This window comes from Marmota flaviventris, chromosome 12 (genome assembly GCF_047511675.1).
Source record: "Marmota flaviventris isolate mMarFla1 chromosome 12, mMarFla1.hap1, whole genome shotgun sequence".
NCBI classification, from domain to species: Eukaryota; Metazoa; Chordata; class Mammalia; order Rodentia; family Sciuridae; genus Marmota; species Marmota flaviventris.
The window spans coordinates 10,913,591-11,034,483 of NC_092509.1; the positions used below are offsets into that span (position 1 = coordinate 10,913,591).

Here is a 120,893-nt window from a genome sequence, read left to right on the forward strand (position 1 = left end):
GAAATGACCAGGGCCTCAAGTCCTATGAGGGGAGCAGAGGACCCCTCCACAGGCACTTCCTCTCCACACTCACTTTTCACCTGTCACTGAACACTAGCATCACAGTCTTGAAGAAAGCAATGGGGTCCCAATACTGTGAGCCAGAGTGCTCCCGACGAGGTGGGCCTGCATGGTCCATGAGCTGCAGTCCTCTTCCTCTGACCAGGCCTGAGGCTTGTTGCTCTGGCCCACCCACATAGTCCCAAAGAGTCCTGGATGTCAAGTACCTCCTTCACCCTTTCCTCAGAGCAACAGGTGCCTGTTACGTCCCTAGTGTTAGTGAATGAGGGTCTCAAGTTCCAAGGTTATCCCTTTGCACAAAGCATGCTGATGAATGCTAGGTGTATCTCCATACCTTGCTAAGAGTGAAAGTCTAGGTGCACTTAGGAAATGCCAAGAACAAACCACTCCAGATTATAAGCATACCGTGCACACTAACTACATAAAAAATCTGTACTTACAATCAAGCGTGGTTTTTTAGATTCCATTCCAGATAGATTTCCTTTATGTGTATACCTTTAAAACAAGAAATATAAATTTGTGTGCACACATGTACATACATACAAACATAGATAAGTGATTTCATTTATAAAGTAAGATGGCCTTGTGCTGACTTGAGTTGCAGTTTTTACTCCCAGTATTTACACAGACCCCCTGGTATCAGCCCTGCGGATGGCATCCAGCCTTGCCTTGACGGAACCTGCCAGGCTGCCCTGTGCATAGGTCATCCAAGTTTCATGAGTGCAATGCTGCCCCAGGGAGGAGGCTCAGCGCATGACGTGTGTCATTCTATTTTCCAATCCTTCCAATCTATCGTTGGCTGCTTGCTTTTCAGTGTCATTCATTACATTTTCAGTTGGATCTATTCCTCTGGCATCTTGTAGCTTCCTCTTACTTGAGATAATTCTGTCTTCAATTTTTTTGCTGACTTAAATCAACTCTTTGTTTCCTGGCTTCCCAAGAGTTTCTTTTTCTTCTTTTGGTCTTTTTTTTTTTTTTTTTTTTTTTTGAGAGAGAGATTTTTGAACTTATAATTTCCTATTTTTTTTTTTTTTTTTTTTTTTTTGAGATGGGGTCTGGCCATGTTGACCAGGCTGGTCTCAAATGATCCTCCTGCCTCAGCCTCCTGAGGTGCTGGGAGTGCAGGCATGAACCACTGCTAGGCTTGAATTTCTCCCTTCAAGAGTTAACTTGAGTTTATCTCAGTGTTCACCAGCCATGAACATCATCTTCTTTTCTTGTTAGTCCTCCTCCTGCTCATTTTGGAAGCCCACTCTTCCTCCACTTGCAGCAATAGCTGCAGTTCTCCACAGGGCTTGGGGTGAGGTCCCCCTCATGGCAGGGCCAGGTGCAGTGCCCAGAGATGGTGCTTTTTGGGTGAGGGAAGAGCTGGAGGTGGAGACTCTCAGACTATCCCCCTCCCATATGCCATCTTCTGCACAATCTTCTCCAACCTGTGAACTCCAAACCCCTACCTCTCAAGCCCAAGGGGCCAGTACACTCACTTTGGGATCTGACTTACCAGGACTTCTGTCACCTGCAGGGTGTGCCTGACCTGGTGTGTCCCAGATACGGCCACAGCCACTGAGCGGCCCTCCTTGACTATTTCTGCTGGTGTTTTCCTCTGCCTTACAGGTGTTGTGTAGTGCTGGCCTTGTGCATGACAGGAGGCGCTGACATGGAGCCAACTGGGCTGACAGAGGTGGGACATGTGACAACTGGACTGCAGAGGTGGGACAAGACACACTGGGCTGAGAGAACAAGGGAGCTCTTGACAATCAAAACCTATCAACAGGCATGAAACAGCCACTGAAGAACTGGAAAACAGACACCCCCCAGAGAAGATGAGGACAGTGACCAGGGCAGGAACAGCAGGTTTAAACCGGCCAGCTTGTGACCCTACTCTGGAAAGCACGGGAGCAGAGGGGGACAATAATGAAAGACGTCAGGAAACACCCAGCTCGCAGTGCCATGGCTGAGGCGTCCCGTTCCACTAACTGGCTCACAGAAGTAGCAGGTCACACTAGGAACTGGGCTGCTTCAGATCTCAATCCACACAGAGACCACGGCTGCCGCAGTGCCACAGACTTCCAAACGACAGTGACTTCCAAACGAGAATTCTGTCCTGGGCCAAGCTCCAGTTGGGTGTTGTGGCTGACAATGCCCATACCCACGTGTGCTTGCCAGAACCCAGAGACCAGGGCCACTGCAGAGAGAAAGGACACAGAGAGGAGGGGTCAGGGTCCTCACATGGAGTGGAGACAGGGCGCCAGAGGCCAGCTGTGCACCAGGAGGAAGGGCGGCCTCCCAGAGGCACAGGCTGGGAGCCACAGGCACAAGTGAGAGACGTGAGGAAAAAACGTAAGTCGCAGAAGAAAATAGAACCACACGGTACACTGTCCTTCTGAGCTCCGAGCAGCACACCACCACGGGAACACCAGGAGCTTGACCCCGGGCACAACACTACCAGGTGGGGAGGCTGGGTGGCGGAGGCCACCTGTGTCTGCGGTGCGTCTGGATGGGGCGGGAGTGCTGGCAGGAGGCCTGTGTTCTCTTGGTCCTAGTGGCACCTCAGCAAGCAATGCCTGGTCTTGAGATGCCAGGACAGAGCGAGGATCTCATCCCTTAGCTCCCGAAGGACCACTCAAGAGCTGAAACTTGTTTTCCTCCAAATGTGAGGGTCACTGTTGCTCCTGACCCTTAGAGAACACACAGTCTAGCTACTGAAGCAAACTTACACAAGAGCCCAGCTTCCAGTCCCCATTGTCCATCTCTTACCAGCTGCAATGAGCCAGCATTTCTAGGTCCTGTGCCTACTTTGTTAAGGACATAGGGCGCAGGTATTCTATAGACCAAGGAGGAGCAGAACAGCTCTGGAAGCCACCACCGATCTCTGTGAAGGGAAGACCTCGTACAGTGACTAACACTCGCATCAACCAGTCACGATGACCCATCCACAGCCACCTGGGCTCTCCCGCCCATGGTATCACACCTGTGGGTTCTGCTCATGAAACCAGCTCACACGCACCTTCTGCACCTGTTGCCAGCCAGCAGGTACAGTGAGCAGCACGGTGTGCAGGTGAAACACCTGGTGTCCCGGGCAGAAGCTGCGCCGACCACCGCAGTCTGGGCCTGTGTTTATGATGTGAGGCCTGCAGATGGAGACAGAGAGCCAGCGTGGCCTTCTGTCAGAGGCGCAGTGAGAACACAGATGTTACAGGCGTTTCCAGACCGCAGCCCTCGGAAAGTAGAGTGTGTGCGCAGCCCTCGGAAAGTAGAGTGTGTGCGTGCTCCAGTGATCCAGCTGAAAGCCCACCTGCAGAGACCTGTCCTGGATAAGGAGGCACCTGAGACTGACAGCTGTTCAAAGCCCTCTGACTCTGCATTCTCCCTCTGCAGCTCTGCTGCCATGATGTTGGAGGAGGGGCACAGCATCTGTTGGAAGCCAAGCCGCGCCAGGCACAAAGGTGCTTTGCACACTGTATCATTCAGCTCTCACAAACCTCTGTAAGTCTGCTTGTTTTCAGATTATAAAAGGATCAGAAGGTCACACGATTAAATGGCTGAACCAGAACTAAATAGATCCATTGATCACACCACCTAATTCAATCAGTCTTCACCTCTAACTCATGTGCCCTCTCCACCAATCCACCCAGCTATGCATCCTGGTACAGTTCTCCAAATGCCGTCAGCTAGGCCAAAACATGAAAAAGCACCACACTAAGAACACCACGTGAGAGATACATGGCAGGTGTGTTGGCTCACTGCAGCAGGTGGTCACACAGCTACACTCTGCTACACACTCAGAAGCACACCTGAGATGGCCGGGGGGTGCCTGACACCCATTCCTTTTGCAGCAAAGTATGACACAGACTCTCAGCAGTGCTGAGCACACTCGAAGCCTGAGACTCCAGACAGAATTGGACGAAGCAGAGCAGGGACATTCCTGAGGCTGCTGGACTTGGTGTCCGCTGCTGTCTCCTCTTCCCTGTAGTCACCTACAAGAGGTGTCCTGGACTAAGCTGGAGAGGTGTGAAGCACACAGCCGGCCCAGCCGAGGGCCCTCGCGAGAGCAATGCGTGGTAGTGGATTCAGAAACAAAGAGCTGCAGTGACAACCAAAATCTTTTTCAAGAACATTTATACATCTTTTTAATTAGATTAGCTTTACAAGCAACTCCAGCGTTCTTTCATAATGAAACACTGCTTTTCAAATTACATGACTTTGTAGTCTATCCTGAAATTCTTTGCCTGCTATTGCTAAAGGTCTGTGTTTTACAGCTGGTTAATGTGTTGAAAAAACAGCATTATGAAGCTTTATCTTTAACCAGAATTAACACATATAGGCCACAAAGAGTTTTAAATAGAGTCCTACTTGGTGACAAGTTAACAGTCCCACTAACATGAAATGAATAGATTTTAAATGGATATTAAAGAAATGGCTATGCTGATTTCTTGATCTTTTCACAATGTATCACCAAGAAAGTATATAAACCTCTCCAAAAAATATACAATTTAAGACCTGTCTGGCAAGCACAACCCATAGACAGTAGAATCTGATACTTTGTACATCTGCAGAGGTATCCATCTGAAGGACAACAGCGCTCCCAAATTAAAAGGCTATTGCTGTACGTCTTGAGGATCCAACAAGCCTTCCACCAACACAGAGCAGTTCCTGCCAACGCTGCATAACAGTGCTTGTGAGCCGGGCCGGAGGTGGAGCAGGGCGCTGCAGGCTGGATGCCAAGTCTCGAACACCCAGGCCGGCATGGGCACTTGCTGGAGAGGCGCCGTTGATCATCTGGAGTAGAGGAGAGGGCGGGAAAGGACTGAGCCTGGGAGAGGAAAGCACCACCCTTTCTCCTGCGAGTCCTGCTGCGTGAGGTCACAGCTCTGAGCATCTGGTCCCCCAAGTTTACACTGTCAGTTTCTCTCAACTTTTTTCATGTTTTACATGAACAATAGCAATCTTTTAATAAAAATTACTGAGCTTTCCATAGAAAAGGTCTCTAATTGAATACAAACTATACAGATGCTGAAATTGTCATAGGTTGAAATATACAGAAATATTTCTGTATACTTGTATTTTGGCAAAGAAGATCAAGGACAGAGATAGAAAACCCAAGGGTGCAAGGTCTTAACACCTAATTCATGCAAAATAGGGATACCATCCTTTGGGCTTTGCTCAAGACCAGGGAAATGACGCCTATGACACCCATCCCAACTCAGTCTTTAATAGGTTCGGGAAGCCTGTGTGATCTTGTAATAGTCCCTCTTTTCTAAAAAGTAAAAAAAGAAAATCCATGAAACGTAAAAATATCTGATTTTGTGTTCTCTGCTTTTCTAAGCTAAGCCTACATCTTTCAGGGCTGGTAAGGAGGCAGAGACATTTGGGGAATGTGGATGGAGTCTGCAGCCACACCTGTCCACCTGGATGCATCCTTATCCCCCCTGGTGCTCTTCAGTAGAACCAGGTTCTCATCTGCAGGTCAGATGAGCCCTAGTGCCAGGGAGAGATGCAACAGTAAATTTAGAAGGACAGTCAATTTGAGGAGAGCCCAGGAAGAAATGGGATTACGTCACCTAGGATTACAGGACACGCCTGAGAGCAGAAGAGAGCCCTTTATTTTGGGAACCTGAAGCTCGGGACACCCTCACGTCCTTTAGTGCTAGTCACTTTTGTTTCTGAAAAAAAAAATAAGTGAAAAGATAAACCCTTCCTATTGTGCACTTTTTCTGGTAAGACAGGGACTCAAGGTTACTTGGTAGTCACTGGCAACCGCTTCACGGTCAGGTTTCACATGGACAGAGACGACGGACGCGCCACAGCAGGGTCTCAGAGTTCAGATCAGTGTACGGCGGGACAAGAAGGCAGTCTGGGCTTCCGGCTGCAACTACAGTGCTCCTTCCCTTGTTTCCAGCCCAAAGAAACCGACTCTCAGTCACTGGACAATTATCGTGAGAGGCCTTTTAGGGCAAAATTTAATAGTACGAAGAGGTTTACAAAAATAGATTGATGTTATTTTGAGGAATAATACTGTAATTTTTTTCTCATTTCAGTTTTGATAAATTGTACCTAATCATACAAAAATTACCCCAAAATCAAACTTGATATAAAAAAGAGAAAGATGAAATGAACTCAGCTAGATGATAGATCTGGCAAAATATAAGAATGAAAATTCCACGTAGGGCACTTGTTCACGTCAGGTGGGGAAGCGACAGTCCTGGAGTGCTCCCTATGGCGGCAGCCGCAGGCGTGAGTTCAGATCAGCAAAGGCTCCTGCCCCACGAAGCTCAGGGGAGCTGCTTGTCCTCAGGCGGTCCGCTGCCTGTCTGCGGTCCTCCCCTTCCACTCGTCCAAAGCCGCGTGGTGACGAGGGTGCTGCTGGTCAAGGGCGGCCTAGACATCCTTGCCGACGGGGTCGGAGGGCTTGTTGAGCTCAACCCGCACGCCCTTTTCACCTGCCAAGGAGAGGAGACATGCTCAGTATGCGGCGTGCCTGGCACTGGGACAGCACCTTAGCTGCCCTCACTATGCCCAGTGGGCTCTGCAGGGACAAGTGCTCACTTGGCAGCAGACCTCTGAGAGCGGAAGCATCCTCTACACAGAGGTGGTGACTGTCTCCTTGTGTTCAAAAAGCCACTGGACTACCTTAAAACAGGAAGTGCCGAGTGCCACTGGAAGCAAATAATGGCTTTAAAAATATACAGAAAATGTGTGAATGTTGGGTTTTTATGTTTTAATAAAAGGCTGAAGTTGGATTACCAATTGCCCATGGAAATACCGTGATCAGGATGCCAACACGGAGCCCACTAGTGGAGAGGTCAAAAGGAAGACACCACCTGGAACCAGGACGCGCTGCTCAGGAGAGGGGCCCATGGGGGCAGCTGCGCCAGGAGGGACGCGCAGCTAGAGCCAGGGTGCCTGTCTGCCGAGCGGACTTGGTTGGACCTCTCACTTCACCTCCCTGTGCTGGCTGACTTCGTGTTCTTTAGAGCATGTGCCTTGAGAAAGGGCATGAGAGGAAGCCGGAAACCTGGCACTAAGAGGTCAGCAGCCGGTGACTGAAAAGGACAGTCACAGAGACTCAGCTTAGTTTGAATGACTTCCTTGGAACTTGTTGTCCCACACTTGCCTCATCCTCGGAGGGCTCTGCTGGCTAAAGATAACAGCACTCTGGCACAGCCCAGAATCTCTGAGCTTGAGAGGCTGACACAGGAGGATTGCAAGTCTGAGGCCAGCCTGGACAACGGAGACCTTGATTCAAAAATAATAAAATATAAAAAAGGCACGGGGGTGTGGGGGGATGTGGCTCAGTGACACAGCCCTCCTGGCTTCCATCCCCAGTACCACAAAAAAGATGACAGCAAGGATGACTTCAATCCTTTTTAGGCCTGGGGTGTAGCTCAGTAGCAGAGCGTTCCCCTAGCACATGCAGGGCCTGGGTTGGATCCCTAGCACCACACACAGGCATGCGCACACACACTCACACGCTGCAGGCACTCATATACACAGGCGTGCGAGCACACACACACACACACACCCTCTTGAGCGCACATACATGCTGCACGCACTCATACACACGCATGCTCTCTCTCTCATACACACACACACACACATACACACACACACATACACACACAGAGTCCTGCTTTCACTGAGGGCATGAAGGACCGGCAACAGAGGGGGTGCTCCCAAGTGAGCAAAGTTCCTGGGCTTTCTGCACATGCCCCCTGGTCCCAGGCATCTCTGCACCAGAGCTCCCTGGCCCCAAATGACGTTACCTGTTAGATATTTTACTTTAGCTCGAGCTCGCTCATCTGCATCAAAATACCAAACAGTTATTGCGTACCTAAAAGAAAATTCAGAATAGGATAAGAATGGTCACAATGGGGGACAGTGGTATGTGCCTGATGGCAGGTCAGCAACTCGCCACGCCACTGCTGTGCCTGGCCTGGAAGACATGAGGCACACTGGGTGACGTGCCATCTCACTCACCAACTGCCCAAGAGAGACTTCCTGCCTCTCCTAGCACCCCTTAGCCAGGCAGGTGGAAAGAGGGCCACCTAGGTGCCACGAGAGGAGAGGGATGACGTGGCACCCCCTGCACAGCCATTCTAACAGGGACAACCCAGAGGCCACAGCTGGGATTCACAAGGCACTGACAAGCTTCTGGGGTTTTTACCAAAACCATCACACCGTGTTTGACGCCTGCAGTTTGGCTGAACTTCATTTTCATGAAAGACTTCTCAGGACTTATTCCACAAACGATGGCACACTCCTGGTTTACTGACCACCCAGTACACACAGTTCCACCCGCTAGGAACACATAGGGACATATACAGGAGTGAACACATGCTCCAGTCCCCTTCCCCAGGAGGATGCTGCCATCGGCCAAACGTCTTGTGGACCCTGGCCAGTGTTCACGGGGGAGCAACATAGGCCAGAGACAGCCAGCAAATTATCTGAGGAGTGGCGCACCACAGAGCCACCAGCAGCTCTGGGGACACTGTGGTGCACAGGTCTGTCTGTGGCCAAGGTCCCAGGTGAGACCCAGGCTCCCAGACCCCACCCTCCCTTGTAAGGTACCATACCCTTCTTACCACCAACAGCTTCTACTCTCTTGGGCAGCCCTGGTACCCAGCAAGGGGTTCAGATGTTCGATCTTGCCTTCTGCTCATGCCCTAATCTACAGCTGCGTCATAACTGGAGTTCTGATGTCTGCACCCACTCCCTGAGAGCCCCAGTGCTTACAGAAATGCTGCAAGCTACCACCTGTCATTGTCTTTCCCTAGAGTGCCTTTGAGAGTCCTGTGTTCTCCTGGGCTGCTCGACATGCCCAGGTCGCAGCAGACTGCCTGCCGCCTCTGCCTGGCTCACTATGGCCCTCTCCTCCTTGCCACTCCTAGGCACTCGTCCTCCACACCACCTGGCATTTTTCACTACCCAAAATGTCTGTCATTTCTTCATCTAGGTGGGACATGATCCAGCCAAACTCAGACTCCATAGAAAGGAAGGCCTGTGAAGCAGGTTCTGGGTCAGGACCAGTGAGAGAGCAGTGGGCGTGGAGGCGGGGCTCAGCAAGGCCACCATTGCAACCCCACCACTCTCACTGGGGTCCAGGTATGACGCCACATGCCACCCAGCTTGCTACCCAGTTTGTGAAAACCTGTGAATGTTGAATTTTTATGTTTTAATAAGGATGAAGCTGGATTACCAGTGGCCCATGGAAATACAGAGGCGGCATGGTCAGGAAGGAAGGGGAGTGCTGGAGCACAGAGGGGTTGAGCATCAGCAAAGCCAGCGCCCCACACAGCGAGGGACAGCCCTGCTAGGGAGAGCACACCTCGCCCAGCCCCCACAAGGGGCTGCAGTTTCACCAGAGCATGCAGAGCCCCTTCCCTAGCAGGGAGGAAGGGTCCAGGAAACAGGACTGTCTTCTACCAATGCAGACTTTCATAAGAACGTCTGCAGAATCTTCTAGTCAAACAAGCTACACATCTTAACTGAATCACACATGGTAAAAACTGACCACGTTTAAAGAATGCTTTAAATGTAACCAGTTCAAATGCTCCACTCTGTAGAGAAGCACAGGGAGCAATGCTGCTTACTGGGACAGCCACGCGAGTGCCCGCCACCCACGCCCTCCTCCTGCATCCCCTTTCCTCCTCACTTCCGCACTGGTCACCTCTGATTTTTCTACTCTTGTCCATTTTCCCACACTATCCCTCTTTTTGGTCTCTTTACTACCCTTAAAAACCTGCCTTTTGCTTCCCTATCTTTGTATGCCCAAGTGAAATGTTCTCACCAAGGGACGGACAGTTAGCAGGCACACAGAGCAGCCAGTGCTGGGGACCAGGAGGCCTGTGCTTCCCATCCTACCCACCGAAAGACACTGCCATAGACTAAACTCTGTGTCTGGGCACAGCGTTCAATACTAACTGGAGATAACCATGCACAAGGTGACAATGGTGTGACAGAGGCCTGGCAAGTCAGAGGGACCCGAGGGAAGCTCCCTGTTCACCTTGGCATCCCCCTCCTGCCCCACCACACCTGGGTGCCGTTCACCTGCCGTCCCCCTCCTGCCCCACCACCCTGACCACACTTTCGGAAGGGATACTACCTTGTAGCATATGCTGGTTGTACTTCATGAGGGTTACGACGGTCAGACCAGAAAAACAGCAGTCTATCAAATTTGGGTTCAATGTCAGCAAACTGGGCTTTGCCTTCTGGGAAAATTCGAAGTATCCCTCCACTTACCTAGGAAGAGAGCCAAATGTGTGAGTACAAACAGCAAAGGTGCTACAGACTGAACCCAGAGGGAAAAGGCCACCTCCCATGTCAAACTCAGGGGTTATCTCTGTCAACAAGGTGCAAAGGTATGTCAATAAGGTGCAAAGGTGTGTTGGATTCTAAGGGCCCTCACTGAGGCAGTGACAACCCACCCTGGCCTTGGGCGTTTTAAAGACCTGATGAAGCTGACAAATAGTATCTGACTTCAAAAGCCCTCAGATGATTCTTGAGAGTATGAAAAGCAGTCAATCTGTCTTACTTATATGCTAATGGCTGCTCAAGACATCCTGATGGCTGGTCAGCAGTGACCCAAGGGCTCCCTCTCTCACATTGGGTTCCACAGTTCAAGGACACTTGCTGGGACAGTCACACACCTAGTGCCTCCTAAGAAGCGGCACACAGGGCAGAGGTGGCTCTGTTCACTGTCACCATCAGCCCATGGGCTCCCTGTCCAAGCCAGATGACAGGTGACGAGTGCCCTCAAGGCCACCCCCAAGGCTGTTCTTATTTTCCTGAACACACCACTCTCTGTCTGGGGTCATCCCAGTGTTGACTGAGCGTCAGCTGCTCTGGGAGCCATGTGGCCCCGGGTGGAGAGCAGGGGACAAGGCAGAGAGCCCAGGCCACCTGCCAGGGAGCAAACCCGAGGACCTGTGCTCATAAGCTGGGGGACCTCCACAGTGGGACGGAGCTCTAACGCCTAGCACAGACCATGGCATGGCTGAGCACAGCAAGAACTCCCTGGGAGAACCTGCTATGCTCCCATGAGGATGCGCCCAGGAGGCTCATCCCCAGTGACAAGGTGGCAGCTATTGGGACCCTGGCCTGCCTCCCTCAAGTCCTGTTGTCCCTGAGTCCCTAGGCATCAGACTGGGGCTGAGAACCGTCCCTCTTTCCTGGCCCTCCCCTCTGAAGACAGCTGCTGGACCGGAGCAGTTGCCCACCAAGACCCTGTAGGAGCAATGTTGGCCAACATTTCCGCTCCTCCTTGGGAACCTCCCAACAGCCCTTCCTGGTCCTCTGCTGAACTGTGTGCCCTCCGAGGTCTGTGCCCTCTCTGCTCTGACCCGGCTCCCAGGACAGCAGCTGCACATTGTCCACCCTCAAGGCTCATTCGCAAGGCGTGGACTGCTCTACTCACAAAAACTCCACAGATGGCTTTCTGCCTGTGCACGAGTCAGAAGCATCACGGCATGACTAGGTCACAAGAGACAGAGCCCCTAACAAGATCCAGAAGCTAGGTGTTGGGTGAACCTGTCTCTGGCTTCCCTTTATCCTCAAAATCTGACCAGAAAGTCAATCTTCAGATTCTGCCTGAGGCCACCTGCTCTGTGCCCTGGGCGTGAAGTAAGCCACCACATGAACTTCTCCATTTCAAACTGTGAACACCGGGCAGTGGGACCAGGCTTGTGACATATGCTACAGAATCTGCTTAGCAGTGGACTTCCCTCCACCTTGAACTTGGACCAGGGCAAGGGAGCTCTGAATCAGAATATCCCGGGGGCAGCTGCAGCCCCGAGAGCACCTTCCACTTGGACCTGCTTCTCGGGGCAGGCACGGGTTCCACACACCCAGCACTGGGTCACCTCACCTCACTGTGTGCACTGGGCAGGGACCTGGGCTCTAAAGGCTATTTGGTTTTTAAAATCGCCCTGGCTACAGAAGCACGTTCACTCTATGAAACTCTATGATCTACACGCATTCACTTTTCTGTTAAATGTTGTTCTTTAGAGTTTAAAAAATCACCCAGCATAGTCAGTTGAAGCAGCCTGCAATGCAGGAACATGTGGCATGTCTGAAAATCACCTAAGGTTAACAACATGAAAGGAACACACATTTAAAACAAGAGCTCACTCGCACCACCATTCTACCGGGCCTCCCAGGGTCGTCAGCCTGGGACGAGGGAGGGATACAACACTGCCTTGGCCTGCAAGGGCAGCGCCACATGCCTTGGCCGACTCAGAGCTTCCTAACGACTGCTGGTGATCGCCACCAAAACCCTGACAAACAATTGTTCCCAGAAGTGTTCTTGTAAAAACTATTTAAAGGAAGTTATTTTAATAAGGTCACTTTTGTAAAAGTTAAATTCCAGATAGAGCCTTCACTATCTGGAGTAACAATTCGTTTTTAAAGATATAACAGTACCTTTTCATGCAGCCTTATTGAGGAATAATCAATACACCAAAAGGTGCCCATATTTAATGTATTCCACTGGATGGGTCAGGACATAACATGCAGGGACCCAAGGTCCACCCAGGGCGATAAAATCCTTCCCTCCCAAAGGATAAAATCCTTCCAGTGTCCACGGCGCCCCCTTTCTTTTCCCATGGTGAGAACCCTGAATACGAGATCTACTCTCTTCAAGTTCTCGCCCACAGCACAGGAGGTCAGCCCCGGCCCTCATGCACCAGCCCCTGCCCTTGGGAGGCTCAAGTGCACAACACCACACTGTCACCTACAGGCCCTCAGTGTCTGAGACACATCAGTATCCAGTTCCAAATACATTCACACTTGTTTCAATTTACAAAAATCCATTCCTAATACTGGGACTGAAGCAAATTTAAGGGAGAATCTAATTGTCCTACGTGTTAGACATTGTGGCCCAGGGGAAGCATGAACATTAATTCGTGTGAGAAGACAGATGCTCGATGAGGCGGCATACCTTGGCGTCCCAGTCTTTATTCAGATAGTATATGCACGTCACACATCTTCCATCTCCGTTTGGGTTATCAACGTGCCGCACGTAACCTGTCCCGTTGCCGGGGTAACAAGCAACCATGGCCTGCAATAACGAAATGATTTAAAGTCCATGATGAACAGAAGGGATATGAAACCCCTCCTCAGAAACAGCGGTTTCTGCCCAAGTCACACTCTCAACAGACAGAAGGAAAGCCTGTCTACCACTGGCCTTCGTCAAGAACGCAGGACAGCTGCACCATTGTGGACAGCACCCTTGTCCCACCATGGAGGTCACAAGCCAGCACCCTGCTCAGAACAGCACAGGGCAGAGGGTTTTAGGGCCCCAAGTCCTGACCTTCCCACGTACTGAGGATCAAGGCCAGGCGAGTGTCCTGGGGGTCCTCTCTGAGCTGCCCCAGGACACCGGTTCATCTAACAGATGGACCCTCCCAGAAACCCCGATGTTCTGGAGGGCACCAGTTGGGTGGGCACAATCCAGACTGTCAATTCCAAGTATCAGTCCACATAATGTCAGTGATTAAAAAAAGAATCCACTAATTCACCCGTGACTAACCCTCTTCAGATCATTAGACCATTTTTGGCTCCGTTTATAATACTACATATTGCAGAACCCAGGGGGGAGTTACGCAGGACGAGGGAGAGACCCCAAACAGCACCCTCCAGGTGTGTGCATGAAAGTCGGTCGAAATTGATAGAAGTCATCTGAGAACAATTCCCAGGAATTATCAGGAAAACAGAAAGATACTCGAGGTGCCGGTTGCTCTTGAAAGCCCTTCTTCAGGTATTGGAGCAGACAGACCAGTGCGGAGCTTTCGAACCTTAAATTACTACCAGGACATTTAAGGCAAAGGACGCTGATTTTTAAAATTCACGCTCCGCTGCCCAGCTATAGCACCTTGGTGGCTACATCTCCGAGAATCCTTTGAAACCCCACTTCCTGGACCCCTGACCTACTGCTCTTCATTGACACCTGCTGACCACCCTACATCACACCTCTGCTCCTCCTGACTCAGCTGGCAGCGCTGGGGAATGGCGGGGAACCGCGTGAGGATGGCGGGCTCAGGAGCACTGGAAAGCAGGAGCCTGTGCCATTCTGCATCACCGGCTGCCAGAGCCAGGCTCCCAGAGCAGACCAAAGACAAGGGCCAGAGGGCGCCAGAGGGACAGTGTGGCCAGCCTGGGCACCCTTGGCTGCCAAGACTAGGAGCCCAGACAGGAGGCCAAGACCTCTGTACGGCAATCTCCTCTGGGACCGTCGAATCAGGCCTCTGCCCGCCCCTCTTGCGGAGGAGGAAAGGAAAGTCCTCCCTCCACTCGGCACCTGTGTGCACGATGCACACCGGGCACATGTGGAGAATGGAACAAAGTCCTGCACTCAACCCAACCCTGGACTCTGCCTCTGGGTGGGCCCCTGAACACGTGAGGAAGCCAGACAGTGGGAAGCGTCTCTCTGTAAAATGACAGGAGCCCAGCCTGGGCAGGGCAGCCGCAGGAGGTTAGAGAGGGCACCAGCCCAGGGGCTAGAGGCCTAGGGCAAGCCAAGGTGAGCACCGTGGACAGTGCTCTGAAGCGTCCAGAGTCGGGGAGGAGCCGCCCACCTGACGTGACCAGGAGGACCATGGCAAACCCAGCATAACCCGCACGGTGCCAGCTGGGGCCCGCCGCTCGTCAAGCGCCCTGTGTGGTTTACATGCAACAACTGAGGTGACACAGACGAGGCCGATGCTACACCACCATCGAGAACTCGAGGGCAGCCGAGGGGGAGGGCGTGAGCCAGCAGACACGTGGGTGCGGGAGGCTGGCGCTGAAGCCACGTGCCCAAACACCACGACTGCAGGCCAGCCAGCGCCAAGACCACGCGGGCCGCAGGCTCCACGAGAGGATGAAGGAGGCTCAGCCCAAGAGAGTGGCCAAGAGGGTCTTCTGAGGGCAGAGACTGCAGGACTGCAAGGGATCCAGGTGGAGGGGTCAGGGGGACGCCAGGCAGCTGTGAGTGGGCGGCACCCAAGGTGAGCACGTCCAACAAGGCACCAGGACCTGGGAGCCAGGAGCTTCTCAGCAGTGATCAGGAGGAGCCCAGCACCCCAGAACACGTGTGCCAAGTGGAGACTGGGGCCACCCCGGGAAACGAGAGGCCAGGTGAGGTCCTGTCTGACCGTCCACCAGAGCAGGGTATAGCTGTTTCTTACACCTAAACTCCAGGTGAGACTTTAAAAAGAAAAGACGCACGTATCAGACTCATAAAGTACGTCAAGTTCCCCAGTCCTTAAAGTACCTGGTACCTGTCTCTACACGTGCTTCTCAGAGTGGCCACCACCACCATGTGTCCTTTACTCTGGAGTCACTGAAAACACGTCAGCAGAGGGGATGGGGTACCACCAGACTGCATTTAACCTGCCAATTCCACCGACTTCCAATACCAGCCTAGGAAAGGCCATGCGGTGGTGGCTTTGTCAAAGGACAGAGCAAGCACAGCGCAGCTTGGTGTCAGAAGAGAAGCAGCACGGTTAATTCCCCGTGAGGTGCTGACGCCACAACCCTCAGCTGCCACCTGGCAGGGACACAGCCTTGCCTGCCTCAGCCTCCCATGGGGAAAACCTGTTCCAACCTGCAAGGCACACATGACGGGTCGTCCCCGTGTGTAAGAACACGCAGGACGACGGCGTGTCCTCAAGACCAGAAACACCGCAGCTCTGCTCTGCACTCCAGGACGGAGGGAAGGAAGAGCCGCCGGGCCATCCCTCTGGGGTCGCAGGCGTTACTGCCCGCACCAAGGCGTCCACGGAAGGCTCAGCGGGGAGACAGGCCTGGAAGGGCTGCTGCTCCAGCCCTGGCTGGGGCTCTCCCCCTTTCTCAAGAGAATTATTTAAAAATAGAAACTGACAGCTAAGAGGACTACACTGTGGTCACCAAGCCACGCCCACCCTGAATGAGGGGAAAGGGTCAGATGATCCTGCTCATACAGGCCGCCTAGGCACCAGTGCAGGGACCCTCCTCTCATGTCCTCACGGCTACCTTCGGGGGCAGGCACCAGGAATTTCCCCCATTCACAGATACCCAGAAGGACCTCTGCCAGGTTGAAGGGGCGGAGGTGGGACAGGGACACGAGCAGGAGTCCTCCCCAGCTCCTCAGAGGCCTGCATGGCTGGGTGGATTTCACAGCTGGGGTGGACCTCACAGCTGGGATGGACCTCCCAGGTGGGGTGGACCTCGCGGCTGGGGTGGACTTCACAGCTGGGGATGACCTCATGGTTGGAGTGGACCTCACGGCTGGGGAGAATGGCAGCACAGCCAGCCTGGAAACAGGCAGGCCCAGGAAGTCTCCACACCCACCCGCCACCAGCCAGAGGCCTACAGAAGTGGCTCCGTGGGAAGAAGGTTCTCAGGAGAGCAGGACTGAGGCAAGTGGAGTTTTCTGTAAGAATCCTCCCACTTTAAAAGTGAGGCTCTTTACTTGCTGGGTTTAAAGCTCAATCTCGTTCAGTAAAATATACAATCAAAAGTATCACTGAAGTCACGTACTTGCTCCTGACTTTGGTTAGCAGTGACTCCCTGTTTGCTAAGGAGCTACAACGCTATGAGCAGGAGGAACACCACGACCACCGGACTCCTGAGCCCAGGTCATAGAGGGAGGGAGGAGGGCGGGGGGAGCAGGCGTGGCTCTGGACCAGCCCCATCACAGGAGAAAGGCACAAGCAGGTCCCAGCTGGGATAGACCCACTGCAGGCTTCACAGCAGAAGCAGAGGCAACTGCCAAGAGCGGGCCCGTAAGTGAAGGCTTAGAGGCCGGGAAACACGGAAGGTGTGGTGCCTGCTGACTGCTGCACAGTCCTAGGGATGACGATGGAGTGTAGGTGGACTGCAGACAAGCCTCAAAGTGCCTTCACTTCATTTTTGATGGATTGAATCAGGGACTCTACCACTGGGATACACGCCCAGCCCTTTTTACTTGTTAGACAGGGTCTCACTAGGTGGCTGAGGCTGGCCTCAAACTTGCCATCCTCCTGCCTCAGCCTCCTGAGTTGCTAGGATGACAGGTCTAGCCCTAAATGCCCCGTTAAAGAGTATGTCATGTGTTCAATATAAACAAGGAATCCCTCATTTTTAGGGTAGGGGCAATATGGTCAGAACTGTGCCTCAGAAACACAGCAGTGGCCCCTGAGATGGACATGGGGAAGAGCAACAGGGAAAGACCAAGCGGAACAGAGCCTGGGAAAAAGACAGCCCTGGGAGGGTGGGGGGCCAGAGTGGAGCATGAGAAGAGCCTCAGCAGGTGGACAGGGGCAGCGGGTGTGCCTGGGTCCAGGCTGCAGGGGACACAGGTCTGGGTGGAAGGGCTCATCTGGGGACGCGGTTCCTCCGAAGGCAGCTGGGGATGCAAGTCTACAGCTCTGGGACCCTGGCTGCAGATGTGGACTTGGGGGCCGTCTTCTGTGGCTGCCAGCGGTGGGGGAGGGGGAGGGCGAGGGCACAGGCCCGATTCTGAGGTGCTCCCTGAGGCCAAGAGCCCCCATCACAGCAATGTGGTGACCAAGTGGCCACGGCCAGCGTACCGTCACCAACTCCCACTGATGTTTGGCTGAGTCTTTGTCCGCTGTGAATGAAGGACACAGAGGAGGTTTCCTCAGCCTTGCGACTGACGGTGGTTAGGGGTCTACCCTCTGGAACACCCCGATGCCTCCCGACCACTGAACGACGGGTGGGGAGTCAAAACACTCACCCATGTTCCTGGGGGCCACTCCTGCCCACTGGCTCTCAGCCAGGGCCACCGCTGCCTGCTGTTGTCAGCCCCAGACATTAAACTTGATTCTTTAAGCTCGATTTGGTAAGTAAAAATCTGTCTTTTTAATGTTTTCAATACATCTTACATTTGCAAACAAAGAAAACCTTCTCACGCTTCTCGGCCACGTAACTCTGGACTGCCCCGCTCCTGCCCATACCCACTTCCTGTCAGCTGCTCATCCTTTCTCTACTCATGTCTGAGAGCTCTTCTGTTCCCGGCCGCCACCAGATGACACAGTGACAGCATCTGCATCCTTCCTGTGCTCCTGTGGCGTATTTTATTTTATTTTTTTTTAAAGAGAGAGAGAGAGAGAGAATTTTAATATTTATTTTTTAGTTATCGGCAGACACAACATCTTTGTATGTGGTGCTGAGGATCGAACCTGGGCCGCATGCATGCCATGCGAGCATGCTACCGCTTGAGCCATATCCCCAGCCCCTGTGGCGTATTTTAATATGAGGTACTTACTTAAGCAGGAAGGCATACGGCAACCCCCCACTTTGGTTCATACAGTCAGTCAACACGCAAACACATGGCAGTCCCAGAGAGCTTCCAACCCACCTCACTGAGGTGAGGCCAGTGTCCTGCTGTCCCCAAGCCAGGGGTCTATGATGGGCAGGTGGAGGTTAGAAGTCCCTGCAGCTTCAGAAAGAGTGGTTTGCCCCGATGTCATCCCTGGCCCGGCTCCTACCAGAGCCCTGGTGGGCCACTCTTGAGTCTGCACCCAGACCCTGGGGTCCCTGATGGTTCTGTGGTTCATCCCTCACCAGGGAATTCTGCTGCCGGATCCCACTTGGAGTAAGCTGAATCCAAAGCCAGAGGGGCACCTCTGTCTTGAATAAACCTCCCAGAGAAGATGCACATCGAGGTCACACAAGACGCAGAGTAGGGACCTCATCCAGCTGGAGAGCGCTGAGCAAGGCTGTTAGAGTCTACTTGCTAACACAGGTCTGCACATGCGCCAGGCTTGGCGGGTTTGGCTCTCACGGTAACACACTGAGAAGCTGGGCTGGGGAGATCAGGGCATGCATTTAGTGGGAGACCCTGGGCATCAGCAGCAGCTCTGGAAAAGACCCAGAGGACAAGTGTCACTGAGGCCAGTCACACGGGGAGACCAGGTGCAGACATCACAGTAGCTCCCTCCAAGACGCCCAAGAGCAAAGGCATGGTCACCTGTCACAGGAATGGTACCAGGAAAGACATTATAGAGAAAGTGACCAGCAAGCAGATCCGGAAATAAGTCTGCCAGAGCAGATTAGACTCCAAGCAGAGGGAACAGGGTTTACACTGGGGGGTGGGTGCAGGGAATGGGGTGGGGGGCGGTGACCCTGTATCCTGAGAGAAGTCCCAAATGAACATGGATGGCAGGAGAAGAGGGGAGGCAGCACTGGCTGAGGAGTCCACCTCCTGGGCAGAGCAGGAATCTCTAACCTGCCAGAGGTTACCTGGGCTGCAGCTTGCAGCACAGAGACCCCCAGACTCTCCACCTGGCTGCAGCCTGCAGCACAGAGACCCCCAGACACTCCACCTGGGCAGCACAAAGACCTCCAAACTCTCCACCTGGGCTGCAGCTGCAGCACAGAGACCCCCAGACTCTCCACCTGGGCTGCAGCTGCAGCACAGAGACCCCCAGACTCTCCACCTGCACTGCAGCTGCAGCACAGAGACTCCCAGACTCTCCACCTGGGCAGCACAGAGACGCCCAGACTCTCCACCTGCACTGCAGCTGCAGCACAGAGACTCCCAGACTCTCCACCTGCACTGCAGCTGCAGCACAGAGACCCCCAGACTCTCCACCTGGGCTGCAGCTGCAGCACAGAGACTCCCAGACTCTCCACCTGCACTGCAGCTGCAGCACAGAGACTCCCAGACTCTCCACCTGCACTGCAGCTGCAGCACAGAGACGCCCAGACGCTCCACCTTGAATCACAGGCCCCAAGTACAGGGTGAGGCCTGAAGCCTCTCCTTTTTACTCTCCACCCTGGTTGGCAAAGGGTTTGGGATTGTAATAAAAAAAAAAAATCATATCTCAGTTTCACAAATGTAACTCAGGCTACCTGTCAAGATGACATGGAACAAGAGGTCACTGATGGGTGAACGACGAGGCTGGCGTGCACGGTGGGAATGGAGAGGGAGGATGGACTACAGCACAGGAAGATCGCAAGACCAGCCAGGCGTGGTGGCTCCCGAGGATGAAGCCAGCCTGGAGGACTCAGCGAGACCCTGTCTCAAAATAAAAAGTGAAAAGGGTGGTGGTGGGGGGTGCGGCTCAGTGATAGGGCACAGCCTGGGCAGCTTAGCAAGACTCTAACTCAGAATAATGAATTAAAGGGGCTGGGGTCAGCTCAGTGGTAGAGCTTCCCTGGGTTCACTCCCCAGCGGGGCAAATCATCTGTCTCCCTCCCCCGTCCCTCCCTCCCTCCCTCCATGAGGCATGAGGCATCTGGGATGCGCTCATTCCTACAGCAGGCACCGACTGAACACCTGCCACATGGGCAGCCCCATTCTGGATGTTGGGATATAATAATGACAGAAAAACAAAAAGGACCTGCCTCCAAGGAGCCCGCTCCAGCAGGAGAAGGGACACAAAGACAGTAGGTATATAGTACAAGACGTCGTTAGAAGACAGTGTCATGAAGAGGTGGAGGGGACGAGATGCCGAGGGGCGGTGTGTTCCCAGGGCCAGGTGACTTGACCCGTGAGCAAGCCTGAAAGGGACAGAGGAGGAGTGTGCAGGGCGCAGGCTGGCTAGTGCAAGGGCCTGGGGGCACGGCACCTGGTGCTGTGAGGACAGGAGCTAGAGAGGAGGGGACAGAAGGAGACTTGGATAAGATGAGGAAGGGCCGGAGCGGAGATGGTAAGGGGGCAGTCACACCAGGATTGAGCAGCTCACCGTCCCCTGGGAGCTACCCAGGGATATGGGCACTCACTCGGTCACCAGCTGAGTTGCCAGAGAGCCCAGCTCCAAGCCCAGTCATTTGAGACGTTGGATGACCGACTGCTCAGACCAGAGGTGCCAAGTGGCCGGACACTTATTCCCTTTTGAAGGCAGGATGAGCAGTATTTCCAGAAAGATTGGCATGGGCATGACACACAGGGTGGCCCCAAGCTTTTGGCCAATGAAGAGAAGAGAGGGGGCGGCTGCATGGGGGCTGGAGCTTAGCATGAACTGTCAGCAAGGCCACTGTGACTCCAGCACTCGGGAGCCAGCAGGGCAGATGCCAGCCTCAGCAAAAGCTAGACGCTAAACAACGCAGTGAGGTCCCATCTCTAAATAAAACACAGAATAGGGCTGGGGCTGGGGCTGAGTGCAGAGTGCTCGCCTAGCACGTGTGAGGTGCTGGGCTGGATCCTCAGCATCACGTAAAAATAAATAAATAAAAATACAGGTGTGTCCAGCTACAAGTACAAGAAAAACTTAAAAAAAAAAATAGGGCTGGGGATATGGCTCAGTGGCTGAGTGCTCCTGAGTTCAATCCCTGGTACTCCCCCAAAATAAAAAACAAAATGAGGGACCAAAGGTGCATGCCAGGCACAGCAGGAATTGCGCAAGGGGTGGGTGGCCCAGAGAACACGCATCATGGCAGGCTGTGGTCTCAGGCACACAGGGCCGAGTCAACAGGACACAATTCAGGTGTGTGTCCTGGCTGGCAAAACTGCTCCCCACTCCATGGAAGGCAGTGTGGAGTAGCAGGAGGAAGAGAGACCGAGGACACGGCGGCCATCCTCAGCGCATCACCCTGACTGAGTCACTCGGCCAGTTTCCCACCTCTCTTTGCTCCACTTCCCTTGCCTGGGAAGGGAAGACCACAGCAGGATGCCACTGGCAAAGCTAACATAGGGCTGGGGATATGGCTCAGTGGCTGAGTGCTCCTGAGTTCAATCCCTGGTACACCTGCTGACCTCCATCACTCCAACAGACTAGCACACAGGAAGTGCCGGTCATGGAGGCTGGTGCGTGGACACTGCTGGTGCCAGCTGTGCCCGACAGCCAGAGACCCGGAGGAGCCATGTGCCTGGGGCACCTGTCCCTTGAAGGGTTAGCACGGGGGCACAGCCAGGTGCTCTGTGATCTTCATTCCTTTCTTCTTCCACAAACACCTGCGCCATCACGACTAGGAGCATCCACTATGTGCCAGGCACTGTGGCCAGTTTGGTCTTTTTTTTTAGTTGTAGGACACAACACCTTTATTTATTTCCTTTTTTATGTGGCCTTGAGCATGCTATGTAAGTGCTCTACCACTGAGCCCCAGCCCCAGCCCACAGTTTGGTCGTTATTATCCCATTCTGTGCCCACACTAGCTGCTGAGAGGTCTACTCTGTCCCTCCTTCCAGAAAGAAGGGTGAGGGCCTTGGCGCACTGAACAGCGGCCACATGGCTGGCAGATGGCGAGGCGTGAGCAGGCCTGAGGGCTCCCCGCCCGGCTGTGGCCCCCGTTCTAAATGGTGCTTCCTGTCTCTGTTTCTTTGTGGCTAGGCATGTGCCCAGTGAAATGCGTCCCAGTTGACGCCACTCATCAAGCGCTGCTGGGATCGCATGAAAGAACTGCCTGCCCTCAGCCCTACACAAGCCCCTTGAAGAAGGGGCGACCATCGCAGAGACAGGAAGTTCATCCTGCTCTGCCCGAACTCCATGTGACCAGGACTCAGACCAAATCCCAGGCTCGGTCCTCATCCCTGAAGCCAGGGACTTGACCCACGACCTTCCTGCCCAGCCCAGGACCGCTTTCCACCAGGCAGGGGGAGCATATTGGGAGCCTGGCAGCTTTCACACTGGGAGGCCCGGAAGGTCCCACCCAACCAAGAGACGGGAACTTGCAGACCAAACCCCAGGACGCCTGACTCCAGTCCTACATTGCTTCCTGCAAATAACAAATCAGGGGCTTCACAGAGGAGGACAAGAAATGTAAGTGGCACCGCAGAGTGAGAAAGTGTGGAGCCCAAAGTGCGCAGCACCTGCTGACCTCCATCACTCAAACAACACGTGGAAAAACCTGCTGACTTCCATCACTCACACACCCACGTGTAAGGACCTGCTGACTTCCATCACTCCCACACCCACGTGGAAGGACCTGCTGATCTCCATCACTCCCACACCCACATGGAAGGACCTGCTCACCTCCATCACTCCCACATCCACATGGAAGGACCTGCTGACCTCCATCACTCCCACCACCCATGTGGAAGGACCTGCTGACCTCCATCACTCACACACACACATGTAAGGACCTGCTGACCTACATCACTCACACACCACGTGGAAGGACCTGCTGACCTCCATCACTCCCACCACCCATGTGGAAGGACCTGCTGACCTCCATCACTCACACACACACATGTAAGGACCTGCTGACCTACATCACTCACACACCACGTGTAAAGACCTGCTCACCTCCATCACTCCAACACCCACGTGGAAGGACCTGCTCACCTCCATCACACACACACATTAAGGACCTGCTGACTTCCATCACTTCCACACCCATGTGGAAGGACCTGCTGATTTCCATCAGTCCAACACCCACGTGTAAAGACCTGCTGACTTCCATCACTCCCACACCCATGTAAAAGGATCTGCTGACCTCCATCACTCACAAACCCATGTAGAAGGACCTGCTGACCTCCATCACTCCCACACCCACATGGAAGGACCTGTTGACCTCCATCACTCACACACCATGTGTAAGGACCTACTGACCTCCATCACTCCCACACCCACGTGTAAGCACCTGCTGACCTCCATCACTCACACACCACGTGGAAGGACCTGCTGACCTCCATCACTCACATACCACGTGGAAGGACCTGCTGACCTCCATCACTCACACACCCACGTTTAGTCCCCAGAACATGGTGTCACTATTAGATAGAAAAGGACACAATAGGACATTATCTTTTCTGTGACTACTCAATTCTAATAAATAGGATAATCTTAGAATACAGTATTCTGATAATAAAATTCTTGAAAATCAGCTTTTTCAAAAAAGACAATATAGAAATATTGGATAAGATTTTGAAACAATTGCTACAAAGGTTAACGATCAACACAAAGGTTTTCATACTCTCTGGAGATACACTAAAAATGAACTTCCGAGGGCTGGTAGCTCAGTGATACAGCATTGGCCTGGCCCCAAGCACCACAAAAAAGAAGCAAGCCCAATAAAGTTTACCCTTCAAGGATGGCATAAGAAGCTTCTAGGGCTGGGCTGGGCTCCGTGCAGAGCGCTTGCCTGGCATGTGTGAGACCCTGTGTTCGATCCTCAGCACCACACAAAAATAAATAAATAAAATAAAGGTATTGTGTCCAACTACAATTAAAAAAAAAAAATTCTTTAAAATTTTAGGGGGGCTGGGTTGTGGCTTAGTGGTAGAGTGCTCACCTAGCACGTGTGAGGCCCTGGGTTCGATCCTCAGCACCACATAAAATAAAATAAAGATATTGTGTCCATCTACAACTTAAAAAAAATAAAAAATTATTTTTTAAAAAATTTAGAGCTATGTATTTTTTTAAAAGCCACTTATGAGGTTAAAATATAAAGCAGAAAATTTTTGAAAAGAGAAAAAACAATTTAATTTTAAAAATAAGTAATTTCCACTATAAGATAACACTTAATGCATGTGTCTTTCAACAATACTAACACTCACTCACTGAGATGCCACATGAAAATAACAGTGGCCCAGTGACTGGCTGCCTCCACTGAGTCGCTATCCTCCCCAGTGGCACAGCTAAGGTGGGCACAACAGTGAGAACAGGGTAGCCAGAGCAGCGGCAGAGCAGAGCTCAGAGTGACACCACTGTCACCTGTACTGGGGCAGGACCATCCAGGAGCACGCGTGGACACAATTCCAGCTCAGCCTGTCATCCCAGCGGCTCAGGAGGCTGAGGAAGCAGGATCCTGAGTTTCAAAGCCAGCCTGGGCAACTTAGCGAGGGCCTAAGAAACTCAGTGAGACCCTGTCTCTAAATAAAGTATCTTTTAAAAGGGCTGGGAGTATGGCTCAGTGGTTAAGCTCCCCTGGTTAAGCACCCCAGAACCAAAAAAAAAAAAACAACAACAACAAAAAAAAAACCCACACTTCTTTAAGTGTCTATGCTGACCTGTGGCGTACCTACGGTCTATGCTCACCCAACAGTACCCTTACTGAAGAGCATGTGCTCAAAGTCTGCACTTACCTGTAATCTACACTTAACCTGCAGTCTGCGCTTACCCACAGCCCATGTGTACCGAGCACTGTCCTCTCACCCAGCAGCATATGCTTCAAGGGCTGTGTGAAGACACAGCAGAAGACATGTACTATCTCTCCCAGTCAGCCCTGGACTCTCTGCTGACGGCCACCCCACCCAGGGGTGGTCAGCAGTTTTTGTCTCCCCAGGATCCACTGCCTCCAGTCTCCCTCCATGAGCTTTGTTTCCTTGGGGATCCCTGGCCATGGTCCTCAGCCCCCATACCAGTGAGGCCTACTCTCTACCCTCCAGGGGGCATGTGGCCCAAGCCTGCTCAGGGCCGCTCAGCACTGGCTGCAGCCAGTCAGCACAATGGGCTGGTGCAGGACTTCTGCAGAACCCCCTGCAGAGGGGCTCCCTTTCTTGGTGCACGTCCAGGAGGTGACAGCAAAACCAGGAGGTGTCCTGCTGTCCCTTAAATAAAACTTGCAAGACACAGCTCATTAGAAAAGTGGAGCGCCCCAGTTGATGCTGTCGGAGCCCCTGGTTGATCAAACCTTCTGACAGCTGGAACCCAGGGCTGCAGTTATGGACACATTTCCTTCCTGGTTTGCACAGGCCGGGGCTCTGGGTTTTGTTTTGGCCATTCCCATCTGAGAAAATCGAGCACCTCTGGTATCAGTTGGCACCCAGAAGCTGGTGGTTCAGGATACGGCAGAGCTCAAGATGAGGGCGTGCACCTGAGTCAGAGAGATCTAGTTCCTAATCCTGGTTCTAGCAACAACTGGCTACGTGACTGGGCATCTGCCCAAACCTACTTCCTCCTCTGTGGCCTGGTTTGATGCCCACCTCAAAGAGCTGATGAGTGGATGGGACAATGTGTCCACACAGCCCGCTCTTCTGCCTGCCAACAAAAGGACATTTGGCCAGCTACACTGTGACCACAACACTGATTCCCAAACCAGCCTTCACGCCTAGCCTCCGGGATCCACACCTGTATTTTCACCCACTGTCCCCTACCCGGAATCGGGTACTCAGCGTCCTGTCTTACCTGGCCTCCACATCACCCTCGCTGGAAGTGGTTCCCAGCTGACTAACACCATTCCCTGAAGTCTGAATCCAGAATCCTAGCAGTCATGTCTGGGTGAAACTGTCCATTATCTAAGCAATCACACAGTCCTGCTGGATATCTGCAGCCTGACAGGAAAGAACTGTCCTCCCTCTGGTGATACAGCAAGGGCCAGCCTGCTTCAGGGTGGAGACCTCTTGTGGGCTTCTGGGAGACCTGGCCCTCCCTGTCACCCTCCTTGTCACGGCCTCCCTGCTCCAGCCCCTCTGCGTCCAGCACAGATTACTGCTAGCTAGTTTTTTCCTTAACCTCAGTCTGCAAACCAATGTTTACATGAGTCCGATCTTTGTGGCCCCGGCTACTTTGCACCACTGGAAAAAGTTACAACCACATAGTCTGAGCTCACGGGGACCCACAGGGTTTCTTGGCATTCCTCAAGGCCGTCATTTCATTGAGACTTCCTAACTCACCAGGTGATGCTTCTTATTTACTTGAGGCAACCAGAAGGAAAAGTCCTTAACTTCTCACCCCAGCCTGTTTCTAAATGTGCCTAAACCTATCATCCTCCTCACCCCGCGTGCTGAGCAGGAATGGCTGCCACAGAAGTGCTCAAACAGCGCTGCTGTCCCCACCTGAGACAATCCGGCCTCACGTGCTGCCGTGAGCACATGTCACGGGACCTCATCCAAAGTGCCCATACGGGTTCAGTCCACAGTGGGCAGGGGTCTGCATTTCTTGCAACAAACCAATGCTGCTGGCCTGAGGGCAACATCAGAGGCAGGGTCTCATGTCCGCCCTTCTCGCCTCCTCCAAGCCCACCCATGGCGCTCTTGGGCCTGCTTCTCTAACAACCCGAGGCTTTTCTAGCAAACATGAACTGTCTCTGTGCAGAACCAAGTCCTCTTTGCTCGCGCCCACTGCTGCCCAACCTTCTGGGCTCCACTCTGCTCTGCTCCTGGCAGCTTCTGGGAAGGACAGTCTCTCCCTGGTTCCTAAACTTTCTTAGTGTCTCGGTGATTTTTTCATGCCCCCCTAGGCCAAAAGAAATCCCTAATACTCACCTTTACTAAGGCGTAAGGGCCAAAGCCCTTGGTCCATGTTTAAGACTAAGCGACCTGGGGCCCACAGAGACAGCACAAGGTTCCCAGCCCTGGCTGGCCACCTGCTCCCATCCACAGCAGGCCTTGCCCTCCCTCAAAGCAAGTGCTGAAGACCCAGCCTCACCAAGAGGGGTACAGTGACCTAGTGCTGGTGTGCCTCCTCTGAACCCTGAGGACTCTCCCGGGCACCTGCAGGGGTGGGCTGCAGTGTCTGGGGCGCCTGGATGCATAACTCAGAAATAGGGCTGGGGGCTATCCTCAGAGTCACAGCAGCGTCCTGCTTGGGAGCCTGCTGGACATGTAGCCTTGGGATCTAGCCGTACCCAGGCTCAGAGCCTCCCTAGACCTCCAAGTGGCCCTCAGGCACAGGAACGCAGATCGCAGACAGACTCCCTGCCACGGGCCTCACCTCCAGTCCCACTAGCTCACTGCCTCCAGACTCATGCTCCTGCAGCTCCAGGGGGTTATCCTGGCAAAGTCCCAACCCACCCCAGCACCTTCTCTAGCAAAAGCATGAATGTCTTCCAGATACCTCCCCAGGAAGGCCCTCTGCAGCACGGAGACCCTCCTGAAGGAGCTCCATCTTCCTGCCCCTCCAGCCCTCTGGCTCTTCTCCTCCTCTGGCCTCCCCACCGGCTTCTGCTGGGACATGGCATGTGCTCCTACGCCGACCTCCATGGCTGGGCGATCCTCCAGAGCCTCAGCCAACAATCCAGCATCTGCCTAGAAGGGCACAGGCAGAGCGCACTGGAGGCCCAAACCATGTCTCTGCTCTCCTCGTATACCGCCTTTGGCGGAAGGGCACCCTTGCTCTGCCAGGTTCCCTGACAGCTGCCCACTCTCCTCGGCTCAAGGTCCTTGCCAGGCCTCCCACGGACCCCTCCAGCCACCTCCTCCACCTCAACAGAGGTCCTGGCCCAGGTGTGGGCTCCTGTGACCGTCCCCTCATGCACCCCTTCCTTCTGTCCTCTCATGCACCCCTTCCTCCAGGGCTGCCTGCAAACCATCCCTCACACTCCACTCAAGCCAACTTCCCGAAACTACGATCTGATGCCAGCCGCCCTCTAAATCCTCCCACTCCACGGCCTAGCTGGATCAGACTGTCCAAGAAGCTGTGGAAGAGGCAGCTTCGGATGGGGGTGATTGTGAGGATACTGCCGTGAGGCCAATCCCTCTTCAACAGCCATTTTGCTCTGCCCTTTGCCTTGGACAGCCACTCGTGCCACTGAGAGGACTGGGGGGTGCTGTGGCCGAGTCCAGGGCCTCCTACCACTGAGCTCTACCCACGGCACTTCAAACTCCTTTTAAACCAAGTAAAATTCAAACTGAGCAAAACTCACCCAAGGAAGACACACCACTTACCTGGGGACTGCACACTACTCTGGACACAGTGCCACCCACCAGGGAACAGGGGAGGGAGGGCCTCGGCCTCCAGTAGGCCTGGCTGCCCCATTCTGTACTGAAGTCCCCCTGGGACAGCCCTACGCACGCGGATTGTGTTTCTCTGGCTGCCTACCTGTTACTACAGCAAAAAGAGTGCAGAGCCCACAGATACCCCTCCTCACGCCCACCACACGCCAGACACCACCACCCCGGTGTTCCCAACAACGCTGCTGGAAAGGACCTACTCCTGTCACAGATGGGAAACTGGGTCTGGAGAGGATTGGGAAATTTTAAACTCCAAGGTCACATAGCTAACATGTGGCAAGGGGCAAAACTGAAAGCCATGTCTCCTCGACGCCAAAGCCAGGTTCCACAAAGAGATGCAAGGAACCAGAGGGAGGTGCCGGGAGGGAGAGGTACCAGGGGAGGGCAGCGGTAACAGGGGAGCGGGATGCTTTAGCAAGCAGGCACTGGGCTCCACCAACCTCAGTCCAGTCTCTCAGCAGCCAGGACATGGCACTGATGCTGCCCATCAAACAAACCAGAAGAAAGGACGATGACTGTTGGGAACTGCAAGCTGCCAAATGTGGGCTGGACTTTGCTCCCAGCTATCCAGGACCCACACACTCCTGGTCGAGGGCTGAAGGGCAGACAGAGCGAACAGGATGGGCGAGGGGAGGCAGACCCTTCTGTCGGCACAAGGACTCCAGAAGCTCTCCATGGGGTTCTGAGTGGCAGCTGCTGGACAGTCTCGGGAGGCTAGCAACCAAGGCATGAAGGCAGAGGGCGCTAGCGACTTCATGCCTCCAGACAGGGTGTCAATCAGGAACTCAGCAGAGCTGAGTGTGAAAGGGCCTACCCTTCACCACTCACTGGCAGTGGGCTTAGGGAACACAAGACCCGGCTTTCACGTCCCTTATCTATCCTATAAGAGCCACCTGTGAACTGGGCCCCTCAACCTGGACTAGACTCTGGCTGGCAGAGCTGAGGTGGGCCTTGCTGCCAACGTGAATGGCGCAATGTGTGGGCAGTTGCTGCAGCGCCCAAGCGACGGAAGACCCACGGAGCCAAGAGGAGCCTTACCAAGGGACCAGCACCCGCCACTACCTGAAAAACCACCTGTCCCACCCTTGTGTCTACACGCTGTCAAAACGATGTCCCTGGGAACGAATGGCCGTTGCACTTTCCAGTGGAGGCTGTGGAAGCGAACAGCACTCCATGTACTCCCATCAGGATTCCAGTAAAAAGTGGGGACCATCTGACACACAGTCGGCTCACCTCGACTTTTTAAAATTAAGAAGCTCCTGCAATGCGAAGAGCACGAGCCAGCAGGCGATCTGAACGCAGCAGGACACCTCTGAACACACATAGACCCCCCCTGGCATGAACCGGCAGGTCATGCTCACGCCAGCCGCCCCCTGGCTTGCAAGACTTCCAGGCTAGACCCGGAGCAGGCTCTTCAATCTCTGGGGCCTCATCTTCCTTGACTGTGCAATGAGGGAAAAGACGGTGGCCACACCTCAGACGCCCACTGTGAGGATGGAATGCAATAGATAAGCTGGGTGGCATAGTGCCTGGGACCCAGTGAGCACCCCATCAACGTGGGCACCAACAAGGGCACGTTAAGCATGGAAAACGCCAGAACATAGCAGTTCTAGAGACGTCCCTTCCAAGCCCTACCCACATGCTCTAGGGCTACCTCACGATCTGATGCACAGTTCCACATTATAGCATAACCTACAACTGACACCAGGTCCAACCAAGGGCCACGGAAGCAGTCCATCCAGCTGGTGGTCGCCTTATCTGTTTTTGCGGTGCTGGGGACTGAGCCTAGGCCTGTGCCTGAGACCCACGTCCCCTCTCCCCGTCATTTCATTGACTGGCAGTATCCTCCTGCGGAGGCGGGGGGCGCTGTGCCCTGCTGGTCTTCCCACCACACCTTGAGCACGGTTGCTCCCTAAGTTTGGCAATAATGAATAGAATGGCTCGGTCTCTGTGTGGACAAATTTCTGCTTCTCTTAGGAGACGCTGCACAGTGACATCCTGGGTTACACGCTCAGTCTGCATTCACCCTCTGGCTGTGGCCGCCCTGTCTGCCCAGTGGCAGTGCCACTTTGCAGCTCTTCCTGCCACGAATGGGCGGATCAACCAAAGGGTGCCCATGCACCACATCCTCCCTGGAGCATCAGGAGGGGCCCCTTCTGATCTCAGCCTTCCGGTGCTCTCTGGGGTGGCATTTCTTGTGGCCTTAGTCCTACTTCAGTCCAGTGACCAGCAACGCTGAGAATCTGCGAGAATCTGCATGCACTTGGTCTTTTGTGAAACGCTTGTTCCAACCTGCTTTCTACTTTCCCATTGGATCCTTTTATTTATTTACTATTATTTTTTAATATTTATTTTTTAGTTATAGGTGGACACAATATCTTTATTTTATTTGTATGTGGTGCTAGGGATCAAACCCAGTGTCTCACGCATGGTAGGCGAGCGCTCTACCTCTGAGCCACAGCCCCAACCCCCATTGGATCCTTTTATTACTGAGTTATAAGAATTCCTTACACACTCTTGATAGATTAATGTAAACATTTTCTCCAAACATGTTTGTCTTTTCATTTCTAAAATTTTTCATTTTTTAAATTTCACATTTAAATATGGACAAAAAGCCAACTTATCAATTTTCCTCTTTTATGGTTCATCTTGTTTGTGTCCTAGGAAATCTTCATCAATCTTGACGTCATGAGGATTTACTCTTTTCTCTTTTTCTTTTTGTAACTGGGGATTGAACCCAGGGGTGCTTTATCTCTGAGCTACAACCCCAGTCCTTTTTACTTTTTTTCAAACAGGGTCCTCCTCTTCTCTTTTGAAGTTTTTCAGGCTTTATACATTTAGGCCAATGATCCATTCTCAATTAATTTTTTATACAGTGTAATGAAAAGCTTAAGGTTTATATTTTCATAAGATAGCCAAGCCATCCAACACCATTTTTGAAAAAAAACAAAAAACATATCTCACCCTGAATTACCTTGTCATCTTTATTAAAAAAATAAAGTCAAGGCAGGGGTTTGGCTCGGCGGTACAGCACTTGCTGTGAGGCCCTGGGTCTAATGCCCAGCACAGGCGTGGGATTCTGAATCTTGCTCCTGCTCCAGTGAGCTACAGACATTTCTTCTTTGACCCAGAGGTTACTTCCTACACTTATGGATTTCTTTCTTTTCCTTGCCATGCGGGGCAAGTGCTCTGCCTTGGAGGTACCCCAGCCTCCTCCCCAAAACTGCTTTCTGCTTTAGCTCTGCTGAAGAATACCAACACTCCGCATGACTTCAGTCCAGGTTTCTGGAGATATGTTCCATGGTCACACAAGGAACACAGCCTGCCAGGGGCACCTGAGCGCTGTCGTGGCAGGGGCGAGCTACAGATGACCCTGAGTCCGAGCTGTGACAGTACTGGAAGCTTCTCCATCCTCCTTGACCTACCATCTACTTGTTCCAACAATCACTAAGAAAGTCGAAATCTCCAGTTGCTACACTTGTTAACTGTTAATTTGTCAACTGCTTCTTCCCAATCTGTCAGTTTGGCATTTTGGAGCATTCTAGTATTTTTATAATCAGAAAACATATAAAGTCACAATCAAAGCAGCAACCTTCTTCCCATGACATACAAGATTTCCACAGTCAAATAAATATGCAGTTCCCAAACTCGAGAGCAAATGCCTCAATTACAAAATATTTAAGCTCAATTACATTATTCAAAGTTTTGTGTAATTCAATTCAATTACTCTTCTATGTAGAGACCTACATAACACATATTTCTTTAAGAAAAATACATATATGAACACATGTAGTTTAACTTCACTTGCCATTAACTCCTTATTTTTCAAATAATAAGCTTTACTTTTGTTATAAATGAATAAAACCATTTTATCCATTGTAAAGTTAAAAAACACACAGCCCCTAATACATAGAGTAGTTCATATCTTAAGGGTTCATGTCTCCACTATTAAAAATGCTAAGGGGGGGGGGGCGCCCTGGGGCTGTGGCTCAGCGGTAGAGTGCTTGCCTGGCACATGTGAGGCATTGGGTTCGATCCTCAGCACCACATAAAAATAAGTAAACAAAATAAAGGTATTAGGCCCATCTACAACTAAAATCATATATATATATATATATATATATATATATATATATATATATATATATATATATATATAAAATCAATTTTAGAACCTATGAGCGGAACCTATGAGCAATTTCTTGAAAGGCATTTGCTGCTATTACACAAGTCCCGCAGGTCAAATCCAGCCACACAGATGCTGAGATTCTCAGACCTGGCCACAGCCATGAGAAGTAACGGCTGAGGGTAAAGAAGCCACAAAGCATGACTGGAAACAGGGAAAGCCCCAAGGACCTGCACTATTTTAGCTTTCATAAAATAGCTTTCATAAAATTATGACCTTTATGATTTTTGTTTTTAAAGTGTCCTATTAAATTATAGATTACCTGGTTAATAAAACAATCCGATGTACGCTTACCTTGGTGAGAAATGTGAAGCAAGACCAAACTCACTGGTGAGATTCGATCTGCTCTTTCCAGCTCATCTGTATGCACAACCAGCTTTTAAAATTAATCAATATCTAAGGGATTCCATTAGCAAATGCAGCTTCAATAATTAAATTCATGAATGTAAATAAAATATTTATTGCCACAGACTCACTCTGCCAAGGGGAGCGCCAAGGGAGTGACTGGGGGGTCAAGTGTCCCTAGGGAGTCCTCTCCATCCCAGCAGGCTGAAGGCACCCTTCACAGGCAGCCAGGGCTCTTTCACACAGTGCCAGGGCTGCCAGCCAGTGGCTGGCACAACAATGGAGAGGTGTCACTTAATAGGAAGGTCTGTTGTCCCAGAAAATGCAAGTCAAGAACTCTGACTGCTGATGGCAACGTCAGCCAACACCAGAAACAGGGACAGCAAAGGGGCATCAGGGCAGAGTCCTAATAACCTGAAGAGCCCCTGCCACAGCTAAGGACATAAGCACCTTCCAGCAAGCTTCTTATGCTTAAGCGTGCATTGGCCAGCTCTTCTATTACCCAGGTCCACGCTGCTCCCCTTATAGATGCAAAGGCGGAGAGCTCCAGAGCTCCAGAGTTCCATGCGGCCAAGCTCCATGTGGCCAAGCTCCATGTGGGGAGAGCCAGAAGACAGGCGTCCAGAGCGGCTCCCTTCCCCGCGGGGCTTCGTCCACACTCCCCTTCCTTGCCTACACAACTGCAGACGCAGGGACAGCTCTGGGCCTCCTAGAGTGGGCGCATGCCAGGGAACAGCCTGAACAGCTGCATGGGCACAGCCCGCTCCTGGAGAGCAGTGTGGGCGAGCCTCTCACATACCCGGGACGCCAGGCTGTGGTCTCCAACCCACAGAGGGACAGCAGGCAGGCAACTCCAGGATCGTGTTCAACAAGGAGGGCAATTCAACACTGCATTCCAGTGTCACCTCTTGGAGAGGGCCCCGCCCCAGCCCTAGGGCACGATTACTACCAGAGCTTTCATAAACAAGCCAAACCCACCTGGGGTGGGCAGACAGGACTGAGCCAAGGGAAGAGCTCGGCCCTGGGTCGACTGCCCTGCAGCAGCACCTGGCAGACCTGGCTTCCTCCGACACACACCAGCCACCTTCGCTTCCTCCCCAACAGGACCACACAGCAGAGAACTTTCAGAAGTGTGAACACGCGTCCCTGGTCCCAAGGTGTACCTGCTGCTCCTTACCCAGGGTCTGTCACTGGGCTGACACTCTGGTAGGGGAAAAGTAACTGCAGGCACAGTTCTAAAGACTCAGCGAGACAGCAGAGAGCTGGCTGCAGATGGCCGTGAAGGATGGGCTCACAAACTCTCTGTCTAGTTTGGGCTTTCTGAACTCCATTGCCTCGGTTTCTAATGCCAGGTCTGACTTCAAACTTTGCATGCATGTTCATCTCGGGGTGAGGAGGTGGCAGCTTCCATTAGATCCCTAAGGGTCCATAAACCAACCCAAGCCATGAAAAGCTAGCTTTAGCTTAACTGCCTTGGAAAGCCCTGCAAACGGCTGGGCTTGGTGTGTGGGGGGGTCATTATCACATGGGATTTCCAGCCAAAAATATCTATTCAAGAAATTGCACTCCAGGATACCCTGGCCTATAACCACCCAAAACAACCATTCCTTATGCATCAATTATCCGTGCTAAAGATGAATCCAAGCTACTGCCTTCACAACTCCACACTGGGAGCATGAACACACATTTCTAAATGTCGACACTAAGCAGAACTGGCAGGCAGAGCTTGTCAAAGGATGAAAACAGGTGAAAGCCGGGCGCAGTGGGGCAGCCTATAATCCCAGCCGCTCGGGAGAATGAGGCAGCAGGATGGCGAGTTCAAAGCCAGCCCTTAGCAACTTAGTGAGGCCCTAAGCAATTCAGTGAGACTGTTTCTAAATAAATTGGAGGGGGGGAATGAGTGGGGGGCTTGGGGATGTGGCTTAGCAGGAAAGCACCCCTGAGTTCACTACCTGGCACCCCTGGTAGAGCCAGGTCCTGTCACTTGCACTCACTCTGCCACTGCCTTCCCCAGGCTGATGACGGGCTTGGATGTTGAACGTGATCAACACATGAAGGTTTTCTGATTATGAAAGAAATATTTCTCATCTTGCATAAGCCAGGCCCTCTTGTTAAATGCAATCCTCAAACCTCCACTAATGTATCTGCAATTCTGACTCTTGACATTTCTAAGGCCCAGTCAAAACCAGGATGATTTTAGAAGTTTAAATCTCTGCTTTTGAAGATTCTAACTTGCCCAATGTCATGTGGGGCAGGTACCATCTGTGCCTGCATGCCAGGCACAGGTCCTCCCCGGGTCACAGAGGAGGGTGGACAGGCAGGACCTTTAGCCTCACGTTCACCCTGCTGCGTGCTGCAGTGATGTGTTTCCTGGGGACTCTCAGGCACTGGGCCAGGCGGTAAGATCCACAGGGCTTGTCCCTGGGGATACAGGGACGCTGTACCGCTCCTTGCTATCATAACTCAACCCTGGTTCTGGCAGAGGACTGGCACAAAACTTCCCTCCATCTTCAGAGGCCTTTCTCCCAGTGTGTGGAGATAAGAATAGTTTAAGGCCTCGCTGCCCCGGCTATTTTTATCTGGAAAGTTAGGGCTGGAAACAGCACGTGAGAGAAACAGGACTTGCCCACAATAGGACAAAACCTCAGCCTCAGGAATGGCTCCTGCACATTTAGAACTGGATGGGGATGGGGGCAGAGGACAGCTGAGGCAGGTCACTACAGGTAATGTGACACAGCAAGCATGCCCGGGGAAGCTGGCCTGAGCATCGTGGCACCGCGGTCCTGCCCCTGAACCTGCGGGGCAAGAAGATTCAGGGGCAGGAAAGGGACAGGTGGAGGTGGGGGAGATGTTCAGGAAGGGGCTGAGTCCAGACCCAGAGGTGTGAGGTCTGAGGCACAGGCAGCCTGGGGTGGGCAGCAGGGAAGGAGCTGGCAGGAGCCACAGGTGTGCGGGGAGGGGGCAGGGAGGTGGCACCCTCCCCTGAACAGCAAATGCACTTCCAGGTGGGGGTGGACATGTGGCGTGATGCAGCCGGCCAGCAGCGGACGCAGAAGGGCCCTATGTGTCCCACACACCCTGAGGTTCCCAGTGACACGGGTACCATGTCGGAAGCTCACATAGGCTGGACATGGAAAGGATGCGCTCAGAGAAGAACCCGTCAAGGGAACGATGGCACCGGCAATGAGACCTACACAAAGTGACTAACCTCCCCCAGGGAGGCACCACTGTAGGCCACTCCTGGGCAGCAAGCCTTGTGACGCTGAGGGCGCAGCCACAGCAGGATAGTGCCCAGTTCTGACGAGAACGCCTGCCCCCTTTCCACACGGACAGGGCTGCGAAGGCTCCGAGGACACGAGGGCAGCCGGGGGACCAGTGCAGGAAAGGGAAGAGACAAAGGGAGGTGAGGCTGCAGTACCCAGGGCAGAGAAGAAGACGGCCTCGGTCGGAAGTGTGATGACCACCCGGAACAAGGGGCAGACAGGGCGTGTGAAGCTGTCCACTGATGGGCGAGGGGTGCCCCAGAACAGCTGGCTCTGCCAGACGCCACAGACCCACCCCATTCAGTGCGGTCTGAATGACCACTTCCTCCAGGAGAGCTCTCCTGGCCTGCGTACATTAGGCTCGTCCAGACTGCTGCCCATCAGACTGATGCTGCCTCGCCCTGTGCATGAGACCCCAGAGGGCAGAGGACCACATGACCTGGGGGCGCAATCTTAGTGCCCAGCACATTGAGCATTCCGTGAACAGTTGCTGAATAAATACATGGTATCCCCAGATGAGATGGATTCAAAACTGTTTCATCCACCTCCCTGTCCCTCCCAACAGGGGATGCCCACCATCTTAATCATGCTGAGTTTGCCAAACTTCAAGAAGAATGCGGGGGTGTTGCCCAACCCCACACAGGGTAAGAAACACAGCAAGAAGACGCTGAGGAACCCTGACAGTCAACCCAGTCATGGCCTGAGTGCTGACCAGGTACCCAGATCCGCCCCAGCGCCTCTCTGCCCTTACTGTGGACAACTCGTCCACGGGGAGTTGCCACTTTATTTCTGGAGAATTTGCCTTGAAACAGGCAACTGACTCAGGAACTTGTGAAGGAGATCACCTGGGAGAAAAAGTGTAGGCTGGAGGAGACAGACCTGGCCACAAAGGACAGTGCCATCTAAGGGCACAGACACCAGGGAGAACCGCACTGACCCGCCAGTCCCTGCCTGAATGAGGAGGAGCCTGGCTTCTAACAAAAAGCCCAGGGACAGGTGATGGATACTTTCACACCGAGGCTACAAGAGGCGGGAGCCTCAGTCTCCCCACTGACCGAGCCTTTTCATACTGGTGGAAGGAAGCTGCCTCCTTAGCGGCCACGTGGCCAGAAAGGGAAGCCTAGGGACCTGAACACTGTAAGGAGCCTGCAAGTGGCCCTGGCCTGGGTGGCCAGGAAGCAGCTCCTCCCACCCGCCTTCTGAGACCTCAGCCCTAGGCCCAAGACCCACCTGCAGCTGAGGGGCTGTGAGCAGAGAGGCACCCGTGCCCAGATGCCACCCAGGACCTGAGACATAAGATGTGGGTGATGTCCTAAGCCACTAAATCTCAGGTGATTCGTCACACAGCAATCGTAGCTAATACAAGCTACCAAGAAGAGTCTGCAAATAGAGGCAGTTTGCCTTCTCCCTCCTCTGGCTTCTGGCTACGTGCAGAGCAAGAATCGAGCCTCGGGAGAACGCCACGGTCAGACACTGTGGGCAGAGTCAACACCCGAAAGCTGCAGGAGGGGAGGGGACCTACAGGTTGGGGCCAGGGCAGGAGAAGAGCCACGACCAGGGCAGGGGTGAACGGGCTCTCAGGCAGCAAGACCTGGCCAAGGGGCAGCTGCTGAAAGTTCTAAGTAAAAAGCAACACAGACCCCTACTACAGAGGAGTTCTGCCAACAGAGCCAGAGGCAGCGTGGGCGAGCGAGAAAACGCTAGAGGACAAGGAGGCTCTGACACACCAGGGAGAGGGCCCCGGGTGCCTGGGGATGAGAGGGGGTGACCTCAAGGGAGAAAGGGCCCACGGCACCAGCCTTCCAACAGGCAGGTTAGATGCTACGCCTCCCCTTCAAGTTTTATAATCCAAAAACTAGTCTGAACCGGAAGCTTCTAGGACTAAAGTAGGACGACAGGTTCTGGGTCCCTGGCTCTGTCGGACCTGCCACGTGTTGATCTTTAAAGGCCATTTCACACACAATAGCCTCATGCTCACTGTGCTTCTGTGACCCAGCACCTCCCCGCCCGCCCCACCCACCCCCACCCCCAGAGTCAAAGCAAGCTCCCGCAGGCTTCACAGACCTGGATTCTGCATTCTTACTTCCTCACATCTGTAGCTGGTGCTCTGTGGCTCTGAATCCATCCAGGGGATCAATGCCCTCACAGTACAGGCCCTAGGCAACCCTCCACTTCAACCACACGGTCACCTGTAGCTAGAATTCACTAAGACTGTTCTTGATATTCTGTGGTCATTCTACTCCTTCTGGATTTTCTGTAGGGGTTTGATTTTTAACAGCACATTTAAATGAAGATATTTTATTTCTGACTTTATTTTGACTCTGAATCTAAATCTATGCTGGCCTCATGCTGAACCAATCTCCTCCAGGGTTTCCACAAATCTCAGAATCTGGGCATTTCTTCTTACATGGATTTCCAAGCCGTCTTGAGCCAGCTATTCACAAGGGTGCACAGATTTGAAGACAGCCAGGGTGGAGCTGGCAAGGGCACATGTGGCCCTGGGGAGCAGAGGGCAGGCCAGGGGGTCAAGAGCAGGGGCCAGCACCGCCACCCAAAGCAATGTGAGCAGAGAGCACAGAACTTTCTTCCTGTGGCTTTGGCTGGAAATTGGTGCTGGCAAACAGCTCAAAGTGGAAAATGAAAAGACGGGGAGAGAGAAGACAGGCGGAAGAGTTAGGGCGAGATAGAAAAGCAGTTACTTCTCTCCAGCACCGAAGTCAATTCCGGGGCCTCGTGGCTGTTCCTTCCCTCTCACCTCTAATCCACCTGCAGGTCTCCTGGGTCACCATGTAGGATGCATTCAGGCCACCCGCAGGCCTGCTCGAAGCCCCTCACCCCAGGTCCAGACCACAGCAGGAGCGTCCAACTCCTGCCCTGCTCCTCCTGCCTGCGGCTGCCCTCAAAATACCACGGAGACCTTTCTTTCTAAGACGACGGGTCTTGTTGTGCTGCCCAGGCTGGCCTGAACTCTGGCCAGAGCCATCCTCCGGCCTCAGCCCCCCAAGTAGTTGGGATTTCAGGCCCATGACACATGCCTCACTCAGACTCCCACGGCCTCTCATGTCACCCATGATAAAACCTGGGTCCCAACCCTACAGCAGCCCGTGCTTCCCATCACAGGGCTCTACTGACTGTGTCCCTCCCCCAGCTGGAACCACTGCAGCTTCCTGGCCATTTCTAACACGCCAGGCACAGTCCATCCGGGGCTCCTGAACTGCTAGTGGTAGCCTTGTTTGCGATGGTTTTCCCCGGACCCACGAGTCAGCCCCTGGATTCACTGAGTTCTGTACTTAGATCATGTCCCCAGCTCTGTTCTCACCTTGCTCATCTCTGAACACGTCCCACCAGCACATCCCATTCCTCACACCTATGCCTACTGACGCCCACTCCGCCCTCCCCAGGGAAGGTCAGCTCTGTGAGAACAGGCACTGTTTAGGCTCTTCAGATACCCCTGGCTGCCCAGACATTGTCTGTACATGGGCAGAACTCACTTAACACTTGTTGAATGAAAAGACTGTCAAAACAGGACTCAGGGAACAGAACAAGGAGCCAAGGAGCACACATATTCTGTGAGGACATGGGATCTGGGATACACGCCCCCTGTGATCCTGGTGACTCGGGAGGCTGAGGCAGGAGGATTGTGAGATTGAGGCCAGCCCTAGCAAGTTAGCAAGGCTATAAAATCAACTTAGTGAGACCCTGTCTCAAAATAAAAAGGGGATCTAAGACATGGAATAAGGAACAAAGAATTCCAAACTCAGGAAAAGCTCACAGTGACTTCAGCAAGCAGGCAGCAGATCTGTCCGAGCCTTCAGGGAGCTGGTTATAGAAAAGTGTCACCATGACATAGGAGGCACTGCAGCAAGGGTGGCAAGGAGCTGAGTGCGTGCTAGGAGGAGTGCTGTGGACCAGCTCCACAGGCAGTGCTGGGTGAGCCTCCACCAGGGCTCTGCTTTGTAGAACAGAAGCGTTCTTGCTGGAACTAGAGTCAAAGGCAACTGTGACAATGGCCCAGTGAGACACAGAAGCCACTGTGCAGCCCAGATGTGCTCCCAGTGTGGACTCAATGCTCCCAGGAAGGATGGTAGGACGCACAGCAGAAAACTTCTACGAGAACTGCCCAGAACTTGTCAGAATGAAAAGGGGACAGAGAGCTGGAGTCGCTTACACAGAAACTAAATAAAGACAAGCAAGCTGCTGACATCCTCCAAAGGCAGAGCAGAGACACCAGGAAACACCAAGGACCAAGACAGACGGCAAGGCTGACGGGATGGGGCAGGGCCGGGCACTGAGAGTGGACGTGCCAATCAGAAATAGCTCGAAGCAGCTCCTCCAAGGATGGAAAGGGGAGGCCGGCACCAGGGAGCACAGCTTCAAACAACGCACAGCAAAGACGCTGCAGGAGAGCCTCCAGGAGCCAGGCAGGGACCATCCACCAGGGAGAGTCACCCTGAAGCACAGAAAAGCCCAACTGCAGGAGCTCCGGAGTGAACCAGGGGAAGGCAGGAAGCCCAGCATCCAGCTCCTCCCAAAGAACAGAGGCCAGCCCCATTGGGCTGCAACACATGGTTCCACAGAGGCACAGAGGGACAGGAGAAGGAGCTGATCCAAGGCCTGCCGGTGTTCCTGACCAGCTCCGCATCCTTGAACAACTCACTTAACTTCTCTGGGCCTGTTTCCTGTTTTAAAAAACAAGTGTGTGTGTGGGGGGGGGGGGGGGAGCAGTTCTGGTCAAAAATGGTTCTGAGCCTTTTTTTCCTCCAGCTCATGAGAGGGGGGAAAGACAGGGAGAGCAGGAACTCTTAAAAGACTGGAGTCGGAAAAAATACTTTAGAATTAAAGGTGCGCATTTACACATAAACCAGCTCATTAGACAAGTGCTTCCTACAAGATGAATCTGCTCCCTTTCCACCTAGCAAGCCTCTAAGCTTCTGAGTCCATCTTCCCAGCAGCTGCACAAAAACTGCACATGCAGGATTTCCCACCTGTCTGCAGCCCGTAGAACTGACTTTGATCCTGAATTCAGATGCAGTTAGTAACCATCAACAATCTGCTTTGATATGTAGGTCCAGGGTTCCATGAGGAAAGAGGAGAGCAGAGGCAGAGAGAGAAGGGAGTCCTGTTGGGCCCAGCCTTACACTGACCTATTCATTCAGGCCCGAGCATCATCAGGTCATGCCCCCAGTCCTGCAGGTGGGATGCAGGCCTGAGCCTAGGTGCCAGCAGCGCAGGATTCTGGGGAGGGCTTTCTCCTCAGCTTGCAAGGCGTCTCCTCCCTGTGTCCTCACAGGACAGGTAAGGTTTTTTAATAGGAGAGGATTGTTACCATATCTCTATTGTAGAGGAAATAAAGCAACAGGACTTCCTTCACCCTATTCTCTGCTCTGAAAGCCATAATCTGCCAGCACTGACCAATTAATTGCAATACCAACAAAAAAATCTTAGTAACCCAACCTGGTACTTCCGTCAGCAGACCTTACTTCTCCCTCTCCTTACTTATGCTTTCCCTGGACATATAAGGTTTGGATGAAACTGCAATTGTTAGGAATACCATCTAGTAATTTTATCTTCATGGGCAAGCCTTTTCCTTTAGGGACGCCACAGGAAGGCTGAGGCTCCTCCAGCCTCACTGCCCTCATTCCTCTTCCTCTACCCTCAAGGCCCCTGTGACTTCTGAGAGTAACACCCTGCAGCAGGCTGAGGGTCCTTCCTGGTGGATGGAAGAATGTCAGAAGGGGAACAGGACCAAAGGGCAGTTTAAGGGGAAGAGGGGAACGCCAAAGACCAAATCAGAGAAAGTGGGAAGCGGCGCTGGGACACCAGTGGCTTCTCTTCTCCCGTGTTACTTCATCCTTCCCTGTGGTCCCTCGGTTGGAGTAGCTGAATAAACAGTGGCCAGATAAGTACTTGGGAGGCCAGAAGCCACCTGATGACCAGGCCCTGCCCCAGGTGTGAGCACGGAGCACAGATGGTGTAAGGAAAACTACCCAAGATGCTCAGCGGGGAGGCCTGAGCACAGGACCTGGACTGCTGCTGGTTTCAAAGCCTCCCCACCTGGAGCAGGGAGAAAGCAGAAGTGGGAGAAGGACCTGCCGAGACCACACACTTGAGAAGGGTATAAAATTCTTTATGGAAGACCCCTCCTCAACCACCCACCATGAGGTGTTCTGGCACCTCGAGAGCGGTGCTTACAAGCACCACTCTGGCAGTCAATACACGCTGGCTTTAAGCCACTGCATCAAAGAAACATTGTCACCTGGTGTAAGTTTACAGAGCCCAACCATAGAATCCGATCATCCACACAAGGCCGGTGCTGCCTGCCCACTGTCAGCTAAAATGTTCATCAAACTCTGCCTCCAGGGAGGTGCCAAGAGATCGACACCTTCACCACCACCCCCATGTCCCACCTGCCTCCAGAGGGGCAGGGAAAGCAGGGCCTTGATGTCCAACTCAACTGAGCTGAACACCAGCCAGCTTTTCCTAAGTGCAAGGCCTTGGCCGCGTCTGAGCTGAAACTTCCTCAAACGTAAATCAGGAATGCCACCCACTTGGCAGGATTAAGACTGCTGTGGCCTGTCTGTGTGGAGCTAATCCGGTGCCCAGCACACTGCGGTCACTCATGGTCTGGTGGTGCTATTTTGACTGCCTTCGCACTCCCCCAAAGCAAGCACCCTCGTGGGGTTTTTTGTTTTGTTGCTGCTGCTGTTGTTTTAGGAATACTCAAATCACATGTTCAAACATGACTACCCAAACTCTTTCAGCCAGGAAGTATAATGAAAGGAATTCCTAAGATCATTCACAGATCCTGAAACTAATGGAAGCATAAAATCAGATGCAGGGACAGCACAATCCCCCTTCCTCCAGCCAGTCCCTCACTGCACATTGCAGGTTCAGTCAAGAGACTTAAATCAGTTTCCCTCAGCCCCCTGGGTCCCTTGGGGAAGGAGATAACTATGTCCTAACAGCTACCCATCAGAAGCAGCTGCTCTAAAGCTAGGCTGTCTGCTGCCCCTTCCCTGAGAAGGACAGGGGAGAAGAGGTCTCAGCTTAGCTGGGAAAGTAGATAACCTTGGAAAGCAGATCAAGGAAGATTTAGGACATCCCCTTCCTCTGACTCAAACATCAGCTCAGCCCCATGGTGGGCCTTGGTCAGCCCTGTCCCACTATAGCACCTCTCCTGCTCCACCTTCAGATTTGACCCCAACAATGTTTTGTTAATATAAATGAAAGTCTTGTGAAAGAGCAAAGCTGAGATTCACCCAGGCCCCTTTCCCTACCAGCTTCATTTTAAGCAACTGCTCTTCTTTCCTGAGTCTAGTAACAGGAGGACACATGCTTTCCCCACCTGAATCCACAGTTGTGAATGAGCATCACACCTGGATTCCCCACAAAGCTCATGTTTGGAACCCTCCCAATGCCTGTGCCCAGCCTTCCGGCAGCCTGAGAGTCACACATGTCAAAATAGACAGTAACACACACACACACAGAAGAGCCATGTGTGTACAAACGCACCTGTGCTGATTTCCCAGCACAGTCCAGAAACAAAATCAGACACCAACTGACAGCGCTTCTGGAGCAGGGTGGCCCAGCAGAGCTGGGCACAAAGAAGATTCAGTGTGGAAGTAAAGTGAAAGGAGATGCAGGGGAGGGGCAGGTCTGCTGCTGACCTCGAGAGGGAAGAGGCCCGACTAAGGTCCTGCTGAGGAGCACTGCACAGCTAAAAGCAAACAAAAGGATCCCAGGAACGGAACCGGACGGCTAAGAGGGGCCTCCTGCTCCAACGCGGTGCTGCCGCTGTTGATGTTCCAGGAAGCTACAAAACTGCTCCTTTTCAACAGAGGGATCATATCAACAAAGCACACAGAGGAAACCTAGCTAAGATGGAACCTGCCTGTACTGAGCGACCCGAAAACGGAAATACCTCTTTCCCCGCTTGCAGTGGGTTTGAAAACAGCAGGGACGGAGCCGGACGGCAGGGGGAGGGCGGCGGCGCAGCTCTTCCTGCACACTAGAGTCCCGCGACCAGAGACCTGCCTCTCTCAGGTCCGCGGCTCGCCTCTCCTAACGCGGTGCGTGGCGAGCCGCGCAAGACCCTGCCTGCGGGAAGGGCTGCGGAGTGACAACCGCGCACCGCGGGGCAGGGGGCCGTGCCCTCTTGGCCTGCGCAGCCCGTGTCCAGGCCCTGCGCCCGCGCCACGGCGCTCGCCGGCAGGACAGGCCGCCCCTCCCCGGCGCCCACCCAGCCACTTACTTTCGTCCGGCCATTGATCTTGTAGTTGCCCAGCTTGCCGTTGCAGTGGCGGATCAGGTCGTCCATGCTGCTCATGAGCAGCCCGATGGTCTCGCAGCCGGGCTCCTTGCCCTCGATCCAGGTGATTTTGTCACCCCGGATGTCCTTGGACGAGTCGCTCTTCTGGCTGACCAGCTGCCCGTCCGTGAACTTGCCGGTGTCGTGCAGTGCGCGCACCTCGTCGCCTATCTGCTGCCCAGTCTCCCTGCCCAGGAAGTCGTCCACCACGCAGATGCCGTGCTTGTTCATGCACGGCACGATGTACTCCAGCGCCAGCTTCAGCGCGGGCAGCGGCTTGGTCTGCCCGTTGGGCCGCAGGCCGCCGCCGGGGCTCAGCGCCTCTCCGGGCGAGCTGCCCGCTGGGCACAGGCTGGCCCGCTCAGGACACGGCGACCGCCGCGCGGGCGGCTCCTCCTGGCCGCGCTCGGCCGCGCCGCGGGGGCCCCGGGCCTGGGCCGCGTCCCCGGGGGCCGGCGCGCGCGCGGCCTCGGCGCTGCCCCGGCGCTGCCCCGCCGCCTTCCCGGCCCGCGCCCCGGCGTTCCCGGCGGCGGCCCCGGCCCGTGTCGGAGGCGCGGCGGCGGGCGGCGCGGGGCCGGGCTGCGCGCGCGGGGCAGCAGCGGGGCCGACGGGGTCGCCGCCCTGGCACACGAGCTTGTGCTTCTTCCAGTCCTGGCGCTGGTGCTCCTTGCAGCAGTAAAAGGAGCTGCGGCAGCGGCCGCAGCGCAGCAGGTTCTCCATCTTCCCGCACAGCTCGCAGTACTGCCGGTCTCGCTCGCTCGCGCTCGGCCCTCCGGGCCCGCCGCTGTCACTGGCCATGGCGGCGGGGCCGGCCCGGGGCCGGGCGCGGGGCGGCGGCGGGGCCGTCAGGGCGCCGAGCACCGCCGCCCGCCGCGGAGCCGCGCGTAGCTGGCCTCAGCGCCGCATGGCGGCCGGGGCGGCGAGCGCGGCCTCGGGGGCGGCCGCGGGGAGCGGGCGGGCAGGGCGCGGGCCGCGGCGCCACTCGCTCCGCGCGCGCTGCACGTACACCACGGCCGGAGGCCCGGCGGGCGGGGCGGGCGCACACGCGGCGCGCTCGGCGGGCGGGCTCGCGCGCCCCCGCCCCGCCCCGCCCGGACGCGCCGGGCCTGCGCGCGGGCGGGCGGCGACACCTGCCCGGCGAGCGCGCGGCTGGCGAGGCCGCGGGGCGCGCTCCGGGCGGGGCCGGGAGGAAGCGGAAGCCCGCGGCGGCGCGGCGCTCGCCGGGTCGCCGCCTCCGGAGCCGGGCCCTCCCGCCCCCTGCACCCGCGGGACCCCGCGCAGCCTCGCCCAGCGCTGCCGGGCGCCGGGAACAAAGAGCAATGCCGGGCCGCGGGGGCCGCACGGCGGTGGAGGCGCGGTGGCTCTTTTCTTGCCTTCGCTAAACCCTGTGAAATCTGCGGGTCAGAGCCCCAGGAAGGCTTGGTGGCAGCAGGTTAAATGAGGTGACCATGCCGGCTTCAGTAACCACGTCGGGCGCTCCAGTTCAAGCGCGGACTCCGGGAAGCGGGCCGGGTGCTGCAGGGCCTGCTGGCATTACCCCTGCTCGCATTTCGTGGAATACAGTTCTTTGTTTTGCACCAAATGGAAACCTTACCAGAAACGAACCAGGGGTGCTGCCTTCCACCTGCCATCTGTCTTAAGAATAAAATGGCCTGCAAGTCGGTTTTCACAGGCTGACAAAGCACCGCCAGTGCGGGAACCCCACGCCAGGCTCCCAGGTGATCTGCATGGGCTGCAAGTCACACCCCAGTCCTTAAAATACAGACTTACAGGAGCTGCAGTGTGTACCCCCAAGGTAGAAGAGTATGAGGAATTGTTATAAACCACATTGCAGAACAAATTTCTAAAAAGGGGAAAAAATCCAGCTTCAGTCCCCAAGTGTAAGATCTCTTTTTCAACTACACATGATATAAGGCTTATTAAATACTGCTATGCACATAAAGGGCATCCTTGGAATCCAGATTGGAGAGAGGAAAATATCTCCAATTTGCTGGTCCTTTGGGAAACTGAGGAAAAAATTAAATTCACAGCTTCAAATTCCAGACCAAACTAAAAATCCTGCCTTCTCAGAACACTCTTGAGACCTGGGTCTACCCCAGATATGCATCCACCTTCCCCAGAGTGTTATGAAATTCAGTAAAATGTCATTTCACACATTACTAATCGGGCTCTTAATAAGTGTATTGAGTGCATACGAGGGGTCACATGTGTGAATCCATCTTGTCACACTTGAGCACATAGTTCAGTGTAGGGGGTGACATTTAAATAATAACACCCCCCCAAAAAAATAAATAAATAATGACATCTCAGAGTTTAAACTGCCCCAGGAGAAGAACCATTACAGTGGTTTAGGGACATGGAAAATTGCTAGATCTGCCCTTTTATTTTAATTTTTTTTTTATAATTTTTTAATATTTATTTTTTAGTTTTCGGCGGACACAACATCTTTGTTTGTATGTGGTGCTGAGGATCGAACCCGGGCCGCACGCACGCCAGGCGAGCGTGCTACCACTTGAGCCACATCCCCAGCCCTAGATCTGCCCTTTGCAGCAGTAAGATTCCATGAAATTAATTTAGAATTTTCTTAAACTGTAAAGGAGTTATTGTAGAGCTTACAAAAACAAACTTTTTAGATATGTACAAATTATGTATTTCATTCAAGGAGAACCTAATTCTTTATAGGCCTCCTTTTACTAGCATAAGTATAAATTGTTCTTGACTATTCCTGAACTGTTCTTACTAGGCATATTCATAGCACAAATACTTGATTCTTCTAAATTTAGTCATTTGTAGGTATTTTAAATAGTCCAAAAAATGTTTTAAAATTATTATTTAGGTCTATGGCATGCAAATTATTTACACATTTAAATGTACTCTTCTATTTTCATTGAAATCTGCTTATAGATGTCCATACCGAGACCATTGTTTGCAGCCTGACACAGTGGCACATTCCTGTAACCCCAGCTATTTGGGAGTCCGGCACGGTAGGATCTACAATCCCAGGCCAGCTTGGGTCACATAGGAAGACCCCATCTCTCTCTCTCTCTCTCTCTCTCTCTCTCTCTCAAAAACAAACAAACAAAAATGTTTGTTAGCTTTTTTGTGGTAAATAAGTATACAAAATTACATGCTGAACATGTATATCTTGGAGGTACTTAATGGGTCAAGTAAGATTCTTGTAAAGTTTTCATGAATAGAGCAGTCAAATATAAAATACTGATTTTAAGTATTTCCAAAGATCTGTGGCTGCAGAATTTCCATTTACTCTGGCTTAATGATTTGTGAACAAGTTCTAGTGCAGCACAGTTCCCCACACCATGTGCTAACAGCTCAGTAGCCATTGGTGAGTTTGCCAAGATTCTGAACCTCCTTCAGCAGCTGAGTGGTTGCCAATGGCCCAGGGGTTATAAAGCAGGCTCACAGTGCTATGCAAGAATTTGTGATCACTTACATGGTGCTTGCTGTTAGGTGCCACATTCTGTTCTAAGCATGCTGCAAATACTAACTTGACCCATCGACAGAACTATGAGGTGGGTACTGACTGGGCCCATTTTACAGAAGGGAAACAAATAGAGTGTGACAGTGAGTGTCCCCCCAGTCCTGAAGAGCATGAGAAATCCCGGGCTTTGAGGGACGCCCCCTGTCCAAGAGGACTGGGAACTGAAGGAGGAGTGAAGCTAAAGGCACTGCCCGAACCCATTGAATCAACTGCCACCAAAGCTAACAGCACCCCTTTTGGCACCCCTGTGCTCTTCCAGGAGTGTTTCCTTAAGCCATAAAGTGGTAGCCCTGAGAACTGACCAGAAATGGATGCAGTGCTGAGAGTAAGTGCAAGAGGTAAGTGAGGAAATGGATGTAGGAGTGACTGTGACCCTTGAGGAAAGCTGTGGACAGAACAGTGCCTTCGAGGAACTAGCCTCGTCTCTGCTCTAACACATTGAAGATTCACATCGACTATCCTCCCCTCGCAGGGAATCAAATACCTGATTGTAACTAATAGTCTCTTGTTTCCCCATCTGTGACAATCTTGTTTTAATGCATTGCAGAGAACAGAAAAATCAGATGTCACAGGCACTCTACCAAGATAAACAGGAAGGCAATCTTTGGGTTCCCGGAAAATCAACGGAGAATTTGAGCCATTTTCTATCTATAGTTTGGGGACACGTACAAGAAGATGTCTCTTCAACTTCGAAGCAGCACCTGCTGTCTGGGCCAGCATTCTCCCAGAGGCACATGTGTTCCCAGGTGCACAAGGCCACCCTGCTCCTAGCGCTTTGGGCAAGGCTGTCCCCACTGGAAAACGAAATCATTAATTAAGAACTTCTCTATGTCCAGGAAAATTGAAATAGCCAAACTGTATCAGTCATGATCTTAAAATGACCCATGATCCAGTTTAGAATTTTATTAAGGTTGTAAAATAAGAAGTATAAAATTTATGGCCATTTCTCATTATGGTGAGTTTTTAAAATGGCTCATAAACTTGGGATTTTATATATTATATATTATATTAATGTTATTTTTTTCCTAGCAAACATTATCTTAACATCAAACCTACTTTTATCATAGTGCCAATTAGTAACTTATACCAACCCAAGTTAGAAACACAGAAATAATTTTTCTGCAGCAAACTGAAAACATAAACAAAGACAGAGAAAATGATGTAGGCAGTTCCATTGTATCAGCTCAAGCAGTGATCAACCTGCGCCCTCTTCTTCTCTAACCCTGTTCTGCCCCTTTTTGTTCTTGGTGGGTGGGTGGGAGGGAATACTAAACATATACGAACTTCAACATGCATGTCTGAGAAGGCTTGTAAGAAAAAGATCAAGTATTAGATTTTTTTCCTGGTTGTCTCAGGATTCTGTTTTTTGTGTTTCTTGAGTGGATTTTGCTTGACCAGTACCTGTCCACCCACCTCCCTTCCCCCACTGATTTGCTGGAGGAACGTGACCACTTATGCTGTAGATGTTCCTTGTTCTGAATTGGCTGGCTTCTTCCTGTGATAACCCCTTTGTTCCTGTAGGTAGTGAGATGGATTTTTATCACCCATGGCCTGAGTGCTGTGCATCTCCTAATAGGCCACATCTGGAGACACAGGCTGGCTGGGAGTTGTTGTTCAAGGTCATGTGACCACAGCCTGTCTCCTCCCTCTGAAGATTACACCACCCTCTACTCAGTTGTTCTAGCTTCAAATCCCATATTTCATTAGAGGTTGTAGAATAAGGAACTTTCTAATTCTATCATTCTTTCTGAATTTATTACCTGAAGAAATTCTACCTTCCTGGAGCCTTTCTCCACCAACTCTTGGTTGCCCTGAAATACCACTTGTATGTGACAGGGAGGGTCAATCCCTGTTTCTTTTTATTTCTCAATTTTCAGAAATATTGAGCTGGTGCCCTAGCGATTTCTAAAGAGGTTTAAAGAAACAGCATGAATTTGTGGATTTTCATGGCTGCAGTGTTTTCATCATTCTCTCTGGTGCTCCAACTGTCCCACGTGTCCTAGACGTGGTCACATTAACCTGTGAGGAGTTCTTGCTTCCTGGCACAAGATGACCCAGACTGACCTTGCACACTCCTTGTCCCTGGCATAGACTGGGCATAACTCCAGAGCCCTGGTTACTTCTAGTGAGAAATGGTGGTTTATACTGCTGTCACAGGAGGACGCATGGCCACTGGGTTGATGTGACTTCTAGTGCCTTCTGATAGAGCCAGGATGGGGGGTTTCATGTGACTGTGCCAGGAGTAGAAGCATTGCTGGGTCTCACTCCTCTGGAGCCTTAATATAATGTCCTCTTTCCCTCTGCTGCAGTGTCTCCGAGGGACACCATGGCCTGGCTGCTCATCTGCTTCTCTCAGAAGAAATGCTCATCCAAGATGCTGCCCCAGGGCTGGCCCCTTCTGGCCTCCTCCCCGAGGACTGCTGGGCCTCCCACGCCAGCGTTTGGTGCCCAGTGCGGACACCCTGCAGGGTGACTCCTCTGTACCTGCCTTTTGCTCTCCTCTTGTTCAAGGGCAGGTGCTCAAGCAACCTTGGCATCACCATCCTGCAGAGGCACACAGGCTAGAGAAATCTGGAGCTCATTTCTCTACTCACAGGTAATCGGGAGTTTGTACTGTTCCGTTTCATGCTAGTGCTGAAGGTGAGCGTTATTTGCACTTCAGATTTTATGGATTTGGGGGAAGCTGTATCGAGAAACAGTGATTTGGCCTCTGACTTTATACTCCAGGCCTGAAAGCCCTGTTAGGGAGCAGCTGTACCATAACCAGAGTGAGATCGTGTGGGAACACGTGAGCCAGAGGTGCTTCAGAGCAGTGATGGATGCTGTAATGTAGACCCAGGGTCAGAGAACTCTTCTGTGCAGACCCAGACGATAAACATCCTGGGCTTTGGGGACAGGCTATCGCTTCTTGTTGGGGGCCAGCAACTCTGCTGCTGAAGCACAAAAACAGGCATCAACAAGAAGTGACCAGAGCAGTGTGGCTGTGCTCCCACCAACTTGACAGCAAAAACAGGCAACAGCCAGAGTTAGCCACAGGCCGTAAGTGCCACCGTGCCACATACCAGCCCCTGGGAATGACCTCAACACAGATCTATCACAAAATGTCATGAGATGGTGGTATGCTTCAGCAGAAAGCTCAGAGAACATCAGTAGAATAATATTTGCCTTTTTAAGAGTTTCTCACTTAATACAGAAATAGCAGCTCACATCTTCCATTAAAGGCAGAAGGATGGAGATTGCTTTAGATCTTTGCCGTGTAGTATCATCATAGGCAATATTTAATGGTGGGAAATGGCTCACAGTACGTTGGGACGTACTAGCACAGTTCAGGCATACAATTAACACTTGTTGGTGAGTAAGCTTTAAAAGCTTACACAAAATACCATCTGTAGTTTGCAGATAGTGTTCAGTGTGCTTAGAAGAGCCTGAAGTGTGGACGGCAGTGTCCACGGTGAGAACTACTGAATGGTCTCGTCATGAACATCTTTGTTTTCTTTAGTTGTTTCTTCCTTTACAATTCCACAATAAATGTGTAGATAGTTTGTTAAATATATTTGTTTTGATCTGAAACAAATAATAATTTAATGGCTTGTTTGTGATATAGTGTAAAAGAATGAATAAACAAAGGACTTAAAAACAAAAGATGCTTTAGTAGATGGGATGCTTTTGTGGTTTGGATCTAATAATGTCCCCCTCAGAACTTGTTTTTTTGTTTGTTTGTTTTGGGGGGTATTGGGGATTGAACTTAGGGGCACTCGACCATGGAGTCACATTTCCAGCCCTATTTTGTCTTTAATTTAGAGACGGTGCCTCACTGAGTTGCTGAGGCTGGCTTTAAACTCATGATCCTCCTGCTTCTGCCTCCCTAGCTGCTAGGATTACAGGCGTGCGCCACTGTGCCTGGCCCTCAGAGCTTGGTGTGAAAGCTGACCCCTGATGAAGCACGGTTCTGGGTGGGGTGTTTAGGCAGTGATGAGAACTGTGACCTTTCCAGCGGATTGATCCATTTGACGGATTCATATTGCAAATGGAGGACTGCGTGCTACTGTACACAGGTGAGGAGAGGCTGGAGGAGGTGGTCACTGGGGGCATGCCCTTGGGTGCTTTATCTTGTCCCCAGTCCTAGGCAGCTCTCTCCTGCTCTTTGCTTTCTGGCTGCTGTGAGCTGTGCCCTCTCCTCGGCTGAGTCCTTCACTGAGATGTCCTGCCTTACCTCAGGCCAGAGCAGTGGAGTTGGCCCACTGTGGACATGACCTCTGAAACTGTAACCCCCCCCCCAAATAGGTTTTCCTCCTCTAAGTGCTTCTTATCAGGTTTTTGGGGAACAGTGAGAAAAAGCTAACTAAAATAGTTACAGAAAAAAATTGACAACATTTCTGAAGGCAATATGTTTCAGTGTAAAAAGCCTGAATTTTAGAAAAATAACTGAGTTCATATTAAAACTCCCTTAATACCTAGTGATCTTTAAAAGTGAGATGCCATCCTGGTCCTCAGTTTACCCACCTTTAAGGTGGGATGATATTATCTACCTCGGTAGTGTGGTAAAAGCTAAAAGAATTTACGTAATGAGGTAAATTCTAGCTTTCCAAACTAACTCCTTAGAACTGTTTTCGAAATTTTGAGTTTCTTAACCTATTTTGCCTTTTCTTTATAACCAAGTACAAAGTCTTTCTCTATATTTTAATTATAAATTCCTGTATCATATTCTCCAGGCCATAGAATCAAAGACCACAGGTAAAGTCAAGTCTGACACCTTTAGACTCTCCTGGGCACCTGCTGCAGTCACTGTGACCACTTGGTCTGAGCACAAGAGAAGGGTGCAGCTCCATGCACGAGGGTGCCAATCTGATCTTGCTTCCTCACGGCACTCTGAGCAGCCCTCCTCTTCTTCTGGCAGGCCCACATGGACCCTTCGGATCTTCAGATTCTTGTGTGGCTTGCACCACAATTTCTTCTCTCCTGGTCAAATTGTTGTAACACATGGTACTAATATTTGGACATTTGTCCCCTGAAAAATCCTTATTGAAGCCTAATTGCCATCCAAGCAGCATGAAGAGCCAACTAAGCCGAGGGCGAGATCTCGTGGTGGATCACAGCCTTACTAAAAGAGCTGAGGCCACAGTGGGAGGTTCTGCCCTTGTCTGCTCTAGCTCTTCTCCTTCAACCATGCGATGCTGCAGCAAGAAGGCCAGCGCCAGATGCCAGCGTCTTGTCCTGGGCCTCCCACACTCCAGAACTGTGAGCCAAACAGAGTTCTGTTCATTATGAATCCGCAGCCTCAGGATTCCATTACAGCAGCAGCAGTGAACGCATGGCATCCCGGCAAGCCGCAGAAGGCACCTTTGTAGATAATGGCCTCCAAAAATATTTCTCAGCTCTTGACTTCTGAATGAGTCAATGATCTCATGTAAAGGGGGTTTGCAAGATAATAATGCCAATATTAGAGTAAATGTCATTAGTACTGTATTCTAAGAAAATCACTCGCTGTGAAGTAGGAAAGACTATGGAAATGGTTAGCAATATGGAACGCGCACTTCCTCAGGCATCCAACAGATTCTCCTTCTGCAGGGGTGGAGCTCTAGATTGTTTATTTTATATCCTTGCATTTGTATTGCAAAGTCCCAATGAAAAGTAAATTGTTTTCTGTGCTGAATGAATTGCAGCCAGAATTCAAAACAGAGCTGCAGAAAGAAGGAAGAGCAAACAAGCACCACAGAGTGCAGTCAGCAGTGAGGGCGGGGGACATGGCTGCCGCAGAGGAGATGCTTCCAGAAGAAGGTATAAAGGGAAATCCTAAAGGAAGTCTCCGTGGCCACTTAGGTTACCTTACGTCTCAGAAAATCAATTTTTAAAAACTTTTAAATTAAAATTAAATCTATTTTAACTGATACATAAAAACATAAAAAGTACATATTTATGGGTTGGGGGTAGAAATGAATAATAGGAGGAACTGTTGAAAATTAACAAATATGTGGAAATTAAACAATATGCTACTGAACAATGATTGGATCAAAGACAAATCTAAAAGGGAAACTAAATAATATGTTCAAGCAAAGAAAAAGTGGAAACCAAAACCTATTCAGCAAAAGCTGATCTAAGAGGAAAGTTCATAGCAATAAGTGCCTGAAAAAGAACAGTTTCAAGTGAAGGACCTAGTGGACACCCCAAGGAAGTAAATTAAGGAATTTTAATTAAGTAATTTAAAAGGACAAAGTAACCCCAAGGTTAGCAGAAGGGAGGGAATAAAGATCATAAACAAGTGAAGTAGAGATTATAAAAATAACAAATGATCAATAAAACTAAGACCTGGTCTTTTAAAAGCTAAACAAAATTGACACACCCTGTACTAAGGGGAAAAAAAGACTCAAATAAATTCAGAAGTGAAAGGAAGACATTAAAACTGATAACAGAAATACAGAGGAGGATGACCAACTCCTGCGAACATCTATACACCAACAAATTAGACAACCTGGAATAATTGGAAGAATTCCTAAAAACACATAACCTACAAAGATCAAATATTGAAGAGATCTGAAGTCTGAACAGCCTAATAAATGACTAAGGAGATTAAGTAAGTAAGTAAAAGTATCCATCAAAGAAAAGCCAAGGAATGCAGGGCATAGTAATACACAACCGTAATCTCGTTGCTCAGGAGGCTGAGGCAGGATGACAGCCAGTTCAAGGTCAGCCTAGGCAATTTAACAAGACTCTGTCTCAAAATAAAAAATAAAAAGTAACAAGGACTGGGGATGTGGCTCAGTGGTAAAGCTCCCCTGAGTTCAATCTCCAGTGCTGCCAAAGGAAAAATTTTAAAAAAGCACAGGACCAGATGGCTTACATTCTAGTAAATATTTAAAGACAAACTGATACCAATTATTCTTAAACTCTTCAAAAAAAATTGAAGCATATGGAATACTTCCAAATTCATTTTACAAGATCAGAATTACCTGGTATCAAAGCCAAAACAAAGGCACTACAAGAAATGTAAAATATAGGCCAATATCACTGATGAATATGGACACAAAAATCCTAAAAAAAAAAAAATAGAAAACCATATTCAACAGTACATTGAACAGTATGTTCACCATCATCAAGTGAAATTTATCCCTGGAGTACATTTGGTTCAACACATACAAACCAATAAATGCAATTCATCCTATTGACAGAATGAAGAACAAAACCTATGTGATCATCTCCATTGATGGCAGAAACAGAACTTGACCAAATTAATTATTCTTTTATGATAAAATTCTTCAACAAATCAGGTAGATAGACTGTTCCTCAGCACAATAGAGGCCACTTGTGATCCGCCCATGGCTCAACAGAGAAAAGTTAGTTTTCCCTCCCAGATCAGGAAAAAGACAAGGGTGCCCACTCTCACTACTTCTGCTAAACATAGTACAGGAAGTCCTAGCTGGAGCAATTGGGAAAGGAAAAGAAATAAGAGGTATCCAAATAGGAAAAGATGAAGCAAAATTGTGTGCTGATATGATCTTACATATAGAACATCCAAAAAGTCTCCCCCAAATACTATTGGAACAAATAAACAAATTCTATAAAATTGCAAGACACAAAATCAGCTCACAAAAATCAGTAGCATTTCAATATGCTAAAAACAAACTATCTGAAAAAGAAATTAAGAAAACAACCCCATTGGCATAGCATAAAAAATAAAATACTCTGGAGTAGATTTAACCAAGGATGTGAAAGATGTGTACACTGAAAACTCTAAAACAATGATGAGGGGAAACTGAAGAGACCCAAGTAAATGGGAAAACACCCCATGTTCATGGATTGGAAGAATTAATATTGTTAAAATGTCTGTGCAATCCAAAGTGACCTACAGATTCAGTGTAATCCCTATCAAAGTCCCAATATCATTCTTCACAAAAATAGAAATAGGAATCTTAAAATTCACATGAAATCTCAATCCTGAGCAAAAAGTACAAAGCCTGCGGTGTCACACCAGCACGTTTTGAAGAAGGTTATGAAGATGTAGAGCTCGAAACAGACACATCAACCAATGAAACAGGAGGGAGGGTTCAGAAATAAACCATATACGTTTGCATCAACTGATTTTTGACAAAGTTGCCAAGAACACAAAACGGGGAAAGAACAGTCTCTTCAGTAAATGGCCTTAGGAAAACTGGATATCCAAATGCAGAAAGACGAAAATTGTCACTTATCTTACCCTTTATTCAAGAATAAACACAGACTGTATTGAACCCTAAGATCTGAAACCATAAAGTGACTGGGAGGAAACGAGAGAGGAGCCCCATGATGTCTGGGCAATGATTTCTTGGACATACCCCAAAGCACAGCAATGAAGCAGAACATTGGGACAGCATCAGGCCAACAGGAGTTTGCTCAGGAAAGGAAACAAGAGACAGCCCGTGGAGTGGACAGAACACCTGCAAGTCACACACAGGACAAGAACTGATACACCAACTACTCAAGAGCAAGGAAAAGAAACCTAGTGAAAATAGGCCTAGGACTCGAAGGGCATCTCTCAAAAGAAGACATACACATGGCCAACAGAGATAGGAAAGTGTAGATATATGGGCTAGTGTACTATTTTGATACATGTACACATTGTGGAGTGATGTGCCATCACTCTCTAATCATCAGAGAATGCAAATCAAATCATGGAATTTACCACCTCACCGTGGTGACTGTTCCCAGAAAGATAAAAGATGGCAGTGTTGGTGAGGGTGTGAAGAGAAGGAGAATTTGCCCTGGGGAATGTTACAAATTAGTGCAGTCCCTGTGGAAGACAATATCACAGTGCCCCCAAAACTGAAGATAGAATGGCCATATGACCCAGTGATCCACACCCAGGGGGAACGAAATCAGCAGGTTGAAGAGACACCCACAGCCAGATTCATTCCAGCACTGGTCACAATAGCCAAGACACGGAACCAGCCCAGGAGTCCGTCCAAGGGGGAGGGGGTTTTAAACGGTAGGGTCTGTACACATGGAACACCAGGGGGGTCTGCCTAACAACAGGATGAACCCAGGTGTTGGGGGTCCCAAGGCTCCAAAGACTAACTTCCCCATCCCCCAAGAAGAGCCGTCCAATGGTGAGCCCTGCTGGCTCACATGATCCTTACCCACCAATCAGAAAGCACCCCAGCCAACTGTCAAACCGTTTAACAATTAAATTGTTATAACTGTCAAACCACCCCTGGCTCTATAAATATGCAGAGCTGTTCCTCAATAAATGGGCATGTTCTCCGATGGCAAGCCTTGATCGTTCTTTCACCAGAACCGCACATCAAGTGAATGAGCCACCATGGGACAGATAGCGTGAGGACTCGAAGAACATCGGACTCCAAAACACAGAGAGTGGAGTGGCCGTTACCAGGGGCTGGAGGGTGGTGATGGGGAGAGGAGGGAGTGGTGGTCAACAGACACAGTTTCAGCCATGCGGGAGGAGTAAGTCTTGGTGAGCTGTCATGCAGCTGGGCAATTAGAGTGAATCATGATGTATCGTCTATTTCAAAACCAAAAAGAGGGTTTTAAATGTTCATACCAAAAGGGCTGATAAACATTTGAGGTGATGAATTACTCTGGTCTGATCATTCCACAATGTATACATGTATCAAAATATTACATCAGCCCATGAATTTACACAATTATTTGCCAATTAAAAATAAAATTTAAGCTGGGTGTGGTGGCCCACACCTGTCCACCCAGCTACTCAGAGGCCGAGACTTGAGGATCAATTGAGCCCAGGAATTCAAGACTAGCCAGAGCATCATAGATCCGTCTGGAAAAAGCAAACTAACTAAAAAAAATAAAAAACTATGGTAAAGGAAGAAATGGATAGGATCTTGCTTTACAGAGGTCAGAACCAGGGCAGTATCGGGAGAGGGCCGCGGAGTCAAGCAAGGGATTTCTTGAAAGGTGGGAGAAAAAGCCACGTCTGTCTGCTGACCATAAGAGATGGTGGCTGTGGCTTTCCCTGAGATGCAGGTGGCAGTACAGAAGGGGAAGGGGGAAGGCTGCTCACCTGCTTAAGGCAGCCCTTGCACACAGAGGAGTGTGGCCCTGTCTCTGTGGGGTGGCCACAGGCCTTTCACCGGGCCTCTCAGCACCCATAATGAGCCAGGTCCAGTTGCTGCTCCTGCAGCAAGACAAATCACAGTGCCGCACTCCATCTGCACGGGCTGTCCCACGTTGTCATCTGGGTGGCGTGTGTGCATGTGTGGACATAAGTACTCTGTGTGCAATGTGCCCATTCCTGTAACAGACGTGGAGTGTGCACGGGTGTCTGGTGCACAAGTGCTCAGTGTGCCATGTTAGCTGTGGTGGGTGATTTCCCAACAAGTGCCGTACATTGTACATGGCTGCACAGGATCAGCCTTGAGCTCATCACACCATGCAACAGGTTCTTGTTAAAGCAGCATTCTGGAAAGTACATCGCACATGGGAAAGGAAGAGAAATGGAGCCACTGAAGTAGGCGAGGACAAAATGGCCTGTGGGTAACAAGTAGTCCCCAGGTAGGAACTGGGCTTCCAAATGCAGTGAGCACTTTGTGGCCTTGGGCTTGCAGAGGAGGCCTACCTGCTGCTCGCCCAGGCGTGGGCAGGGAGGGCGTCTGGAGGAGGGCCTCCAGCAGCCCGCCCAGTCCTCTGCTCTCCCGAATGGCCCTTCCTTGGTGCGTTTAAATTCTCCTTCAGTCTGGAGTAATAAATCCATCTTCTCTACTGTCTTTGTTGGCTTTGAGCATAAACTTTAAAGGATCCAGATTGACCTTGACACAAATCTTCATGTTGTCCCAGAGCCACATGTGAATTAAGTCAGTGCACAAATAAATATAAATAAAACACAGTCACAGCCGCTTCATTTGGGGTACTCTGTACACAAACGTGATTCAGAGCATGCTGACAGCATTCATGACGTAAGACCAACCAGAGGGGCTGCGGGGGAGGCCCCATGGTGAGCGCTTCCCTGGCATGAGCAAGGCCCTGGGTTTCATCTCCAGAGTGGGGGCAGCGGGAGAGGTGTCAAACCAGGATCCTCACCTGCCCTTACAAAAGTTCATGAAGTTATTCACGTGTGAAACACAGTTGAGGCCACGTCCTCACTGAGGTCCGTTCCTTCTCTCAGCTGCCTCTCCAGGTAAGCACAGCAGGTACCATGCAATGGCAATGACCGTGCCGGGCACAGAGAAAGGTAACTCCCAGCCAAGCAGGAGGTCTGGAAATCAGGGGAGCCGGTGTCTCCCACCCGAGAACACCAAGGCACCTGAGTGAGGCCCAGGCTGGCGGAGACCTGTGCCTCTGTGTCTCGCAGGCATTTCCAAACCCCAAGATTCTAAAGAGTCCCCTCCCCAGGCTCTTCTCCAGGCCTCCACTGGCGGAGCCGCTGTCTGAGTTGGTGCCACAGCCATCCCTGGAGGTCCCTGGCTTCCTCCCATCTGCCTCCCCATGGGTAGACCTGCCAGTCCTCGTACTGTTAGGGCTCTCAAGTCAGCTGTGTGTCCCTCAGTCACCCTGTACCTGGTGTTTGCTGTCAGCTCTAGTGACCCACAAGGGACATGTGAATGTCACTATGATCTAAAAAGCCGGTGCAGGTGGCAGCGGAGGCTATGCCCAGATCTCAGAGGGGGTCTGGGTCAGTCAGGAGAATCTCCAAGATCTGACCCGCTCAGAGGAGCACCCCGGAAGGACAGTCAGCACTGGTCAGGCCACCCAGAACCCACTCCCCACCTATTCTTCTGTTCAGTGCCATTGACACTCTTTTTTATTTTTATATTTTAAAGAAAGTACATTTAGAATTAGTCAGCTGCACTCTGTATATAGATGATTCCAGTTTTGTTGGTGACGTCCAAAGTGTCACAGTTAGCAGCCAGTGGAACATGTGCCTTCTTCTGTCCCTATGGCCTGAGAAGGGCCTGTGGCCATGTTACTTCACAGAGCTTCTGTGCAGCCTGTGTGACCTGGTGTTTGGTGGCCTTGATGTCCACAGTGAACACAATGTGGAGTCATCTCCCATCTCAGAACTGGTGACAGTATGATGGTCAAACCGGCCTATCTGGGGTGCTCTTCTGAGGATATCTGGGCTGCCAGAGGGTGGGTGACATTGGATCTTCTTTTGTGTCTGTGAATGCCTTTCTACACTGTCTTCTTGGGCTTCAAAGCTTTGGCTTTGGTTCTGGCTTTGGAGGATCAGGAGCTACCTTCTTAGCTTTTGGTGCCATCTTGGTGAAAAGGTTGGTCATTGACACTCTTAAGTGGGTGCCACTCAGGTGTGGACCCTAGAGGCTGCTTGGTCTGGAACATAACTGACCCTCCCCCTCGGTCCCTAGACTCTGGTCGCTATCTCTGGACCAGTCTCTCTCCCTCAAAAATCTGCTTCCCACTTTCAATACTACTTCTCAGAGTTATCTTTCTCATTACAGAAATCACACACCACTCCTGTGCTTAATAATAAGGAACTTTCGGGCTGCGGGTGTGGCTCAGTAGCAGTGCGCTTGCCCAGCATGCAGGAGACCCTGGGTTCCATCCCCAGCACCACACAAATAATTCATTGATCATGAACTTCATCAGTTCCCTACTCACCATGCAGGAGGAAGCGAGCCCCAGAGCCACTCTGTCCCCCACTCTTCCACCCCACCAGCTGCCACCTCTCCCACCGCATCCAGGTCAGTCCTTCACAGATAACTATGGTTCTCTTGTGCCTGAGTCTGTGGCTACGTTCTTTCTTCTGTCTGGCTCACTCTCCATGTTTTTTTCTGCCTAGGAAATAAAAAGAGAAAGAAGAAAACAGAGAAATCGTTTAAGTAAAAGAGTTTCCAAAGGGTAAAAAGATGAGAACTCCACTGAGAACAAACAGGGCCTCACCTCGTGGAGCAGCAGACCAGGGAGCTCTTCTGAGCCTGCTGTGCCTCTAGGAGAAGTATGTGGAGCGACACTCAGCACCTCCAAGGACTGGGATGTCACTGGCCGTGGCGCCCCAAGTGACCCCATGGAACCACGGCTGGTGATGAAGGGACCTCATTGTATCACAGACTACGGGACATTCAATAAGTGCATTGGGGGCTGGGGTGGCAGCTCCGTGGTGGGGCACTGGCTCACCATGTGTGAGGCATGGGGCTCGACCACACAGCAATAAAAAAATAAAATAAATGTATTAAAAAAAGGGGTGCGTTGGGTCTCCTAATCCTGACTGCAGTCATGCTCCACGCCTGACACCCAAGTTAGCTCTGGCCCAGGAAGTCCAGCCGAGAGCGCCAGCCCTTTAGAGCCATCTGCTCTGGATGTAGTGAGGAAAATCTCCACTCCAGAATATTTAAACATTGAGAGCTGGGGTTTAATTAACATTCTGGATTAGTTAACATTATTTTCAAACAAATATTTTTCTAAAAGGTGGAACAGTAAGAATAAATATTTGAAGAAATCAGCAGATGAAAGCACAGCTATTGGTGATCAAAGGACACGAGTGAAGACCCCACCCAAAAGAAGCCAGCCAAAATGTGGGGCAAGACCTGCTTGTCACACAGAGGCTAAGTGAGAAAGGCAGAACCCTGTACAGGTGTTGGAGGTCGTCATCAGGAATTCCACAGGACCTCCAAAACATGGAAACACCTCTAGTGGAGGCGGAGGCGATGAAGAGAAGAAGAAAAGCCTATACTCCTGCTTCCTATAAAAATAGAGCCATGGGGCTGGGGATGTGGCTCAAGAGGTAGCGCACTAGACTGGCATGTGTATGGCCCGGGTTCGATCCTCAGCACCACATGCAAACAAAGATGTTGTGTCCGCTAAAAAAACTAAAAAATAAATATTAAAATTCTCTCTCTCTCTCTCTAAAAAAAAAATAGAGCCACCTGTGACCCAGCTGTCCCTGCTCTGGGCACAGACCCACAGGAGATACAACCTCCTTGTCATAAAAACTGCTGCAGCTGCGTGGCTCGTGAGAGCTGAGATGCAGAGGCAACCTGTGCTTCGAGGCCTGAATGGAGAGGGTGCAGGGTGTGCACACGAAGAGGGTCTTCTTCAACCTTAACAGAGAATGAGAGGCGGGATGTTGCTCAGTGGTGGGCTGCTTGCCTAGCATGCATGAGGCTGGGTGTGCAAACCTGTAGCCTAGCACTGCAAAAAATAAATTAAATAAATAAAAAGAAAAGGAGAGAGAGAGATCACCTGGCATTTACCCTAACATGGGTGAACCTGGGGACACGGCACAGAGTGATGAGCCAGACACAGAAAGAAAGTTTGTGTCTGACCCCATGTACTTGTGGGGTCTAAAAACAACAAAAAATCTAAAAACAGTCAAACAAAAACAGATAGAGGAAAAAACAGTGATTAGGAGGACTGAGGGATGGGAGAAGTAGAACAAAAGATACAAAGTAGCTATATGTAGGGTGACTGAGTCCAGAGCCTCACCCACAGTGTGAGGACGGCAGCTGAGAAGGTTGGGGTGTGTAAGAGATTTGGTTACATGAGGCAGTTTCAGCTGCTTTTGTCAAGAAAAGGTGCCCAGGTGAGATGACAGACATGTTAACCTGCTTCAACTCATTTACCATGTGCGACTATGTACACCCGGTGTTGTCATGCCGTAAACCTCAAGTACACGCCATACAACTTATCAAAAGGAAGAAGAAGTCAGCATGAAGAGGAGCTGGGAGGAGGAAGCAGCAGCCTGCGGTCAGGAGCTGGCCAGCTGAAGACATGCACCTCCTTAGTTCAACAGCCTCACAAAGACATGGAGCTCTTGGTTACTAGACAGATGAAGCTGAAAATTTTCACCACTGCATTCTGCAACTGAAATAGATCTTCATTCTGAATCCAGCACCAAATAAAAAATAATAAAAGGGAAAAAGAAAGGTGTTGATAGTTCAAGGCCGCCTGGTATGTGCAGAAGCTGCATCACTGGCAGCTGGGAGCGTCAGGAGCATCTCAGGAAGACCAGGGCACGAGCTAGGTGTGAGCAGGAGGAAGCCAAATGCAGGTACTCGACTTGCAGTGACGCGACTGAGCAAAGCTCAATGGGAGAAGAACACGAGGCGCCTGGCTGGGGACAGAGCTCTTGTGCCTGAGCAGGCGCACGGCCCTCAGCAGAGATCCATTCAGGGGGACATGGCCATAACACGTACCAGAGACAACTCAAGAAACAGAGGCTGGATTTCAGAAAACGGACAGCGTCTGAATAATACTGTGGCTATTGAGTGCCCACGGCAGGGGGCTCCGGCTTGTGCTCCTTACTGGAGGAAAGAGAGAAGGGATCAAGGCAAGAAGCTAAAAACAGTTTGGTTTCAAAGTGCAGTGACTGGGAAGGGCCACTCTCTCAACCGTCCTCAGAGGGCCTTCCCAGAATTCCCCACACCTCAGGGACTCTTGAGCTGACTGGCTCCTCGGCTTTGACACAAATGTGTCAGTAACCTAGAGCCTGTGGGTGGGACTCTACCTGAGCCGAGTCCTGGGAAACATCGCTCCATGCCCTGAGCTTGGAGGGCAATATGCCACCAGGAGGGCACTGTGATGCCAGAGGAAGGAGCCCAATCCCAAGGGCACCCTGGTCTCCAAGGCAGCCTTCCCCAGTGGCCACAGGGCCACAGCAAGACACACCTTCCCCTTGGTTGGAAAGAAGCAAGGCAAGGGTAGAGAGGAAACCTGAGGCTATTATTTTTATATAGATGAAGATTTATGAAAAAGCACTCTTTAGATTACTGTGTCCAGCAAAGAGGAGCCTGTTGAGAAAAACGTAGCATTTGTTTCAGACTACCCAGGTGATATGGGCTGGGGAGGATGACCCAGTCAGAGAATAATCAACATTTCTCTTCCCATGTGTGTTGCAGTGTGCTTGAAATTTATACATGTACAGTAATATTTTTCAATTTCATAGTATATTTATCTTCTAAGCAAATAGGTAAACTCTGAAAAACACATCACACTCATTTTGGGCATGACTCACAGAACACAGGGCTCACAAGACACAAGGCAACATGTAATAATTATGTAGATGCTAAAATCGCATGCTTTAAGGACTCCAAGCTGGCTACTGTGGAGAGGCAAACAAATTATTTTACCCTAAAGCAAGTGTGTTCACTTTGGGGGAAAAAAGCAGGTATCAGTACTTTCCACAGACATTACAAATGGTCTTCCTGGAACTGTCAAAATAAGATATGACATTCTTTTATTTGGGAAGCTTCAACTACTTCACTGAGTTCTTAATGGGTTTATAGACATCATGGGTTAGGACGAGATGAAATAGGACCAGAGTTTCTATTTCATATCAAGGTGATGATTATTCCAGAACTTTCTGCATGTGAAGACAGCACTGCCGGATCCAGTAAAACTCATGTTCCATTTTAGAACAGAAGGAAACTGAAAAAAATGAGCATGCTCCTGTAATCCCAGCTCACAGGAGGCTGAGGCAAGAGGATTGTGAGTTTGAGGCTAGACCAAGTAACCCAGAAAGACCCTAAAAAAAATGGTCCCAGGCAGCAATTATTGCTAAGGAAATGTTATGGACTAAAGAGATAATGAGGGCTGGGGCTGGGGCTCAGTGGTGGACGCTTGCCTGGCATGTGTGAGGCACTGGGTTCAATCCCCAGCACCACACATAAAAAATGAATAAAATAAGATAAATCAACAACTAAAAAAAAAAAAAAAGGAGAGAGAAAGAGAGAGGATGAAGGTCCAGGGAAGGGAGTGCCCCTGCACTCAGTGAACAATGACTGGCACTTCTTGCCAGGGTGACTGGCCTCTTCTATGAGGTCCAGCAAGACTATGGATGAGGCCGAATTTGAACAGGATTTGGAAAATGAGCAGGAGGAGCAAAGGGATCCGTTTACTGGGGTAGAAGCACAGGGTGTGTTTAACGAGCAGTAAGACAAGTTTAGATGGAATGGGCCTCACATGCAGGGTGGAGAGCATTGCCAGGAGCTGAGAGTCCAGGACTCTCCTGGCCTGGCCGACCCAAACGCTGGCCTGTGGAACTTGCAGCAAGAGGAGCCTGTCTGTCTCTCCACTCTCCCTGGACATGACAGGGACGGCACGTGCATTCACTTGTTCCTGATCTGGGTTGCTGGTCGTGGGAGCAGAAGAAAGGCAGTCACCTGTTCGTGGACTGAACATTCTATAAGTCGCTCAGCTTTATTCCTAGCTCTATGCTGAAGAGACATTACCAAAGGTGACCCGCAGCACGTAAGGATGTTCAGGAGAGGAGAAAGATCTCTGGTATCCTTGTGCACTGGAAGGCAAATGTGGCACGCTAGTGAGTGGCCCACTTAGAAAACAACCTTCCTGGACATGGGTGATCCTGTTGGGAAGCAGATGGACTGCTTTCCCTCTGCTCTCCCCACCCCATTGGAGATGGCAGCCCTGAGCAAGCAGGAAGCCTGTTCTGCAGCGAACACCGCTGGGTGTCCTCAGATCCAGTTCAGTTCTGACCTCCTCTACCCAGAGATAACATCAGGTTCACGGGTCGAGAGCTGTGTCCCTAAGACAGAGGCAGACCTGGGCCCCAGGTGGCTCCCTGAGCTTCCAACCCACTGGCTATAAATCAGAGTCCCCATAACCGCCCCCTCAGCCTGACTAATTTGTTCAGGTGGTTCAAGGGGCGCAGGGAAACACTTATATTCACCCCTTGTTTTCAGGGGCGTTTTACAGGCTGTGGATGAAGAGATGCACAGGTGAGGTTGTTGGGAAGGGGCCCGGAGTTTCCATACCCCCTCTGGGCACACCCCTCCCCAGGAACCTCCAATGCCCAGCTGTCCAGAAGTTCCCGAGCCTTGCCTTTTGGGTTTCTCTGGACATTTCAAGGCTTCTGCAGTGTTGAGGACCCACGAAGCCTGTCAGTCAGCATTCCTCCCTGCAGGGCTTGCGGCAGGACCCCTCCTGACAGGGACCAAGCAGGTCTGTGCCTTTGCACAGTATCAGAGTCTACTGAAGGACAGTGAATTCACAGGGCACCACCTTCAGCAGCAGCAGATCACCCAGTACCTGTGGGGCCCCTGGTGGTCCTGAGCCTGGCAGTCACGGCTTCTTTTACTCCAATCTTAATTTCTAGTATCTATGACACTCAAGTCACAAATCACTTTACCCAAATATGAATGCATGTTACAGAAAGGCTAGGAAAGGGTTAAAGCAGCCAAGGGTTCAGAAGGCTGCCCTGGGAGGAAAGGCAGATAGGAGGAATGTAGAGTCACTAGGTGGTCAGATAAGATTAGGAACCAGGGAAGAACTTGTTCAGAACATGTTCAGGGCACAGAGCAGCCAAAGCACAGGAACACATTCTAGGCCAAGGTCCAGATGGACGCAGCTCCCCAAGCTGTGTTGGAGTGTCAGCTTGAGATGGCGCTTGGAGTGGGTGGAGCCAAGTCCCAACAGGCAGTAGAAGCTCCCCTCTGCTTAGGCCGGAGGACTGAACTTCAGACGTTCATCAGTGTGACCATTTTCTTGGGCAAGCCTCATGATGAGTGACCAGATAACAGAGTGCTGCTGAGTCCTGTCTCAGGGTGCTCCTACTTCTCTGACCCTCTAGTGAGGAAGTTACTTCCTTTAGTGGTCTAGTATGTCCCATAAGCTCATGGGCTTTTTCAATAAGAATTTGATATGATCCATCCATGTGCTTCTGATTAACTCGGTCAGTTCACGGGTATTCATTTTTTAAAAAAATACTTTTTTAGTTGTCAATGGAAATTTATTTATTTTCATGATATGCTGAGAATCGAACCCAGTGCCTCACACACACAAGGCAAGCCATCTACCACTGAGCCACAACCCCAGCCCACAAGTGGTCATTTTTATTGGCATAACTACTTGGTCAGTTTGTGCTTTATGATAGTGCCAGGCAAATGGTGGTTATTTACTCATACCATCAAAGTGTAAGTCCACCACGGCACTTGAACTCAAAATGGAGTAGCTCATGGAAAGCCAGTGCTTTGCCATATGGAATAACTCAGGTTTAGAAATACTCTGGAACCAATGTTCTTTTACCATGGAGTTCCTCGAAGAAGGCACAGCCTGAGAGCTGCTGTTCTATACACCATGGAGTCACAAGGGCAGGTGCAGTCTGAGGACTGCTGTTGTATACACCATGGAGTCACTCAGAGCAGGTGCAACCTGAGATATGCTGTTCTACACACCATGGAGTCACTCAGGGCAGGCACAGCCTGGGGACTGCTGTTCTACACACCATGGAGTCACTCAGGGAAGGCGCAGCCTGAAAGCTGCTGTTGTGCACACCATGGAGTCACTAGGGCAGGCACAGCCTGAGAGCTGCTGTTCTACATACCATGGAGTCACTAGGGCAGGCACAGCCTGAGAACTGCTGTTCTACACACCATGGAGTCACTCAGAGCAGGCGCAGCCTGAGATCTGCTGTTCTACACACCATGGAGTCACTCAGAGCAGGCGCAGCCTGAGATCTGCTGTTGTGTACACCATAGAGTCATTCAGGGCAGAACAGCCTGGAACCACTGTTCTTATACCATGGAGTCACCGAGGATAGGCACAGCCTGAGAGCTGCTGTTGTGTACACCATGGAGTTACTCAGGGCAGGCACAGTCTGGGGACTGCTGTTCTACACACCAAGGAGTCACCTAGGGCAGGCACAGCCTGAGGACTGCTGTACCACCCACCATGGAGTCACCCAGGGCAGGGACAGCCTGAGGACTGCTGTTCTATACACCATGGAGTCACCCAGGGCAGGGACAGCCTGGGCACTGCTGTTCCACACACCATGGAGTCACCCAGGGCAGGCACAGCCTGAGAGCTGCTGTTCTACACACCATGGAGTCACTCAGGACAGGCACAGTCTGGGGACTGCTGTTCCACACACCATGGAGTCACCCAGGGCAGGCACAGCATGAGGATTGCTGTTCTATACATCATAGAGTCACTGAGAGAAGGGCACATCCTGTTCACAGGCATCTCATGATTTACTATGGGAAAAATGTAAGTCAAAGCCTTTCTTTATGGCCAGGTATCCAGGGACTTGCTTTGAGAGGAATTATGAGCCAAGTACCATGAACAAAAGCCCCCCCCCAAAAAAAATATATATATATATATAATCATATCACAAACTTGTTTTGACCCCGAAGGAAGGACCCTACTGCTCACATGTTCGGCCCCTGGGATGAGGTGTAGAGATCACGTGCACACATTCCCACACCACTTCATTCAGAAGACCTGAGCACGCATGGATCACGGCACCTGCAGGGGTGCTGCACCAGCTCACCTGTGGATGGACGCAGGGAGCCTTCACCTTTTGCCCAACTGAACAAAGCTGCCTCGACCCTGGTGCAGAAATCTGTCCAGGAACCTCCTCTCACTTCCTCTGGGGGTGAACTCAGAGGTGGGATCCAACTTTGACTTTGTGGACGTTGCTCGGCGCGTTCCCTGGCAGCAGCAGCACTGTGCGTGTCCACCAGAAAGCACGTGGTGTCCAGCCCTCCACACCTCATCTGTGCTTGCTCTCCTCTGCTGCCGCCTCCTTTTCTTTTTCTAAATACCTCTATGTTGTTTATTTATTTTGATGTGGTGCTGGGGGTCAGACCCAGTGCCTCACATGTGCGAGGCGAGCGTTCCCCACGGAGACCCAGCCCAGCCTTGCTTCCTTCTTTTGTGATGGCATCTCTGACTGGGTGTGAGGTGGCAGCGCCCTGTGGCTTTGACTGCTGGCAGAGTTGCTTTGCAGCCACAGCAGGCACATCAGCACTGCTTTGGTGAGCATGACCACCCACGACCCCCACCAAACCTGGTGATGTGCTGTTGTCCACAGTGTTGGAGTTCCCATGGGAAGTGGTCCTGCACAGGAGTGAATCCAGGACAAATGTCACTATGCATCACATGTTAACATACCATAGGAAAATAGATATCCCCCTATTTTCTCTGCTTATGAAAGTGGTGAGATTAGTCTAACACCTAAGCTCTCCAAATATGAGCGAGCAATGCATAATTATTTGATGTTTTTGAATCACATTCAAAATGAATATCTAATTTCTGTATCTGATGATTCAGGTGGAGCTAAATGTGGTAAGAGTAGGGAAGAGGAAGGCTAGAAATGGCTTCATCTCTAAGTCCTGAATTATACTTTTGCTGCAGTTCAATAAAAATTCTACTTATCTGTATTAGCTTTCTGTTACTATAACAAAACACCTAAGATAATCAACTTACAAAGAAAAAAAGACCTACTTCAGCTCACAGCTTTGGAAGTTACAGTCCATCATTTATTGGCTCTGTTGTTTGGGGCCTGTAGCAGGGTAGTACATCATAGTGGGAGGGTGTGGCAGAGCAAAACCACTCTGTCATCAACCAGGAAACCAAAAAGGTGGAGGAGGATGCTAGAGTCCTACCTCTCCTCTAAGGGCACAACCCAGGGACCTTAGGACCTTCCACTAGGCCCCCACCTCTCAAAGGTTCCTAGTGTCATCCTGGAGGCCAAACCTTAGACACACGGACCTGTGGGCATTCAGGATGCAGAGTGAAGTGAGAGGTGTGTTCAGAAGGCAGTAGGATAGAAGAAGGTCTCAGGTTCTGAGAGGTCAAACAGGGCATCTTGTCTTGATGCGTGTTAGTTATGTTATTCCACGTGACCTATTGGAGCTTCTAACCCTACATTCCTTGTGAGTAAAGCGAGAATTCATTTATTAGCTGGTATTGGGGTGGCTAACACTGGGGACAACAGGACCTCGGGTGAAGCCCCTTCTTTCTTGGTGTCAAGAGCCCCAGGAGACATAGCATAGCAACATGAATTTCATCGACACTCGTGATTTCCACCTTCCAGGGAGAGCATAGAGAGAACGCAACATGGATGCCATATAGCCTTTTTGCCCAAGTGACTTGGAATATGTTTTCTGTAACTTTTTACTTTTTTAAAAAAATTCTTTAGTGTGGGAAAGAGTATAGCACGTTAGTTTAGAGCCCTCTGGCCCAGTTTCAAGAGCCAGGGTCAGGATGTTAGAGGAGCATGAGCTTCTGGTGCCAACTAGCTTGAGATTTTCTTGGGCTTAGTACTGTAGTTCTTCCCTGTGTGTGGGAGCCCTCTCCCAAACCACAATGTATGTCTGAAATTCAACCCTACGGATTACTATAGTTTTCTCTATACACAGTCACCTATGATAAAGTCTAATTTGTAAATTAGGCACTGAAAGAGATTAACAATAATAATTAAAACAGAATAATCATAACGTACACTATAACAAAAGTTGTTTAAATGTGGTCTGTCTCCCAAAATATTTCATTGTATGTTCACCTTCGATTTAAAGGAAGCACTTTATGACTTCCCTTTGGCGTATCTGGACTGCCAGCATCACTACTCTTTTTCTCTGGGGCTATTTTTAAGTAAAATAATAACACCAGTGCTGTGGTGCTATGACAGTTGACCTGATAACCAAGAGGCTACTAAGTGACTAACAGGTGGGTAGTGTATACAACATGGACTCACTGGACGAGGGCATGAGGTTTCATCAAGCTGCTTGGGAGGCATGCAGCTTAAAATGTATGAATTGTTTATTTCTGGAATTTTCCATTTTTTTATTTCAGACTGTGATTGACCTCAGGAAACTAAAATCTCAGAAGGCAAAACTGTAGCAAGGGAGGCTACTGTGAATCTAAGCACCAGCTCCGGTGTTGGCCTGGGCACAGCAGCCAGCAAGTCACACCTGGTCCCGTCTTCAGTGCAATAGCAACAGCTATCCTTCGGGGCGCCACAAAAAACTGAAAAGAGTGGCAATAACTGCTACTGGTTCTTGAATGTTCTCCATGTGCCAATTGTAAGCATTTTCAGAAAACAGTTCAGAAATTATTTATTTAGTCATATATTTTCTAATCTGTAATGTACCGTGAACAGCAGTGGGCTTGGCAAGGGGAAGATTCTTATCTTCACGACAGCCCCAGGCCAAAACAGAATGCTTTACAACTCACGGAATCTCTGTTTGATCTTGCACAGCCTTCTGTGAAAGGGAGCTTGCTTCCCTACTCTCCTTCCACAGATGAGGCATTTGCCCAAGGCCACACCACGGTTTAAAGCAGAAGCAAGATTAGGTGGCAGCAGGTGTGGCCCCCGCTGAGCCCTTCCCCTGCTCCCCACAACTTCCACTTGAAGGGTTAGAGTTACTGCAACTCCGAACAAAGAAATCGTGGAGAAATTTATTTGCTGGAACTTCATGATCAAGACCTGGGTATTACTTTCCACCTGGCAGCTGGGACAAAGCCCTGGAGGTTGTATAAAAGGAAAACCTCTTAACCATGCTTTACCGAGTCAAATCCATCAAACGGGCTTATTTTTATACTGGCTGGTCCCTGCAATGGCATCGGAAAGGGCAGATTCTGGACTCTGGCTCAAGAAACGTGACTCCACAGGAATTGTCAACCGATTAGTACCCGGGTGGCTGTGGGTAGGGCGCCAGTGACCTGGCAGAGGGGCTGGAGTTTCTCAGAGCATCCTGCCAGGGGGTCCTGCCCAGGATGTCTGGGACAGATGGTGTGAAAATGTTCAGGAGCAAGGCTAGGCCCAGGACTACAGGACCTTGGGAAAGCCCACTGCTTAGGCAGCTGGGGAACCAAAGTTCCGGCTCCTGTAATGTGCAGAAGGGCTGATATGCACCTGGAGGGGATTAAGGTATTTCTCAAGGCCCTGGTTAGTTGGGGCGAGAGGGTCCTGTGGAGTCCTGTCCCTCCGGCTTCCTGCTCTGGGGACAAGATCTCTTTCTCCCGCACTCACTGCCACATGGCAATGCAGCTAAGGGACCCCCCCCAGAACCCACAGCGCACTGCTTGGACTCTCAGGCTCCCCAAGAGGGAGGTGTGTGAACTCCGTAGTTTATGACACCAGCCTGCCTCGGGCATTACGTCATGGTCATGGCGGTGGCTTTCCAGGTCCTTTGGCGTCATAGTCCCATCCTCCTCTGGGTCCTTGGTGTCTTCCCCATTCAGCAGGGCACAAGCAGGGAGGGCGTTCCGTGGGCCAGTTCTGGAGAGGTGGGCCTGCTCCTCACACTCCAGGGTGCAGTCACGGGGTTCCCTGAGGTGCCAAGTAGTGCAGCAGCTGGGGAGGCAGCTGTTCTCAGCCGTCGCTGTGCACGTCTCAGTCCTCTTCCTGCTACTGTGACAGAATGCTATACACCAGATAACTGATAAAACAGATTTATTCTGGCTCAAGTTCCTGGAGCTGGGAAGCCCAAGGTCATGGCCCCGTGTCTGGCAGGGGCCTCGTACTGCCTTGGTCAGGGTGGAAAAGTGGAAGGGCAAGCATGAGCTGGCCACAGAGAGTGAGCGCAAGGGCAGACTGGCCTCCTCACAAGCACTGTCACTATAATCCAGTCCCCTCGGGGACAGCATCTGTCTCTCCCCCTGGGGGAGGGGGAGCCCCAAGACCTGGGCGTCCTGAAGTCCACCCTGGTCCTCCCAAACGAACGGCACCCATGGCAGCCTGGCTCATGTTGGTGACGACCCCACCCCCCCTCACGTCTGTGGGCTCCAGGGCTCATTTCCCGAGTGTCAGTTGTTTTGCTTCCTGTGATCCACACCAGGTCCCCTCTTCTCCTCTGCCTGCCTGACCCTGGCATAGGGGCCAGAAACACGCCAGTGACTTCAGGAAACATCCTGGGCTGCACGTTTTGCTCAAGGGGATGCTCTACATTTACTATAGTATTTCTCTATTTCTAGGAATTGAAGGTATCTTTTACATGGTGACATAGTATATGACAATTATTATTTAAATGCGGGTGTCAGTTCCAATTTATAAAATTGGTTTTAAGTTTCCCATCTCAATTCCATTTTTCCTTTTAGTCTATTATTGTTGTTGTTGTTATTATTATTATTATTATTATCATTATTTGGTATTAGGGATTCAACCCAGGGGTGCTTTACCATTGAGCTACATCTATGGTCCTTTTTATTTTTTATTTTGGGATAGGGTCTCACTAAATTGTCAAGGGTAGCCTCGAACTTCCGTGATCTCCCTGTCCCAGCCTCCCAAGTTGCTCACCTTATAGGCAGTCTATTATTATATGCGACTTTGCAGAAAGTAATTTTTTTTTCTGTAAAAAGGATCAAAAATAAAGTAGGAAGCTCAGACTTCAAGACCGGCAAAAAAGGAATGATGTCTGTATTATCAGAGTCCCCAAAGAAGTAACAAAATTATGGAACACAGCTGGTATTGAAAACGATATTCCAAGAAGACATTCCAGAAATAGAAAAAGAGCTTACACGTCAAAGGTCTCACTAGGTACCTGAGATGATCAGTTCAGAGTGATCAATCCTGAAACAGATCCTATAGTAAAATTATCATTTACAAAGATAAAGATTAAAGTCTCCAGATTTCAAGGTCAAATATATAAAGAGAAAAGAATTAGAACCATCAGACTTCAAGAACAATATTTTTAATAAAACAAGACAACAACTGATAATTTTTTTTTTTAAGACGGAGTCTCACCATGTGCTTCAAGCTGACCCCGAACTCTGGGGCTCCAATAATCCTTCTGCCTCAGCCTCTGGAAGAGGCAGGATGACGGGCACATACCACCATGCCTGGTTTACAGGACATCTTAAGATGATTCACACTCAGAGACAGTGTGAATCGAAAGTTTTATTTCAGCCAAGCTGTTCTTCAAATACCAAATAGAAAAACAGTCTCAACATTTTAAAAAATGTGGGAAATTCTGCCTCAATAAGCCCTTCCTGAGGAATTTACCAGAAAATAAACTCCCTCTAACCAAGTGACTGGGGAAGCTTGGTTGAGGACCCATGGACAACCCTCAACAATCAAAAATGACCAAACAAGAGCAAAGGAAAGGTGGGGCTGGGGGCGCTAACATCCAAGTACTACCACCTTGATATGACATGATTAAAGTCTGGGGAAGGGGACGAGGAAAAAGGCCAAGGGAGAACAGACCAAGCTCACTGGCAGGTTGTCTGTGGGCGTTGACAGATATAAAAACCTCTGACATATCAAACACAAGGTCAACAGAACAGCAGACCAAGGACATTGAAGAGGGTGTTCAGTTCTCAACTTTAAGACCTCTCATAAACTGCCGTGGCCACACCTACAATCCCAGCAGCTCCTAAGGCCAAGGCAAGAGGGTTGCAAGTTCAAGGCCAGCCTAGGCACCTTGAGACCCTGTCTCCAGACAAAGACAAAAAAAGATCTGAGGGTATAGCTCAAGGCAGAGCCCTAGGGTCAATTCACAGTGCCTTTCTCTCTCTCTCTCTCTCTCTCTCTCTCTTACACATACACCCCCTATAAATAGAATAGTACAGATTCATCTTATAAAGAAAGAAACAGGAAATATACTGAAAAACAATGAAGTCTTATAGTAGAATTAGTATCAAACATATCAGTCATAGCAATAAATGAAAAAGGGCAGAATTCACCTGGTAAAAACATATAGATTTTCAATCTGACTCAAAAAACTAAGCCCAGCTACTGCTATGCACAGGAGGCAAGTCTGAAACAAAGTGGTTCAGAAAGGGTGCCCATAGGGCGCTGGCAGTGGGGCAGGAGGGCACCATACAAATGGAAGAGAAACAGCAGGGGTAGCAATTTGACATCAGACAAAGTTGACCTGGAAATGTGAACAAACACACAGCAAACTGACCCAGCATGACATACCCCTGAAACAACTTCTGGTAGAAAGGAGAAATATAAGCTCGAAGTATAGGATTTTAAACACATCATAGACAATGAAAATACTATGAATCAGAGTCTCTGAGATGCATCTGAAACACTGATTAGAGAAAAATTCATTGCACTAAATACATTCTTAGTAAAGTGGAAAAACAAAAATAATGAATTAAATTTGAAGTTCAAATGCTTAGAAAAGAAGAGTTAAAAGAAACAGAAGGAATTAGTAAAGATAAAAGTAGAAATCACTGAAGTGTAATTTGTTTTGTGACTTTGGATTTTTTTTCTCCAAGAGAAATGTTTTAGTAATGTCGAATCTATTAATTATAGTTGATAATCCCATCTTTTCTTGACAATCTAAAATGTGATTATTAGACACACATTTTTAAACCCCTGAAATCAGAACGTGTCTTAAAATTAAGAACATTTTTCTTAAAAGTGGTTGGTCAGGAGAGGTAGTTACCAAGGCTGGTACATGTCCAAACTTGTTCATGGTTATCATTCCCTTCACTTCACCTGGATTATTCTACGATGAAGGGACAGGATCCAGGAGAACTTGGTTCAGTCCAGCCCACTTGGCACATTAAAGCCACCAGGAGAACACAGCATTTGTGCACACCAGTATGGTGGATGACTTTTATAGAGGGTTTTTGTTGTTGCTGTTGTTTTTCTTTTCTTTCTTTTTTTTTTTTTTTTTTTTTTTTTGGTACCAGGAGTGCTCCATTCTTAGACTTCTGTAACAAACTCCATCTGACATTTATGAATTGTTTGATGAGTGTAGTTCTGGGTTTTATTAAGTGTAATTTTATTTACAATTTTTGCAGTGACATTTATTAGTGAGGCTGGGTTGTAAGGCTGAACTTCTTTTTGGAGCTATCTTTATCGAGTTTCATAGGATATAGCAATTCTATCCTGATTATATTAAAACATTGAAAGTGCTCTTTTCATGTAAGCATTTTAAACAAAGGTCTACAATAATCTATTACCCCCATTTCTAAAGCTCTGCATAGGCAGTGCAGAAGCTAAGGGCACTGGTGAGATGGTGGCTCTGGGTGCCACAGACTCTACTGCAGCCCCAAAGGAGCAAGTGTGATAAATGAGGGCCACGTGGCTATATGCTCAGTGCACATCCAATTGACATGATGGCCACTGCAGGGCTCTGCAGTGATTTAGACTCTGGCAAGAGAAAGTGCGACACCCTCCCAGTGGCTCCTGTTCCCAGGGTGGTTTATGTGGATGGCTGATGATATGCTTGTTTACACACATTAATCTTATGCATGTATGTGACTAAATCTTCCATATATTCAGGTCTTAACCGTTCCTAGAATTAACACTCAACACTCATAAATAATAATTCATTTTCAGTGAATGCTGTAACTTTAATGGCTCATCAAAACCATTGCTTAGACATCTTTATTCCACTCCATACAGCATCCCAATTAATGAGGGGAGTGAAGCCTGGGGAGACACGGACACACAGGAGAGCCCAAGCTTTAATCCCGAGGTAGAGCCAGTGCTGAAAACAGGCCATCTTTGGTGTGCGCTTGCCTAGCATGTGCAAGGCCCTGGGTTCCATCCGCAACCCTGCATAACTGCTGCGGGCCATCTAACCCCAGACTACAATTTCATTCCATGGTGGCCTCTGAGTAAAAGCCTTGCTCCAATACGAGGGCAGACGTCCTGCCACAGTCCTTTCAAAGGCCTCTATCTGAGCATAGACTTCCTGAGGCTGTGTGTGAACCACCGAGAGCCGCAGACTTTCTGGTGAGACAGGCACATGTAGGGTCAGAATGAGGTGCCAGGCATCACAGATATGGCCGAAACTCCAGCTTTCACAGGCCTTTCTGGGCACCTTCAAGTCTGCTGCTAAAGGTGTGTGTGTCACTTCTCTCTTACTTGTTCAGGAGAGCGTTTCTGTTTTTCATCTCAGAGCTCTTGACAGTCCCACCAAACCAGAGGCAGGCATGAGATTAAGATCGGAAGTTCTCCAGGTAACTTTATCAGGTCGTTGCTGGGCTTTGAATAGGAGCAACAGTGTGACAGAGACTCCTAGACATGTGTCAGCATCAACGTGCTTGGAGGCAGGTACAACCTCTCTGTTCCCAGCAGGAGTGGGTGGAACCTTTGGACATCCAACATGTCATATTCATAGAAAAGTTGCAGGAGAAGTTTCTGCTTTGCTCATGTGATAATAGAGCCCTCTGTATTGCCCAAACACGTTGATTTATTTAGGGATTTATTGACTTACCCTAGCCAAACATGTGGATCGAACCTGATCCGGGCCCAGCAGAAATGGGCCATGCAGGTTACCAGTAACAGAGACAAAAAATGAAACTTGTGTGCAGTCAGGCAGCTTGACTAATCACAGGAAGAATGTGCCCGCACTCACATATACGTTTATCATGGTTTTCACTTAGCTCTTTCACAATCTCAAACTAAGAAAAGAAGGGCAGATATTTCCATCACAGATGGCTCTATCAGTTCCTTCGAAAATACCTCAGCAGAGTTAAATATAGAGCCGAATCCAGTCAGCCTGTGTTGATCAAGTCTTATTTTGCACAAGACACGGTGCCAAGAATGAGCCAACACAGAAAGGACACAAAGGCCTTCCCAAGTGCGCGGGCCTCTGGCTTGGCCCTGCCATGATGCTCCCAGGGACCCTATGCCTGTGGCCTCTTCTAAGAGAATGGAAAGCCAGACTGGGTTCTGCAGTGCCTGGGTCTTTCAAAGTGCCTTTCATCCCAACCTCATCACTCGACCTGAGTTCATCTTAGAAACTGAAGAGGAAAGGCCTGGAACACACCCGGCAAGAAGGGGGCCAGGTGGGCTGCAGGTACCACCTCCCCAGATCGGGACCCAGCAGACGAGCAGCAAGCAGCTTGGGAAGAAGGAGGGGGTCCAGGCCTGGAGAAGAGGCCCTGGGCCTAGGCCTGGGCCTGGAGCAGTGGCCTGGGCAAGGGGGCAGAGCTATGTGGCCTGCCTCGCAGGGGTTATTCTGGGCACCATGGCCTGCTGTGCCCAGGGTGACCTGAGGCAGCCCCAGCCTGTGGGGTGCAAAGGAGTTTCCTGCAGTGGCAGTAAGCAGGGTGAGGGCCAGTTCCTTGGTCCCCAGCTGTAGGACCTTAGCATCAGCAAGAGGAAGCTGGCCTTTTCGGGTCCCTCCCACAGATGGTGTAGCTAGTTAGGGACAGAAAGCCGAGGACATTGTGGAGACCAGTGCGAAATTAGTTATGAATGTGCACAAGCTATGAAGGCAGGGTGGGGACACCATGCGCGTCACAGCACTGCGGACCCAAGACAGCCAGGAAGCACCTCGCGCCTGGCACTGTATACTTGGCTACTTTGTCCTCTAAATGCCCGTCCTGATGACATTGAAGATACTTTGACACGCAATCTTCTGGCTTTTCACACAGAACTGATTTAAGGAATGTTATTAGAAAAGCATTCAAATCATTCAATTCTACATTTATTGTGTGTGTTATGATAAATGTAGAAAATATGGTAAAAACTTTTAGTAAGAAAGAAAGGGCATTATTTTATTTTTAAATTTTTTTTAATTTATTTTTTTAAAGAGAGAGAGAGAGAGAGATAATTTTTTTATATTTATTTTTTAGTTTTTCGACGGACACAACTTCTTTGTTTGTATGTGGTACTGAGGATCGAACCCAGGCCGCACGCATGCCAGGCGAGCGCGCTACCACTTGAGCCACATCCCCAGCCCCAAAGGGCATTATTTTAAAAGAAAAGAATTTAAAAGCTCGCAGAATGCAACTGTCCGTATGTCAATGTGGGTTGGCAGAGGGGTCACCAAGGAGAGGAGAGGGCGGCTGAAATACTTGCTCAGCTGGGGAGAGATAAATATGGACAAGCCAAACAATTCAGCTTGGTTCTTAAGAGGGCCCCATGATGAATACACAACACAAGAGGACCACAAACCAGAATGAAAAACTTAAAACAACGCAAGAAAATTTGTCCCCATTAAAATAATCTTTCTCCCATTTCAAGATGTTTATCTCAGATGTTTTTCACAGAGACAGAAAGCTGACTAACTCAGGGGCAAATAAGTGAGTACTATTTTCTAGCAGAAGAATAAAGAATAAAGAAGCTTCCAGAAAAGGAAGAAGTAGATTTGAAATGAAGATCCTCAAATAAGATATGGGTATGCTCTAGAGGTTGGCTCTCTGGGCCTATGCCTTGGTCTCAAAAGATGGCCTTCCATCACAGAGGTAGCCGAGGACCTGACAGGAGAGCTTCCCCACAGGGCAGCACCTCTCCTAGAAGACTCCTGTTGATGGGGAAGCCAAATAAAGAAGCTGTGTAGCCTCCCCACCGGCCATGGAGGGAGCTGCTCTTAGAACTGAGGGGTCCAGGGAAGGAGCGCTAGACGCTGCTTTAGGCCTAGAGGACACAGGCTGGGGCTGGTTCTCCAGGAGGCGCTCAGATCCTCAGAGCTTCTTTAGCACTGGTTCCTTTCACATTCCCTTCTGGGAGGAAGTGCCTTCTACAAAGAGTAGAGCCCTCCGGGTGCTAGACAATGGTTTACGGAGTTTAAAAATAGCTTGGAATAAAAAGAAAAACTAGGCAATGTCCGATCACAACTGACTAGATGCACAGTGTGAGACCCGTTGGTTTCTTACAAATTAGTGATATTAAAATCAGTTATTTCCCTTATGCTTATTAGCTGGAATACTGCTCTAAAAATAACTTCCTCTTATCTACTATTTGGTTACTTAGTTGCGGAGTATATATTAGAAAAGAAAAAGCCTGCTTCTTTCCCTCTATTTACTGGTTTTAAATGACGAGCTGGTTTTACTGTCCCCCAACAGTGACTTGTGGAAAGGTTTTTTTTTGTTTGTTTGTTTTTTTGAGAGGGTGTAGTTGTTCTTATCCTCAGGTGGCCGACTTGGTCCTGTTCTCTTTCTCATTGCTGCTCATTCTCAGTTCTCAGTTTTTCACTGGCATTTGGTGAATCTCTTTAAACTTTCTGAATGTGTTTTTAAGCCAAAATTTCTCAGAGAAATTTCATTCTGTATCTTGATTTTGTAAAAGAAAAATTTCCCTGAGGATTTACTTGAGCTCTAAAATAATTCAGAGATCTCAAAGAAAGTAATCAAATGGGACTGAAATCAACAAAATCCAGACACTGGGGACCTTGATAGCATAATTTAGTTCTTTCAAGATATGAACAATCCCACACTGTGTTATGCAGTTAAAAAATAATAATAGAGCTTTATAAATAAAGAAAATCTAATAGCTTTTGAAGATGAAGAGAAATTTCTGCTTGACTATTTATGGTACATAATTTGAAAATGATTTCAAATACTTATGTATAATAATTATGTGATACATCAAAAATAACTCTGAATGTTTAAAAATGTGTTTTCCTTTTCCCCAAAGCCTGTTATTAGTATAGACTTGTGGCTTACAGAAGGACTGGAGATTGAACATTCCACTTTTTTAAATTATCGGCTCCAAAACACCGGAAGCAGAAATATAAATTATGTGTTAATAAAGATAATAAAGAGGGACTGGGGTTGTAGCTCAACAATAGAGCGTTCACCCAGCATTTGCAAGGCACTGGTTCGATCCTCAGCACCACATAAAAATAAATCAATGAAATAAAAAGATATTGTAACCAACTACAACTAAAAAAAAAAAAGGTAATAAAGAGCCACAATTAAATGACAAGCAAACACGAAGACAGCTGAAGCCAGAAACAACAGGGTTTTTGTTTTTTGTTTTGTTTTTAATCAGAAACACATTTATCTATAAACCAAAGGGATAATCCAAATTAAACCAACATTTTGAAATAGTTTTATGGGGGAAAAAATTGACGGAGCTGGGGCCGGGGGTGTAGCTTAGTGGTAGATGGCTTGCCTGGCACGAAGGAGGCCCTGGCTCCATCCCAACACCGAAAAAAAAAAAAGTCAAAATGAATTAAAAGCAACATGGAGATTTGCTTACTGAACTGCACTTGTCCATTCTTGCAGCTAATTCCTGTCCAAAGTGATGATGGAGTTTTCTTGTTTGTTTGTTTTGTTTTTCAACAGGGTCTGGCTAAGTTGCCCAGGCTAGCCTGGAACTTGTGATCCTCCTGCCTCCGGCTCCTGACTAGCGGGGGTGACAGGTGTGGCTGCCGCCTCTGGCTTGATGATGGAGTTTCTATTCTGTTTTTACAAAGACCTGAGTCCAGGGGACCTTGTTCATGAAACTTGTGTCTTCTGGCCTCTCACTGTTCTCTCCTTCCCTTCCTACCACGGAGGCTGGATCAACCTGCTGCCTGTGACCCCTCAGACAGCCTGAGCTTTTCTGCCTTCAGCTGCAAGCAGAGAGAAGTTCCTCCACATTCCCCCAGGCTCAAGAAGACTGTACTCAACTGCCTTACATGTGACGCACAAGCTGCTCTGACCACTGCCCACTCTTTTTGCAGAACCAGTCCACTCCTATGTCCTGCACATGGTTCTCCAAGCCTGTACTGTCCAGCAGGCACCACAGTCCTCCAGCTGCTGGCCACTGGGTGGGGAGCGTTTGCAGGTGGGCACAGGGAAGCCTGCTGTGGAAGTATGTGTTTAACAGAGAAAGAAAGAAAATAACAGTCCTAGGATTCTGCGCCCAGAGAAAATATTCTTCAACAATTGGAAAACAAAACAAAAACAAATAAAATCACACATTTTTTTTCCTAAATAAAAACTAGGGGAATTGGTCATGAACAGTCCTGCACTCCAGGATGTTACTCAAGTAAGAGCAAATAGAATCCCAGAGGGGAGAAAGGGGAATCCTGGAAACAGCAGCCCTGGAGAACATGGAGTGAAGTGAGCCAGGCACAGAGAGAACACTGTGTGATCTCACCTGTGCGTGGAGTCTGGGAACCTTGAACCCAGAGGCAGAGAGCAGAATGCGGTTGCAGGGAATGGGGAAGAGGCTGGGGGCAAGGAAGGCCCTGGGGAGCTGCTGGTCAAAGGTACAAGATCCAGCTAGTTTAAGAGATCTACGCCCGGCCTGGTGACCCTAGTCACCATATCACAATGTATACCTGAAAATGGCCGTGACAGGAGATGTTAAGTCTTCTCACCACAAAAAAATGGATAAATGTGTCAGGTAACAGATGCACTAATCAGCTTAATTTAGCCATTCCACATACTTATATCAAAATGTCACGAATATGAACAATTTTTATTTCTCAATGAACAAATAAAACAAAAGGAACTAAAGATGAAGACGGAAAGTACATGAGGCAGTTCAATCAATCTCAATCACCTGAGCTGATGACTATTCCATATGGACTTTAAAATATGCAGAAAACTTTAAAACATGAAATAACATATAAATCCAAAGAGGGAAAATAGAATTAAAAATGTTTTTGGTTACTTGCAGTTGTTCAGGAAAAAGGTAAAAGTAGCCAAGAACATGAGATCTTGGTGAGTCTAGGAGACACATTGTCATCCACTAACAGTTGGAGGAAGAGGGTGTAACTATAACACTGAGCAATGGAGGAAAAGAATTTCTTAAAGCCTTAGCCCAAAAGAAGTCAAGCAAGAAGAGGAGGTTCACAGAGCAGTTAAAACAAGCAGCAACACTGAGTAGTAGATTTAAGCTGAATCATCAGAAATTATATTAAGTGTAAATGGGCTAATAAGTCCAACTAAAGTACAGGGATTTCCATGCTGAATAAAAGAAGAAAACCCAGGTTTTTAAAAATATATATGTGTGTTTGTTTGTTTAGACAAGAGTCTCACTATGTGGTCCAGGCTGGCCTTGAACTCCTGGGCTCAGGTAATCCTCCTGCCTCAGCTTCTAAGTAGCTGGGACCACAGGTGCACATTATGCGTCTAGCAGGTTATATGCTTTTTATAAGTAATATATCTAAACTATAAGCATGCAGGAAAGTTAAAAGTTATAAAGAATACATGGTGCAATCCCTAACCCAAAGAAAGCTGGCCACTGCTATAACAATACTAGTAGATAGCTTGCATATTACTGTATGGTACGTCTTTAAAATGAACATTTCCATAAAGGTAAAGAAGTTCATGTCTTATTAAAAAGTAGTTGAATTTAACAGTAGCACACATTCAGACACACAGGTGTGTATAATCTGTAATATATATGCTTATTATATTCATTTGTTTGTAACTAGTCTAAATTCATAGTTTCTCTGCTCAGAGTGGTTAGGCTACCCTACAGGATGACAGTAAGATGCTTGGGGCTGAGGTTAAAAGGCAGATGTCACCTGGGAAGAGCAGCACGTGACTTGAGGTTGCTAAGGATAGACAGTATAGAGAAGACCACATAGGAAGAGGGGAGAGAGTACATGATAGATCCAGCCCCTTGCAATGCACTGGCCCCAATGGCCAGTGGGTCTGTTCTGCAGGTGACAGATGACGGTGTTCACTAGCTGCATGCTGCAGTGGAAGGCCTCCCCTCACCCCAGAGAGCTGCCAGAGAGCTGGGGATGTGCCTGAGGGCCTCAATCCAGGTCCTCGAGCAGAACAGAGCATGCACAAGACTGGGCACAAGACTGGACTGGGAAGCATGTTCCCTCACAGGACAAAAAGTCCAGCTTAAGCTGTGTGGGCTCCTTTTTATAAGTAATGTTCTAGGCCCAAGGCCCACCCTTGTATAGCTGAGCAGGAGTGGACAGACTTCAGGACTGCCTTTCTAGACAGACATAGACAAAATCTGATAGAATTACAAGAAGTTTACAAATCTATAATACTGGGTTTTCATACATTTCTTGTAGTAAATGATGAAATAGGTAGACAAAATTAGATATCTTCTATCAGTAAGGACACAGGAGACATGAGGAACACAGTGAGCAGACTAGCCAACAATACTGCACTGAGCCTTGACCTGTCCTGGCATCCTCAGGAGTTGCTGTCCTCCTTCCTTCAGGGGCTCTAGGACCACAGACTTACTCAGGATGGGAGTGGATGAGGGGCTGTGATGTCAAGCCAGGCATTGACTTGCTAGGAAGTTAGTGGGTGGTTTTCTTAGTTCAGTTCCTGGTCGACACCTTCTCCATAAACATGGTCACAGAGAACACGCACGGTCACCATCACACCCCAGATATGACTCCATAGGTAAAGGAAAGGAAAAGCTCTGGAGTAAGAACAGCAGTTGTGCAAGTGGAGGTGGTCCCCCTGTGGCAGGCTGCAAGAGCCTGCTGATTCTTTTGGCCATTGTCTCCTTTTCCCTTTGTAGTCAAGGTCAATTAACTGGTGTCTCCTTGGCCCCCTCCACAGCTTACCCAAACCCCCACACCTGATAATTTAGGGCAGGGTCTCTCAGTTCCTCACCGACCACACTACTAACATTTGGGGTGGAACACTGGTTGGGGTTGTCTTGTGCATTGCAGGATGATCAGCTGTACCCTGGACTCCAGATGCCTGTGTGACCCAGTCCCACTTCCCAACGACCAGAGAGGTCTCTAGATGTTGCCGGATGTCCCAAGAGGAAATGACCTTTTGTTGAGAACCACGGGCTTAGCTGTCTAACCATGAGAAGTAAACATTAAAATATTTGTGTAGAATATGTAAAACCACCTCACCCTTGTGTTTATGGCCCCATAATTATCCTTCACGTGGCTACATCATAACTTATACCTTAATCCTGCTTATTCTAACACATTGTTTCCAATTTGTGCTAGTTTGTTATGTTGAATTTGTACCTAAAAGGGAGGTAATATAGCTGAGTAGTAGAGTAGCACACAATAAGGGAGAAACTTAAACATAATCTCTTGAGGGCCTCATTTATTCTTTCTTGGTTATGATTCCCCCCTGCCCCGCAATATCCAAAGCCAATCCTGACATGTGGTATTTATTCCTCCTACAAAGGCAACTGGAGTGAGGACTTATATAATGGATAACAACAGGTGTGATTACAAGGCTTAGCACTTTATTCAGAATCAAATATGGGAGGTCAGAACGCAACAGAAGGGAGGAGCAGTATTCCAGAGATGAGGTCTTGGGAAACTCCCTAACTTGCTTTCCCTGATGGAAAACAAGCTGGCTAAGTGCCAACTCTGTGTCTGAACCTGAAGCAATGAAACAAGAAAACAGGAGGGATTGGCTTGCAGGTTGCCAGAGGTTGCAAGATGTTTCCTGACAAAAGGTGTAGCTACATTTGGGACACTTGGCAAACCTGCCATATGCAAATAAGTGCTGGGAAAAAGCCCTGGGGATTCACCTCCACCAAGTGCTTTGAGAAGTCCTTATAGGTTATGAAACTAGTGCTCTAATCATGAAATCTATGGGAAGCAGTTCAGGTGACAAAGCTGTGGCAAAACAGCCCAGGGCAGTGGTGACTGCAGAAAGGAAGGAAACAGAAGAGATCTAGGTTTTGCAAAGTTGAGGTCCTGGGAGCTGCTATTAGGAGATAGGAAAAATACCCTTTTCCCATAGAGACCGACATGGGTTCAATTATATTGTTATATCGTGTGCATGTATGAATGTGTAACAAACCCCACCCTTATGTACAACTTTAATGAACCAATAAAAGATATGGAGAAAAATCCTTATCCTAGACTTTTTTTTGTTTTTGTTTTTTTTTAAAGCACTGACTTTATAAATGTTCTAACTACTGGATTCCTTGAGGCTAGAGGAAGTCACATTAAAACTACTACATTTAGGGGATGGGGTTGTGGCACAGTGGTAGACTGCGCTGGGTTCAATCCTTAGCAACACATAAAAATGAAATAAAGATATTGTGCCCACCTACAACTAAAAAAATGTTTAGAAAAACTACTACATTTATATCAGTCTTTTTAAATTTTCCATAGCCTTGTCACCTCTAATCAAAGGGTAGTGGTTGGCTGGGGTTGTGGCTCAGTGGAAGAGAACTTGCCTAGCACATGTGAGGCGCTGGGTTCAATCCTCAGCACCACATAAAAAAATAAATTAATAAAAATAAAAGGTATCGTGTCTGACTACAACCATATATATATATATATATATATATATATATATATATATATATATATATACACACACATACATACACACACACACACATACATATATATAAAAGTAGTGGAATACTGGTGGGTGTCAACCAGGGTCGGAAGTCACACACTCGGGAGAAACATATGCCTAATATCCACATGCAGGGTCCCCAGGGCCTCCTTTATCTGCAAGGAATCTGGCTAGTCAAGCTCGAACTCAGCGCTGCAAAGGTGTGCCGAGCTTCCGTGGGGTTACTCTCCTAAGAAAGGAACACTCCCAGGGCTCTCCTTTTTCGGGGGGGGGGGCGGGGGCGGGAGGGCGTGTACCAGGGATTGAACTCAGGGGCACTGACCACTAGGCCCCATCCCCAGCCCTATTTTGTATTTTATTTAGAGACAGGGTCTCACTGAGTTGCTTAGGGCCTTGCAGTTGCTGAGGCTGGCTTTTAACTCAGCCTCAAGCCTCAGCCTCCTAAGACGCTGGGACCTCAGGCCTGCGCCTCCGCGCCTGGTTTCGGGCACTCCTGATAGGCCTCGTCACTAACACGTGCAGCAAACCCGTCATCTGATGCGCCTTCGCTTCTAGCTCAACAGGAAGGCTGCATGCAGTACGTGCTTGCAAGTGGGCGGCGGGCTGAGCGTGGCTCGGGGGTCGTCGCGATGGTGCAGCCAGCGGGCTGCGGGCCCTTCGCAGGACCCCAGCCGGCGGTGCTGCCGCCAGCCCTCGAGGGGGCGCCGTGCGGAGGTCTGAGGCTCACGCCCGGAGCCGCGACCAGAACGCCCTAGGCCTCAAGTCCTCGCAGAAGCTCGTCTCCCGAGGGCGGCCGAGCGCGGGCCCAGGTACTTTGCCGGCGCCCGTCGGACTTCCAGGCTACAGTTGCGTCCGAGCGCCCAGGTTGCGCGCACTGCGCGGAGGGCAGCAGCTCCGGGAGGTGGAGGTGCTTCGGCAGCGGGGCCGGAAACGTGAGCGGCCGGGAGAGAGCCGGCGAGGACTCGGCACGTGCGCCGGAAGTGTGCTCGGCCCAGGGAGCGCCGGCGACAGAGCCGGAAGTGTGCGCGGCCGGGAAGCGCCGCGAGCGCGCTTCCGGTGTGCGTGGCCATCACGCGTCGCGCGGTTGCCCCGCAGGCCCTTGTCCTGTCTTGTCCACCGCTGCGCCGGCGCTGTGCTGCGTTCCGCGGCCTGCAGTCTCCGCGCGTCCCAGCGAAGGCGGCCCGACATGAGCGGCAAAGAAGGTGGCGTTCGCGGAGGGTTCGGGCGCGGGCGCGGTGACCGTCGGGTCTCGGGCTGCGCCGCCGTCCGATCGCAGCGGCCGCGCCTGCCGCCGGGAGTCCCGGGGAGCCCGGGCGCGGGAGGCCGGGGCGGGAGGGCGCGGCGGCGCGAGTCCACCCAGCGCCCCTCTCTTCCGCACAGGCCCGGGCGGCTTCAGGAAGAGGAAGCACGACAACTTTCCGCACGGCCAACGCAGAGAGGGCAAGGATGTGAGCGCGTCGTCGCCAGTGATGCTGGCCTTCAAGTGTAAGTGCCCCGGGCTGGCGGGCGGGGGCCGGCCGCAGCGCGTCCGTGTGCACCTGCTTTCCCGGGCTGCCGCGGTGGGCACGCGGGTGGCTCTGCCGGGAAAGCCTGAAGTCCATAGGCGTGACTCCAGGGCCCGCTGCCCCACGCTGGCCTGAGGGCACGGGTGAATGGCAGGCAGTGGGTACTGAGCACGGCACGGGCCTGGACGTTGCCCTGGGCCTGGGTCGTGGTGCCTCGGCTGGTTGCCTAGCATGTTCGTGTTCAGTGTGTGTTCGTTTTGTTAACCAGTCTTTTGAAGGCAGACTGATGTGACCTGGCACGGGATGGGAACGTTGTTAGTGAATTACATACGCGTATAGATCCACGGTCGCCTTGTTCTCAGCCTACTAAACTGATCAGGTTTCTCCCCATTTTGAAACCACAAGACAGAATCCTTCCTCTGCCCCCTCTGTCTGCTGACCTGTACTGCATAGTTTCTGTGGTTCAGTAACAAGGAAAGTATTCACCTGGCCGGTTCTGACTGGCAGTCATTGAAAGCTAGATTGGGGCTTGAGGGATTGAGCTGTTCACAGTCTAAGCCTTCTGACTACAAGCAGCTGTCTGTTCCTGGCCATAGAGCTGCGGGAGTGTCCTCATGAATGGCACCTACTTTCCCTAGAGAGAATAAGGAGGAAACCACGGGCCCTTAACCTGCAAACCTCAGACATCACACACTATCACTTTTACCACATTGTATTTGCTAGAAGCAAGGCAATTTTAAAACCACCTCATGTTTAAGGGGAAAGGAATTAGGTTTCATTTTTTTTAAAAGGGGAGAGTCTCAGATAGTTTGAGGCTAGCACAGTACCTACAGTGATCTTCAATGATTCAAGAAAATTAGCTGTAATTGAACAGAGAGCATACTGATACAGCTTCGTACAGCTTGGAGTTGCTCCTAATTCAGTGCCTTCATTGCCTATTTGATGAATCACGATTTTCTCTGAGATCTGGTTCAAGTAGCTTGTTGGTGGTAAACATGTTCATTATCCATCCACTTAGTGAAGAGATGGTTATTGATATCTTTCAGCTAAACCTAATATGTATATTTGCTATAACACAATTACATCTTATTTATTTGTTTTATCTCTGATACTGGCCTGAGTTCCTTGAGGATAACAATTGTATCTTATCTAATTTTATATTAATTTTGTAAAATTAATATATCCAGCTCACAGTGAGCCTTAAAGTATTCATAATACAGTGTATGATTAAATAATAAATGTCTATTACCTTGAAATATTGGATGAAATCTTGGCCTAATTTCATCTTAGTAATAAAAGCTGCTTATAAAAATTATAATTGAGGTCCTGGCCAGCTACTAACTTGGCTAATAGTTTATTTAAGTTCTTGCTTTTTAATTCTTGGCAGAACACATCTGTCGATTCTCTATAAGCCAGGCAACTTCTGGGTCTTTGGAGTGAAAATGCTTCTGAAATAAGGTCATTAATGAGAGAAGTAAGTGGTTTATGGGCATTTCAATGATGATGCTTGAGAATTTGGAAAGTTGATACTTGAAATTTACCGAGTAGCTCTGAAATACTCTCAGCCACATAAAAATAGACCTTTGTGAGGTGATGGTTGTGCTCATCAGCACAAGGATGTCACGATGTTCATGTGTACTAGCATCAGGTTGTATGCTGTATGTATTCATGATCATTTTTTGGTGCTAGGGATTAAACCCAGGGCCTTGTGCATGCTGGAAAAGTGCTCTGCCGCTGAGCTACATCCCCAACCTGTGTGCACAATTTTGATGTGTCAGTTATAGCTTGGTGAAGCCATGAGGACAGGAAGACAAGCAAAGAACAGGAGAAAGTCATCAATGTGAAAAAAGGCATTTCTTTTCTGGAGATATACATATTTTATGTGGAAAGCTAATTTATCTTAATTAAAGGTAATTTTTGTAAGCAGTTAGTGTCATTTTATGATCACATCTCATGTTCACAAAGGTGGGCATGTCTTTACATTTTTCACAAAATGCTCATTGTGAGCCTCCTCTGTGGGAGAACCCAAGTAAGGCATGTCTGCAATTTAAGAATATTTTGGTTTCTAGTAGAACCTTTGATTTCCATGTGCTTTAGAAATAAGGTGATTTTGTCCTTTTCATTTTTATAGAGTAAATAATTGTTTTGTGCATATTAATATTTTTAAGTGCAGTTTTTGCCTTCTAGCCATTTTGTATTCTAAGCAAATTAAAATATTCTCCTCCAAGATTGCCAAGTGTCCTTGTAAAGATTATAGGTCTGTGGAAGGAGGTTTCAGCAGAGGTCTTTCTTTTTCTTTTAAGTTGTAGATGAACACAATAACTTTGTTTTGTTTATATGTGGTGCTGAGGATGGAACCCAGTGCCTCACACATGCCAGACAAGTGCTCTACCACTGAGCCCCAGCCCCAGCCCCAGGAAGGTCTTCAATGAGAACACTATCTTACAGAGAAAATGTGATGAGATGATGTTGTTGGTTAAACTTAAACCCAAGATGCTTCAGGAAATACTCTGCTGTCAAAGGTATACTTACTTCATTAAAAGGAGTCATTAGATGAATATTTTACTACTGTTGACGCATAAGAGTAAAGAAACTTAAAATCTTATTTTATAATATCAGTTTTTTTTAAATCTTGGCAATTCATACATTTGAATCAGTTGGGGTATAATTTCTCATTTTTCTGATTGTACAGATTGCAGAATCACATTACAATATCAATTTTATTTTTAAATATTTTTTAGTTGCCAATGGATTGTTCTGCTTTTCTGCAGATAGCGGGATATGAGGGAAGACTGTGCAGCAGATTGAACAGTGCTTTAGAACTCATTTGTATCAGTAGCTCTAATGAATAGTTATAGTGTGAATTCCAGCAGCATAACATCCATTTAGAAAGGCTGCTGTCCACTAGTTACAGGGTAGGACAGTTCATTGCATACTAGAGGCAGTGCTCAGTGGGCAGGTGGATTTGTAGTATCTTTTCATAAATTTTATTTATGGGACATAGCATGCCACTGGCAGGTGGTGGATTCATTTCAAACTGTAGATGTGCTCTTGTCCAGCATGTTGTACTACGGTGACTTTAGCTAGCAAGTCAAGTGTTTTTCAACATCTATCTCTGGGCCTTCACCGCTATCCTGTGCTCTGAGGATGTGGTGGTGGGGACAGAGCTCTTGCCTTCCTGAATGAACCAGTTAACACACTGTTAAGTAGACAATAGAATGTTAGCTGGTGAAGCATAAATGTTGGGAAATAAGGAACCAGCGAAGCATGGTCAGGGTCTGGAGAGGAAGTGAGAAGGGGCAGCTGCCATTCTGAGTGATGAAGTGTGGACCACGAGGTGGTCGGTGGGAATGGTGTTACAGAGAGGCAGCAGTGTGAATCAGGAGCAGCAGGAAAGCAGGCCAGGGGAGGTGTGATTTCACTATTTGAATATCTTGGATTCTGCGCATTATTTTTCCTGCAGGTGATCTTAATATGTCTACAGACTCCTGGTGTTCGACTGTTTTAGTTAATGTTTTTTTATATATGTGTATGTTTGTGTAGTATAATAAAATGAGCTTTGTATTCTAGAAAAGGTAAAACATTTTCTTTCAATTAAAATTATACCTTTTTCTCCATTATAAGTATACCAATGCCTCAGATGGGGTCTTTTAAAAAGTAATAAAAATAATTTTGTTACTTGCTACAAATTTTAGTAAGGAAAACATCTTGAACTGAAACAGCAGTTCATGGTGAAGAGTTTATTAAAAAAGCTTAAAAAACACTTTGTATTTGATAATATTAAATTAGATTTTTTGTAAATAAAGGCAATTAGAATAAAAATCTTTCCTAATATTTGTCAAAAGCAATTTGAGCAGAAGAAATGAAAATTTATTAGTTTAAAAGCAATTATATTTCACCAGTATAAACAGAAATTCCCTTCAGTAGTGCCTTGAGCAATAATTGCTCATACAGGGTCAGGAAAAACAGTAAGTATAGGAGTCAGAGTGGTCACATTCAAGCAAAGGATGTTTGGGGCGAGACGTTTTAGAGATTGTGCAATGCCTTGTTCTATAATCAGGAAGGAAAAGAGGAGTGAAAGTGGGGAAGGAGACTCTCGTGGTTACATAGTGTTGTCTCTTCACAGTGTCAGGATGAATCATCAGACAGGATACCACAGCTGTTTTCAGCCTCCCCTTGTTCTTGGGAACTCTTACTTTCTAGTTTTTTCCTTGGTTCTCCTCTTCCTAGATTGATTGGTTGATTTCTTTCTTTCTTTTTTTTTTTTTTAAATATTTTTTTTAGTTGTAGATGGGACACAAAATCTTTTTTATTTATTTATTTTTATGTGGTGCTGAGGATTGAACCCAGGGCCTCATACATGCAAGGTGAGTGCTCAGCTACTGAGCTACAGCCCCAGCCTCTGGTTGATTTCTTTCTTTCTTTCTTTCCTCCTTTTTTTTTTGGTGTGGTGCTGGGCGTTGAACACAGGGTCTTGCACATGCTAGGCAGACACTCCACTAGTGGGCTGTGTCCCAGCCCCCTCTTTCTAGATTTCTTTTCTTTTTTTTTTTTTAATTTTGTTTTTAATTGTAGGTGGACACAATATATTTGTTTTACTTATTCATCTTTATGTGGGGCTGAGGATAGAACCCAGTCCTCGCACATGCTATCCAAGTGCTCTGCTACTGACCCCAGCCCCAGCCCCTCTTTCTAGGTTTCTCACATCCTGTGTTGTCTGACTCAGTTCTTAGCTGGTCTTCGCTTGGTCTTATTAAAGTTGTGATGTTTCTGACTGCATTTTCAGACTGACTTTCCCATGACTTTCTCTGGTTTGCTGAATACTTTATGGTTTATCCCTGTAGTTAAAATAAAACCAATTCATATAATGATTGTGAATTTTTAATCTTTTTTTCTCTTTATTTCTTGAAAATAGTATTTTTTCAAGTACATTTGGTTTGAATGCAGTATAGTAACAAGGTGAAATAATGTGCATTTTAAGTTCACATGGTTTATTTATTTTTTTTAATTTTTAAAAATATTTTATTTTTTAGTTGTAGTGGACACAATACCTTTATTTTATTTTTATGTGGTGCTGAGGCTCAAACCCAGGGCCTCGCACATGCTAGGCCAGCGCTGTGGCGCTGAGCCACAAGCCCAGCCCCCAGGTTCACATGATTTATAATAAATTGACTGGAGTATTACTAGATACTTACGTGTGATAGTCATATTTTTAGCTTTTAAGGAACCGAGGTGTAGTTCACAAAGCTCCTTTCATCTTCATTTAGTTCACCAGTGCTGCTTTAATGCAGTTCATGGGCTCTGTTAGCCTCAAGGATTCATGAATGGTGTGTTTCTGTGCCTTGTTGTCATGTACAGAAAGGTATTTGGAGGACAGTGTCCTGCCTCCTGTGTTTGAGACTTAGGTGACTGCGTGTTCTGCTCATGTTTCTCGTCAAGTGAAGGCAGATGGCTGCGACCACGCCTGCATTCGCCTTGCGTTCTGCTGTGTGAGTCGCTAGGCTTGAGTGAGCGCGCACCTGCTTATGGTCATCTGTGTTCTCAGCGTTTCAGCAGGAACTGGATGCGCGGCATGACAAGTACGAGAGGCTGGTGAAACTCAGCCGGGACATAACCGTTGAAAGTAAAAGGACCATTTTTCTCCTCCATAGGATTACAAGGTGCGTAAGCCTATTTAAAATTTGTTACAGTTGGATACAGTTACATATATTTTTTATACTTCAATGAACAGTCACTGGCTGTCAGATGTGGTGTCTTTGTGAATATATTGGGATCAGAGAGTATTAGCAGCAAGTACATTTTAAAACTAATGTTTTGTTAAAAATAGGTGGGGAAAATTCTTAATTTTGGAGCAACCAGGGATTTTCTGTTTTATGAAGATCAATCATTCAGATATAGCTATTTGAGAAAATAAATTTTGGATTATTTATTAGAGCCTATTACATTCAAATTTTACTTTGGTAATAGGTGTGGAAATTTAATATTAAATAAATGTTAAGGTAGGGTCATCCTCATTTGTTTCCAACTCATTGCACTCTTTCAGTTGTTAAAGTTGTTCTGTTACCTTCATACTGTTAACTGTAGTGCATGCACTACCGTTTTATTTTACCTGTTTGTAGCACATGGTATTATCAACTACTTGTCTTTGAAAGTTCTTCTTTGTTTGACTTTTCTGTTATTGTCTTCCTTTAGGACTTTATGTTGTTCTTTTTTGGTACCAAAGATTGAACTCGGGGTGCTTAATCACTGAGCCACATCCTCAGCCCTTTTTTGAGACAGGATCTTGCTAAGTTGCTGAGGCTGGCCTTGGACTTATGAACCTTCTGCCTCAGCCTCCCGAGCTATTAAAGGTGTGGGCTACTGTGCCCAGCTTACTATGTTCTCGTTCTAAGCAGACTGTCTGTATTTGATGTCTTGGCTGAAAGTAAAGAAACCACCTAGAGTAGCGTAAACAGAGCAGGGAAGTGCGCGGCAGTGATTACGCAGATGCTGCTGTGTGTCTCGCAGTTTTCACTGTTGCCTTTTCCTTTGCTTCATACTTTATGTGGCCAGCTTCCTTTGCTTCTCTGTTCCATGTGGGGTAAAAGGTGCCTGCCCTGGAGTTCCCAGCTCATATATCTGGGTCCTGTTCCAAAAGAGATTCTAGTTGCAAATTCTAGATGCCACTCCAGAGGGGTAGCTGTGATTGATGTTCCACTATGTATCTTGTCAAGCATTAGGTAAGGCCAACTGTGATAGCCTTCTTTTATCAAAAGCATTATTGAGGTATTCCTTCACTAACTTAAAACTTTTTAAAAAAATGTTTATTGTTAAGTTTTAGGTGGACACAATATCCTTATTTTACATTTATGTGGTGCTGAGGATCGAACCCAGTGCCTCGCGCATGCTAGGCGAGTGCTCTACCACTGAGCCACAACCCCAGCCCCTTAAAACTTTTTTTTGCGTGATACTGGAAATCAAACCTAGTGCCTTGCAGTGCTCCATCCCTGAGCCATATCCCCAGCCCTAACTTAAAACTGGGTGTTGAGTCCGGGGTTGCTCTATTATTGAACTACATCCCCAGCCACTTTTATTTATTTTCTTTAGACAGAGGGTCCCTAAGCTGCTGAGGTTGGCTTTGAGCTTGCAGTTCTCCTTCTGAGCCTCCTGAGTAGCTGGGATTACAGGCATGCACCACCATTTAGAACTTTTAAGATAAGTCTCTAATACTCTAATTTTTATTCCATTAAATGGAAACAGATATGCCGTACATATTCATTGAATGTGGCAGTTAATTTTTTTCTTAGTTGTCTAAAATCAATTTTTGTGCTAATAGTATATTACAACATTTTCCATTAAATTAATAAAATATAATTGTAGATAAGGGTTAAAAGTATCCAAATACATAGATATTTAGTCCAGTTAACTCATATTTGGATGATTTTGGTTTTTCATTATTAAAGCTGAATTTCTAAAAGTTCCCAATATCTTAATTATAGTGCTCCTGATATGGAAGAAATACTCACTGAATCAGAAGTTAAATTGGATGGTGTCAGACAAAAAATATTGCAGGTAGCCCAGGAGCTGTCAGGAGAAGACATGCATCAGTTCCACCGAGCCATCACCACGGGTGAGTCTGCCTTCACCTCAGGGGAGCTTTGTTTTAGAAAAAATGCTACATGATTTATGTCTGAGTTGCGTGAATTTTAGTTGATATCTGATCAAATCACATTGGCTGTTTAAAAAAAAAAAAACAGGGTCTTTTGGGTAATGTGAAGACCGTCTAAAAACATTCAGTTGGCTTTATTTTTCTGACTGTAACAATAGTTACTGATCTAATATGGTAATTGGAAATATAAAGGTAGTAGAATGAACTTTCTTGGTTTTATTCAGTAGACAGGGAATATCTCATTTCTCACTAAAGGAAAGTCTCATGGTGATTCTCAGTTTGTACTTTGGTAGTTCATGGAGGAGAGTGTGTCCCTTAGCTAGATGAACCCAAACGTCTCCCACTGTGACTCCATCTGGGAGCCTGGGGATAGGGTTGGGTTTTATCTGTTTATTTTAAAGAATCTTGGTGGTCACCGCTGTCCCATGAGTTGAATGAACATTCAGAGTTCTCAGTCCTTTCCTCTGTCCTCTTCTGAACCCAAGTCCATTGCTGGGAGAGGTGATGTGCCACCCAGGTGTACCCTAGGACTTGTAGCAGGGTTGGGACACGTGTTCACTTGTCTGTCTGCTCAGTGTGTGTCTAGTTTCAGCACTTGTTTCTCAGAAATGATGAATTGTCTTTCAGCTTTGGTGTCAGATGGTAGCTGCGTGTGCAGTGGGGTCTTGGAGGTGAGATGCACTGTTGGAGACTAATATGAAAGCCCAGGTCTGTGAGGAGTTGTTGCAGCCATTCCCAGAGGAGTTAAGGACCCAACTCTGTCATTTGTTAGTTCATATCAGGGGCTTATTGCCGGGTTTCTAATCTCCTGACTAAAAGGCTCAGGGGTCATTCCAGTTAAACTGGGCTAACTGGGCTGCACAAAATAACCACACAAGAGACACAAATACCTTTTTCTTTGGGCTGTGACGGCTCCTCTGACCTTAAGTGTCCGTAGAAAGAGAGAGAGCGAGAGCATGCGCTGACCCCTTTTATTGAGGAGAAGCTATTCAAATGAGACAAGGGGTCAGGTTTCAGGGGGCTGAGTCTATCTTCATGATGTCCACTGTCAGCAGGTTGACTGACACCTGGGTAGGCCACACCCAAGGGCACAGTGAGAGAAGGGGACAAACACAAGGCACTTCCATGGAAGATTCTATCCTAAACAGGGCAAGGGGTTATATTACAAAGGAACAGGTCAGCATAGCCTCACCCATGGGGCTGTAGCAAGACACACCCATGCACGAGACACGACCCTCGCACCCAAGAAGGGTGCCACATTTCTGTGACTGAATGCCTCAGCACTCAGCTAGGGAGTGTGACCCAGTCATGTGCAAGGTTGGCCTCCCACAGCTTATTTGTTTTTAAATAATAGCCATCAGTAATGAGCGTGGTTTAATGCATTCAGTTTGTATTGTCAGAAGGTACCACCTCAGATCTAAGACGGATTTCACTAGGGTGAGAAGGCCAGAGATGTTGGTGGGAAGGTGAAGGGAAAGCTAAGCCCATCTTCTAGCAGAAAATATCTGAGATATCTTCATGACCTGGTGCGGGAAAGAGTTCAGAATGACAGAATACAGTACCTGTTAAAGAACAGTGGATCAATTGAATATCATTAAAGTTAAGGCGTTCTACAGGGATGAGAGGGGGGAGGGAAAGGGAGAGAGAAGGGAAATTGCATGGTAATGGAAGGAGACCCTCATTGTTATACAAAATTACTTATAATAGGAAGTGAGGGGAAAGGGAAAAAAAAACAAGAGCGAGAAATGAACTACAGTAGATAGGGTAGAGAGAGAAGATGGGAGGGGAGGGGAGGGGAGAGGAGGGGGGATAGTAGAGGATAGGAAGGGCAGCAGAATACAACATACACTAGTATGGCAGTATGTAAAAAAGTGGATGTGTAACCGATGTGATTTTGCAATCTGTATACGGGGTAAAAATGGGAGTTCATAATCCGCTTGAATTAAATGTATGAAATATGTCAAGAGCTTTGTAATGTTTTGAACAACTAATAATAAAAAAAAAAGGCGTTCTATTTCTCAAAAGTTGTAAATAAGGAAGTGAAAAAGCAAGCTAAAACATGAGAGAAGACATTTAAAATACACGTTTGGATAAAGATTCTTACAAATAATCAAAAAGAAAAATATTGTAAAAATGAAGAAAAAACTTGAACAGAGGCTGTCCTCCCCACCCAAATAAAGACCGTCAAATGGCTGATGTACATATGAAAGTGCTGTTGTCCTGATAGACTGCATAACACAGAAGTAGGACCACAGTGAGCTCTCCTTGCCCCCAGTGTGGCCCAGTTATAGAGACTTAAAGGATGAGCTGGCGGCATCTGGACCTTAGCCTGCGCTGTACAATGCAGAAGACCTGAAGAGGCCCGGAGCATCTCTTGTCATAATGCCTGAATTGAACAGTGATCACAGTGTCCGTCAGTAGGAAAGTGGATACATGAATGACGTAGTTTTATGAAATCTACTACAAGCAATAAAAATGGCAAATATCTGCAGCAGTGTCACAGGAATCTCATGGTCACTGGGCAAAATAAGCAGGCCCAGAAGAGCACTTGTTGTATCTTTCTTCTTAGGTGGTATGTGAGTGCAGGCAGGTCTGATGTGGGAGACAGAAGGGAGAACAGTGGTTTCCAGGAAATGGAGTGGCCGGCAGGGTTGTTGACTAGGGGCACGAGGGAACCTCCTGAGGTGATGGGAATGTTTTACATTTTGATCTGGGTGGTTAGATAGATAAATACACGTGAAGATTCATTTATTGACTGGTGTAGTGCTGTAGGTAAACTGCACCTCATTTTTTCTTAAAACCAAGAAAAGCTAGTGCTGACACGTGAGTTCTTTGCTCCTTTACCAAGGGTGCTCTTTGCATTGGGGACCACATGGGCAGTGCTTCCCTTTCTGGCAGTGCTGTGGTACAGGTGTAGTGTGCTCAGTGGAAGAGCCATTCATTCTTAGGGGTGGTGCTCTCTGTCAAAACCTCTGGTGGCTTCCCTTGGCTCTCATTCCTGGCTGGTGGTGGGTTGGTATTGGTGGCCATCTCTGCCTCACACTCTTGTCCTCCACCTTTGCTCCTCCTAGTGGAGGTGCCTTGGGGAGAAGGTAAATTGGAACTCTGTCCAAAGTGCCCTGCAGGCCGCAGTTGCGTGTGTATCTTGTCAGAGATGAGGCAGGAGAAGCGTGTTTGTATCTGAGTGCCACGCTCTCAAGGGAGACCTGGTGAGTTACGGCCACCTCACCTCCCACAGCTGGAGCGCCAGCTGGAGCAGTGGAAAGGTAGCCAGTCTCAGTAGAAGCTGTGTTGGTTGTGCACTTGAAATCCTGAGGGACACTGGCTGTTGGGGTTGGTGCTGGGGAGCCAGGTTTCCAGAAAGACTTTGAAGCAGCAGCACAGCCTGTCTCACTGCATCACAGTGAGCAGAGTCTCAGTTGCAGGTCTCTGGAGCTTCCTGTTGGCTTGAGTGACTGAAGGCGAGTTTGAAGAGCTCTGTACTCCTGTCATTGTTTCCTTCACATCATGCAGGAAACCTGTCATACAAAAACTTAATGGCAACATATAAAAGCTGACCACAGTTGTCCCTACTTGTCACGTTGATCTGTCCTTAAAACTTGTATCTTTGCCTGGTGCAGTGGCGCATGCCTGTGATCCCAGCCACTCAGGAGGCTGAGGCAGGAGAATCACAAGTTCAGAGCCAGCCTCAGAACTTAGGGAGGCCCTTAGCAACTTAGCTGAGACCATGTCTCAAAATAAAATCTAAAAAGGGTTGGGGATGTGGCTCAGTGGTTTAGTGCCCCGACTTTAATCCCCAGTAACATACATACACACGTATATACTCTTGTGTATCTTTATAAAAACTTGTGTGTTTTCCTCACCGTTTTGGTGTTGCAAAGGTGAAAAGTGATGTAGTTTTTCTTGAGTGGATCAAGCTTCCCGGTTTCTTACCAGGTTATGGCTATGCTCTGTTCTGCACTATTCCCCAGGCACTGAGTGGGACATCTGAGATTTGGCCCATTGGCTCTACTTGGCATGTCCTTCACTTAACTCACAGGTGAGGGGTGGGGAAAGAGTGCCAGCAGCCAGGGCCACGTGCATAACCACTCCAAAGACACCTTGCAGCTCTGCGGTGTGGCTTGCCTTGGTTGCCAGTGATGTTCCTCAGGTTGGGAGGGAGTGGGATGGGCACAGCTGTTCTAGACTTCTGTTCACTGTGTCACTGAGGACGCTCGTGCATACCTTGTCTGTTTCAGGCCCTTATTGGAGTTTTCTTTGAGAAGAACCTACTCTTGGATTTTAAAAAGTAGGGATTTGATTCCTTATAGCCCACTTTGCTGCAGAAAGTCCTTAAAATTATTTCAGTTGAAGCAATAAAGATTTTTAAAGTTAAGGAATAAAACAGTCAAAGAGTATCCAGGACTTAAAAATTTTCTGACATTTATTTAATAAAATTGACTATTTACAATTAGAGTGTGTTAACAATAAGGTGCTTACGAATTGCCTGCTGCTTGTCATTGTTACGTGTTTGTTTTGGTGTTACTCCAAGTAGTTGTTCTTTTGACTTGGAGATAAAACAGTTCTGGCATTGAACTAAAGGAGTTCTGGGCCTATTAAGTATAGTGGCACACAGACCATTTCCTAAGGGGTATTGCGGAGTACACACATGAGTATCCTTGTGTTGAACAACAGCAAAACCCCGTAGGTCTGTTTCCTACACATTGCTTTCTTTCCTTTTAGTTGGTTGGCAGTACTGGGGATTGAACCCAGGGCGCTCTGCCACCAAACTCTGTCCCTAGCCTTTTTAAAATTGGTACTGGACCCAGGGGTGCTTTACTATTGAGCTGTACCCCCACACCACCATAATTTTTTGTTTTTTTGATTCAGGGCCAGGCTGGCCTGAGACTTGTAGTCCTCCTGTACTCCCTGCCTCCCAAGCAGCTGGGAGTGCAAGCGTGTGCCACCGCACTGAGCTTGTTGGAGGTATTTTTTAAGCCACTATTCTTATATTCATGATTTCTTTCAATTCTTGCAATACCCCTAAATTATTTTTACCATTTTACAAATTAAGAAATTGAGGATCACAGAAGTTATGCCCAAGGTAGTAAGCCACCAAGGGTGTCCTTGGTATCTTTGAGTGGATTCAGTTTACCTCTTGACTTTAGAATCTAGTCCTAGTAAGGGCTTCTGTCTTGCTTACCCCAGATATTAAGGTTTTCTTTATAAACTAGTATATGTTAATTGTTTTCTTTTTTCATACCACCAAACAACTTACACTGTTTCTTCATTGTCTCCCTCTCCCTTATTGGAATGTAGACTCAAGTCTCTGCAAAGGTTTTATTTTTGTATGTACTTGAAAAATGTTGAAACAATGAAGAACAAAACTATTTTTAAAAGACCCCTTTTTTTCCCAACCATATCCTTTATCTGATGGTTTGCTTTGTAAGTTTTTAATTTCACTGTTGTTTTTTCTAAAAGAAAATGTTTCCAGTACTATTAAACATAGTAGCTGGAATTGGATCGATATTAATGTATCACACTTAATCCAAGTATTTTCCAATAAGAAAGTTCTGAAGTCCATTATAGTCGTACAGAGAAATTTGATAGTTTCAGCATATTAGCAAAACTGGGAAGGCATACTAGAAAACGAAGTAGGATGTGAATATCTGTGTATCTGTTTAAGAGAAGTGCCAGAGACCTTGGTGAGTTAAGGTAAAGCCAAGTGGCGACACAAATGGCTGGCCGGTGGCATCATGGTGGCTCGCCAAGGTGGAAGTGATTTCCTTCTCTTCTCAATGCAGGCTGTGTAGTAGTGGTGCTGAGCGTGCTCTGCCCATCTGGTCGTTTAGGGACGCGGCTGTCCAGCCTCTGATGTCACCAGTGTCAGAACCACCAGGGCGTCAGCGCAGGACTGAGGCTGGGGAAGGAGGAGAGTGGAGGGAGGTGCTGAGGGTTTCTGGTGCAGCTATGGACGTGCAGGAGGGACTTTGGCCACTTCTATGGGCCAGTGTCACAGCCACATCTGACTGCAGGGGAGAGTGGGAAATGAGGTCCCTCTGTACCAAGGAGAACAAGAGACGTTGGATGACTAGTAATTTCTTCTCTGCCCAGTGTGGTAATTTTGTGTTCTTTTGATTTAGTGGAAAATTTGGGTATATGCCTATTCTTAGATTTTAAGCTTTTTGTGGAGATTTTCATTTTGTTTGAGAGTATTCAGCTAATTTTTAAGTGATTTTGTAATTCAAAGGGTGGTGGAGGACATCAGCTCCCACCCTGGAAGTGTTTTAAACCTCTTTATACCTCTGAACATTCCTGTTGCTTTCCTGGGGCTCTCTGGAGCCCAGGTCTCACTTGGTAAGGATGGGTCTTCTCATTGTTTTGGAGCTGGTGCACCAAGTCAGAGAGGCCCTTCCTTCTCCTCACAGACTCTTGTGCATCACGCTGTGGTAGAGCACACAAAGTGTGCTGCCACATCATCTGCCATTGCCCCAAGCCCTAGCAACTACTAATTTCCTTTCTGTCTGTATGAGTTTCTCCTCTGGCATCTCATGTAAATACAGTTAAGCAACATGTGGCCTTTTGAGTCAGGCTGCTTTCAGGTAGCATCATCTTTTCAAGGCTGGCTGTATCTTGGCATGTGTCGGGACTTCCCGTACATGTCCCCCACGCTAGTTGTTTGGAGTCTATTACCCGAGGGTACCACGTTGGCTCACCTGCCGCTCAGTTTCCCCTTTGGCCCCTGTGAGTGGCACTGCTGTTACCATCCTGCAAGCCTTCATGTGGACACCTGCTTTCCCTCCTCTCAGGTACAGCTCGGGGCAGGATCGCTGAGTCCTGTGGAAAACAGTTTCTAGAAAGCATCAGAAGCCTGCTAATGAAATTGAGATGTGAGGTTGCAATTTATCACAAAGCCTGTCTCACCTGTTTACCTTTATATGCTTTGTTTGTTTGTTTTGCTGGCACTGGGGATAGAACCAGGGCCTCTCACATGCCAGGCAAGTACCCCACCACAGAGCTACACCCCAGCCCTTGCATATGGTTTTTGATGGAGAATTGGACTAAATGTGTATTGCTTAAGATGTAATTTAAGAATGAGAGGGGCTGAGGTTGTAGCTCAGTGGCAGAGCGCTTGCCTAGCATGTGCAAGGTACTGGGTTCAATCCTTAGCACCACATACAAATTAAAATAAAGGCAGTCTGTCCATCTACAACTACAAAAAAAAAAATTAAAAAAAAAAAAGAGTGAGCAAAGATATTTAGAATCCTTTTATTGAGTTTCCCTGTATATGTTCTAATAGGGAAACAAGGAGAAAAAGAAATTACATGAAGTCAGCCTCTAGACATCCCTCTTACTGGAAGCTGATTCTGTAAATAATTCTGATTGGATTTTATCCAAGGTAAAGGCAAAGGGGAAGGCATTGTTTGATGACATGTGGCAGTAGGCTGAGAATTTTCACCTTGGAGATTATATGCTGAACATAACGGATGTCCTTGTCATCAAGTTTAAGCACAGCTTGTCTAAACATCCTTTTACCTACTTGTGAACAAAATGCTGTTCAGTGTTTTGGGCCAGTTGTCCTTGAACTTTCTCGATGATACAACATGAAACCTAATTTCTGTGGAACAGAATTGGCCACCTTACTTCTGAAGTGACTTTTGTTAACATATCCTGAGTGTCCCAATGACAACTTAACCTCAGGAAAACTTAACATCAGACAGCTACCCATGTCTGGCAGAGAGTGGCACCATGGATACATTTTGGGTCCTCTTATTCTGTATGACTTTTTCCCAATGAATAAATCAGGACTTCTGATTCTGAGTTTTCTCTGTAACAATATATTTTTTTTAATGGACTCAAATCCAAGATAACTATAAGTCAAATACAACTGTCTAGATAGTTCCAAATATTTGTGGTCCTGGGGATAGAACCCAGGGCCTCATGCCTGCTAGATAAGTACTCTGCCACCGAGTTCCATTCCTAGTCCTTATTTTTATTTTTTTAAAATTTTGAGATAGGGTCTTGCTAAGTTGCTGAGGCTGGCCTTGAACTTGAAATGCTCCTGCCTTATCTCTGAGCATCTGGTATTACATGCTGCACTGCCACACCTGGCTGATAATTCAGAATATTTGAATAGCAAAATTTATATTATTTTTGCCAGGACACTTTAAAGTTTCATAAGATTAGTGAGAATGAACAGAGAAGGTTATTTGAATCAGTTTATTAGGCATTTGGTCTCTTCCACAAGGTACTATCTTTGGGGAAAGGGCCAGGAGTCCAGTTGTCAAGGGGATGGAGTTGCATTTATGAGTCAGACAGGCTTTCATTTTTCCCTGAAGCACAAGTTTTGTGTGGTGGGAATTATGAGGGCTGCCTTGATTGGGATGCATCAAAACATTTTATATGTAGAAAAAGATCGGAGAATTTGTAGGCACAGAGGAGTGTGGGACTGTGAAAGTAAGTGTTAGGAGATGACATTGAGGGCTGGGGCCGGGGATCAGCAGTAGAACACTTGCCTAACACGTGTGAGGCCCTGGGTTCAAACCTCAGCACCACATAAAAATGAATAAACTAAAGCAAAGATATTGTGTACAACTAAAAAGAAATATATATATATTAAAAAGGAGATGATGTTGAAGCATTGGGGAAAGTTGTAGTGGAAATTCAGTGGGAAAAGGTAAGAACAGTGGGCGTGTTTATGTGGAGCTGCATGTAAAGCAGGTGAAACCGGGGAAAGCATGAGCATTTGAACTACAGCCCTTTTCACTTGACTTCAGGCCTCAGCTGTCATGAAGGAAGGACTGACTATCGGTAATGCAGCCAAGCAAGGTTCGATGGGCACTGAGAGAGGCCCAGGGCTTGTTGTTCACGTCTTATCTTAATTATTAGCTGTTTTATCCGGGGCTTCTGGGTAAAGACCCATGAGACTTGACAGCAGGGGCTTGAGCGGGTGCTTGTCCCCTGTCCACGGCAGCATTCTTCAAAAGCTGGAGGTGACCCGAACCCACCTGAGTAAGGGTGGACGGAGAGGCAGAATGTGGCCTGTTCATATCGTTGAGTGTTTCTCCACCTCACAGAGGAAGGCAGTTCTGATTCATGATGCACATGGATGAGACTTAAGGACTTCAAGCTAAGTGAAATGACAGTCACAGAAGGACAGATACTGTGGTTCCCCTTATGCCAGGTCTGTAGTCAAAACCAGGGACAGAAAGACTGATGGTTGCCAGTATCCAAGGAGGGAAAAATGGGGAGATGCTGTTTAAAAGAAGATCCCAGTTTTGCAAAATGAGGGGGTTCTGGAGGGGCTGGGGACGTAGTGCAGTGATAGAGTGCTGCCTGGCATGCACAGGCCCTGGGTTCCCCCAGCAGCCCCCACCCCACACAAGGTGAGATGGTGATGGTGTGTACACTATTAGGGATGTATTTATTACCACTGACATGTACAATTAAAAATGGTTAAGATGGTTTTTTTTTTTTTTTTTTGGTGGGATTGAGCATTGAACCCAGGGGTGCTTTAACACTGAGCCACACCTCCAGCCCTTTTTATCTATTGAAACAGGGCCTCTTGAGGTTGCAAAGGCTGGCCTTAAACTTATGATTCTCCTGCCTCAGCCTCCCAAGTTGCTGGGATTACAGTTGTATGCCACCATGCCTGGCAATAATGAAACTAATTCTAAAAACAAAATCAAAAGGATTCTAATCACCATTGTTCTCTAAGCAGGGTGATAGAATTCATTTTATGGTGAACAAGCATTGCTTGCTAAATTGCTGTTTTGCTCACAGAGACCAGTAGGGTCTAATCTGGACCCCTGGGCCTCAGTGAAAGGCGGAGATTCTGCCTTCCCAGGTCCTCTGTGGTACACGAGGACATTCTTCTTGGGTCTGTGTCGCTTGGTTGAGCAGAGCCTTTTAAGGAGTTCGTGGACATGCAAGAGGAGGAAGGGAGCTGAGCTGAGTGTAGGCACCCTGCGTTGGAGTGCCTTGTGTAGTTAAGGAGGAGTCAGTTCAGTGATAGGTGGAGCTACGCTCGCCTTTGATCACCACCACCCAGATGCCTGGCAAGAACAGCTTAGAGGAAGAGTTTATTTTGGCTTATGGTTCAGAACACTTAGGTCCTATGATCAGGGCCTCCTCTGCCCTTGGCCTGAGGAGAGGCAGAGCACTAGGTGGGAGGGCGGAGGCAGAGGACAGCTGCTGGGCTTTTGACCAGCCAGGTGGAGTTCCCAAGGGCAGGCCCCCAGTGATCTTCTCTTCTAATCATGCCCCACCTGCCTGCAGTCACCACCCAATGAGTCCAGATCACTAATCCATCAACTGGATTAATCCACTGATGAGGTTACAGGTCTTAGTCCAGTCCTTCCACTTACTGTATATCCCAGCACATGGGCTTCTGGGGAACGTTCCTAGATCTAGACCGTAACAGAATAAGCCAATAATCAGTCAGAAAGCAAACTAGCAGCCGGGCGCGATGGCACATACCTGTAATTCAAGCGGCTCAGGAGGCTAAGGCAGGAGGATCGCAAGTTCAAAGCCAGCCTGAGCAATTTAGTGAGGCACTAGGCCTCAGTGAGACCCTTTTCTCTAAATAAAATATAAAAAAAGGGCTAGAGATGTGACTCAGTCGTTAAGCACCCCTGGGTTCAATCCCCAGTAAACCCCCCCCCCCCAAAAAAAAAATTAATTTGTAGGTAGTAAAATTGAGTGGAACCAACCTCCAGGCTTGGAGCTCCGTGTGAATACCGTGCATTAAGCACGGTGGTCTCTGCCCTGGCAGTGGGAGTGTTACGAGTCGCTCTTCCTACTGAAACGTTTGTTTTAAAGTCCATCTTAGTGAAGCTACATTATGTGGCAATCAAACAAGAATTCTAGCTGCTTCTGCAACACGGTGCTCCCAAGTGATACAAAAGTGATACAAAAGAATAATATTGTATTGCTAAAAATGTTGGTGGTCTTAGAAATAGCTATGTGTGAAGTAATGTCAAATTCAGCAGAGTAGACGGTATGGGGAGGGGTCCAGCTTTTTTCCTACCATGTGCCTTTTTTCATGTGGCTCTGAAGTTAATACCACTTCATAAAACATTCATGCCACTTTAAGAAAACTGGACCAAAAAAACCAAAGGCCGAAATGTTTTCTCTGATGTGTGTGGATGCTGATCCATAATGGGGATGGGGGTGGGCATGGGGAGCAATGGAGGAACTTTAGATAGGGCAAAGGGGAGGAAGGGGAAGGGAGGGGCACAGGTAGGAAAGACGGTGGAACGAGATGGACATCATTACCCTAGGTACACGTATGAAGACACCAATGGTGAGACTCTGCTTCGTATATCACCAGAGACATGAAAAATTGTGCTGTGTATGTGTACTATGAATTGAAATGCATTCTGCTGTCATAATTAAGTAAATCTAAAATTAAAAAAAGAAAAAACTGGACCAAGAAAACTTGACCTCATAAATTGGTCCATTCCGCAGTGGCTTGACGTGACCAGATCAGGACCAATACTTGGTGATACTCTTTAGATGAATGCTTGCTTTTTGAAGGTCAGATATAGCATGTCAGACTTTAGGGGACATGATTAAAGCAGTGCAGGCAGGACCCTCTATAACAGCTCAAGAAGAGCCCGAGGCACAGTGCCCGTGACAGGGTCCCCTCTATGAGCTGGGTCCGGGCAGCTCCTGGTGTCAGGTTGTCCATAGTGGTGCGAGCACCCCTCCACCCTATGCAGAACTTCACCTCCCAGAGTGAACCTGTGCTCCTACTGTGTTTTGTAGGTTTTTACAACAGGCGTGTTCCTAGTTATTAAGTGTTCTTCCACAACTAAATGGAATTACATTACATTACCTGTTTTTTTAAAAAATGGATGTCTTTATTTAGTTGTGTTTCTATGTCTGCTCTGTGCAAGGCACTGCTGACGCAGCAGGAACAGCACTGGAGCACATGCCTTGCTCCAGCTAGCCAACCATGAGAGCCGGGGCCGTCAGTCCCATCAGCCTTGGTACAAAGGCCTCGGAAAAAGTGTGCGCTGCCTTCGCCAGCACAGGCCTGGTGGACTCTGCTGTGGAGAGGGGTGGTCGGGGAAAGTCTCGGACTGTGACAGTTCTATTCGTTTAGTCTTCCCTTAGTGATTTTTTTTTTTTTTCTTTTTTTCAGGACTGCAGGAATATGTGGAAGCTGTCTCTTTTCAACACTTCATCAAAACACGGTCATTAATCAGTATGGATGAAATTAATAAAGAGTTGGTATTTACAACAGAAGACAGTGGGAAAGAAAATAAGACTGTGAGAACTTAAAATATTTCTCATTTGTATAGTATACATAATGGCTTAATGGTTGTAGGGGATGGACTGGCTCCATGTGGAGAAGATTGAGATGGGTATGATCCGTGTGATTTTAGATTCTCAGCCAGGGAAATAGAGCTTTTAAATGTTCTAGTTAGGGATAGAAGAGGAACAGCTTGGGGTACATTGGGAAAAGAAACACTCTTCTGCCTAAAGCAAGCACTGTCATTAGTTCTTTTATTAACCTTGTGAGACAAGAATTATAACCCCATTTTACAGAGAAGGAATTAGGCTTTTAAAGAATAGCTAACAAGAAATCACACAACAAGTAAGGCATGGTGGCTTGCTTCTGTGATCCCATCAGGAAGATTGCAAGTTCAAAGCCAGCCTCAACAACTTAGTAAGACCCTGTCCAAAATTAAAAAATAAATAAATAAAAGGCCTGGGGTGTAGCTCAGTGGTTATGCCCTGGGTTTAATCCCCAGGACAAAAAAAAAAAAAAAAAAAGCCACACAGCCAAGTGGTAGCACTGATATTTGAAACCAGGCATTTTGCATCCAAGCCTCTGTCTCGTCTCTGTGCCAGAATTTTTCAAAGTGGGCTGCAGTGGTCCCTTGTGCTAGGTGCTGCCTCAGAGCCTTGTTGGAGAGGCTTTGACCTCAAGCTTTGTAGTGAGGCCACATACATACTCCATACCCAAGGGATCCAGTGAAGTCATCGTTGCATAGTGAGAGCTCTGAATCACTTAGATCATGATGCTTGTGTCTGAATTTATGTAGCTCTTGTGAATTGACTTTTTGCAGGTAGATTTTTTTTTTAAATATTTTGTTTTAGTTGTAGTTGGACACAATACCTTTATTTTATTTTTATGAGGTGCTAAGGATTGAACCCAGCGCCCCGCACGTACTAGGCAGGCGCTTTGCTGCTGAGCTACAACCCCAGTCCCTGCAGGTAGATTTTTTTTTTTCTAGAGAGAGAGAGAGAGTGAGAGAGAGAGAATTTTAATATTTATTTTTTAGTTACCGGCAGACACAACATCTTTGTTTGTATGTGGTGCTGAGGATCGAACCCGGGCCGCACGCATGCCAGGCGAGCGTGCTACCGCTTGAGCCACATCCCCAGCCCCCTTGCAGGTAGATTTTTTTTAAACAAGCACTCTTTCTTTTTTCTTTCTGGATTTTAAGATAGAACACTGAGGCAACAGGGTGGGCCCTTTTTTCTTTTTGTTTGTTTTGGTTATTCCTGACAGTAGAATGTATTTTGACATATTATATATACATGAGTGCAACTTCCTGTTCTTCTAGTTATACTTGATGTGGAATTACACTGGTCATGTATTCATATATGAACATAGGAAAGTTATGTCCAACTCATTCTAGTCTCTCACCTATTCCTATTCCACTCCCTTCCCTTCATTCCCCTTTATCTAATCCAAAATACTTCTATTCTATGAGTCAACATCCACATGTCAGAGAGAACATTTAGTCTTGGCTTTTGGGATTGGCTTATTTTACTTAGCATGATACTCTCCATTTCCATCCATGTACCAGCAAATGCCATAATTTTATTCTTTAAGGCTGAGTAATATTCCATTGTGCACACCACATTTTCTATATCTATTCATCTGTTGAAAGGCACCTAAGTTGGTTCCATAGCTTGGCTATTGTGAATTGAGCTGCTATAAACATTGACGTGGCTGCCTTACTGTAGTATGCTGATTTTAAGTCCTTTGGGTATGAACTGAGGAGTCGGATAACAGGGTCAAATGGTGGTTCTATTCCAGGTTTTCTGAGTAATCTCCATACTGCTTTCCGGAGTGGTTGCATCAATTTGCAATTCCACAGGGAGGGCCATTTTGAATGATGTACCTTTTGATGTAAAATTGTGACATAAACTTCTGATAAAATTTGTTTCCCTTTTTTTGCCTTTTCCCCCACCTTTTATTACTTTTAGCACCAGAGAGTCAGGATAGGCAGGTGGGAGGTGGAAGGAGCTGCAGTAGTAGCCTTCCTGTAGATCAGCTGGAAGCTAGTCTGACACAGGGGCCAATGTGGCATGACTGCCGGGCCTTGAGGACACCACGGGCTGCTCTGCGCTGCGCTGCAGTGTGTGACACCGACTGAGGAGCTCCGCTCCGACCAGTGAGGCTCCTGCCTGCTGGCAAAGGGTGGATGAGCTGCCGTGAGAAACAAGCGACCCGCTTGACCCTGCTTCTTAGTGCCACCCGGGATTGCCACAGCCCCCTTCCTGCTCCCTCCTCCCCAGACAGGAGTGTCCAGGGAAGCAGACAGACTGGGAGCAGAGTGCCTGCCGTGCCACTGGCACCAGGTTGTTTCAGGGTGTGGTGCTTGTCGTCACATGCACTGTCAGGTTGCCGAGCCACGTTCCTAAATGCATTTCCTTTTAATGTTGAGGGTATTTGGTGCTGGGATTTGATAGGGTAGGTATTGTGCTCTAGTTTGCCTCTTGAGGATATTGTCAAACTGACTTTATTTAAAAATTACAAAGTTTCAAGCATACAGAACAGTACAGGGTAGAAACAAAGTGAGGGCCCTGTGCCCACAAGCAGGACTCAGTGGTTGTTAGCATTGTGACATATTTGCATTTTCTAAATGTTTTTAATTAAGCCATTGTAAAGCAAATTAGCAATATCATGGTATTTCACCCTAAATACTATAGTATCCATCTTGAAAAAATTATACTTTAAATTTCTTTTCTTTACTAATAATTTTCAGGAAGATATTGCTGCCAATTTGTTGAAGTTTGTTAATTTTTAAATCATGCTTCTTTTTCTAAAATCAACTTATTTATAACCTCCATATCATGGTAGAAACAAAGAACTAACATTTTCCTTAAGTTTATTTTATGAGTGGCTTGTGAAATAAATGTATTCCTCTCCACCCCCCACCCCCAGCCTGCTTTTCTAAAAGGTGCCAGTCTCTGATAGGAACATGGCAGGTACTCATGATGTGATTTTAAAGGCATCGGAATGATTGGGAAGCCAGCTTTGGATACATACCATTTCTGTTACCGCCCCAGCCCTCTCACCTCTGCTGATTCTTGGGCCACGTTCCTTTGCTATGTGATAAGGAAGGGGACAGATGGTCTCTGAGGAGCAGCGTTGGGATTCCTGCACTGGCTGCACAGCAGCCACATTGATCGTGATGAAAGCAGGTTGGGCTCTGCCGTGTCCTTAGTCACTTCTCAGAGACTCTTCATCACCTCTAAGAAAAGATTCCTTGATGTGACATTGAATCCCATCTGTCTTCTGGCCTCAGCCTGCCCTACTCCTTACCTTAAGTTTTCCTCAAAAGAAATAGTGCACTAGTTCATCAGGTTATATAAGCACAGTTCTTACCTGCCCACCTGTGCGGTTCCCGCTTCCTACAGTCTCGGCTGTAGTTGCACCGTCACCTAGCCAGGGCTCATACAGTTTATAGTCTGACCTCACCACTACAAAGGTGATCTGGAAGAGAGAGAGTGATGTGGAGAGAGGGTTTGCACGTGGATGCTTGCTGCCAGCACTGAGTGTGTACTTGTGTTGGAGCATTGTGTTGAGGATGGGGTCAGTGCTGTCTCATTTAATCCATAAAATAAATCTCTGAGAGGGTCCTGTTATCCATATTACAGATGAGGAGACTGAGGTTTTAGATGAGATAATTTGCCAAGGGCATACACCGAATGCAGAAAGGTGCTGGAAGAGGTGGGAGGAGATGCCGCGAGATCCTTGGAAGTGTTAACCTCAAAGCAAGAGGGACCACTGGCCTGGAGGAGGGAGGGCGAAGCATCTGGGGGTGCAGTGAGGCTCTGTTGGCAGGAGAGGTGGTGCCAGGGAGTAGGCAGCTGTACTGATACCAAGAGGCTTGGGGTAGAGGGGGTTGCTCAGGGGAGTTAAAGGTTTGAGGAGTATTTGAGGAGGCTGCAGAGGGAACCACCAAGGAGCGCTGAAAGAACTAGTGAGTAATTCCTAGCGGAACACATTCCACGTGGGTGTGATCGCTGCACTCGTCCTCCCCAGTAAAGGGTCCACGGGTAGGTTTTAGTATTGATTCCAGGTTCTGATTTCATAGGCTGAGTGCAGGAAGGGCACAGGAGTGTGAGAGAGCCGGGGTGCTGCAGCGAGAGGCCCCCAGTCATGGTGGTTGATTTTGAGTGGAGAGGGGCCGACTGGCTTGGGAAGGCTGTGTAATTGTCGGTTGAATGGCGATTTTCGTGCTGCCAGATCATGAGGCCATGTTGAAGAACACTTTCCTCTGTCTAGTCAAGCTGGAGGCAGTTGGTCTTCCTGGGGCAGTATGGATCTCAGCACCCTGGGCCTCTGGTCACTCTTTCCCAGGCCACGGGCAGGTTCCTCTTCCCTAGCACAGGTGCTGCGTTCCACTTGGATACAGTGGACTGGGGCGGCTGGGTTCCCGCATATGCGCTCTGCAGTGTGCTTTCTTTGTGTGCATTGCTTTCTGTTTTTTGTTTTCTAGCCCTCCTTGGATGCACAAGATAAGCATCTTGTCACTTGGAAACTGAAAGTCACACCTGTGGATTACCTTCTGGGAGTGGCCGATCTAACTGGAGAATTGATGCGGATGTGTATTAACAGTGTGGGGAATGGGGACATCGATACCCCCTTTGAAGTGAGCCAGTTTTTGCGCCAGGTGTACGATGGGTTCTCCTTCATTGGCAACACTGGGCCTTATGAGGTCTCCAAGAAGCTGTACACCCTGAAACAGAGTCTAGCCAAAGTGGAGAACGCTTGTTACGCCCTGAAGGTCCGGGGCTCTGAGATCCCAAAGCACATGCTGGCAGACGTGTTCTCGGTGAAGACAGAAATGCCTGATCAAGAGGAGGGCATCTCCTAGAGCAGCGTCCCTGGCTGATCCCAAGAGACCAGTTTGTAAGACTGTCACTTAGCATTTCACTGGACTTTGTTGTGGCATTGGCCTTGAAGTGTTTTCAGTTGTTTGTCTTCTCAGTTGTACGCACACTGTACATACAGTTTTCAGCTGAGGCCCTCTTATCATTTGTGCAAGTGTGGGCACAAGCGTTTGCATGTGTGCCTGTTTGAGATCTCTGCTGGCTGACCTTCACCATTTATCTGTGCTAGGTAAACGTGCTTTGTATTGCTTTTTCTGCGGTACCCCTTTTAATGTACTTGGTGTGAATGTTGTGGTGATCATTTTTAGTGGCAGCCATTGTAAGTTGGTGGTTTTGTTTTAGATAGAAAAGATTTCTTAGTTGCACTTCTGGACCTGAACTTCCACACCTCCAGAACTGGCTCCATTCATGGAGCAAGGAGTAAAAACTAATAACCTGTCAACATTTTAAAATTATAAGTTTTGAGGTATTTTTGTGAGAATTTGTATAAAGTTCTGGCTAATTTTAGGCCGTTTTGAGTTTATAGCCTTCCAGAAAAAAATGGACAAATGCCCAGATATTAATGTCTTCACTGTTTTGTTTTCTGCCGTGCTGGGGATGGACCCAGGGTTGTCGTGACAGGCCAGCGCTCCACCACTGAGCTACATCTCCAGCCCCTCCTCATTTTTTTTTCCTTTTGTTGTAGAAGATATGGTGGGGAATTGGAGCTAATATTTTAATGTTTTCAGCGGTTAAGCTGAATTATGTATGTGTATGTAACTAACAAGCTTTTAGTGAGTATTTAGCGGGATTTTCCCCCTTGCCAATATTAGAGGCATGTTTGAAGACTTTCCTGTTCTAGCATCTATTAGAAATTACATTTAGGTAATTGCAGTGAAATATTGAAACACTCGAGTTGATCCCAACTTTTAGAGTTGTCTGTGGCATTGGTAAAGTTGCCAAAGAAGATGCGTGGTGCATAGTTGGGCAGCTGAGAATGGCGGTGTGGTCTCCGATGCTCCTCAGAGGTGGAACTGCCCTGAGTGAAGTGACTGGAGCGCTGGCTTAAGATCTAGTTACTGGGTTTTGTTTTGGGAAAGGTCATCTCCGCTGGTAAGAGCTAATCCTTGACAGTGTCCCTTTTCGAACAGTGTCACCTAAGTGGATGGAGGTCGAGGGACCTGGTGCAGAGGCTGCTACAAGGTGGGTGGTCCTGCGCCAGGGCACCGTTGTATGGAATCAGCTCCTCTGCACACTCTTGTTACTTCTGCCATTTGAATTTAAATAAAAATAAAATGGTAATGGATTGATGAATGTTTTACAGATGTTTAAAATAAGTCTTTTGAATAAAATAAAGAAATTAAGCTCACTGCTTTGATCCTATTGAGAAATACTTAAAGTTTAGGACTTCTGTTGAAACAGGAATCCTGATCAGACTAGCTGAATATGGCGGGTTGTCATTTCTAAAGTCAGTCCAGAGGTGGGGAGGTGTCCAGGTGGTTCACTCGGAAGCTCAGCGACACTCCCCTCAGGTTGTGTCCCCCTTGATGGTGGTGTAGAGAGACCATGGAGATGCTGGCCCAGGGCTGACTTCCACAGCTCCCACAAAGGAGGCCGTCCCTTCTCGTCACATTGATCCACGCCAGCTAAACAGCTAAACCACTCCTGTGAACTGGTTCCTGGAGAGGGGAATGGAATGACCTTCGAAGGTGAGGGACTGGCTCAGACTGTCAGAAAGGAAGTGGCTTCTGGGTGGGTGGCCAGAGCGACTCTTGCAAGTGGATAAGAGCCCTTGCTGCTGTTGTGTCCCTGGGGTCCCTGATGTGGAAAAGACTGAAGTTGAGCCATTACTTCAAATCATATCCAAAATTTAACTTAGGATGAAAAACTAAAATATAAGAGCCCAAACTACACAGTTAAGAAGGAACAAGTGCACATTTTGTAGTGTTTTGATAAGGTGGTGGTTTCTTAGTGTACCCGACATACATAAGCATCCAATTAGAAAAATAAGTAGACCGCCACCAAAGTAAAAAAACTTGTGTGACCGAAGGACACTTGAGAAAGTGCAAAGACATCCCAAATGGGAGAAAGTATCTACAGATCAGAGATCTGATCAGGGCCTCGAATCCAGAATACAGTAGGTCTTACAACCCAGCAAAGACAAAGGAAAGACGAAGACCACCAGTTCAGGATTGGCAAAGACAGCTTGAAAGATGACAGATAGCCAAAGGTCCATGAAAAAGGTTCAGTTTTGACATGGGTCAAGTTGTGAGCTGCCATCTCACCCTCATAAGGACAGCTACAGAACGTGGAGAGGTTGGAGCTACGGCGTCAGCAGGCATGTAAACGCAGCCACTTTGGAAGTGGGACAGTTCCTCAGAAAACTGAGCAGATCCCCGCGTGACCCACAATTCCACTTCTAGTAGAATTGAATCTCAAAGAGCGTTTTACAAATGTCCACAGGGGCAGGAACTTGCTATAGTGTTTCGGGAAGTGTGAACTAGTACTAGTGGGTGGGCAGGAAGACTGCCCCCAGGCAAGTGTGGAGTTTGTTGTTGGGGTGATGGAAATGTCATTGGCCACAGGGATGGCCACAGCCTGGGAACAGGGAAACCAAGGAGCTGCTCACTTTCCACGAGTGAAATTTATGAGTTTATCTCAAAATGGTATCTTTTTACAAAGATTGGTTTGCTCCTTGAAATTTTGCTAGAAACTTGTGAAACTGTTTGGGCCTGGTGTCTTGCTTGTGAGAGAGGAGATTTCTTTCTTTTCTAAACCCATTTCTTCAATTCCTTGAATGGCAAAGGACTGCAAACTTCTCATCGCTTCCTGATGGAAGTGTGGTAAGTTTGGCTCTTCCCAGGGTGAGTCCATTTTCTCCCTGGTTTCTGATTTGTTGTCACACATTGGTTGTGTTCTTTTACCATGTTTATTTCCTGACTACATCTGTAGCCATAGCATTATTTTTGTTATCCCTCAATATACTTGGTATGTGTGTGGTTCTGGGGATTGAACCTAGGGTTTTGTGCATGCGAGGCAAGCACTGTGCCAACTGAGCTATGTCCTCAGTCCCTCAATACACTTTCTAAAGTTGGTTTTGTGAGATGTTTCTCCTTTATTTTGGTCTTTTCAAAGAACTAACTTTTGCCATGTTTATTTTTTAATAGTCTGTGTTTCCCAGTTTGTTCTCATATTCTTATTTTTATCTCCTTCCACTTTCTTTGGGTTTATTTTCTATTTTAAAAATAGTTTTTATATTTGTAATTAGTCTTTTTCAGACTTTCTCACTGGGTTTTTTTTTTTTTTTTTTTGGTATTGTTATATATTAGGTGTCCCCTAAAAGCTCATGTGTGAGATAATGCATGAGGGTTTAGAGGAGAAATGATTGGGTTGTGAGAGCCTTATAACCCGATCAGTGCACGAATCCCCTGATGGGGATTAATTAGGTGGTGACGAAGGCTGGTAGGGTGTGGCTGGAGGAGGTGGGTCCCTGGGGTGTGCCTTTGGAATATAAATTATGTCCTTGTTGAGCACAGCTCTTTCTGCTTCCTGGAAATGTCCTGAGCTGCTTTGCTTCACCACACTTTTCCACCATGATGTTCTGCCTTATCTTGGGCTCTGAGGAATGGAGCTGGCTCTGTGGACTGACACCTCTGAAACTATAAGCCCTCAAATAAACTTTCCTTCTTTAATTATTCTTTTCAGGTCTTTCAGTCACAGCAGCAGAAAAGCTGACTAAAACAAGTACCAGACTGGGGATTGAATCCAGGGCCTCATGCATACTGGGCAAGCATTCTACCACTGAGCTACGCCCTCGGCCCTTTTTCTCATTTTAAGACAGGGTCTTGCTAAGTTCCCGAGGCTGGCCCTGGAACTTGTGATCCTGCTGCCTCAGCTCCTGAGTTGCTGGGATCACAGATGTGGCCACCATGGTCTTGAACACTAGTTTCAGGATTAATTTTGATAAGGGCTTTTAGAGTGGTTATGAATAAGACGTGGTCTCAAGCAATCTGCTTTCACTGTGGGTTGGATTGATCTACTTTGAGCTCTTAATTTTAGATGACTAAGGACTTTTTTTTTTTTTTTTTGTAGTTGTAGATGGACAACATGCCTTTATTTTATTTGCATATGTTTATAATGTGCTGAGGATTGAATCCGGTGCCTCGCACGTGCTAGGCAAGTGCTCTGCCACTGAGCTACAGCCCCAGCCTGACTTTATTGGTTTTGCTCCAGAATTAGGTTCTTGGCTGGCCTTCCAGGCTGACATTGTGTTCCTGCCTGATCTAGCTATGAATTCTGTTTTCTGCTGGTATCTTCTTTGTCTTGTTCCTTTTTTTTTTTTTTTATGTTTTGTTAACTTTTATTCAACAAAAATAACAATATATAAAGAACTGTATCAGCAGTTCTATAAGTTGAAAAGATGAGTAAAACTCTTGACCAGACTCAGAGGAGTTTACAGTCTAATATCTGTGAGAGATGGACATATGCTCATGGCTTAAGATGGCCAGATCAGTTCCATTGGGTGAATAAAATAAGGAACTGTGGAGCAAGTAGAGTTCAAACTGAGACTTGTAGAATGGGCTCAGTTTGTCAAATGAAGACACTAGTGGGAGGTTTTCTATGTGGAAGAGGTGACTTGAGTATAAATACACTTTGTCTCTTGATAATCTTTCCAAAAGTCTGTTCAGAAAGATACTATTGACTTCTTGTAGGAGTCCGTAATTTTGAATGAACATTGAATTCTTGTAGAAGTCTGTTAATTTTAAACGAACACTCTGATTCTTTTATCGAGTGCTCAGTTTGTTGTGTCCAGAATTCAGGAATGTTTGGCATCTGCTGCAGCCCAGAGTAAACTCTGTTGTTGTCACCCTGGGGCTTGCTGGCTTCTCGGGAGCAGTATGCACATCTGTTGATTTCTGGTCTGCAGTGGCTCCCGCGCAGTAGATGAGATCTGGTTCATATGGTTGGTGAGGTCCAGGTAGGTCAGTGTACTCTCAGTGGGGTTACAGATAAGACCATTAAACTGAGACCCAGATGTCTGTCTGCCAAGCTCTTTGCAGTTGATAGATAGCCTGTTCCATATGATATGATCTCACATTTGCAGCCCATAATCTTTTTTTTTTTTCTTTTAACTGTAAGACTTACAAAGTTTTTACATGACTTGTACATTACATTCCAACCCACCAGTTCACAATAGCATTACCTTTGTCTAAAAGTGCATTTGTAGAAATTAACTTGATTCTCACAACCTTGAGGAAGGCAGGATCTGGTAATATCTCTCCCAAACACACAGCTTTTTATCCTCCCTTTTAATAAGTAGCGTAGCTAAGATCTGTAGAGGATAAGCACCTTGCCCACTGTTGTCTCCCATGTGTGAGATGTGGACTTGGGGTTGGGAGCCACGGCTAATGGAGCAGAGACCGTGGCTGCTCTTGTCAGCACAGTTCTGGCTCTGCCGACCTTGGGCAGGTGTGCCTTAATCATGGCGTATTCTTTCCGAGCCTCATTTTTTCTCATCTGTTGAGGAGTATTTGCCCTTCTCAAGTGTTTTCATGACCTGCCTTATCTATGTGACGTGCATTACAGGCATGAGGAACCCAGGAGTGTAACTCATTGAATGGACTGTCTACAATAACATATCATGTATATTACATGCAACTATATTTTGCACATGATTTAAAGAGATTCATTGACCCTCTGAAATCTATCTGTGGATGTTCTAAAACCAAGACCCTGAAACCTAGATTAAAAACCCCCATTATTAAGGAGAATCAAAATATCTTTATGCACTATCCTTGTATGAGAATGTAGTTTCCACGGTGATGTTTTAAAAGGGGCAGAACTCAGCCTTGCCACACACATTGTAGGACTGAATTCTGTACTTCATTGGTGTGTCTCTAGAGAGAATTGTCTGGAATCTAAACAAGGTAAGACTCGCTGGCCTGTGCAATGTCTCCAGGTTCCGTCCCATGGAAGGCTGAGTGCATCTCTTGGGACCCTAACTACAAGGCAGTTCTTAGGCAGTGTGTAACATTGGGTTGTCCCATATGTTCCAAAGACAATGGATGAAACCTTGTGGGTGACCTCACAATTGCAAGGCCCCCCTTTTTAGGCAACTTCTCATTGCTGTGACCAAAAGACCTGAGAAGAACAACATAGAGCAGGACAAGTCTATTTTAGCTCGGTTTCAGAGGTTCATTCCACGGTCACCCAGCTCTGTAGCTCTGGGCCCAAGATGAGGCAGAACATCATGGTGGAAGGCGTGGAGGAGGAAAGTGGTTTCTGGACATGGCAACCAGGAAGCAGAGAGAGCTCTCCTCACAGGGACAAAATATAAACCACAAGGCATTTGACCAGTGACCCCCTCCTCTAGCACACCCCACCTGTCAGCAGTCACCATCCAGTTAATCCGTGATTAATCCAGTTAATCCAGTGGATTAATCCATGATTAGGCTACAGCTCATAATCTCATCTTTTCACCTGCGACTGTTCTTGGTCTGCCTCACAGTGAGCTTCTGGGGACACTGCATATCAAGTCACAATGTATCCCTCGCCCCTACAGTTCTCTGTAGAATCACACCAATTTCAATTAGGGATCACCTGTTGTGGTGGTTCTCTGTGTATATATATATATATATATATATATATATATACAACTCATGTCTCAGGAGAAATGTTTTTTGCCTTTGTAGAAAGTATATGCACCTTAATTTTTGGTCACTATCAAGCCACTAGGATTTCAGTCAGCGAAGGCCCACAGGCAGGGTATGCCATGAGGTTATGTCACAGGGCCACATTGTAGCATCAGGATTATGTGGGTGCATCCTGTGATGTTCCCACAACACCTGTGGTGATACCATTCAACATCCTTGTCCAATGACACACAGCTGTGTGTCATTTCCAAATTTTAGAATGTAAGTATTTTTTTCTACTGGTCCACTTTTTTCCTGGAAAGCCTCATTTGTAACCCTTCTTGGTCTTCTGAATGACAAAGGCAGTTGCATTCTCCATGTCACACACGTGGCTGTAAAAAACACAGCAGGGCCACATCCATCCAGGTGATGCAAGACCACAGGACTCAGCTGACATTCTCCATATCCACTGTGCAAATAAACAGCTGCCTGTGTGGTGTACCCGTTCACATGTGTGTGCAGGCACACACACATGAGCTGCTTTTAGCCCCTCCCATCTGGAGAGCAGGTGATGGAGGGACAGCAGCTCCCTGCAGGCAGAGCCTGAGCACCCACTTTGTAGGGGTGAGGGCTGGCCACTGCCTGGAAGCACTTGGCTGGTGTACTGGTGGCTGAAGGGAACAGTGGGAGGGGGAGGTAGCTGCAAGTACCAGGGTGGCCTAGGAGCCCCTCCAAACATGAGGACTTAAGCTGCCGTGCATTTTCTTTCTGGGTAATGTGTGCATTTTACATGCACCTGGTTGTCTCTGCTTCCTCTCCTACCCTCCCTGGTTTTATGCAGGCTGTGTCGGTGGTGGCCAGCCTGCTGTTGTGGCTTCAAGGCATCAGCAGATCTAGGGAGGACTGGGGGGAGGAAGGTGAAGGGCGCTGCATGAAGTCTGCAGGTCTAGACCAACTGGTGGAGTGGGCGTGCTGCCTGTTGCCCTCCAGACCCCTCTCCCTCTCCTCTGGACTCTCTTGCCCATAGGGTCTTCCTGCATTTTACTAACGAGGGCACATGCCCCACGTGGAAGGCAGAAGAGCCAACCTTCCTCAGCACTGGTGGTGGGGGCACAGCTTGAGTGGCTGCTACGTGAAGTCCTGCAGGAGCCTCTGCTCCGGGCAGCGGAGGCCATCAGCTGTGGCTTCCTGTGGTTCCTGCACTTCCTGCTCACTGGCAGCACTCCCAGCCCTCCGCCCTCTGCCCTCCCAGGGCTTTGGAAGCACCTATGTGCAGTCCTTTCCTGAGCGGGAAACCTCAGGTGCTGCCTGTTTTCCCGACTGAATGCTGACTGAGGGGCTTCAGGCACAGGAAACGGGGACTACCGCTCCTAACACCAGGTTTCCAAGTTCTGACTACCACTTTTCACCCTCCCGGTGGGCTAGGACAGAAGTGCAGGCACACTAGGCTGATGTGGGAAGCGGGTTGTGTGCCCCTGAGTCCAGTCCGCCTCTCTCCTGAAGCTCAGACTTTGTCCCTCTTCACCAGGGATGCTCTTCTGAGGACGCCTCTTGGTGTCACCTCATCCTTGGCTTTTTCAGCAGTTGACACAGGCAGCCATGCCCTCCTCCTCACCGCACCTCCCCCTGCCTGCAGGCCACCCGTTCTTGGTGGCTCATCTGTCCCTTCTTGCCTTAATCTTCTGACTCTGGAGCCCATGGCCCATGCTCCCGCCTCTTCTTTCCCTGAGTTCAACCTCTGTGGTCTCTCAAGGTCTCGTGGGTTAGATAACCATTGCTGTGCTGATGCTGCCCGCCCAGACTTCTGCTGAACCCCAGGTGCGTCATGTTCAGCTGCTCACTGACCGCAGCACTTGAATGTCTCGTGTCTGGCAAGGGATGCACCCAGGTCCCACTTGTCCCCAGCCCACACCTGCTGCCCCGCTGCGCACACCCCAACGACAGCTCTTCTCCTGTCTGTCAGCCTCATTCCCTCTCTATGACTCCCATTCCACATCAGGTCTGTCAGGAATTCTGTGATGCACACCTGGAATCCCAGCTGCTGGGGAGGCTGAGCGGGGGCATCACAAATTCAAGGCCTGCCTGGGCAACTTAATTAGCCTTTGTCTTGAGATAAAAAGTAAAAAGGGCCGGGAGTGTGGCTCAGTGGTAGAGGGCCCTGGGTCCAGTCCCCGGCAACCACACACACACAGGGCCCACCAGCCTTCCTCAGCCTAGCCAGGCTGACCACCCCTTGGGGCCACTCAGTTGCCTCTATCCTGCTTCCTACACAGTAGCTTATGA

The 120,893-nt window shown here is 48.5% G+C and overlaps 2 protein-coding genes and 1 long non-coding RNA gene across 5 annotated transcripts; 2 read left to right on the forward strand and 1 right to left on the reverse strand.

Moving 5' to 3' along the window:
- Positions 1-4,162: 4,162 nt before the first annotated feature.
- On the reverse strand, positions 4,163-45,505 carry Egln1 (egl-9 family hypoxia inducible factor 1). The gene is made up of 5 exons (XM_027947985.2): positions 44,622-45,505; positions 12,995-13,114; positions 10,163-10,299; positions 7,824-7,891; positions 4,163-6,500 (listed from the first exon to the last, which is right to left on the reverse strand). The coding sequence occupies exons 1-5, from the start codon at positions 45,474-45,476 to the stop codon at positions 6,439-6,441; spliced, it is 1,242 nt and encodes a 413-aa protein (XP_027803786.2). The 5' UTR covers positions 45,477-45,505; the 3' UTR covers positions 4,163-6,438.
- A 397-nt stretch (positions 45,506-45,902) lies between these two features.
- On the forward strand, positions 45,903-57,414 carry LOC139707901 (uncharacterized). 3 transcript variants are annotated; one of them, XR_011709292.1, is made up of 7 exons: positions 45,903-47,230; positions 47,583-47,662; positions 48,437-48,515; positions 48,725-48,923; positions 50,487-50,773; positions 52,047-52,232; positions 52,890-57,414. It is a non-coding gene; the product is annotated as an uncharacterized lncRNA (long non-coding RNA). The 3 variants fall into 3 exon arrangements; XR_011709290.1 differs by having other exon boundaries at positions 47,583-48,515; XR_011709291.1 differs by having other exon boundaries at positions 45,903-46,396; positions 47,583-48,515.
- Positions 57,415-86,756: 29,342 nt separating this feature from the next.
- Positions 86,757-113,347, forward strand: Tsnax (translin associated factor X). The gene is made up of 6 exons (XM_027948019.2): positions 86,757-86,924; positions 87,103-87,207; positions 92,773-92,887; positions 94,706-94,836; positions 107,003-107,130; positions 111,606-113,347. Exons 1-6 carry the CDS (start codon positions 86,909-86,911, stop codon positions 111,981-111,983), a joined length of 873 nt encoding a protein of 290 aa, XP_027803820.1. The 5' UTR covers positions 86,757-86,908; the 3' UTR covers positions 111,984-113,347.
- The last annotated feature ends 7,546 nt before the right edge of the window (positions 113,348-120,893 follow it).

Bases quoted from the DNA above. Each gene is read 5' to 3' on its own strand.
- Egln1 (XM_027947985.2), bottom strand. From the start codon at position 45,476: ATGGCCAGTGACAGCGGCGGGCCCGGAGGGCCGAGCGCGAGCGAGCGA. The intron at 7,892-10,162 runs GTAGTATCCCTT...ATTTTCTTTTAG, and splicing joins CAACCAGCATATGCTACAAG to GTACGCAATAACTGTTTGGT. The intron at 6,501-7,823 runs GTAACGTCATTT...TCTCCTTGGCAG, and splicing joins TAAAGTAAAATATCTAACAG to GTGAAAAGGGCGTGCGGGTT.
- Tsnax (XM_027948019.2), top strand. The intron at 87,208-92,772 runs GTAAGTGCCCCG...CTGTGTTCTCAG, and splicing joins AGTGATGCTGGCCTTCAAGT to CGTTTCAGCAGGAACTGGAT. The intron at 107,131-111,605 runs GTGAGAACTTAA...TTTGTTTTCTAG, and splicing joins GTGGGAAAGAAAATAAGACT to CCCTCCTTGGATGCACAAGA.